Consider the following 144,179-nt stretch of genomic DNA (forward strand, 5'->3'; position numbering starts at 1 on the left):
GGGTTGGTTCAAATGGTTCAAATGTCTCTGAGCCCTATGGGACTTAACTGCTGAGGTCATCAGTCCCCTAGAATTTAGAACTACTTAAACCTAACTAACCTAAGTACATCAAACACAAGTCACTCAGGCCGGCTGTGAACGTGGGATGACAATCTCTGCAAAAGGGATCCACATCAGAAATTACACAAGAACACAGGTTTTGCGAGGGCAACAGACAGGAGTGTGGTTTCAGTATCGATTAGCTAATGTTTCCACACTCATAAACTGCCGCACAGACCGTCCAAGTGTGTTCGAAGAACAGACTTCTGTTAGCCTCCCCAGAGCAATACGGGGTAGTTGGCTGTCTGCTGTGCGTCGGACCGCAGTCAGCAATGCATTGCTACCAGGACTCTACATAGTCAAATTCACCGCATTTGGGACTTCTGTCTTCCCATCACTTTCGGCCGTTCACTGTGTCTTCTCCTGATGAACATGTATAGACATCACCCCATAACAGTATCTTTGCTTCGCTCAGTGTAAAGCCAAAGACTCCTGGACGATAAGTAATGAAACTGCAGACCGCAGACGGAGCGCAGATCCAGCCGCGAGCGCCCGCCATTAATTTCGAACAGAACGGAACGTCAGCGGGGCGCTACCGTGACGGATTTCGCCTCATTACTTGCCGGCGAGCGGCAGCCCCAATCAGTTAGCCGTGGCGGAGATATGACGCCTTGCCGACGCCTGCGAGCAAATTGCTCATTAGCGGAGCTAGCCGGCCGGCGAGCTCGTTACGCCATTCACGGCCAGCCGGCCCTGGCTTGCCTTGTCACCGCTCTGGTGCAGAACAGTGTCAGCTTGCAGATCGACGATTGCGAAGTTAGTTATTCGCAAGAAAGAATTTGCAGTTCTTAATGAGCAGCTCATCTAAAGGAGAGAAAGAGTGAGAGAGCTTTGTTCATATTACTTGTGCCACTAAGATGGGGAAACCTGAAACGATAATTGGCACCTCGTGAAATATGTGAAAATCTTGACAGTAGCTAGCAAACAATGACGTCATATGAACGCGTAGTGTGTGTTCTTCCGAACATGTCCAAAAGGCAGATATCATGCATTAATATAACTGATTCGCCTCGATGGACAATGAATCCACAACCATCAGTGCGGATACACAATGTTTTTCGACCTCCAGTGGGAATCTAGAAGTAGCGAGCACGGAGAACAAGGTTGGGGGGGGGGGGGGGGGAGGGCTGCGGATTGATGGCGGTAGGTGGGAGTATGGGTCCGACGGCGAGTGTGCCGACACAGTCTGCGCATTTCCGGTAAACACCTTGTTCGGATGACGCAGTGCTTAACAAAACTGCCTAGTAAGTAGAAGGTCCCGGGTTCCAATCTCGGTCTGGCACACATTTTCACTCGTCGCGGCCGATTCCGCATCAAGTCCTAATGCTGCTCGCTGCAGTCATGGACTATGCGGCTGGTCCCGGCGAAGGTTCGAGTCCTCTCTTGGGCATGGGTGTGTGTGTTTATCCTTAGGGCAATTTAGGTTAAGTAGTGTGTAAGCTTAGGGACTGATGACCTTAGCAGTTAAGTCCCATAAGATTTCACACACATCTGAACATCCAAATGCTGCTGATATCATCACTTGCTCCCCTTTCCTTTCCTTTCTCCCCCTCCACCTTCAGTTACATAACATGCATTACAGCTGTGGATTCGTCCGACAGAACCGACACCAGACATTTTTTTAATAGCTTGAACAGTCCACGGGTATACTGCCGGTTCATAGTGTCCAACGGGCACAATATTTCGGCTATCAGACTTGTCACCATCGTCAGGTGCGCTGACGAACTGAACAGAACGCACCTGACGATGGTGACATGTCTGATAGCCGAAAAATTGTGCCCGTTGGACACTATGAACCGGCAGTATATCCGTGGACTGTTCAAGCAACAAATACGCCGGGAGAAACTGAAGAACCACATTTATATAATCGATTCGCCTCGATGGGCAATGAATCCACAATTTTCAGTGCGGATGCATAATATCATTCGACATCCAGCGGTAATCTATAACTAGCGAGCACGGAGAACATGGGCGGGAACTGCGCATTGGTGCCGCTAGGTGTGGGTCAGCCAGTGAGTATGCCGAGATGGTCTGTGCATTTGCGATTAACACTGTGTCCGGATGACGCAGTGGTTAACGCATGTCCCTAGTAAGCAGGTATCCAGAGTTCGAATCCTAGTTTGGCACACATTTTCACTCTTCGGCGCCGCTTCCGGATAAAGTCCCAATGAAACTGATACCGTCAGTCATACAATGTAGGCTTTCACGGCTGGTGTTGTGTTCAGTTAAAACTTCCGGGCTCAGAGGCCGTGGTCGATGTATAAAATTTCTGCCTGACGTTTCGTCTCCATCTGCGGGAGACATCTTCTGAGGTCGTCCGGCTACTGAAGATGTCTCCCGCAGAAGGAGACGAAACGTCAGGCAGAAATTTTATACATCGACCACGGCCTCTGAGCCCGGAGGTTTTACCTGATACCATCAGTTCCTTCGTTTTCCTTTCTGAGCGCTCCATCCTCAATTTACGTAAACAATGACGTGTTACGACATTTGCCGACATACGTTTTGACAGAGAAGAGTCATTTAAATAGAATGCCCATAGTGCACAATAGCTGCAAGCCACAAATTGCTTTTTGTTTAGTTTACTGACAAGGGAACCTCCCAATCGCACCCTCCTCAGATTTAGTTATAAGTTGGCACAGTGGATAGGCCTTGAAAATCTGAAAACAGATCAATTGAGAAAACAGGAAGAAGTTGTGTGGAACTGTGAAAAAATAAGCAAAATATACAAACTGAGTAGTTTATGGGAAGATAGGCAACATCATGGACACTGCGACCGTAGGAGCGCCGTGGTCTCGCGGTAACGTAAGCAGCTGCGGAACGAAAGGTCCTTGGTTTCAAATCGTCCATCGAGTGAAAAGTTTGATTTTTTATTTTCAGTTTATGTGACAAACTTTTATGTTTTCATCACTTTTTTGGGAGTGATTATCACATCCACAAGAAAACCTAAATCGGGCAAAGTAGAAGAATCTTTTTACCCATTCGCCAAGGTGGGTCGACAACATATTCCTGTCATGTGACGCACATGCCGTCACCAGTGTCGTATAGAATATATCGGATGTGTTTTCCTGTGGAGGAATCGGTTGACCTATGACCGTGCGATCAAATGTTTTCGGTTCCCATTGGAGAGGCACGTGCTTTCGTCTACTAATCGCACGGTTTTGTGATGCGGTCGCAAAACACAGACACTAAACTTATTATAGTGAACAGAGACGTCAATGAACTAACGGACAGATAATAACTATGCAAAAGTAAAGGAAGTAAAATTTTCACTCGGGGGATGACTAGAACCAAGGCTGTCTCGTTCAGCAGCCGCTCACGCTACCACGGGACCACAGCGCTCCTGAGCTCATATCGACCATGATGTTGCTTATTTGGCACTTGGACTACTCAGTTTGTATATTTTGCTTATTTTTTCACAGTTCCACACAACTTCTTCCTGTTTTCTCTATTGATCTGTGTTCAGTTTATCAAGGCCTATCCACTGTGCCAACTTATAACTAAATCTGAGGGGGGTGCGATGGGGAGATTCCCTTGTGAGAAAGCCTTTTATGCTTTTATCAACTGGGGGCGGGCATTACCTTGCTGAAGTTTAAGAACAGAATGGCTTACCATAAAGGGCAACAAAGCGAGGCGTAGAATATTGTCGACTTACCGCTGTGCTGTAACGATGCTGCGGATGACAACGAAACTGGTCTTGCTAGGAAAAAAAGTGGAAGCTCAGGCCGTTACTCCTGCCTCTCAGGCATATGGTGGGCAATAGGTTGGTCCAGACACGTGTTCATTGGTCATCGGGGCTCAGTTCGAAGCGGGACTCATCACTGACGACAGTTCTACTCCAGTCAAAGAGATATAGGCAGACTCCTTTGGCAGTTGTGGGGTACCAACCTGACTGTAGCCTGCTGCACGCCCCGGCAGCCAGGAATGATGGTCTGAGGTGGCATTTCTTTTCATGGCAGGACCCATTTGGTTTGCATCTTCGGCAGATTTCAGCAAGGAAACGACTACACGCAAACGGCCAGAGTTTCTACAGCCGGTCTTCGTGCTTTCCAAACCCTGTCTTGGCCAGCAAGGTAATCGGGACTGTCCCAGTAGAGGGTGTTTAGAGCATTGTGGGCAGAGCCATCTGACCGTCTTCGTGTTTTGACAATCTAACGCGTCTACCCGACAGGTGTAAGGACAGTGTCCCTCAAAATGACATCCAGCAACTCCCTCAGTCACTGCCAAACCGAATAACATCTTCCAAGGGAGTAAGAGGTCGACCAGCGCGTTATTGACCTACTCAATTTTTGAAGTTCTTTCTTTTGAATATATCACCGATTTTTTTTCTAAAATTGTAATCTTTAGCTGGTGTGTACATGCGTATAGCATCTAGTGACTACCGTCCCATTCGGATAGTTGATTCGTGGCGCGTCGGTCTTTTTTGACTTCGAGTGGATTTAAATAACTTAGTGGTTCCTGTGAAATCAGATTTAGCACTTACAGGGTGTTTCAAAAATGTCCGGTATATTTGAAACGGCAATAAAAACTAAACGAGCAGCGATAGAAATACACCGTTTGTTGCAATATGCTTGGGACAACAGTACATTTTCAGGCAGACAAACTTTCGAAGTTACAGTAGTTACTATTCTCAACAACAGATGGCGCTGCGATCTGGGAAACTCTATAGTACGATATTTTCCACATATCCACCATGCGTAGCAATAATATGGCGTAGTCTCTGAATGAAATTACCCGAAACCTTTGACAACGTGCCTGGCGGAATGGCTTCACATGCAGATGAGATGTACTGCTTCAGCTGTTCAATTGTTTCTGGATTCTGGCGATACACCTGGTCTTTCAGGTGTCCCCACAGAAAGAAGTCACAGGGGTTCATGTCTGGCGAATAGGGAGGCCAATACACGCCGCCTCCTGTATGTTTCGGATAGCCCAAAGCAATCACACGATCATCGAAATATTCATTCAGGAAATTAAAGACGTCGGCCGTGCGATGTGGCCGGGCACCATCTTGCATAAACCACGAGGTGTTCGTAGTGTCATCTAAGGCAGTTTGTACCGCCACAAATTCACGAAGAATGTCCAGATAGCGTGATGCAGTAATCGTTTCGGATCTGAAAAATGGGCCAATGATTCCTTTGGAAGAAATGGCGGCCGAGACCAGTACTTTTTGAGGATGGAGGGACGATGGGACTTCAACATGGGGCTTTTCGGTTCCCCATATGCGCCAGTTCTGTTTATTGACGAGCCGTCCAGGTAAAAATAAGCTTCGTCAGTAAACCAAATGCTGCCCACATGCATATCGCCGTCATCAATCCTGTGCACTATATCGTTAGCGAATGTCTCTCGTGCAGCAATGGTAGCGGCGCTGAGGGGTTGCCGCGTTTGAATTTTGTATGGATAGAGGTGTAAACTCTGGCGCATGAGACGATACGTGGACGTTGGCGTCATTTGGACCGCAGCTGCAACACGGCGAACGGAAACCCGAGGCCGCTGTTGGATCACCTGCTGCACTAGCTGCGCGTTGCCCTCTGTGGTTGCCGTACGCGGTCGCCCTACCTTTCCAGCACGTTCATTCGTCACGTTCCCAGTCCGTTGAAATTTTTCAAACAGATCCTTTATTGTATCGCTTTTCGGTCCTTTGGTTACATTAAACTTCCGGTGAAAACTTCGTCTTGTTGCAACAACACTGTGTTCTAGGCGGTGGAATTCCAACACCAGAAAAATCCTCTGTTTTAAGGAATAAACCATGTTGTCTACAGCACACTTGCACGTTGTGAACAGCACACGCTTACAGCAGAAAGACGACGTACAGAATGGCGCACCAACAGACTGCGTTGTCTTCTATATCTTTCACATCACTTGCAGCGCCATCTGTTGTTGAAAATCGTAACTACTGTAATTTCGAAAGTTTGTCCGCCTGAAAATGTACTGTTGTCCCAAGCATATTGCAACAAACGGTGTATTTCTATCGCTGCTCGTTTAGTTTTTATTGCCGTTTCAAATATACCGGTCATTTTTGAAACACCCTGTATGAGGTATTGTAATGGTTTTCGAAAATGCTTAAGAGCTAGAAATTGAACTAAACTTATTCACTTAGTGAAGTGCACATATGAGAGCTCAGTTCATTAAACAATTTAAATGTAAAATTTTGTACATGGCTGCACGTTCAGAGACCGTGAATAGTTACAATTGAAAGAAAACAGCCCTCGGCCACTATTTTTAGCCAATTAACCAGGTTTCAACACTGCTAGGAGTGTCTTCCTCAGAATTTAAATCAAAGAATGGTCTGTAACATGGTCACAGAATTATGAGTAAAAACGTATGATACAGAGTATAAGTACGGTATCATAGTGAAAGACTGGCAGTACTTACATGTCATTTATAAAACAACAAATATGCTAAAAAGGCATTAGTCACAAAGATATTGAAGATAAAGAAAACTGTGATGGCGAGCCACTAAGGGCTATTCGTAACTTGCGTGGTGCAGCTTGCAAAACGGACTGAGGTGCCCGCGTTAACAAATGCGGCCAGGTGAACGCGGCACTGCAACGAGCGCGCCATCTAGTAGCCGTAGATACAATTACGCTAATTCACGTTGAAATATAGGCAGAAATGATTATAAATAAACAGTATTTGTTACGTAATGGAAAGCAATGTTTGTTTGATAGTAGCATACAACTTAACATTTTCTCTACATCAAAGCTTATAACAGTAAGATAGAGTAGCATGGAAAGCTGCATCAAGCCAGTCACCGGACTGAAAACCACACCAACAACAAACAGAACACCGTTTTAAAGGACATGGTTCTTATATAGGAAAACAGCGATCTGTAATTATTATAAATAAACTGGAAGCAGTCTTGATCACATAACTTTTTTAATGTGGTGACCGGTTTCGATCTTTTTACGCCACCAGCCACAAGCAAGAGGGTTGCGATGCGCCATCACCTCCGGCAGACATTCATGGTCTGAAGATTGAGGCGTAGCGCCGTATACCGATCCTGCCTTGGAGGCGGTTAAGTGGGAGATGTGTCAGAGCTGGATAGTGACAGATGGTGACGCGAGACTGGACGCTCTCGTAGTTTATGTATCAGCCGGCAGAAGACACATTTGGATTGGGGACTGTGGTTTAGTTTCGATTGTGCCCACTAGAGTGCACTAAAGTAATAGAATGTTTTTCATAAACTGTTCTAGTATTTTCATAAAGTGCTATTATGTCTTTTTGTGTATGTAAAATGTGTTTTAGCAGTATGAATGATGCGTGAGTGTGGTTAAAGATTAATATGAAGATAATTGCTTATTTAGTTATGTAGTGGGATTTAGTGTGGGAACATTTCGAAGAAGTATGGATGTGGACAAAGGGGATTTTTGTAGAATAGATCTATAAAGTAAGTTTATGGTAAAGGGAAAGGTAATTCAGGTATAAATAATAATAGTAAATAACTTCAGCATATTAGATAATTACGTCGGTAAAAAGTGCAGTCGCTAGGTTTACTATTTGGCGATTGGTTATTGATGAAAAGCGCGGACTGACGCGGGAGAGTGTTGCTTTTCTATTGGCTGTTGAGTAAACTGACCAATGGTAAAGCAATATTCTTCGCGCGCCTTTCTCTGCTGGTAGAGAAGACTAAGAGTATTCTAGAGAGGAGTCAGATCCTAGCCATGAAACAGTTCGGACGTGTGTAGTAGCAGTTCCGATGGAAATTATAAGTTGTAGCCACCTAGTAGCCGTAGATAAATTAGGCTACTTCACATTGAAATATAAACAGAAATGATTATAAATAAACAGTATTTGGTACATAATGGAAAGCAATGTTTGTTTGCCTAATTGTATCTAGGGCTACTAGGTGGCGCGCTCGTTGCAGTGCCATGTCCCCGAACAATATACCTAGGCCTTGCTGAATCCATGCCACACAGTCATTGCCCTGTTTCGTTTCAAAGTGGCCTGAAAGTTGGCCATAATGTATTGGCACATCAGTGCATGATGCTCGCTAGATATCATCTTCAAAGCTAAGTAGTCCGCAGCTCGTGGTCTCGCGGTAGCGTTCTTGCTTCCCGAGCACGGGGTCCCGAGTTCGATTCCCGGCGGGGTCAGGGATTTTCTCTGCCTCGTGATGACTGAGTGTTGTGTGATGTCCTTAGGTTAGTTAGGTTTAAGTAGTTCTAAGTTCTAGGGGACTGACGACCATAGCTGTTAAGTCCCATAGTGCTCAGAGCCATTTCAAAGCTAAGCTTTCCTGCACAACAACACTTGCATACAGATACCCCACATTTACCGAAAGTCGTCCTTATGTCACAAGTAGAAAAAAATACTCGGTTTCATAATATTCCTCGAGTGACTGGTTTCTAAATCTTCAAGGAAGGTTTCGTATAGAAAACTGTAGTAGTGAAGTAAATTTGTAAAAACGCGTCAAGGTAACAAGGGAGGTCAAATCAGAAAGCGAAAACATAAATACACTCTAAGAAAGAAATAAAAGCTACTTACCACAAAGGAGTAGGACGGATATCAGAAACTGAATGATTAACTCAAGAGAAAAACGTTCACAAACTGAGAATGTCTATAACGCGTTGGTCCACCTCTGCCCTTATGCTCGGTTATTCGTCTTGCCATTGGTTGGCAGACTTGCTGGATATTCACTTGAGGGACATCGTGCCTCATTCTGTCCAACTGGCTCGTTAGCTCTTCAAAATCCCGACCTGGTTGGAGGGCGCTGCCCATAATTCTCCAAACGTTATGAATTGAGGCGAGATCCAGCGATCTTACTGTCTAACATAGAGTTTGGCAACCACGAAGGCAAGCTGAAGAAACTGTCGCTATGTTCTGATGGGCAGTATCCTGCTGTAATGTAAGCCCAGGATGGCTTGCCATGAAGGGCAACAAAACGGGGCTTGCAATGTCGTCGATCTATTGCTGTACTGTAAGGGTGCCGCGGATGACAACCAAAGGCGTCCTGCTCAGAACTAAAGTGGCATCCCAGACCACCACTCCTGGTTGTCGAGACGTGTGGCTGGTGACAGACAGGTTGGTAACTCAACACTGTGTGGGGCGTCTTCAGACGCGCCTTCGCTGGTCATAGAGGTTCAGTTCAAAGCGGCACTCATATCTGAAGACAGTTCTATTCAGGCAGAATATACCACACAGCAGTCCAAACGAGCTTGTTGGTGTAAAGAGGTCAACAGAATTCGTCACAACAGGTGCCGTGAGCTGCGTCCCGTTTCTCTGAGGTCCTTGTGGTCACCGAAGCACCAGTTGCATGACGGATTGATGATAACGATGAATCCGGGGCTCTGAGTGTCTCTCCGACGATATTTTGGTTATCGCGTCTCTCCAGCTCGAACGCTTCCATCCTGACGCCATGTACAGCCACGGTTCACTCACTCCTGCTAACATCGTGAGATTTTGGCATCCCTCTTATTCAAATGTCGAGAGATTCGCCGATTACTTCCCCCACTTACTTAGAGACCCACTACATATCGTCTGTCAAATGTTGACAACCGCGTGTATTGTCACGTACCTGTCTGCGATGCATAGTTACTGCTGTCTGAGTACACGGAATGAAATTCCCAAAGACTTTATGTCGTGGTGTCGACAGGTCCCCTGTTTACTGTCCTTGCCAGCTGAGCGGTGAATGTGCGCTGGAATCTCACACATTCATCCACCGCCCGACGAAGTTAACACTTTAGCATTTCCGTCGATACCTTTGTCAGTTTGTGACTAATCTGCATAACTCCTTCGTCGTACGCTCTTTCATTTATTTATTTTTGTGTTAGAATATTCACTCAGCTTGAAGCGATTGATAATTTTTTCCTTGAAGTTTTAGTATAAATATCGTTCAGCATCGTTGGTTTAGTTCCATTACTGGGTAGAGTCTAGCTTTACTTACAGTATCTGTTATGATTTATCAATTGTTAACGAGGCAACTAAATGTGTTCTTTATAATGTAGAGCATTGTACAGAAAAGTAAATCTTAAGAGAATCCGGAAAAAATTGAACGACATACAGCATCTTCTTTTCTCACTTGTTGCGGGAACGAGTGACATTTCCCTTATTTTCACCGATGCGAGGCTTTCAGACGGGTTTTTCAGTAATTAAAAAGGTACGTGTGGTACGGAGAGCTTATTACTCGACAGACTGGTCAAAGAGAGAGGCTGTTTATACATCTCTGAACACATTGGGATGGCAGAGCTGTATTTAACTCGCGTGACAGTGACACTGGACTGTGAGTAGGACATTTAGTCGATGCACTTTTGTCAGTGAGAGCTTTTTTGCTACCGTCGACTGCTTTGACTGAATACATCAGGCAGTCAAAAAGTATAAATGCATGAGGCCACTCTGACAAATACAAGGTAGTGGATACTGTGCTAACAGCTGAAACTACACTCGTTTCCTGAACCGAAATCGTTAAGGCACGCCTATACGATGACGCTCGAGTTTGAAGTTCATACAGAGTACGCGAAGGAACTTGCCCCCCTGCTTGCAGCGGTGTAGCGTAGGTCTCTAGAAGAGCGTAGCGTTCCAAAGGATTGGAAAAGGGCATAGGTCATCCCCGTTTTCAAGATGGGACGTCGAACAGATGTGCAGAACTGACGACGTATGTCTCCAACGTCGATCAGTTGTAGAATTTTGGAGCACGTATTATCTTCGAGTATAATGACTTTTCTGCAGACTAGAAATCTACTCTGTAGGAATCGGCATGGGTTTCGAAAAAGACGATCGTGTGAAACCCAGCTCGCGCTATTCGTCGACGAGACTCAGAGAGTCATAGACACGGGTTCCCAAGTAGATGCCGTGTTTCTCGACTTCCGCGTGACGTTCTATACAGTTCCCCACAGTCGTTTAATGAACAAAGTAAGATCATACGGACTATCAGAACAATTGTGTGATTGAATTGAAGAGTTCCTCGATAACAGAACTCTGCATGTCATACTCAATGGAGAGAAGTCTTCCGAAGCAAGAGTGATTTCAGGTGTGCCGCAGGGGAGTGTTGTGGGACCGTTGCTATTCACGATATACATAAATTACCTTGTGGATAACATCGGAAGTTCACTTAGCCTTCTAGAGGATGATGCTGTAGTATATCGAGAGGTTGTAACAATGGAAAATTTTACTGAAATGCAGGAGGATCTGCAACGAATTGACGCATGGTGCGGGGAATGGCAATTGAATCTCAATGCAGACAAGTGTAATGTGTTGCGAATACACAGAAAGAAAGATACTTTATCATTTAGCTACAATATAGCAGGTCAGCAACTGGAAGCAGTTAATTCAATTAATTATCTGGGAGTAGGCATTAGGAGTGATTTAAAATGGAATGATCATATAAAGTTGATCATCGGCAAAGCGGATGCCAGACTGAGATTCATTGGAAAAATCCTAAGGAAATGCAATCCGAAAATAAAGGAAGTAGGTTACAGTACGCTTGTTCGCCCACTGCTTGAATACTGCTCAACAGTGTGGGATCCGTACCAGATAGGATTGATAGAAGAGATAGAGAAGATCCAACGGAGAGCAGCGCGCTTCGTTACAGGATCATTTAGTAATCGCGAAAGCATTACGGAGATGATAGATAAACTCCAGTGGAAGACTCTGCAGGAGAGACGCTCAGTAGCTCGGTACGGGCTTTTCTTAAAGTTTAGAGAACATACCTTCACCGAAGAGTCAAGCAGTATATTGCTTCCTCCTACGTATATCTCGCGAAGAGACCATGAGGATAAAATCAGAGAGATTAGAGCCCACACAGAGGCATACCGACAATTCTTCTTTCCACGAACAATACGAGACTGGAATAGAAGGGAGAACCGATAGAGGTACTCAAGATACCCTCCGTCACACACCGTCAGGTGGCTTGCGGAGTATGGCTGTAGATGTAGATGTAGATGAAGTAGCCGGTTCGAATTCGAACTGTGAGAACTTTGTCATTCACATTTTGTGAGCAACGCGAGTCGTCCTTAGTTCTCATCAGATTCGGACCGAGCGAGGTGGCGCAGTGGTTAGCACACTGGACTCGCGTTCGGGAGGACGACGGTTCAATCCCGTCTCCGGCCATCCTGATTTAGGTTTTCCGTGATTTCCCTAAATCGCTTCAGGCAAATGCCGGGATGGTTCCTTTGAAAAGGGCACGGCCGACTTCCTTCCCCATCCTTCCCTCATCCGAGCCTGCGCTCCGTCTCTAATGACCTCGTTGTCGACGGGACGTTAAACACTAATCTCCTCCTCCTCCTCCTCATCAGATTCGACAGCAAGTAAATGCCGACAACAAGACTTCAGATACACTGTCTGTTAAGTATGATCTTGGTAGGGTTATTAAATAGAAAAATTTATTTGAGAACAAACTAAGACATATTCATACATCATACATGAACAAAATAATGTAATTACAATTAATAACACGTCCAGCGTCGATGATGACTTGCCATATCTGAGACATGCCTGAAACCAAGTTTTCACGTATTCGCTTGGAAGATATCTTGAATTGCGTCAAATTTGCGTTGACAACTGTTTAAAATTGATTTCTTTCCTTGCAACTTTTTCTTGAAGTAGTGCCGTACATTGTCAGTAGGATTATTGTCTGGTGATTGTGAGGATCAATCCAGCACCTGCGTACCTTTCTCCTTTTTCCAGTCACTGCAATGCATGCTGCGGTGCCTCGGGGTCGTTGTTCTCCTTCAGTATCCAATCTTCATTTTTGTCAATGAACCAATAGTTGGCAGTCGGCATCAAACATGTTTGATATATTTTTTATTTCTTCCGTGCATTTAAATTATCGGTAGACATGTGCAAATCTCAGTCAAGAATTCAAAGCAAACTAATGCTTTATGTACATTGCATGAAGGACGGTAGTTCCCTGTTGTGCGCTGTGAAAGAACTGAGGTGATATGTTTTACCTTTTGTGTATAATGCCGAACACGCTCTTACTTAACTGACTGCACATGCCGACGTCGCAGGCAGAAAATGAAAAGATGCAGAAAGTATATGAGGATACTTGACGGGTAATTAAGTATTTATATGTAGATAAACTCTAATTGTCAGGGTGGATTGGATTGTGATTGTAGGGGAATGAATGGAAGAGAGGAATGCAGTACAGTGTAGGCTTGATAATAGAAATGAGCAAGAGGAAAGACTAATTGATTTATGATATAAATTTCAGCTATTAATAACTAATATTCTGTTCAAGAATCACAAGAGGAATAGGTTTACTTGATAGAGGATGGGAGATACAGGAAGATTTCAGTTAGACTATATCATGGTCAGGCAGAATAAGACAATGGATTGTAAGTTGTACCCAGGGACAGATTTAGACTCAGAACACAATTTAGTAATGATGAAGAGTAGCATTAAGTTAAACAGGCAAGTCAGGAAGAATCAACGAGCAAAGAAGTGGAATACGAAAATACTAAGGAATGAAGAGATACGCTGGAAGTTCTCTGAGGCTGTAGAAACTGTGGTAATGAAGGAGGGTAGCTGCGAAGAAACCACTGGTGACAGTAGTAATAGTTTAGTTTCTTGACGAAAGAACGAAGCTCAAAAATGATGAGGGGAATTCAGAAATATTAGTCACTTAGGAATGAAATAAACAGCAAGCGCAGGGAATCTAAGGTAAAATGGTTACATGGAAATTGTGAAGAAATCGAAAAAGAAATGGTTGCACATACAAAAGTCGAAATAACATTCTGTGAAATTAAAATCAAGGGCTGTAACATGAACAGTGCAATGGGAATAAAGAAGAAAGAGCGAATTTGGGGGAAAAAGTACACTGAAGGCCTCAGTGAGTGGGAGGTTTTGTGTGATGACGCGATAAAAGAAGAGAGAGAAGTCGAAAGGAAAGGAGTTGAGGATCCAGTATTAGAATTAGAATTTCGAGGAGCTTTGGAAGATTTCATATCAAATAAGGCAGAAAGAACAGATAACATTCCATCGGAGTTCCTAAGACCCTTGGGGAATGTGTCAACAAAAATGCTATAAACGTTGGTGTGTAGAACGAATGAGATTGGCGATATACCATCAGATTTCGGAAAATCCTCATTCACACATTTCCAAAGACTGCAAGTACCGACAAGAGCGAAAGTTATCGCAGAATCAGCTTAGCGGCCCATGCATCCAAATTACTTGCAAGAATAATATACAGAAGTGTAAGAAAGAAAATTATGGATGTGTTAGGTGACGTTTAGTTTGGCTTTAGACAAAGTACAGGCACCAGAGAGGTAGTGCTGTTCTTGCGGTTGATAACGAAAGCAAAACTGAAGGAAATCAAGACACGTTCATAGAATTTGTCGACAATGTAAAATGGTGCAAGGTATTCGAAATTCTGAGAAAAATGGGGGTAAGCGATAGGGAAAGACGAGTGTTACACAGTATGTACAAGAATGAAATGAATAGCAGGTGCAGGGAAGCTGAGGCGCAGTGGCTACACGGAAAATGTGAAGAAACATAAACAGAAATAGTATTGCTGGTGTGTGGGTCCTAACGCTATAGAAGTGACTGCAATTGCCAGTTCCATAGAAAGTGGCTGCAGCTTAGATGTAATCATATGTGATCATATAATGTAGTGACATGATTTCATCCACTGCATAAAATGTGGTCCCATGTATGGATAAGTAATTCGAATTATGAACCATGTTTAATGTGATACATCATGCAATGTTTATCCTCATATAAATGAAGTAAAAGGCTATGTGAAAGGATATTACTATGTCTTGTAGTTCTTTTACAAATTATGTACTGATGTGGCAATGGATTCATTTGAATACATTTTTGATGGTGACGTATTCACAAAGCATTATTGTCTGTGACTATTTTTCGTGTTGTGACAATACAACATGCCTGATGGGCTTTGTGGTTCTATCAACTTGTCCAGTTACTTTAGTACTTCATCTGTCAAGCAGACAGCTAATGATGTAAAGTGTATGAAAATAGGAAACTACTTTGGTGCGTAGCTCTTAGGTCCCGAATTATGTCATGCTTAATTTTGCGGAACGATTATTGAACCAACATCAGGCTGTATGAATTAACCGAATGAACAGTCATGTCTTGTAGTACTATTTCGTGCACTTCCAAACTGAATTATTTGATTTTAATAGTATTTACAAGTGCTGTCAATAGCGAAATTTGTCAAGTAAAATTCAAGAGAAACAAAATGCATTTGAGTGGAACGGAAATGAGGAGCTGCAATGCTTACCCAGTTAGTGTGAGATCCATTTGAAAGCAATGCAGTAGCAATGCTTCACTATAAATGCCGATACAGCAGAATTTGTTATCAGATCCAAAAGGTGATTTAGGTAAAACGCACATACACCAATCATTACTCAATTAGGACCAAAAAGCAGTCAATGTATGTGCTTCTCAACTCCATCAGAAAGTAAGTCTCAGTGGTTCAACCGTTTCTTAGGCAGAGACGTCACTGAGAGTTTGAACATTAGCATAGAGTCTGCCGCTTGACAGAATGTTTGTGTAATTATTCTGCTAAATATTTATTGCGTTTATTGCTCCTCTAGGGTTCATGCGTATGCTGACTGGTCTGCTTTCCCGGGTGGGTGGCCGAGCGGTTCTAGGCGCTACAGTCAGGAACCGCGCGACCGCTACGGTCGCAGGTTCGAATCCTGCCTCGGGCACGGATGTGTGTGATGTCCTTAGGTTAGTTAGGTTTAAGTAGTCCTACGTTCTAGGGGACTGATGACCTCAGTAGTTAAGTCCTATAGTGGTCAGAGCCATTTTGACTGGTCTGGAATGCATACAGCAGACATTCTAAAACAGGTCTTCCCAACCTTTTCAGCAGGTAGACCCCTTCTTCAGTCGAAAATCCGTGGCGGACCCCTAGTCAGTCAAAAGCATAATAACTTTAACTATCAGAACGAAACCCATGTGAACTGAAAGCTTCTTAATGCAAGTGCCATGTTTTGGCCTGTTTTTGCCACTCGATAACTAACCAAGAAAGAGGCTTTTAATGAATTTTCATTAATTGTTTTTGCATGAGTCTTCATGCAATGCTGAGAGCTGAGAAGTAGCTAGTCCAGCACTCTTCGTTTAAAAAAAATCTATGTCTTTAGCCTGGAAATCCAGGTGAGTATCTTCAAAATGCCGGCGCAATTTAACTGGAACCATTGAACTGTTCGGAAGGACTCGCACACTGACCTTTACCCTCCTTTGATTCCATAAAGCCCATTTATAAATAGCTTTCGTTGTACTTACGCTTCTTGGTTATTCCACTTCCACAGGATATTGCAACCAATGGAGTGCTTGCAGCGTTTTCACACAATAAATCCGGCTGTGGAGCTTCTTGTGATTGTTCTTCCTTTGGTCGTCCTTCCTCCTTATTTATTTCAACTGGGAACTTCCCTTGTGGTAAAGGCCATGGATAAACTGCACCCTTCTTCAATGATCCTGACTTCAGCCACCGATCCATGTTAGAAGTAACAAACTGGTCAAATATCGACTTATGAAATAGGTAGTGCACTGACAATGCATGTTTGACATTTAATGATGCCTGGGGCCGCATACGTGTCAGCGTGCACTGCGATTGGTCTGCTACGGTCGCAAGTTCGAATCCTGCCTCGGGCATGGATGTGTGTGATGCCCTTAGGTTAGTTAGGTTTAAGTAGTTCTAAGTTCTAGGGGACTGATGACCTAAGATGTTAAGTCCCATAGTGCTCAGAGCCATTTGAACCATTTTTTGCGATTGGTCGAGAAAACTCGCTCCGCGCATCTAGCGCCGTGAGCCGGCGCACAAACGACCCCCGTACTGTTGTGAAACAATCAGAGAAGCCGCATTCTCCGGCACTAAACTGTGTATGCAGTCTCACTTAGGAACCACAAAGGCTGCTTGGAAATACGACCTGAAATAAAAGTACACGTTTTTCACACGAAAAAAAAAAAATTGTGATGAATTTGATTTTCACATTTTTATTCAATAATTTTACTCATTATTTTACACGAATTGGTGAAAGGTGGCCGCGGACCCTGTAGAAAGAGCAGACAGATCCGTAAGAGGTCCGCGGACCACACGTTGGGAAGCCCTGTTCTAAAACGTTTAAACTGTCTTAGAGAGTCGTCAGTATACAATACAATGTATCACCTGTAGCTGTTATGTAAGTGGTTGAGTATCTTTCGTTTTCATTGTGCCTTTAATTTCGTGTGATGCTGTACATTATTCCCTAAGAAATTAAATGAGATGAACGTAGAATCGTAGATGTATTATTTTACGGAGATGTAGGTTACATTATTGCGTAGAGAGAATGGTAACATAGCGGCGTTCAGAAACCCGTTGTGTCAGAGCGGGAGTAGATGTTTCTGTGGTGGAGTAATTAAAACGTCCTTTCAGACGTGGAAGGGGCACAGTGGAAGCTGATGACGTCTACGCCAGAGGTGCTACGCTATTTCTGTGCCGGCTGTCGCGCCACCGCATTCAGTGACGACACGTGTGTGAGGCTGAACAAGGCCCTCTTCGCCTCTCAGCTCCCACGTTGCATGCGTCGCTGGCGCCGAACAAGCAAGGGCGAGAGCCTCTATAGGCCATTGTGTCGTCCCTAGCGTATCTTAAAAATACGCGCTTCCTAGCGACGTCGGAATAATGTGAATGCAGTGGAGAAACTTACTGTCATGCTGAGAAATGTGCGTAAATCGTAAATACGACATCCTGAATGTGTATTTCAACTGAGGTTTCAAAGTTATGTTTGTTTTCTAAAACAAATGGCGCCGGCACGTTTTCATCGGCTTCGAATACATTACGGAGGTGAATCATGAAGAAGTTCCAGACTTAACCAAAAGGAAAGTAATTCAGATTATTACTTCGAACGAACTGGTTGCAATTAAAGTTTTGGTCGTTACTTTATTGAGAAAGTTTTAAGCTATTATTAAGAAAGTTTAATTAATATCTCAAGATAATGGTGTTTGTTTATAGTGACTGGAGTAATGCCAGTTACATCATCGCTACCAGGTCCACACGGTGGCCGCAAATCTATTTATAACAGGTTAAATCTCAGCGTAAAACCACACGATACATTTAGTTCTGCCTTACGCAGACCGGTACACCGTTATAGTCTTTCCAGTACAATAAGCAGTGTAACTTCATATAAATAGTTTTTCTGAGTTATTTTAATAGTATGCAACGTTTACTGAGAAGTGTTCTCATTAATATTCCTGATGTCATCATATATTTCAAAGAATCGACAGAAACGGATGGACGAGGTCTGGTGAAACAGTTGGATCTTGCCTTATCGACGGAACTGGCTGCAAATGACTCGCTTTTCTGCGCCCAAAGACAAATCTCTACTTTCATCAACTCATCCATCAATTCACTCTTTGCAGAAATAATCTGGGCACTCTCCTGGAGTGATTCTGCATAACAAAGGCAAACCTAAGTCAAGAAAGATGCCCTATGATGTTTGCGCCTCCACACCTACATTATTGCACTATGACACAACTATCAATAATATTAAACAGACTAGAATTGCTGTGCTATCAGTAGGATAGGTATGCGAAAGTGTACTCCGAATCAATCTAATTAACGGGGGTAGGACGTCAAACGGGCGGCCTTGGAGGAGAAGAGACACCACAGGACATTTTGATTTCCACTGTCTATAGTTTTACAAATATATTCATAAAACTTTGTCAAAGTGATCATGAAGGATTCAGGATTCACACTAATAGCAGTGGAAGATCGAAAACATTAACAAAATAAATCTTTTTACGTGCGAAATTTCATAATTTTTTCACTTACTATTGGCTGCATTTGTTACCATAGGTACACTTTTCTTCTTAAGTACGAGAGATTCTTCGATGAATTTTGCACAGCATACAAACCCTACTTACAGGTAGATGAAACTCTAGAATTTATTAAATTTATGAAAAAATGGAGCTGCTACATTTTAAACTTCATGTTTAGAAAAAACTCAAATTTTATAGATCATTATCTCCATTTTTACCACAGTTTTTAATAGATTTGGAAAGTTCTAGAGTTTCATACACCTCCAAGTATAGTTTGTATGCTATGCAAAATTCATCGAGGAATGTCTCTTACTTCTGAAGAAAAGTGTACCTATAGCAACAAATGCAGCCAACAGTAGGTGAAAAAACGAAGAAATTTAGCATGTGAAAAAAAATTATTTTGTTACGTTTTTTAACTTCCACTGCTGTGAGTGTGAATCCTTAATTCTTCCTGGTCATGCCGACAAAGTTTTATGAATTTATTTGTAAAAGGATAGACAGTGAAAATTAAAGTGTGCTGTGGTGCCTCTCCTACTCCAAGTCGGTCCGTTTGACGTCCTGCCCCCCTTAAGGTGCCACACCCCACGCTGAAAATATCTTACAAAAGAGTGTCCATTATCTCCTACATTTTTAATAACCATGCTGTATCAACATCTACGTCTACATTACGGTATATGGCGGAGGCATCACGTTCCCCTTTCCCTGTTCCCATTGCGAATGGTTCGAAGGAAGAACGATTGCTGGCAAGCCTCTGTGTCGACTCGAATGGCTCTTAATTTTGCCATCGCGACCTTCTCGCGATATATACGTAGGAGGAAGTAATATATTGGTTGACTCGTTTAGGAACTACGCTCTCGTAACCTTAACAGTAAACAAACTGTTAAGCAGAATGCTTCCCTCGCAGTGTCTGCTACTCGAAATAGCTGACCATATCCGTGAAAATTTAGCACTTAATAAATTAACCTGTAACTCAACGTTCTGCTTTTCTTTTTAACTCTATTTCCTGTATCAATCCTTTCCGGTATGAATCCTAAACTGACGAATGTTATTCAAGTAATGGTCGAACTAAGCGTTTTTCAGGTACATTCTCTGCGGATGAACCACACTTGCAGGGGATTCTTACAAAGAATCTCTTTCTGACATGTACCTTATCAGCCATTACTTTTATATTGTCATTACATATTAAATCGATTCGTACACAGACTCCTAGATACACTCCTGGAAATGGAAAAAAGAACACATTGACACTGGTGTGTCAGACCCACCATACTTGCTCCGGACACTGCGAGAGGGCTGTACAAGCAATGATCACACGCACGGCACAGCGGACACACCAGGAACCGCGGTGTTGGCCGTCGAATGGCGCTAGCTGCGCAGCATTTGTGCACCGCCGCCGTCAGTGTCAGCCAGTTTGCCGTGGCATACGGAGCTCCATCGCAGTCTTTAACACTGGTAGCATGCCGCGACAGCGTGGACGTGAACCGTATGTGCAGTTGACGGACTTTGAGCGAGGGCGTATAGTGGGCATGCGGGAGGCCGGGTGGACGTACCGCCGAATTGCTCAACACGTGGGGCGTGAGGTCTCCACAGTACATCGATGTTGTCGCCAGTGGTCGGCGGAAGGTGCACGTGCCCGTCGACCTGGGACCGGACCGCAGCGACGCACGGATGCACGCCAAGACCGTAGGATCCTACGCAGTGCCGTAGGGGACCGCACCGCCACTTCCCAGCAAATTAGGGACACTGTTGCTCCTGGGGTATCGGCGCGGACCATTCGCAACCGTCTCCATGAAGCTGTGCTACGGTCCCGCACACCGTTAGGCCGTCTTCCGCTCACGCCCCAACATCGTGCAGCCCGCCTCCAGTGGTGTCGCGACAGGCGTGAATGGAGGGACGAATGGAGACGTGACGTCTTCAGCGATGAGAGTCGCTTCTGCCTTGGTGCCAATGATGGTCGTATGCGTGTTTGGCGCCGTGCAGGTGAGCGCCACAATCAGGACTGCATACTACCGAGGCACACAGGGCCAACACCCGGCATCATGGTGTGGGGAGCGATCTCCTACACTGGCCGTACACCACTGGTGATCGTCGAGGGGACACTGAATAGTGCACGGTACATCCAAACCGTCATCGAACCCATCGTTCTACCATTCCTAGACCGGCAAGGGAACTTGCTGTTCCAACAGGACAATGCACGTCCGCATGTATCCCGTGCCACCCAACGTGCTCTAGAAGGTGTAAGTCAACTACCCTGGCCAGCAAGATCTCCGGATCTGTCCCCCATTGAGCATGTTTGGGACTGGATGAAGCGTCGTCTCACGCGGTCTGCACGTCCAGCACGAACGCTGGTCCAACTGAGGCGCCAGGTGGAAATGGCATGGCAAGCCGTTCCACAGGATTACATCCAGCATCTCTACGATCGTCTCCATGGGAGTATAGCAGCCTGCATTGCCGCGAAAGGTGGATATACACTGTACTAGTGCCGACATTGTGCATGCTCTGTTGCCTGTGTCTATGTGCCTGTGGTTCTGTCAGTGTGATCATGTGATGTATCTGACCCCAGGAATGTGTCAATAAAGTTTCCCCTTCCTGGGACAATGAATTCACGGTGTTCTTATTTCAATTTCCAGGAGTGTATTTTGTGGATGTGACTGCTTCCTGTGACTATTTTGTAGTTGTGTAATCATGCAATAGTGGGTTTTCTGTCAATTTGTGCGCAGTATATTACATCTGTCTATGTTAAGAGTTAATTAAAAGTACTTGGTATGAAGTACCGACCTTCTGCAGATCTCCCCGCATCTTTCTAAAGTTTTTTGCGTGGTATCAGAGGGTAAATAACTGGAGCCCGACCAGAAGAAACGGAATGGCCAGCCATTTGGCTGCTTTAAGGTAGGTAGTGGATCCGGAGAGATCGACTAACGTGCTCCCTCTGGTTTCCTACAGTGCTGACGCAGGAGGCGATGAGGAAAATTGTAAGGCGGTCATTTGAGGAATGACAGCGGATGGAGACTGACACCGTAAGTTCCGACATTAGTTGTTTTCTAGAGATGCAGATTCCATGAATATTATATACATCCACGAATTCTTATTTACAAAGTTGTTTATCTGAGAATATTATCACTCTTGCAACCGCAAAATCAATATTTTCAGGTATACACTATGTGAGCAAAAGTATCCGGACTCCCCCAGTAACATACGTGTTTCATATTCGATGCATGGTCCTACCGCCTACTGGCAGGTACTCCATATCATCGACCTCAGTGGTCATCAGCCATTGCGAGAGAGCAGAATGGCGCGCTCCGCGGAGCTCACGGACTTCCAACGTGGTCAGGTGATTGGGTGTCACTTGTCTAATATGTCTGTAAGCGAGATTTCCACACTCCTAAAGATCCCTACGTCCACTGTTTCCCATGTGATAGTGAAGTGGAGACGTACAGTACAAAAGCGTACAGGCCGACCTCGTCTGTTGACTGACAAGAGACCGCCGACAGTTGAAGTGGGTCGTAATGTGTAATAGCCGTCTAGACATCTATCCAGACGTCCGCCCCCATAGCTGAGTGGTCAGCGTGGCGAATTGCCGTCCTACGGGCCCGAGTTCGATTGCCGGCTGGGTCAGTGATTTTCTCCGCTCAGGGACTGGGTGTTGTGTTGTCCTCATCATCATTTCATCCCCATCCAGCGCGCAGGTCGCCCAGTGTGGCGTCGAATGTAATAAGACCTGCAACCCAGCGGCCGGACCTGCCCCGCAAGGGGCCTTCCGGCCAATGACGCCAAATGCTCATTTCGTTTCCATCTATCCAGACCATCACACAGAAACTTCAAACTGCGCCAGGATCCACTGCAAGTACTATGATAGATAGGCGGGAGGTGGGAAAACTTGGATTTCACGGTCGAGAGGCTGGTCATAAGCCACACATCACTCCGTAAATGCGAAACGACGCCTCGCTTGGTGTAAGGAGCGTAGTGCCAAAAGACACCTCGCTTGGTGTAAAGAGCGTAAACAATGGACGACTGAACAGTGGTAAAACGTTGTGTGGAGTGACGAATCACGGTACACAATGTGGCGATTCGATGGCATGGAGTGGGTATGGCTAATGCCCAGTGAACGTCATTTGCCAGAGTGTGTAGTGCCAACAATAAATTCGGAGGCGGTGGTGTTACGGTATGGTCGTGTTTTTCATTTTTGTTGTTTTGAGTGGCACTATCATAGCACAGGCCTACATTGATGTTTTAAGCACCTTCTTGCTTCCCACTGTTGAAGAGCAATACAGGGATGGCGACTGCATCTTTCAACACGATCGAGCACCTGTTCATACTGCACGGCCTATGGCGGAGTGGTTACACGACAATAACTTCCTTGTAATCGATTGGTCTGCACAGAGTCCTGACCTGAATCCTATAGGACACCTTTGGGATGTTTTGGAACGCCGACTTGGTGGTAGACCTCACCGATCGACATCGATACCTCTCCTCAGTGCAGCACTCTGTGAAGGCTGCCATTGCCCAAAAAACATTCCAGCACCTGACTGAACGTATGCCTGCGTGAGTGGAAGCTGTTCTCAAGGCAAAGAGTGCTCCAACACCATACTGAATTGCTGCATTACTGATGGAGGGCGCCATGAACTTTTAAGTCACTATCAGCCTGGTGTCCGGATAGTTTTGATCACATAGTGTATCAAAAGGGATATTATGTGGCAGCATTTCTGAAGAACCGGAAGACCACTAAATAGCTCGTGTTGACCCCCCTGTGCCACAGGTGCAGGAACAACTGAAGTGCATAAGGATTCGCAGCGCTGCCACAAAGATTACTGTAATGCTGAGGGGCAAAAAATTATAGCCTTGAGCAGGGGCAAATGATTAAGATCTGTACTGATATTCATAAATTCCGACTACAATTGCAATGGACTTACAGTGTCCCTATACAACACAGGTGTACTTCTCCCATGGTCGGCTTGGCGTTCTTTCATCAGGATGACACTGTTTATAATTTTAGTAATTCGTCTCTTCTGTTTAGTTCTTCTTTGCAGGCTTCGTCTCTCAACCATCCCCACAGACCAGAATGTACAGGAGTAAGGCCCGAGGTGACAAACAAACTGACGTTCCATCTTCCAGAGAATGTTACATTTACATGATGTGTTACCTGACTACTGTAATGTGGAGAGACCCAGTCATGCTGGAAGAAAATACCCATCCTTGTAGCTAGTGGGACCTCTTCCCATACAGATAACGAGATTTTGTGAGAAGCAATAAGACAACACGTGCAGTCAACTAATTGTCTATCATACCACACCACACGTTTGTAGAGACGTCGGAGGTGGGGAGGTGAAATTTACGAAAATCGTCAATGAATTTGATCATTTGCTTCGCTGAACACCTTCTGTAATTATCTACTCGTGTTACATTCCAACACATGTACATCTACAACCAATAAAAATTTGACACATGATTTATGAAATGTTTTATTCGAATTAGTCTGTATTAGTTCCTCATAAAATATCTACGAGTCCTTCTGAAACGCGAAGAAGAGTGCTATATTTCTGGAAGAAATACGTGTTAAAATTTACTAAGAGTTAAGTTTCTCAAGTGTTCTTGTGGAGGACTGAGTAAGAACAACCTGCATTTTATGTCCAACATTAATATGCTTTTATGTAGTAGGATATACGTCATTAACTGTGTATGTCCCTTCTGAGGACCTGTATGAATTATAATTGAATCGAAGTTGTGTAGATCAGGAACATATATTTAGTTAATTTAATTTGCCGTGAACATAAAATGTTAGTGTCGCCGTGTTGTTAATCTGTAAATGACATTCAGGTATACTATGAAATTTAGTAATGGAGCCTTTTTTTGGTATTTTAGTAACTTACGAAGAATGTAATGAGCAGCAAACTCCATCTAGAAATACCATTCTGGTAGAAAATATAAAAAACGGAAAAGAACGGGTGCATACATCTCGTTTGGTAATACGGCTGCAATATTACACTCGTCCCTGTTTTACAAGGGCACAGTGACTATTCATAAGAACGTAAGTTGTGGCATGCTTTCCGGCGTTCAGGTGATTTGTGTAGAAAGACGGAGTCACCAATCCAGCTGTATACCTGAAAGCACATCAGTAATCAGTTATACCTAGAAAACCTGAGAGATTAGGTAATGCAAATAATTAATCAATCTATTTAGAATATCAGAAACTGTCTAAAGTGAAACAGCTGCCTAAGCCTATATGTAGGACTCCAAAAAAAAATGATGCTCCTCTGATACCACGGATGGTAGCTGTCTGTAATTCATCCAGTCGCTGTCTTGTTAGAGCAACTACACTACTGGCCATTGAAATTGCTACACCAAATGAAATGCAGATGATAAACGGGTATTCATTGGACATATATATTATACTAGAACTGGCATATGATTACATTTTCACGCAATTTTGGTGCATAGATTCTGAGAAATCAGTACCCAGAACAACCGCCTCTGGTCGTAATAACGGCCTTGATACGCCTCGGCATTGAGTCAAACGGAACTTGGATGGCGTGTACAGGCACAGCTGCCCATTCAGCTTCAACAGGATACCACAGTTCATCAAGAGTAGTGACAAGCGTATTGTGACGAGCCAGTTGCTCGGCCACCATTGATCAGACGTTTTCAGTTGGTGAGAGATCTGGAGAACGTTCTGACCAGGGCAGCAGTCGAACATTTTCTTTATCCAGAAATGCCCGTACAGGACTTGCAACATGCAGTCTTGCATTATCCTGCTGAAATGTAGGGTTTCGCAGTGATCGAATGAAGGGTAGAGCCACGGGTCGTAACACATCTGAAATGTCCACTGTTCAAAGTGCCGTCAGCGCGAACAAGAGGTGACCGAGACGTGTAACCAATGGCACACAGGACCATCACGCCGGGCGATACGTCAGTATGGTGATGACGAATACACGCTTCCAATCTGCGTTCACCACGATGTCGTCAAACACGGATGCGACCATCATGATGCTGTAAACAGAAGCTGAATTCATCCGAAATAATGATGTTTTGCCATTCGTGCACCCAGGTTCGTCATTGAGTACACCATCGCAGGCGCTCCTGTCTGTGATGCAGCGTCAAGGGTAACCGCAGCCACGGTCTCCGAGACGATAGTCCATGCTGCTGCAAACGTCGTCGAACTGTTCGTGCAGATGGTTGTTGTTTTGCAAACGTCCCCATCTGTTGACTGAGGAATCGAGACATGGCTTCACGATCCGTTACAGCCATGCGGATAAGATTCCTGTCTTCTCGACTGCTAGTGATAAGAGGCCGTTGGGATCCACCACGGCGTTCCGTATTACCCCTCCTGAACCCACCGATTCCATATTCTGCTAGCAGTCATTGGATCTCGACCAACGTGAGCAGCAATGTCGCGATACGATAAACCGCAATCGCGATAGGCTACAATCGGACCTTTGTCAAAGTCTGAAACGTGATAGTACGCATTTCTCCTCCTCCACGAGACAACAACGTTTCACCAGGCAACGCCGGTCAACGGCTGTTTGTGTATGAGAATTTGGTTGGAAACTTTCCTCATGGCAGCACGTTGTAGGTGTCGCCAGCGGCGCCAACCTTGTGTGAATGCTCTGAAAATCTAATCATTTGTATAGCACAGCATCTTCTTCCTGTCGGTTAAAGTTCGCGTCTGTATCACGTCATCTTCGTGGTGTAGCAATTTTAATGGCCAGTAGTGTAAGAGGCGAAAGCTCTGCCTGTGAAAAACTCTTCCGCGACTAACACTGGCTACTTGCTAAAAGCGGTCTGAAGTTCACGAAGTGTGTGAGCTAAGTAAAGAGTTTGAGTTTTTATCAACAAAAATTTTAATTTTTTTTAGACACCAATATTTTCCTCTTCAAAGCAGTTCCCTTAGGCAGCTATACACGGGCGAGGTCGCTGTACCCACTCTTTACACCAGCGCTGAAAGGCTTCAGCTTGTAGGGCCTTTAACATGTTAGTCGCATTCTTTGAATATTCTACAGCGTCCCAAAGTGACGTCCTTTCCAGACATTTTTCAATTTCGCGCCAAGGAAAAGTACCAAGGACCCAGATCAGGAGAACATGGGAACTGTGGAACAACAGAAACGCCTTTCGATCTAAAAAATTCCGTGACGGAAGTGGTCGTGTGACATGAGGCTTTGTCATGATTCGGCATCCTCTTAACTGCAATACCCCCAACTTACTCAGTTCACCATTTCCCTGAGCCTTACAAGGTCATGTTTGTAGAACACTTGGTTGAGAGTTTGTCCGGGAGGAACAAATTTTGCTCCATACCCAAACTGTCAAAAAAGTAATTCGGCATTGTTTTGATTTTTGATTTGTTCATTCGAGTTTTTCGGTCGTGGAGATGTCTCAGTGTGCCGCTCATCACATTGGCGCTTGGTCTCAGGATCGTACTCAGAAATCCAGGATTCATCACTCGTGATGACAAGACCGAAGCATTCGTGGTCACTGCCTATCCTTTCAAGATCAACGCACACGTTTCTTCGATTGTCCTTGTACTCAGTTATTACGTTTCTCGGTACCATTTGGGCACAAACCTTTCCCATGCGCAAAACCTCGTTCAGACTTCTCTATACCGTGACAGTGTTCACGTTTAACAGGTCACGCATCATCCTTGCTATTAACTGCTGGTCTCATCTGACAAGTGCACACACATGTTTCACGTCTTCGTCGGTGTTTGAAGTTGAAGGTCTCCCTGGGAGAGAGTCAAAAATGATTTGAGCCAGTGAAAAACTTGTGCTCTTCATCAGGAACGTTCCCTGTAGGCCTGTTTCCACTTTTCAAAGTTCACACCTGCGGCTTCCCAGCTTTTAACACTAAATGAGATGACATAACGTTGTTCTAAATTCCGCTATTCCATTTTCGTAACATACAACAAATACACAACAGCATTGATGGCGCCCTCAAAACTCACGTGATGGCTGTACGGAGCTTAAACTGGGACTGAGCATTTTGAAGGAATGAACACACTGGTGAATACATTTTGAACAACACAGCGTTGCCAGATCGCTCGCAGTATTGTCAGTCGCTTTATTTTTCTCACACGCCACGTGTGTGAAGTTCGCACGATTTAGTCACTGTTTGACAAGTTCGCCGCATTTTCCGTCTTCTGTCAAAATGGTTCAAGTGGTTCTAAGCACTATGGGACTTAACATCTGAGGTCATATGTCCTATAGACTTAGAACTGCTTAAACCTAACAACTCGACCCGCCGGGTTGGCCGTGCGGTCTAACGCCCGGCTTTCGGGGCGGGAAGGAGCGCCTGGTCGCCGGCACGCATCAGCCCGGCTGACTTGTGTCGAGGTCTGGTGAGCCGGCCAGTCTGTGGATGGTTTTTAGGCGGTTTTCCATCTGTCATGGCGAATGCGGGCTGGTTCGCCTTATTCCGCCTCAGCTACACTATGTTGTTGATTGCTGTGCAGACAAGTTATCGACGTACGCGTACACCACCATTACTCTACCACGCAAACATAGGGGTTACGATCGTCTGGTGTGAGACGTTCCCTGGGGAGACCACCGGGGGCCGAACCGCACAATAACCCTGAGTTCGGTGTGGGGCGGCGGAGAGGTGAAGTGGACTGCGGTAGCCATCGTGGGGTTGTGGACCACTGCGGCTGCGGTGGGGACGGAGCCTCTCCATCGTTCAACATACAATACAATACAATAAACCTAACTACCCTAAGAACATCACACACATCCATGCCCGAGGCAGGATTCGAACCTGCGACCGTAGCATATGTTTTATATCTGCAGATGGCACTGAAATTCCGTCAGAGACAGAAAAGGTAGTAGAAGATCAGTTGAATGCATTGGATAGTCTCCTGAAACGAACATGAATATCAGCAAAACGAAAGCAAGGGTAATGAAACTTTTTCGAATTAAATCAGGTGATAGAATTATATCGGCAATTCAGGTACTAAAAGTATTCGATTGTTTTGATTTTTGAACAGCACAATAATTGACGATGACTGAAGTAGGGAGGATATAATATGAACACTTGCAATATCAAGAATAGCGTTTCTAAAAGAGAATCCTGTTAACACTGAATATAAATTTAAGTATCAGGAAGCCTTTTACGAGTGTATTTGTAGAGAGGGTAGCTTCGTACAGAAGTGAATATTTAACGATAAGCAGTTAAAACAGTAACAGCATAGAAGCTTTTGAAATGTAGTGCTACATTAAAAGTCTGGTGCTGTCAATCGTTACGAACCACTGACTTCTTGCTTGGTTCACTCCCTTCGTACCACTGCAACCACTAATTGGATAATTATACTAAGGAGACACGTCCATCCGATAGTGCTAACAATCTAAGAAGGGTTTTTAAGATTGGGTTTTCTTTTTTTTAGCTGCATTCTCATCGTTGGCTGCTTACGTAGAGTTCTTGCGTTATGTGAGCAGTGGGAGAGTGGCAGGTGCAGAGACAGATATAGGGAGCCGAATCCTTAGTGTAGTAAGGCCGTGACGCGCAAGGCAGGCTGCCTGCTGCAGCTACTAAAAAAATGACGTGCATTGTAGCCTGCGTACTGACTCCTAAACCGATTATGGAATTCTGGTGGGCGTTCAGAGACATCCTAAGTGTTTTATGATTAACTCTGAGTTTTCCTTTAGTATATGGAATAGTTTCTCGATCCAACATCCGTCGGTGCAATGACATAGAGCTTTCACAATCAAAAATTTTGGAAGAGACACTGAGTTCGACTATAAAAAAGACTTCGTATGATTGCAGCACACTTGCAACTTGTGCATCGCCTTTTGTATACCAAACGCATTTATTGCAGCAATATCTTATCCACGATTTAGAAACAAGCATGTAGTTCACCTCTAATGCTGTCCATGACCAAGGGAGGCTCACAACAATGTTCAGACATATAATAGCCAAAGAAATGTCAAAGACATCGGCTCACGAGTTTCGAATGGCATTGTGATATAAAAATAAAATTTTATTACGAATGTGATTTGAGACGTGAAGTTAGGTTGGAATCTCTAAGAATTATTTCCCAAAAGCTGCAGTACAATTGATGATTTCACAATTGTTGCTGAAGAAGATTATGAGTGGAAAGTGATAAATGGAAGCCATGATTAAAAACGAATTAAGGAGTGCATCACATGTGTAGAATGAAATTACATTCATGCATGGTAATAACATCACACACTAAATAGCAATATTCATTCTACGTAACACGTTACATTGCGTCTATATACACAAAATCATTACAAACCTAGACAAACATCGTTAACAGAGAAATGAGCAAAAATAAAGAAAAAAATATGTACGGACTCCATTAACGTTTTATAGAAGTCTAAACCATCAGTAGTAGCAAAGTTACAAGGGAATAACGTAAGCCGCACGGGGTAGCCGAGCGGTCTCAGGCGCTTGTCACGCTCCGCGTGTGTTGTCCTTAGCGTAAGTATGTTTCAATTAGATTAAGTAGTGCGTCGGCTTAGGGACCGATGACCTCAACAGTTTGGTCCCATAAGAGCTTACGACAAATTTACAATTTTTCCCAATAACGTAAGCCAAATAAGGCCGTTACAGTATGAGATTTGAATAGAAAGCTGTAAATTTCTACGAACTGTCATCCAAGAGATGTAGTCAAGAAGCTGTAATTATTTCCCTGGAAAAAAGTTAAGCACGGATCTGATCCACACATTATTTCAACGACGAATGACTTAGCGGAGAATTTGGTTGTAGAAATCTACATTTGGCTATTTATGAAATACAAAATTGTTAAGGCTTTCGTGGCCACTTGTTGACAAACTGCCTATTGGCTTCTGTCTCGCGTTCTTCGGCCGACGTTCATCAAATGATTTTTCTGACGTTTCGCCAGCACGAGTGGCTGGCATTGTCAAAGCTTCACCCTCCATTGCCGGTGGTGAACTGGAGCCGAGCTCGCGGCCGCAGACGAATGCTGGACATTTGCCACGCCGGACATTTGCCACGCCGGACATTTGCCACACATGCCCCTTCGCCAGGTAGCTTGAGTAGCGATCCCTCAGGTAAGGGACGCCCATCTCCCCGCACTACCTCTGTCCGCTTTGAAACCGCCGTCTCCACATCTTACTCGGTACAACCAGTACGTAAGGGACCTTCTTCTTCGACACCTAGCCAAATAAAGAGATTCTTTTCCGAAATCGAAATATTTATAACTTTTGGGAAACGAAAGCCATACCGACGATTATGTCAGTATGTAATTAGTTCTGCCAAGTATAAATATAGATTCCTCTGTCTGTATGGTAGCTTCCTTTCACGCTTACTGATTGCGATAGAAACAGTCCATCTGCATGGGAGCAACAAGAAAGGAACGACGAAACGAGAATGCAAATGTACGCTAATCATTTCTTTTTTATCACTGCATTTGTGCCTACTTCAATTACTACAACTGCATACCCAAAAGACAATAGGGATAGAATAAATGGGTTTGTGAATGTTTGATAAGAAGAACGACATACTCCATATTAATTTACTCTCTAAAAACATTAGTTAATAAAGTGTAGCAGGACAATGTTCAAAACATAACTGAAAACACGTTCACTAAATAGGGATAAGAACATCTATGATTGACATGTCATCTAAAGTCGACTTACTTTTAAAATGTTAGAAATAAGAAAATGAAGTCATACCGAATGCTACGCTTGTAACGTACGTTGTTGGTCTACATTGTTTAGCTCTGGATTTACAGGGTAACAGAGAAAGCATCTTAGGTTCTGGAGGGAAAAACCGTAATTGTAATTATCTGCACTACAACAGAAACAAGAAGGACAACTTAAGGAAAAATAATGTAAGCTCACAATCGACTTTGAAGCAGATAGTTCCTGTGACTTAGTATGAGCAGAGGTTATATTGGACAACCGGAATAAATTAATAACTGGCTCCTTTTACCGACCCCCTCTCTCAGATTAAACAGTTGCTGAACAGTTCAAAGAAAAGAAAACCTGAGTATCATCACAAATAAGTACCCTACTCATATACTTATAGGTGGCAGTTACTTCAATCTACGTTCCGCATGTTGTCAAAAATACATTTTAATACCCTACTGTAAATACAGGGCTATTACAAATGATTGAAGCGATTTCATAAATTCACTGTAGCTCCATTCATTGACATATGGTCACGACACACTACAGATACGTAGAAAAACTCATAAAGTTTTGTTCGGCTGAAGCCGCACTTCAGGTTTCTGCAGTGAGACAAAATGGCGACAGGAGCCGAGAAAGCGTATGTCGTGCTTGAAATGCACTCACATCAGTCAGTCATAACAGTGCAACGACACTTCAGGACGAAGTTCAACAAAGATCCACCAGCTGCTAACTCCATTCGGCGATGGTATGCGCAGTTTAAGGCTTCTGGATGCCTCTGTAAGGGGAAATCAACGGGTCGGCCTGCAGTGAGCGAAGAAACGGTTGAACGCGTGCGGGCAAGTTTCACGCGTAGCCCGCGGAAGTCGACGAATAAAGCAAGCAGGGGGCTAAACGTACCACAGCCGACGGTTTGGAAAATCTTACGGAAAAGGCTAAAGCAGAAGCCTTACCGTTTACAATTGCTACAAGCCCTGACACCCGATGACAAAGTCAAACGCTTTGAATTTTCGGTGCGGTTGCAACAGCTCGTGGAAGAGGATGCGTTCAGTGCGAAACTTGTTTTCAGTGATGAAGCAACATTTTTTCTTAATGGTGAAGGGAACAGACACAATATGCGAATCTGGGCGGTAGAGAATCCTCACGCATTCGTGCAGCAAATTCACAATTCACCAAAAGTTAACGTGTTCTGTGCAATCTCACGGTTTAAAGTTTACGGCCCCTTTTTCTTCTGCGAAAAAAACGTTACAGGACACGTGTATCTGGACATGCTGGAAAATTGGCTCATGCCACAACTGGAGACCGACAGCGCCGACTTCATCTTTCAACAGGATGATGCTCCACCCCACTTCCATCATGATGTTCGGCATTTCTTAAACAGGAGATTGGAAAACCGATGGATCGGGCGTGGTGGAGATCATGATCAGCAATTCATGTCATGGCCTCCACGCTCTCCCGACTTAAGCCCATGCGATTTCTTTCTCTGGGGTTATGTGAAAGATTCAGTGTTTAAACCTCCTCTACCAAGAAGCGTGCCAGAACTGCGAGCTCGCATCAACGATGCTTTCGAACTCATTGATGGGGACATGCTGCGCCGAATTTGGGAGGAACTTGATTATCGGCTTGATGTCTGCCGAATCACTAAAGGGGCACATATCGAACATTTGTGAATGCCTAAAAAAACTTTTTGAGTTTCTGTATGTGTGTGCAAAGCATTGTGAAAATATCTCAAATAATAAAGTTATTGTAGAGCTGTGAAATCGCTTCAATCATTTGTAATAACTCTGTATAAAACAACTTCCATAATTGTTCTAAATGCTTTTTTAAAAATTATTTTTAACTATTAGTTGACCAGGCCATTCAAATTGTAAATGGTTACGAAAACACACTTGACCTCTTAGCCACAAATAATCCTGAGCATCACGACGGATACAGGTATTAGTGAACACGCAGTCGTAGAGAGGCTCACTTTCGTAACAAAGAAATTCACCAAAACTAAACGCGAAATATATCTATTTATAAAAGCAGCTAAAAATTCGGGTGACGTCTTTCTAAGAGATAGTCTCCAATCCTTCCAAACTATGTAAATGAAGACCATATGTGGCTTAAGTTCAAAGAAATAGCATCAACAGCACTCGAGATATTCATACCAAATAAATTAATAAGAGACGGAACTGATCCCCCATGGTACACAAAACACGACAGAAAGCTGTTGCAGGAGCACCGCAAAAGGCACGTGTGATTTACGCAAATGCAAAATTTCCAAGATTGGTGAAGTTTCACTGAGGCTCGAAATTTGGTGCGGATTTCAATGCGAGATGCATTTAATAGTTTCCACGACGTAACCCGCTCTAGAAATGTGGCGGAAAATCCAAAGAGATACTGGTCCCACGTTAAGTAAACCAGCGGAAAGGCTCAGTAAGTACCTTAACTGCGCGGTAGCGACGGTAATGTCACTGATGACAGTGCCACTAAAGTGGATTTAGTAAATGCATTTTCCGAAATTCTTCCACCAAAGAAGACGAAGTAAATATTCCAGAATTCGAAATGAGAACAACTGCAAACACAATTTAGAAGTAGATATTCCTGGTGTTGCAAAGCAACTGAAATTACACTGCCAGTGAGAGAGCAAATGATCAAATATCTTTTCAAAAAGAAAAGTAGGTCTAATACATTTGTTTTTGATGTTCTTTTAATTAATTTTCGGTAGTAAGCTCCTTGCTTTTACTGACCTGTTTAAAGATAATAAACAATTTAGTAAGAAATTTTAATTTTTAAAGGACTATATCTAAATGTACTTAAGTAGTTTTACATCTACTATAAATGTTTGCAGCTAAACTTAAATAAAAAATATTTTAGGTGCCAAAATTGTCAACCTTATCATCAGATCAGTTTTGGGATGTCAATTTTAGGTGCAATTCAGAGGCTCAGTTCCCATTTTCTTTTACGAAAGCGTATACTATCAGTTTAACAAACCACGATATTTTAGGTGATAGTTGCGATTCTGAAGCTTCAGAAAATTATTTTAGAACTCACAGTTATTTAATAGTATGGCCATAATATTGGAAGGTAGAAAAAAAGTTATCTTAACGTGACAACAATAGAGATACTTTTGTGAGGCTTGAAACACTTTTTAATTTTTACATTAAAGGCTGATTCGCATCCCACTTTGCACAGGCCTTGGACCGTGAAAATGATAAATGACCATCTACCATTCTGGCGTGTGTAAAATCAGCCTAAACACGCTGAACTAATGTACACTCTATTTACAATTACAACTTAATACTAGCTCCGATAATGCTGCTTCAATGTTTTAATAATGTTATCTCAGTAACCTGCGAGGACTCAGTGGTCTTCATAGTTTTTAATACATTATTTTTAACGTATTTTAGTCCAGTTTCTGAATATGGTCAATGGCTTTCAAGCAAGGCCTAATGTTGCCAGTCTCTTCATAATTCTTTATGATTCTCCCTATCCTGTCGTCCAGCTTCAAGTCCTTCTTCTTCCTCTTCTTACCTTCAAGATTCATTTCCAATTTCATGTACATGCAGTTTGTGAGCTTTGCTTCCTTTTTCAAGCACTCCACCATATAGTTGATTTTAGGGTGAGGGTTTCCAATAATACTATTTATTTTGTTGTGCGACCCTTCAACAGCATTCGTCGTTCCATGACTTTTTCCTTAACAGTACCACATTTCAATTTTGATATCCTCATTCTCTAGCCAGTTATCCACAAAGTAGTCAAAAAATTGAGAGAACCTTCCGTTATCAGGAGCTTCTGCATGAATCTCAATCCATTCATTGCTTACGTCCTCCGGTTTTACAACTGCCAGCGCTGCACACATGCTGACGTGAAGTCTTAAATCTTCGTTCTAGCGGCACTCCTCAGTTAGACCGAGAACTCGAATTCTTTTCCATAAACTCTTCTTCATATGGAAATAGAATCCATTTATTTCAGTTGTGGGAAAAGCTTGACGAATGGCCGATATCGCAGCTGCCTCAAAGTCCACCTTTACTTGTTTAGAACACCACTCAGAGACTACCTGTTTTATCAGACGATCATATGTGTCTTTCCTCTTATTAGGAAGCAGTGTTTCTTTAATCGGGCCTCCTACGTCTACGTGTATGGTGTAGATCTGTGCAACCCCTCTCTTAAATGTTCCATCCATAAAAAAATAGGAACATGTTTTTAAACATTCTTTTCCTTTGCTTCCACCAAAAATCATTATTCTCACCTCTAATCTATCGTCTTCCAGAAGAAAACTACTGCCATCTCCCATTTTTAATAGATCTTCATGAAGATCAACTTCATAAGAGTTCTTAGGCTCTTGTTGGTTCCCCACTCTTGACTCCATCGACGACGCATAGATTCTGAATTAGGCATCACTGTAACAAAGTCATAAACTTTATTATGTAGATTTCCCATTTCATCCGCGTATATCTCCGATAACTGTGTAGTTTCTTCTCGAGACCTTCTCTTCGCCCTTTCCACTTGCTTTCTCACTTTCAGAGTCGCGTCGTCAGGTGGTCCACAGATATGTTCTAATACGCTCAAGACTTCTCCGTTCCTCGTAAGCAGCTTTCCCTTGCAATGATCCGCTTTTCGGCGTAAGCACATCCTTGTAACAACACCTTCCTTAGATTCCCTCTGTTTAAGATACGCGTAATCTTTCTAACGAGCAGGAGGCCTGCCCTTGTTCGTTGTAATAACTTCCATACTGATGGTCACGTTAGGAACTTCAAAAACAAACTGGGGTGGCGGGTGTGGAGGAAGAGGAGGGGGGAGGGGGAGGGGAGAGACAAGGGACCCAACCCTTCGGTGCAGGTAAAACTGTGGCAAATGTCCGGCGTGGCAACTGTCCGGACACCGCCGCAGACTATATGTACCTGGCGCGCCAACGTCCGAGGGCTTCTCCACGGTCATTTCCGGTGCGGTTCTCCTCTTGCTACCTGCGACGGTCGTTCGCTGCAGTTCGGGAAGACAGGATCCGTTTACCTTAAGGCTTTCCTCTTTCTTGTTGAAACTGTTAGCGTGTTTTTGTATTTCTACAGCTTCTCTGAACAGGCGCGTGTGATAGTGCTTCTCTACAGCCAGAACTTCCGTGTCGGCGAATTTTATTACGTGGTCGGTCTCATTCATTGCGTGCTCAGCCACGGCTGATTTCTCCACCTGCCCCAACCTACAATGTCGCTTATGCTCTTTGATCCTGGTGTTAATTGATCGTCCAGTCATTCCAACATAAACCTTTCCGCATATGCGTGTTATACGGTATATTCCTGACATTGCAAGTGGGTCTCTTTTCGCCGATCTAAGACGCTCTTTGATCTCCCATGTCGGTTTGAAAATCGTCTTTACGCCATGTTTGCGCAATATACGCCCGTTTATGTCCGTCACTCTGGGAATGTACGGCAGAAAGGCCGTACCAGACATTTCTCTTTCTGGTTCCTTACATCGCCGAGTGTTTGGCTCTGTTACACTTCTAATATAATTTGTGGGGTACCCATTGCTCCTCAGAACAGTTCCAGGTGTTGCATTTCTCGTTTGAGGTGTTGCGGCTCACATATTCGTCCTGCTCTCGTTACGAGCGTACTAATCATGCCTCTTTTCTGGCTCGGGTGGTGGTTTGACAGTTTGTGCAGGTATCGGTCCATGTGTGTCGGTTTTCGATACACGCTGTGTCCCAGGTTTTCGCCGTCCTTTGTGACCAGCACATCTAGAAATGGCAGTTTCCTGTCCTTTTCTACTTCCACGGTAAATGTTATGTTGGCACGTAGGCTATTCAAGTGTCTTAGGAAGTCACCGAGCTGTTCCTCATCATAGCTCCACAACACGAAAGTATCATCGAGGTACCTGTACCACACCTTAGGTTTGCAAGTCGGCAGGTTCAGTGCCTGTGCTTCGAATTGTTCCATGAAGAAGTTGGCCACCACTGGACTGAGAGGACTACTCATGGCGACGCCTTCCAGCTGTTCGTAGAAATCGCCATTCCACGTGAAATAGCTCGTGGTGAGACATGCATGGAAGAGCTTTTTGTTGTCTTGCGGGAAAATGGAACCGATGTGCTCCAGAGAGTCACTGAGTGGCACTTCCGTAAACAACGAAACAACATCAAAGCTGACTAGGATGACGTTTGGTGCGAGTTTCAGTTTCTCCAGCTTCTCAATGAAATGTCCTGAGTCCTTTACGTATGTGTCGGTCTTCCCCACGTGTGGTTGGAGGAGAGAGGCCAAATGTTTTGCCAGTTTATACGTCGGTGAGCCAGGAGCGCTAACTATCGGTCTCAGTGGAACGTTGTTCTTATGGATCTTGGATAACCCATACAGCCGAGGTGGTAGGTCTTCCGTGTTGCCCGGGTTTCTCTGTATGTCCGCCGCCCGATGGTACCCAGCTTGTAACAACAACGCTGTAATATTGTACATATAATTTTTTTTTCTTCTGATTTCCGATAAATTAGTGTACAAAGGCCTCAAGCAATGTGAGTGGGAGGATTTTAAGAAGGAGTATGAGGCAAGGAGGTTAATTAGCGAAAAAGGAGATAGTAGGGACGTCGATAAGGTGACGTGGCCCGAATTTAAGAGGGGAGAATAAATAGCACCGCGCAAAGTACGCTTGATACCGATAGGACGATGGTTAAAGATGGGAAGGAATTGGAGGATGAAATCCTAAGCATTGATGAGGAAGTAACTTCGGATCGCTAACAGTACAAGCTGTAACCGAAAGGCACCGTGGGGAAGGGGCAGGTAATTACCTAAAAGTAATTGAAGTCCATGAGGATTACACTAAATATGAAGTAACAGTGAATGTGAGTAAAGCTGATAATGAGGCCGTTTTGCCAAAAGAGGATATTGAGTTAAAATCAAAATCTGACGAAGATGCAGAGGAAGAACTTAGTGCCTGTCTCAGAAAAGCTTTTATGTTAGAACCTGAAAGCGATCCCAAATGGTCGGATTCGGACGATAGTTCAGATGACGAATATTTCGGTACTAGTGAAAATAATGGGAATACAGCTAATTGCGATATTGTACCTACTGATAACCAAGTTTCAAAACAAAACCCAGATGTTGAGACTGAACACAGAAAGAAAGAGCCACCTTATGACTCAATGTTTATTTTGCAAAGAGTTCAAGTAAGTAAAGACATTGAACTCCAGAAACCTAGAAAGCCACCAGATATAAATGGTTCACAGGTCACGAACGTATCTTGGGACGATGTCACAGTCGACCAAGGTGCGTTGTGGATAAAACAGGAAGGGGCATGATTTAGAGCCTGGGGTAGATTTGTATCGGATTTTGAGAATGTCATGAACACCTTACATCATGAATCTACTGGGTTCCCTCCGGAAGAAATTTTGTTAGGCAGCAGAAGTAAAAGTGGAGTTTCCACCTTGTACATGCTTGGGGTTGAGTCAAAAGAAAGAATTAGTCAGGAAAAGGGCAAAGCAAAACGCTGAATCTAGATCTAAAAGACATGATAAAAATCTGAAAGTTTCAAAATTTAAAATTCGAGATAATGTTCTTTTAAAAACCCACGAAAAATCTAGTGAACTGAACCATGAAATTTCCAAATTTTTATATATATATATATATATATATATATATATATATATATATATATACATAATGGACAGTATATAATACAGAACATTCCACACGATAATGCTTACTACCTGATCTACCCAAAATCCAAAAGACCTTTAGGTGTAAGAAATGTTGTGGACCTGAAACTGTATGTTCCTAGGAGTGAGTGACCTAAGTACACTCAGAGAGCAATTTGCAGTAAATGTGCTGTATCCTATGCTGAAACTATTTTATTCAAAATGTAACAAATCTTTGTAGACATATGTATACCAATATCAGTGTGCTAATGTACTTATGTGAGTTTCAGATTACCAAATGTACTATAAATGTAAAGAGGTATGAAGAAAAGGGCTGGAAAAAAGGATAAATGCTATAAGCCAGATAAAAGATGGGACTGTCAAAAAACAAAGTGGGCAGTATATGAATCATAATATAAAGGACTGCCAAACACCAATGAGGGCAGATAAATAGTCAAAGGAGAATTGTAAGCGTGGTGCAGGAGATGTGATAAAATGAGGCGAAATGGACTGCCGAAATCTGAATAATAGGCAGCAAAAATATGTAGTAATTTTTCTGAATATTATTGTATGTTTTTTTAGTAAGTAAGGAAATGGACTGCCATTCAATGCAAGCAGCAACAAATTGTCTTATAGTGTATATAGGTATTTGTATTTGCTTTTGTAGTTAAGTGTTTGTGTTCCAAAATTTGATTTTTTCAGAAATTTAATAATAATGAGTAATTTGCTATTTAAATCATGTTCTGATAGAAGGTTGGACTGTGCCAAAGGCACTTGAGCAAATGATAGGTAAATGGTCTTGATATGTTAAAAAGTATAGATCTATATAATGAGAGTGACAGGAAGTTTGTGGTATAAACTTTTGTGATGGGACATTCACACAAAGGTTCAGAACCACTGTATAAATATAAAATTTAGTGTTCCCATCAAATTTGCACTTGGTGAAATTTACTGGAAACAGGGGCATGTGTAACAACAACAACGCTGTAATATTGTACATATAATATTTTTTTTCTTCTGATTTCCGATAAATTAGTGTAATCGATGTTCTGATTTCTTTTCCTTTTGGTTTTATGTCATTGTGTTAAGAAAACTGTAAACAAATTTCTATGTGAATATTAATGTTTATGTCATATGTCAAACAATATTGTAACAGAATTGAAATGTAAGAAACGTTAAATCTATTGTAACATGTTTAAGATTGTAACTGTGCGTCTGGTCCACACGTAGGCAATGTGTTAGGATACGTAGAATGCAAGACCTCGGGTGAATACCTTGTCTGTAAGGGAGCGGTGAAAGGTGGATGGCAGGCGAGCGCGGGAAAATGCTCACGGGCGCTGCACGGCATAACGGGCTCAGCGGTAGTAGTCGGAATTGGGCATTGGTCTGAGCAACACGTTCTGGATCGAGGAGGCTCTCCTGGAAGACGTGGTTTCATTGAGCCTCGGATATGCCGTTCCAACGCCCATACAGCATGGCAAAATTCCATAGGCACTAAATGGAAAAGTATTGCGACGCTATGAAGAAGTAAAGTGCCGATACATCAAGAGCCATTGCTGTGATTGTATGTGTGCTCTGTGCCTCGTCATCTCACCGCCCACCAACCGCCACATCGATACAAACAGGTTGAAACTTTTAGTACTGTATTCGTGTGGACCCGTGTTACTTTTGTTCCATACTGTTCAATAACAACTTAAATTTTACCAGACCTGTCCTATCATTTAATTATCCTCACAACTAACCTAGGCAGGGTCCTTTGCAAATGTTGTGCAATCCGAGTGTCCCGAAATGAAGAATTAAAGTTTATGTTAATAATAATTACCTGCAGACCTAGCTATGTTAGAATGCTGTTTAAAGAACTTTGTTGTTAATGAACAACAAATGTCTGACAAAGTTGGAAGATAATTCTGAAATTGATTTAGTAATGAAGTTTAATTATTTCGAGACAGATATAATGGTATTTAAATGAGCAGGAAATAAGACAAAAAGAGTAGTAAATCATATATTGGAAATCTTGAGGGCATAATGATTTCAGTAATTAATTGTTTTAATACAGTGATCATAACAGTTTCAGGGTCCCCCTCCCTTTTTTTTATTCATTTGAATTCTGAAGTGTTCTAAACTGATTTGACCAGCAAAGTCAATGCCAAAATAGAAACCAAAACTTATTAGTGTTTTACCTTTATCAAAATTGACATTGTGTGTGTGTTTCGAAAGTGCTATTTCTAGGGTAACCTATGCCCGATTTTAATTAGATCAATAGACAGTACGAAGTTTTGTAGTAAACATTATAGTGTAAGTTAAGTATTTATGGATTATCCATATTAGTACAGAAAGTGAAATTATCAGTTCAGTAGATTTTCTGGCTCTAAAATTTTCCATATTATGCAGTGTTATTACGTGTTGTTTTGCATGCACGTACATCAACTTGTACGGGGAAGAAACTCAGTTAATGCCTAATTAGGCTGGCGACCGTATAATTAACAAATTGGTAGCATCTGCTGTGTTGCTTTTTGTCCGTCCTAACGTGTAGTTGCACTTCGGACTTGCTTGACGTATCATTGTTATTACTGAGTGGGTGTAAGTCTGATTTGCCTCCATTTAGGTACACGCGGTCAATATCTAAACGAAAATCCTTTCCCATAAGGTGAAGCCCGTCAACTTACCATAGCACAGGCTTTAATGAGTATCGTGTGCCAACAAGCGCACAGCGTTACAAGCTTTGCACCGTTTTAGTCGGGAGTCAATACACGTTTCCACTGATTGCTAGACTCCTGTGCCTCGTTGTCATAGCGACATTCCTACTGTTAGCCCTGGTGATCAGGCTTTCAAAGAGGTCATTTAGATTTGCCTGACACTAGCACTGCGGAATGTGCGAAACATTTTTTTTTTCAGCGCCATCAACAGAGCTCCAAAGTGAGCAGTGCTCATGTAATAGAGTGGCCAGTTTCTTGTGCTGTAAGCTTATTTTGTACAGAGTACGCGATACCTTCGCGCCTGCTTCACTGTAAGCAAAGCTCCAGGGCTATTCCACTTGTAATCTATTTAACCTGCAGTGTATCAAACTAGAAGCAATCTGCCGCTCTCTTTACAGGACAAATTCCTCTTCGTTCTCCTCTGGCGGTGCGCAGTGCCACAGCGAGCCAAGGCAACTGGAAAGCCACCACCAGGCTCCTGTAATTAGTGCGATTTGCGTGGCTGCGTCGCGGCGGAGCGCCGCCTGTTAATTCGGGCAGGCCTGGCGGCTGCTCGCGGAGGGTACTTTGTTGCGGCGCCGGGGGATCGCCAGAGCTCGTGGAAGCTATTAAAACTTGCAGCCATTTGTATTCGCGGCACAGCCAGCGTCGCGACGCCGCCGCCACCGCCTCCCCCCCCCCCCCCCCCCCCTAGCACCGGCACTTTTCGGCGCAGTTTAATTTGCTCGCACGATGGAGGGCTCTCTCAGCGATATCGGTTTCGGCACATGCTGAAGCCGAAGCACGTCTGCCCGTCCCGACGCTGCGCGCTCCTGCTACAGTCTCCGAGCAGGGCCTCACGAATTACGCTTTGTCGGTGCTCCTCCTACCCGTGTTAGAGCAGTTTCTGCGCAGGAGTATTAAACTATAGTAATTTCATTTCACGGAAGCTGTAATTCTCATTAGTGTTTCACCATCTTTCGTTTCCTTTTCCACTTGACGGTATATGGACGGAACCTTTCCCAGTGATAAGTTCTACACTCAGTTACCCTAGTGTGATGTGCGTGCTGTAAGACCTTCGGTACACACACCATCAGATTATTTGACTTGTCGTTCTAACGAAGTAGGCGAGTGTCAGCAATATGTCTCGTGTTTATCTTCTGCCGTTAGGTCAGACGATAGAAATGCCACTTGCACGCTTAGAGTAGCAGATTGACGGTGACCAGCTTTAAACAGAACTTGATTAATTTCCCACACATTTATTAAAATAATAACAAGTGTAAAAATTACTTAACTTGGATCTGGATGCTATTTACAATTGACAATCTGAAGTTACTTTGGTATTGGCACGTTAATCTTATTCTCACATATATCTCTGATACTTGACAAAAGTGTCTATACATTTATCTTCATGGCTATGAACAGGAATAACGTAATCTGATTGGGTGCAGACTGAATCTTGACTATAGACTGGTACAGACTAATGCAGACTGGTACAGACTGGTGCAGACAAATGCAGACTGACTAATCGGAGGTCTGTACACACATTATAATACCTCGCGCGTTCATGTATCACTGTGCGATTGTGATCTGTGAGGAGAAAAGGTTCTACCTTAGCAGCAATCTCATTGGCTGCGTTACATATTAATACGCGGATCGGCGGAAGCAGAATTTGGTCCGTCTCTATGGCAACGCCATCTCGTAGTGCGGAGACGGACGAGCGCTGCGTCTGCGCTGTTGTGCTTAGCAGGGCGCGCTCTAGTGGGAAAGTTGTGTACGCGCTGACTATGCGGAACTATGTACACAACACCTAGCATTCAACGCACTGCTGAAGACATTCACGGCGCCCTTCTAAACGTTAATGCGCTTGGTGTTGTTTGGGACCCAGTAACCGTTAAACTTTAAACCGTGAGTGTATTAAATGTGTTTTGCTTTTTATTTCCATTAAACTTCTTCATTTGTAGTACACTCCTGAATATCGGTTATTTGGGGTCAATATACTGAATTCTAGGATCGCCTAGGTGTGTATTAGTGACCGCCTCCACTACATTCATGGTCCAGCACTCTCATAGGAGTTAGTATGGGTTCGCGCAATTAAACAGGCCTGTTAATAAAAGTTGTTTTATTTTAGTTACGTGCAATGGATAAGTAGGACGAAAAATATTTACATCACGCCAGGCATTTGAGGGAAGGGAAGGCTAACGTACAGACGGCAAGCCTTTCGTCAGTATTCTAAACTGCTTCTTAATCATCTACTGTCTCTCTTGATTACAGGAATCTGTTAGGCGCTGTACATGTGAATACTTCTAGGAATCTTATAGAATGAATCAAGGACTGACGAGGTGCAATTTAGGAACATCTTTAAGTAGTGTACGTTTGATAAATAAAAATATTAATTTATTAATTCAGTAATGTCAAATCATCTCTCTATGCATTATCATTATACTTTCACGGGGTTCAAGGGAGTCATCATTCAATAAACATCTGCACCCTACAATTAAACTTTTCGTAAATGATTGCGTAATGTAAACATTGGAAAAAAAAACTGACAAAAGCAAGGACAACGCTTAGGCTATCATAGCCCGGCTTTTGGAAATAAGTAGCTGTATTAGCAAAAAAGGAGGAAGCACACAATTTACTTGCTTATATCCATATGCAGAAAACCAAGATCATTTACCTTGCAGTCTGTTCTTGATTCATTTACCCGAGAGCAGTCGATACTCTTCGTGACGTACTTTTGGCCTAAGGAGATTTTTCTGTAGTCATCACCGAAATGGGAATAAAAATGTTTAAAACAACAACGGAAAGAAGTTTCTCATGTGAGTTTTGATAAATATAATTCGCCTGATAAAATTATTGTATGCACAGATCCGAAATGGCGGAACTCAGAACACGTCGTTGGTGGCGTGTGAAAAAAAAGATACTAGAAAAACAGCTAACACACTTTTAGGTAGTCAGTAAATCCAGTACATTGTGATCTGAACTTTGATCAGTCCAGTTGGGTTCCTATAGTATAATGGTGGTCATGCCATGGGCTGAAGCCAAATTTGCTATCTCTTTTAGAATAATAAGAAGTGGAGAACTAGTAGAAATTTCTATAACATATAGGTATTCATTTGACTCTACACACTACAATCTTCTGTTCCAAGAACACAAATAAGCTCCAGTAATTAATTTATGAAAATGTGGCTAAGTGGAAGTGTCAAGACATATCCCAGTGAACACAAAGATAAACCTGTAAAGATAACCCAGAGTTAACAAACATATGTAAAATGAAAATGAAAATGAGGTCGCTAAATGTCTACGTCAACACTACGACCGAAAGAAATCAACCATTCTCTTAAACTAAGTTAAATAACATTAGTACCTTTGTCCATCTACAAGTGGATTTATAATACTAGCTACCAGAACTGACAGTCCCATCGTCAGTGACAGAGCGCTGGAAGATGCCCTCCTTGACGCCATTCACAAGTGGAAGTTATATCTAGTCCAGGGGCGGAAAACTAACCACCTTCCTGAGCTCAACTAACTTGACTCTAGTCGTCTTCGGACAGATAGTCTCTGTGGATTGCATGTTTTCCTCATGCCAAGTTAGGTTAAGTATACCAAATCTCGTCTCTGCCAACTGTGGTATTACTGGAGGCATTTTCCAAATACTGTCATATGCACCTTCAGTTACACACACACATGTACAGGGAAAAAAGAAATATAGAAGGCTGTGCACAGGTAAATAAACAAAACGAACGCTACCCATTTCCACAGCCTATGTCTTATTGTCGATGAGTGAAACGTCAACACTGCTCGCATGTTAAGACGTCAGTCGATCTTAACAATCATGAAATCTATTCAACTGTCCCATTTCAGCCTAACAACCCTGCTATTTTTTACGAAATCCCCGCATCAGTAGATAAATTTTGCTTTGTTTAGAAGAACATTCACTTTTATCGGGGACTGTTAGTTTTGTTGTAGCCTATACAGCTTATTTCGAATTATCTTCCAAAATACGAGGGTTGGCCAGAAAGTAAGTTCCGATCGGTCGCGAAATGGACACCACAGTGAAGACCCGATATAGCTTTCCACAGATGTGTTGGGTAATGTCTCTAGTATGACCTTCGATCGCATCAAGACGCTCCTTTCAGTTGTGAGAGCACTGTGAGCGAGTAAAGGTGCCCAGAACACCGATGTCTCCTGCCAAGTAGGAGGGCCCGCTGAGCGCCTTAAAGAATGCAGCCCACCTAACACAACTGCCACGCACTTCCTTCTTCATGCCAATTATCAGACACACTCTGCAGGGGCAGTGAAGACGCTCCTGCAGCCTTTTCGATGGGATGTGTTCGATCACCCACAACACAGCTCTAATAGGCTTGTCCTGAGTATCATCTCTGTTCACATGAAAATCTGTATACGGAGACAACACTTGGGCGCAGGCTACGCGCTATAGACCAGCGTAGAGAAGTATCAGAAAGCACAGGCCGCTGCCTTCTATGACGATGGTGTTGGAAATTAGGTACAACGCTCCGACAAATGTCTAAGTCGGAGTGGTGACTATGTAGAGACGTATCTGGAAAGTGTAGCTAACTCTTTCAAATAAAATGTTTCCGATTTTCACTGTGGTTTTCCATTTAGCGATCGATCGGAACTTACTTTCTGGAAAACCCTCGTATATAGCAATGTAGGCCTACTCTTCTTCTTTACCCCGGGATGGAAGTTGTGTATCCCAGCCCTCTAACCCCAATTTAGTCCATGCCAAAATGTATGAATGTTCTGTAAATGTTTACGAATTGTGTAACTGTGGCGGGACTTGGGTACCAGCTTGGTACTATCTAGTCGTCTATAGAAAACCAATTAAAAATCACATCCAAGATGGCCGACATATCGACCCTCGTCGTTAATCTGTCGAGTGAATTTGATCCGGGTCTAACACACTGTGTTCGCGAAATACACTGCCGATTCTGTCCGTTGCTCTGGGAATATATTGCTGGATGGCCGTACCAGACATTTCTTTTTCCGAGGTGTCACTACGCCGAGTCTTTGAGTCTGTTACCTATCTTACATAACTGGTGGAGTACTCATCGCTCTCCAGTCTGCCATCCAGCTACTGCATGTCGCATCTGAGGTGCTGCGGCTCACATATTCGTCTTGCTCGCGTTGCGAGCGTATTAATCTTGCCTCTATTGGTCCGTGTGTGTCGGATTCGATACACGCTATGTCCCAGGTTTTCACCATCGCTTGTGACTGACACAGAAGAAGTAGCTATTTGTCCTTTACTACTTAGATGGTAAATTTTATGTTCACATCGAGGATCTTCAAATGTCTTAAGAAGTTACCGAGCTATTCCTCACTATGGCTCCACACAACCAAGGTATTATCGACGTATCTGCACCACACCTTAGGTTTACAAGGTGCCACGTCCAGTCCCTCTGCAAAGAGGTGGCAAAGAGGATGTGTTACGGAGAGACGCAAACTTTGCTGTGGTTGAAACTACTATTTTTTCCACCTACTTGATATAGCACTTTTAAGGTCTACTGAATTAAACGGGAAAGAAAATAAATTTATGTAACGGATTGACTGAAACAAGCGAGCAATTGATAGGACACATTCTGCTGCAGCAAGAAATCGTCAGTTTGGTATTAATGGGAAGTGTGGTGGGCGAGAGCTACAGTGAGAGTACATACACTGAAGCTCTAAAGTAAGTAGTGTAGGCATGCGTATTCAGTTACAGAGATATGTAAACAGGCAGAATACGGCGCTGCGGTTGGCTAAAAGTGTCTGGCGCAGTTGTTAGATCGGTTACTGCTGTGAAAATGGTAGGTTATCAAGATTTAAGTGGGTTCAAAGGTGGTATTACAGTCGGCGCACAAACGATGGGACCCAGCATCTCAGCATCTCCAAGGTAACGGTGAAGTGGGGATTCTCCCGTACGACCATTTCACGAGAGCACCGAGAATAGCAGGCATCCGCTAAAACCTCAAATCTCCGATATGGCTGCTTTGGGAAAAAGATCCTGCAAGAACATGACCAACGACGACTGAAGTGAATCGTTCAATGTGACTCTTGGGCTCTTCAGTGTACAATGAGGAGATTCAATCAAGTGTCAGCTTGTGAACCTTACAACCAAATGTCATCGATATGGGCTTTCGTAGCCAAGGGCCCACCCGTATACCCATGATGACTGCACGACACAAATCTTTACGCCTCACCTGGCCCCTTCAACACCAACATTGGACTGATGATGAATGGAAACATGTTGCCTGGTCGGACGAGTCTGGTTTCAAATTGTATCGAGTGGATAGACGTGCATGGGTATGAAGACAAGGTCATGAATCCTTGGAAAATGTTCAAATGTGTGTGAATTTCTAAGGGACCAAACTGCTGAGGTCATCGGTTCCTAGACTTAAACACTACTTAAACTAACTTATGCTAAGACCAACACACACACACCGATGCCCAAGGGAGGACTTGAACCTCCGGCGGGAGGTGACGCGCTATTCGTGACATGTTGCCTAAGACCGCGCGGCCACTCTGCGTGGCGAACCCTTGGCCCATGCATGGGACAGGGGACCATTGAAGCTGGGGGAGGCTCTGTAAATGGTGTGGGGCGTGTGCAGTTGGAGTGAAATGGGACCCCTTATACGTCTCGAAACGACTCTGACAAGTGACACATAAGCGCCCAGACTGATCACCTGCATCGATTCACGTCCAATGTATATTCCGATGGACTTGGCCAATTCCATCAGAACAATGCGACACCCCACATATCCAGAATTGCTACAGAGTGGTTCTGGGAACCCTCTCCTGAGCTTAAACACTTCTGCTGGTCACCAAGCTCCACAAACATGAACATTATTGAGACTATCTGGGGTGGCTTGCAACATGCTGTTCCAGGGAGATCTCCATCCCCTCGTACTCTTACAGATTTATGGACACAACTGCAGGATTCATGCTGTCGATTCCCTCCATCACTACTTCAGACATTAGTGGAGTCCATGCCACGTCGTGTTGTGGCACTTCTGCGTGCTCACGGGGGCTCTACGCGATATTAGGCAGGTGTACCAGTTTTTTACGCTCTTCAATGTACAATAGGGAGATTCAAATAGATGTAGATTGGAATAGTTGTGCAGAAGCGAAGAGGCTTGCAAAGAATAATCTGTCATGGAGAGCTACAGCAAACCAGACTTCGTAATGAATAGCATAACAAACACTAAGGACAGAGGCCAATAGGAAGACAACAAAAATAGAAGGCAGAGCACAAAATGTGGTAGCTAGTAGAAGGAAATCCCGCATCACCACTTACTTCTTTCGGGAATGCGTTTTTAATTTGTATTTAATGTCACTCTTCCATTTCTACCGATCAGCCCCTGGTACCAGTACCACTATGGCCAGTCTCTCCGGAAAACATAATGTTGCACATTCGAAAATCTATTACTCCTACCTACTTTCCCGTTTTCCTAATCTCTTAAGGCATAAATTGTTATTCATAGGATTTTCATTTGCTGATTATTTTTAAGTTCCCAAGTATATGAAACTTTAATTTCGTTAAAACTTTGTTAATTTAATAAGAAAACATATAAGCTTGTATTGTGTAAATGTACAGTTTAATAATTTGAAACGACAAGCTGTCTTAGTCACCAGGCGGCTGGCCATTTGTACATTGGCAGCTAATAAAACAAAATAAAATAACAGAGTCAGTAAGATGAAGAGTAAGATTGTGTATCTTCTTAGCAGGTCGTAAGGCTATCCACTGATATCGCCATAGTTTCCAAGTTTCGGAACTTACTATGTCTTTTATGTTCAGCACAACAGCCGGAAACGATGTGGATTATATGCCCATCCAATTTTCAGAACATGAACGTAATAAACAAGTACTCTGAAACCAAGGCAGTCTCACACTGGAATCAACATCGGACGGGCCACTGGTGCTGCAATGTTGCTGTGGAGTGCTAGATATCCTATATCCTAACAGTTGGAATCTTTTATTGTTTACATAAATCATAGGTCTGTGGGCATCTAAAATGACGATATGTCATAGATGGCTCTGAGCACTATACGACTTAACAGCTGAGGTCATCAGTCGCCTAGAAATTAGAACTAATTAAACCTAACTAACCTAAGAACATCACACACATCCATGCCCGAGGCAGGATTCGAACCTGCGACCGTAGCGGTCACGCGGTTCCAGACTGAAGCGCCTAGAACTGCACGGCCACTCCGGCCGGCTACGATATGTCGTAATGAAAGTCTGCCCATTGCAGATAAATTTATTAAAATCGAGATCCTTAAGACATAAGCCACCAGAAAAGTCTCGAACTATTAGACGTTGTTATTCCACATGCACAATTTACTTAGTATTTCGGTGCAATAAAGGTCAGACGCGTTAGAAATAGTCAATGGAGAGAGACAGAGAATTGTTACTATATGCATAAAAACGGCAGATACCATTCTATTTCAACCAGAACAGGGTACGAGCATATCAGGCGCCTGAAAGTGTGTATAAAAGTGCTAACAGTTGCATGTCTTAATCGTCGATATCGTAATAATCGTGTCTTGAATACCTCAAAGCGCGAACGGTACGTGATGGTGAGGTTACGAAAATGAGCACATTCGAATTTGTAGTAAAAGGATTCACTTAAGGACACTGAGATCTCATGAGAGGGTAAGACAATGACGATTGAGGGGTGAGAAATGCGCCGCGCTAGATGTTTGCTACATGACGTCACTCTTGGATGCAACGCATTTTGATCCGGTAAGACTCTTTCTCATGTCGTTCGAACGTGGCTCGGTCGTCTCTTAATTTGGTTCACTTATTGCTTCTTCTAAGAGTTGGACACGAGTCGAACAGGAGCATTAAGACCCAGCACAACGGAGGGTTCACGACGTGCAAGGAACGCTGTTTTCCATTGTCAACATGATCAGAGGTAACATAAGAGGCACCATAATACATTTTTCCCGCAGAAGTCAATGAACTAAGACGGACAGTAACTTTTTCTTGTAAGTCAGCCCGTTCAGTGCTGTATCAAATGGCAATATAGTCGTCAACTATATCACTCTACGAAAAATTATCAAGAAAGCCATTTCGTACAGATACGCAATGGTAAAATTCACTACATTGATTCAAATAATCTATAATAAAGGGTGGTGCCTATTTGTCTGAAATTCGAAACCTGTGTACTAAATTACCTAATGCGAACACTAATAAATTCACAGATTAATATTAAACAGTTACCTGGTAATTCCTTAATAAAAATATTAAATACTGCGGAATGTTCCAGTATATCTGTACATTACAATATAGTGTCTCAAACCATCTTATGTATCCAGTCTTTGGACATATCATAAATCGTAGCCTCATATCTGAGACGTAGAAACGTTACTCTATGATATAAGAATCGTATCACTGCCTGTTGATTGCTATGAGTATTTTACATTTATGAAGCATAAGATATGTCCATTAAGCGTTATGTTCATCAAGCGAACTATCCATCTGAACAGACAATAACATGTTAATCACTAAAAAACTACACTCTCACAGAGAAACATTACTGAACAAGTTCGGTGGGAGTGGGCGAGCGTACAGAGTTCTGTTCTACAATTCCCGATATTTGTTCGTCCTCATTGTGAGGTACAATGCAAGAGAAAAAGCAATACTAAAAGAGGTGGGTGGTGGCTGCTGTATGAAATGCACTTTTTCCGCGGCTGAATCAACTCTGCAAATTTTAACGGCTTAACGCCAGAAGTCCGAAACTTGCTGAAAACTGCACTTACTGCCAGTTCCTGAATTACGAAAGTAACAGAAGTTCTGTTATATTTTCTCGGCAGCTCCCCGAATCAGTGTTAAAGACTGATGTTGAAGTTTAGTTACAAAATTTCAAGGAAAGGGTACACTATTTTCTGAAACAGCTTAAGTAGCCGAAACTTCTTTTCACAGAAATGAAAGTACCAAAGAAGAATCTATAGTTCCAAGGGCTTTTATTTTCAAGATGTTTGTACTCGTAAACTAATGATAACGCTTACGGTTGGTCAAAACGCACTTCAGTAAGTATTCATTTTTTGCTGCTGCATTTTTGTTCTGTATGAGTACATGACTTTGTTCGATTTTCTTTTCCGTGGTCGAATGTAAACATCTGTTTGCACTGTTCTCAATTTACCAACAAAAGTGTCAGTATTGTGGTTATAAGAGTGAAACAAAGAACTGAACTGCGAATTTTCGTGGACGACTGGGCGTCGACGGAAATACACTGTTATTTCTTTAAAAATTTTGAACATTCTTGCTCGAAAATTTGTCATTTTATCTTTTATTTTGAACAATACTGTTAATAAATTCAGATACCCACTCCTACAAACCTAATTGGAATAATTCATTCTGATGGTTACGTCACTTCTATGTCTGCTTCACCAAAACTTAACCATTCCCACCAAACCTTTGAATGTCAGTTTCTCCATTTCCCCTTCTGAATTCGTCTAAAATCCCCCCACTACGATCCTGTATGAGCTTATTAATTCCGTCCTGACTCCTCTCGCACACCAAACACCTTCCCATTTCCTGCACTTCCCGCGAAATGGACACCAGCTACCCTATCATTTCATCTTTGATTATGAATCCCCATGCTTTTCCGCGGTTATACTAACAAACCCCCTTAGCCGCACACGTAGGTACACTCCACGTCCTAGTCCAACCAAACTTCATCTAGTTTTCCCCACATGTACATGAAATGTGCAAACAGGTCTATCCACTTCTCCATTTGTGTAGTTGTGAGAGAATACTTCTCCTCCTCTTTATGTCAGGGTTCCCCTGATATCCTCCCTCCCCCCTCACCGCTTTTAGTCCTCTTTTCCGAATGTTTATTTGCGGTTCTGCTCTCTGACTCTTCCCGCTCATATCCCTCCAAAACACTCTGCTCCCAACAACCGTTCTGACATGCCGTGCCCTCACTAAAGTGAAGTGCTTCCCGTTTACTGTATTTGAAAAAAGATAACGTTGTTGTTGTCGTAGTTTTCAGTCGGAAGACTGGTTTTATGTAGCTTTCCATGCTGGCCTATCCTGTGCAAGCCTCTTCATCTCGGCATAACTATCGCAAGATAAAGCCAATTCAAGTTGTTTACTGTATTGCAGCATTGACTTCTCTCTGCAATTTTGACCACACTCACATTCTCCCATAGTCAAAATGACAATTCCCTGATGCCTCAGGTTATTTCATATATACCGATCCCTTCCTTCATAGTAGATTTGCAATGAATTTCTTTTTTCCCCAATTCATTTTGTTACTTCCTCATTTCTTATTCGTTCTACCTATCTAATCTTTAGGATATTTGTGTAGCACAATGTTTCTAAAGTTTTTGTTTGCCTGAACTGATTGCTGGCCATGTTCCACTTTCCTGCAAAGCTAAGCTCCGGATAAACACCTTCCGAAGAGACATCCTCATACCTCAATTTATACTAGATATTAACAAAAACTCATTTTGCGAAATACTTTCCTGATATTGCTACAGTTCATTTTATATCATCTCTACGTCTCCTATCATCAGTTATTTTGATGCCCAAAGGGAAAACTCATATGCTGCCTGCTTTTAGTGTCTTATTTGTTAATGTACTTCCCTCAGAATCACTTTATTAAATTCGACTGCATTCCATTACGCATGTTGTACTTTTGTTGATATTCATTTGCATAAAATGTTCTTCCAAGTCCGTTGCTGTTTCCATCAGTATTGGCATGTTGTTTACAAAGCTCGAACTTTAATTCCCTTTCCAAATTTCGCAGTTTTCTGCATGCACAGACTAAATAATATCTTCGATAGGCTACCAGTCTATCTCACTTTCTTATCAACTACTACTTCCGTTTCATGTCTTTCAAATCTTATAACTGCAGTCCGGTTTATGTACAGGTTGTAAATAAATTCTCTGTCCCTGTTTTGGAAATTTGTGGTAAGTTCCTACGGGACCAAACTGCTGAGGTCATCGACCCCTAGGCTTACACTCTACTTAACCTAACTTACGCTAAGGACAACATAGAAACACATGACCGAGGGTGAACTCGAACCTCCGACAAGTGGGGGGAGGGAGAGCCGCGCGTGCCGTGGCAAGGCGCCCAAGACCACGCGGTTACCCTGCGCGGCTTTCTTTCCTTGTATTTTATCCCTGATTCCTTGAAAATTTCGAGCAGACTAGTCCAGTAAAATTCTCAAAATATGTCTCTAAATGTATAAAATATAAGCTTTATCTTCCTTCGACCTATCTTCTAGGCTAAGTCGTTGTTCCAGAATAGCGTCACGTGTTCCTAACTTTCTCTGGAACCCAAACTCATGTTCTTCCAAAGTCGGCTTAAGCTAGGTTTTCGATTCTTCTTTAGATAATATCTGTCATTATTTTGCAATCATGACTGATTAAACTATTCCACAGTATTCATTATTCATGCCTTTCACCACTTCCCTTCTTCGTAATTTGAATCATTATAGTTTTCCTGTAGTCCGAGGTTATTTCGCCTGTATCACATGCGTTGCATATTAACTGGAATATTTTTTTCATGGCTGGTTCATTCAAGGGTCTTAGTGATTCTGATGAAATGTCATCTTTTCCAAGGGTGTTATTTCCACGTAGGTCTGTCAGGTTCTTGTCGCACTATCATACGTCTCATCTCACCTTTACCAACTTCCCCACCTCTTTCTATAGCATTGTCGTCCACTTTCTTTCCTATATATTCGTTCCGCCTTTCAACCGCTCCTGAGCGCAGGTTTTCCATCAGAGCTCTTATTATTCACACAAATGGTGCACATTTCTCCAGATGTCTCTGTAATTTTCCTATAGGCGGCATCATCTTTCATCTGGTTACGCATGCTTCTACTGATTTGCATTTGTCTTCTAGCCAGTCCTGCTTTGCCATTTTTCACCTTTTGTCAATCTCATGTTTTAGAAGTCTGTTTTCCAATCCGCCTGCTTCATTTGCTTCATTTTTCATTATCTCTTTTCGTCATTTAATTTCAGTATCTCCTGTGTTATATCGAAATTTCTGGTAGGTCCTTTGCATTTACCGCAGTGCTCTGCTATCTTCCCTATTTCATCTGTTAAAGCGACCCATTCATTCCTATGTTTCCGTTTAATGTGGCTTACATCTCCCTCTGACACTTTCAACGAGATCTGGTTGCTACAATTTATCCCTGTCTGATCTCCATAATTTCCTACATTATGTCAGTTTCTCCAGTCCCACGTCTGTTCCTATACCAAGGCCTGATTTAATATTTTGAAATCATGTCCATATTTCATATGATATATTTTAATTTCCTTAGAAATTATGTTTCTATATTTTAATAATGCTCTCAGCTGAAGATCACTAAAGTATAGCTGTTACCTAGGAAACGAAATAACAATAATCGTTATGAGCTGTGACATCCCATACATGTATTTTTCATCATTACTGACTTTTCTACAGGAGCGGGTACAGAGAGTAAAAGGCATATTGCTATACAGAAAACTAGGTCTACTTTGGATCTTCGGGTCGATTCCACAATGACGAGGATTGTAGGCGATGACATCTCGGTCGGCGAAAGATTCCAGTCCAGGAAGTGAGGCGTTCTCACAGCGGACAACAGCAAGTGTAAACCACCCACTGCCAGCCGCTCCAGTTGCAACATCAAGTGAGAAATTAATTCGACAACCACGAAAGAATATAGGCCCATTGAGAATAACAGATTGAGAAGTGCCATTTGTTCCAAGTTTATTTTCCAAACTGATTATATGTTTGTAGACTGGCATTCGATGGCGGCGATGACGATACACACGTCGACGAGGCATAGTGCTTGAATGTTGTTGCAGATAGAGCTCACACCAGAATGATTCCGCTGGCGTGCACTGCCCGCTTATATAGAGAACGGTGACCTTGGTTACGCAACACACTGAAGACGGACTTTGCGCGCACCAGAGAGGAAGAGTAATCCCGTACGCGTGCTGTATTCTTACTGGCAGCACGCGTTCACGCGCGCTGGTGCGCCAGCCCAGCGCCGAGCCAGACGGGTTGCATAACCGGCAGGCTAGGCGCCCAGCGGGCAGTGCGGCACTACGCTTTGTAAATTTTTTTTAAATTGTTGCACTAGTCTCGCTCTTGAGGGAAGTGACGAGGGACCCTGTTCTGGGCCTCTACTGTGGACCGCTTCGCCGCTAATTCTGAGTAGGCGTCGGAGGTGGCTGCCTGACTGATTCCCCTGTGCGACGGCGACCGTCCCCTGAGAGCCGGTGTGTCGGCCGGCGTGTTAATTGGCTGCGAGCACGTGGCCCGCCTCGAGCGGCGCGCTGGCTACTGCGTCTGCAGGGGCACCAGCCAGCAGTCACGTCGAAGAACTCGTCTCATCTTAGGGCGTACAGACTCCACGTTGAAACGCCTTATGAAAAGTTGTGATGACTCTCATCATAAACGATTTCTTACTTCCTTCCATTATAGACAAAAATTGTAATAATCATAATATTATCTCTCTCTCTCTCTCTCTCTCTCTGTCTCTCTCTCTCTCTCTCTGTCTCTCCTAGCTTGGGTGGACTTAACAACGGCCTAATATCTTTGACGTGAAGAAGTGATATTTCGTCTCCAGAGTGGGACATAGCTGGCAGGTCATTCTGCTCTTCTTCCTTCCATTGTCAACATCACCTTTTCAACATCGTCCAGCATGCCCAGTCGCTGGCTTCGCTGTGTTGGCAAGTTTTATCAAGCAATTACGTAATTTTATTTCTGTTATGAATGGGTTTGTCAAATCCCAAAATTAATTCGTTTAAACTTCATTCAGCTGATTCAGTCACACAACCAAGCATTCATGATGACTATCAGGCCCGTTGGTAAGAGAGAAGGAGAAGAAATTTACATTATCGTGTTCTAGGCATAAGGTTTTTCCTGCTCATGTCCCTCAGTAGTGTGTCTATGGGGATTCCAGCTCAGTTTGCACTTAAATGACCTTAAAAAGTGCAATTGGTAGCATGTGTTATCCACATGCACATAGAGGGACAATGACCTTAAATGTATCATTTCAAAAACATGGCAGTGGCAAAGAATTAAAGAATGCAAGAATGTCGTAAATTCAAAAAAATTCAAAAAAGTAATTTCAAAATAATTAAAAATATCCATAGTGGTTAAACCTGTCCAGTTGTCTTTTGTAACGCCTTCCACAACCACCACAACCACTGTTCTCCAGCGAAATCTATGTTTTCTTCTTTAAAAAAGTCCATTTCATTCATCATAAACTACAAAGAAAGCAACTCTGTCATTTCTGATTTAAATAATTATAATAATGTAACAATTAAGTGATTGTAATTATACACATTTTAAATAACTCAAAGCTAATATTTTAGTGGGCATTAAAGTGAAATGACAATGTAAGCCCACCATGCTCAAAAGTATTTATACCAACAATTACATAAACTGCAGTTTATTACATACGCTGAGAAACTATGTCAGCGTATAAAACAAAATATTTTGTTTTAAAACTGACACAATTTTAATATTTGAATATACTGTAATGTAGGATTTGTTCGTTCACTGTCTCTTTAGGTATTTCAACAGGCCTGTGTTTTGTATCGGTACAGTCGCAAAATGTCATATATCTTTGTACAGTGCTGTTTGCAGAGCTATGAACTCTCGCTGAAGTTGTGTGGACTGTCTGTTCAGCATTAAGTTATCTGACAATGGCCTAAGAAGCCGAAAGCCGGTTCATAACGAACTAATAAAAATTATTTTCGAACATTAATACGTTGTATTCAAGTTATTAATATTCCTATGTTCCACCAAGAACCGACGCAATATTCCATAAATAATAATGATAGTAAGTTAAAAAAGGAAATAACCATAACAGATATAACAACAATTACAGTAATCTTAGTACCTCTGAAATAACGTCAAGTATAACTAGAACAGGAGTAATCATGGCAGATGAGATATGTTTGAAACGAGAGAGATAGTAATTGTAGAGGATAAACGGTCATACATTTTCAGATACAGGGTCTGTAGATAGCAAAGAAGAAAGTAATGATTAACGATGATAGAGCCACAATTAAATTAGAGGGAAGGAAATATGTCTTGATCCACCGCGCAGCATTACATATCATCAGAAACTCTAAAGGTGAGATCCAATGCTACCTGTAACTTACTGCAGCCAGGCTACGCAGCTGATAGTAGTTGCTCTTAATGAGTACTTATAAAAATTAACAAATTATATTTCTTTCGACAAGGTACGTTTCTCGGGACACTTTAATTTAGCTCAGGCGCTTACTTCAATTTAGGATATTTCTGCTGGTCGTATTTCTCGGGCGATCTCTGGAGAGTCAAACCGTTCCCTCCAGGACACCTGCTACCCCAGCGACTGGTGTATTAATGAACTCTCGCCCCTCTTCACCGAGTGCTTTAGGAAAAATTTAATTTTCATAAAACTTCCAGGGAGAAATCCATCGCTTTCCCGGGCAAACTACATCTAACATATCGACACCTTCTTGATAACACTGTTTACAGCATCTTATTAGCATTAGGATTTAAAGTATCTCATAAAGCACTCTACAGAGCCCTACTGTGGTTCACGCATTCAGTGCTGACCCGCCGTTTATACAGCCGCAATGTCAGCATAACATTTGTGGGATTTAATTTTGAAAAAACTCAAACTTCTTTCAGCTTATCGTACACTTCTACATCTGCGAAGCAGGGACGCAAATAATCTAAATACATTGACGGAAAAAAATTTCTGTTCTCAGGTACCAGGTATTGACCCATATTCGGGAGGACGACGGTTCAATCCCGTCTCCAGCCATCCTTATTTAGGTTTTCTGTGATTTCCCTAAATCGTTTCAGGCAAATGCCGGGATGGTTCCTTAAAAGGGCACGGCCGATTTCCTTCCACATCCTTCCCTAACCCGAGCTTGTGCTCCGTCTCTAATGACCTCGTTGTCGACGGGACGTTGAAAAAAAAAACACTAACCTAACCTAACCCTATTGACCCATGCTAAAACATCTACACTCATGCTCATAAATTGAGGATAATTTCAGAATGTGGTGCCACAGAACGTGGCACTACACAAAACTGGCGCTAATAACATAGGCACATAGGGAACACACACGACACAGATCTGTAAGTCCACGGTATTAGTGATAAGTTTAGAAAACCGTCCCGAAACACATGTGCTACAAAACGCCACTGTTTCCTGCGCATGTACCCCGACATCAATATGGGATATGTTCACCATGCACATGTACACAGACCGCACAACGGGTTGGCATACTCTGGATCAGGTGATCGAACAGCTGCTGGCATATAGCCTCCCATTCTTGCACCAGTGCCTGTCGGAGCTCCTGAAGTGTCGCCTGGGTTTGACGACGTGCAACGATACGTCGACCGAGAGCATCGCAGACGTGCTCGATGGGGTTTAGGTCAGGAGAACAGGCAGGCCACTCCATTCGCCTGATATCTTCTGTTTCAACGTACTCCTCCTCGATGGCAGCTCGGTGGGGCCGTGCGTTATCATCCATCAGGAGGAAGGTGGGACCCACTGCGCCCCTGAAAAGGCGGACATACTGGGGCAGTTCCTCTGTCAAAGACATGCACGGGTGTACGTGCACCAATTATAATCCCACCCTACACCATCAAACCATCTCCATACAGGTCCCTTTCAAGGACGTTAGGGGATTGGTATCTGGTTCCTGGTTCACGCCAGATGAAAACCCGTCGAGAATCACTGTTCAGACTACACCTGGACTCGTCTGTGAACATAACCTGGGACCACTGTCCAACGTCCATGTACTGTGTTCTTGACACCAAGCTTTACGGGCTCTTATATGACCAGCGGTCAGCGGAATACACCTTACAGGTCTCCGGACGAGTAAACCATGTCTGTTCAGTCGTCTGTAGACTGTGTGTCTGGAGACAACTGTTCCAGTGGCTGCAGTAAGGTCCTGAGCAAGGCTACCTGCAGTACTCCGTGGCCGTCTGCGGGCACTGATGGTGAGATATCGGTCTCCTTGTGGTGTTTTACACTGTGGACGTCCCGAACTGTAGCGCCCGGACACGATTCCTGCCTGCTGGAAACGTTGCCACAATCTTGAGATCACACTTTGTGACACACGGAGGGCCCGTGGTACGACCTGCTGTGTTTGACCAGCCACCAGTCGTCCTCGTATTCTACCCCTATAATGTCATGAATATGTGTTCTTTGAGCCATTTTCAACCCACAATCACCATTAACACGTCTGAAAACTTCTGCACACTTAATCGCTGCACCGTACTCTGACACGCACCAATACACTTCTGCGTATGTGGACTGCTGCCAGCGCTAATTTATGAGCATAAGTGTGTTTTAGCACGTGGTGTATCCTTTACAGGCGGCAATGGAGGCGCTGGCTCTAACGTCTACTAGATCGCACAATGGCGAATAATGTCCTGGGATACGTTATGCCACGCCTGTTCTACCGGTTCACGTAGATCTGTAAGAGTTGGCTGACGAGACGCACGATTCGGGTCTAGTTTAGCAGGGGATACAACCCATCGGCTTTGACCAATGACGTCATAATTGGCCAGAGAGCATGTATTACAAAAATTTAAGAGCTGAGAAGAATATTCAGAAACAAAGGAATGCGAAAGTAAAAAACTGTACTTCACACATATATAAGGGCCAGTGGTATTTACACGTTAACGATATCGCGTGTTTGTATCTTAGTATTTCTCCGTAAAATACAATGGAAAGAAATGAATGAAATATATTACTAGCAAAGAATAAATCACGTTACATGTATGTCAGTTGTATCTCGAAGCTCTTTCGAAATGTATTGCTTAAGTGCAGTACGGGATACAAGTTTAGCGTACGCCGATGTCTTAGTTTTAACTAGCATTGCTGTCCTGTTGTTCACTTGAAATATGTATCGCCTGCTTCACTAAACCGTAAATGAAACACCCGATACAAATTAAAAGCTCATTCGAAGTGTGTTGCTTAAGTACAGTACGGAATACGAGTTTGTCGTAAGTCGATTTCTTCGTTTTCACTAGCATTACTGTCCTGTTCTTCACTTGAACGATGTAACCTCCGCTTCAGTAAACCCTAAATGGAACACGGGATACAAATTGTAGATGTGTTTTCTATTTCGTTTCCGCTATTACTAACAGTCTTTTCTTACGTACATATCAGTACTACTGATGACAGAAGGACCTAAGTATGTGATATATGTATACTAGACTTCCGTTGACCTCTATATATGTACACTGGTAACAAAACGGTGGAAACAGACGTACGTTACATTTGCAACCTGTACCTCAATTGAACTACACGGAGACAAGAAGACGACACATGTACAATTTGTATCCCGTATGTCACTACGGGGTACAGTTTTTTTGTTGCCTTGGACCCTAATAGTATCCCATTCGTTAGATGAGCTATATAGCTGTAGGCAACATTTGTATCTTGCCCTCGAATTGACGTATATAGTGTCAGTGTGAAGGCGAAGTGAAGGACGGGATATAAATTGTAGTTGTGTCGGGGGTTTCGCAAGTACACATTCGAAAATGTCGTACTGATACTAGTGCTGGGAAACGAAAGAAGATCGACAACTGAAAAATTTCTGTTACGTACTTCACAACACGAAAATACACATATTGGTGGAATAAAACAGTGAAGTATTTGAAAATAGTGAAATACAGTGAAAGAAGCAAATGGAAAAGTGAACTTACCACACGGAAATATCGTGGAATAACCGAAGCTCGCCTAGACAGACAGTAACGAAAATTACGTACCTACAAACAGACAAATCCATTCCTATAATGAAAATAACACACTAAAAATAGTTCTACAATAACAAACTAATACTCCAAATTACCTCTATATTATTACGAATAATTATTTTAATGTACAATGATAGCGCTTATCCGGAACACAGAACTGTTTTATTATCTCTGCCTCGAAGTGAAGACATTACTATCTATGACTAATGTATGACGTCATTGGTCAAAGCCGACTGGTTGTATCCCCTGCTTCACTAGACCGCACGATTCACTTCTCCTCCCACATGTCCAATACGTACTCGTTTGGAAACAAGCTCAAAGATCGTGCTGTCCAGGGAAGTTGCTGCACGTCTTTCAAATCACGTGGAGTTTCATAGGCAGTGTGTGGACCAGCTTTATACTATTGGAGCAACACATCACCTTCCTGCTGCATGAATGCCAAAAGAATGGCTCTAATAACGTTCTGGACGTGCCGAGCGCTGGTTAGCATCCCCTCTAGAAACACAGAAGGTGAACGATAGTTGTAGCTAGAATGAGACTTTCACTCTGCAGCGGAGTGTACGCTGATGTGAAACTTCCTGGCAGATTAGAACTGTGATCCGGACCGAGACTCGAACTCGGGACCATTGCCTTTCGCGGGCAAGTGCTCTACCAACTGAGCTACCCAAGCACTACTCACGATCCGTCCTCACAGCTTTTAATTCCACCATACCTCGTCTCCTACCTTACAAACTTCACAGAAGCTCTTCTGCGAACCTTGCAGAACTAGCACTCATGGAAGAAAGGATATTGCGGAGACATGGCTTAGCCACAGATGGAGGATGTTTCCAGAATGAGATTTTCACTCTGCAGTGGAGTGTATGCTGATATGAAACTTTCTGGCAGATTAAAACTGTGTGCCGGATCGATCGATGGTTGAACTCGGGACCTTTGCCTTTCGCGGACAAGTGCTCTACCATCTGAGCTACCCAAGCACGACTCACGCCCCGTCCTCACAGCTTTACATCCGCCGGTACCTCGTCTCCTACCTTCCAAACTTCACAGAAGCTCTTCTGCGAACCTTGCAGAACTAGCACTCCTGGAAGAAAGGATATTGCGGAGACATGTCTTAGCCACAGCCTTGGGGATGTTTCCAGAATGAGTTTTCACTATGCAGCGGAGTGTGCGCCGATATGAAACTTCCTGGCAGATTAAAACTGTGTGCCGTACCGAGACTCGAACTCGGGACCGAGTTCGAGTCTCGGTCCGGCACACACACCACACCATAAGGCCTGTGGTGGGGCCAGCGTGTCTTGGTCGAATCCACTCTACGAGGCAGGACAGCACTCAAATGGTTCAAATGGCTGTGAGCACTATGCGACTTAACTTCTGAGGTCATCAGTTGCCTAGAACTTAGAACTAAATAAACCTAACTAACCTAAGCACATCACACACATCCATGCCCGAGGCAGGATTCGAACTTGCGACCGTAGTGGTCGCTCGGTTCCAGACTGTAGCGCCTAGAACCGCACGGCCACTCCGGCCTGCTACAGCACTCAGCAAGTGTAGATCATACACGCACAATACCATCACTTGCGTGCAGGCAGAAACTGCTTTTATCGTTTGAGACAACGACGTGCCACTCCATCTGCCAACTGATCCTCTGATGGCACCATGCGTGTCGTTTTCGTCGATGTTGTGCAGTGAGTGAAGACGGGCTAGACCTATGCGTGCCCTAGTCTGACTGCTAATAACGCGTTTGCAACAGTTCGTGCTGACACATCTGGGCTCACAACCCCTCTTACCTGTGCTGTGGTAGCTGTACAATCTCCCACTACTGCCTTTACAATACGACGATACAGGTTGTCGTCTGTGCTTTGCGGACGCCCAGAACCTCGTCTACGTGTGTGAGAATGTTCATGGGACTACTGATACCAGTATAGTTGCACGGCTGAAGTGATGTTGATGAGCTCCCATACTCCGAGAAGCCTAGGGGACGATGCGTGAGACCCGCACCGGCGACTAGGCAAGGCCCTATCGGAGATTGTTTGCCATTGCCTTCCGATCGTAATGGGGATGAGGTAATTTCCAAGAATGATTGCCTACTAAGTCGCGTGGCCTAAACGATACATATCGATCGTGCGATCGTAAATCGATCATCCGACTCCGGTGGCGGGTGTTGTGAGTATGTTTACAGTGGTCACTGCAGCAACGACAAAAGAAGAGCGTTACAAAAATACTTGTAATTGCAAAGGGGACGACTTACCTTGCTCGTCGTCGGTGTTTTCGTCATGCGAAAGTCCATTACGGTGGTCTGGATGGATAATTTGGAAGAGTCGATCCATGTATTCTTCCTGATACCCCGCTGACATTTGTACCCACGGGCGTATTACAACGATGGGACTTCATTTTCGTTTAAAAAATTTTTTTTGTCAATGTCTTCTCTTATTGGGAATGGGTTATGTCAGCTAGATGCCGCGCGGGATTAACCGAGCGGTCTTGGGCGCTGCAGTCATGGACTGTGCGGCTGGTCCCGGCGGAGGTTCGAGTCCTCCCTCGGGCATGGGTGTGTGTGTTTGACTTTAGGATAATTTAGGTTAAGTAGTATGTAAGGTTAGGGGCTGATGACCTTAGCAATTAAGTCCCATAAGATTTCACACACATTTGAACTTCTTTTTTTCCTGCTAGTTATGTCAATTATAGGTGGCATTTTCGGTACTGTGCGAATTCCCCGAAAGGTTTTTCCTACCACTCGGAAGACCAGAGTTTGACCCTTTCTAAATTCGTTCCGTTGGTTGTAGGAAGCACGAGTGGCGTCTCTATGACATCGTAATCTGCATGCTTTACACATTTGCACTAGACTGATACTTCTGGTAGTGAGAATTTATTATTAGGCACAGATTGCGCTCTGCTAGCTACACCACTACCCTATCTGTTGGCGGACGACGTACAAATCATCTACTATTCCCCATGTTGCATACATCATCATCGGGTCATAATGGACGTCGTCTTTCCCAGCGTACTAATTCTTTTTTCGCCAGCGTATGTCACCTATTCACATGTAAATACGGAAGATGTCACACGTAATGTGAGAAGTGATGGAATTCAGTTGCCAACAACGATCATTTTACTATAGTATTTCACTGGGCACGATGTTTGAGAGATATTTTACAGATTATTAGCGTAATGATGGAAAATGGAAATGAGCGTTTGGCGTCATTGGCCGGGAGGCCCCTTACGGGGCAGGTCCGGCTCCATTGGTGCAGGTCTTATTACATTCGACGTTTAAGTATTTCTAAGTTCTAGGGGACTGATGACCACAGCAGTTAAGTCCCATAGTGCTCAGAGCCATTTTGAACTAGGTTTGTCTCTTGCCATCATGTGCACTGTTGTTGCCACACTGGCCTACGTTCCACATTCTCAGGTTTTTCCAAGATTTACAGCTTCTTTACTAGAAAATAGAATAAGCCTTAGAAACAGAAACGGAGAGAGAAGATAAAAGTTTCACATTCAACACCGGCACTCTGCGGACGTCAAAGCACAAATCTACTAGTGTATAGCACTGGAGAAGTCAACTTGCATGTCAATTATAGATCTCGTCTGCGCTCGCCTACGATTTGCACAGTCGCCTCCTACTTACACTTCCCATACTTTCCAAACAAACGCTCGCGTTATTCCCGACGTGTTCTACGCAGGGAGGGGAAAAGGAGAACGGACACAATACCAGGATTAACGGAAACGAAGACCCACTGAGAAGTTGCAAAACACACGCTGCTACTTTCTTGTGTTGTGACCTCCATAGCACCTTTACCAGTCCCACTTCTGAGACCAAAATGTAAATGTCTGGAGGTGCACTGGCCATAATGGAGAGATGGCAGAGCCGTTCTTGCTGTGGTCAGGATGGCGGTAGCTCTTCCACGTGGGCATTATGGGTTCCAAGGGTAGGTAAGTGTTAAAGGAGTCCGTTGAGTAGAAGATGGCTGCAGGAAGAAAGGCGAGGGGGAGGGGGGGATGCAAATGAACGCACTATCACTCCAGCTCGTCCTTATTTGACGGCGCGGCTCGTAGGCGATCCACGAGCGTGGTTACATATCGATCTCGTGGACCACGGTGGCTAGAAGCGGTGCCAGAGGAAAGGGGTAGCTTCTTTTACAGTATGTCAAGGTCTTACACTGTGGGAATACCTCGGTAGTGTTGCTTCAGATCCTCCAGTCTAATGCCTAATGTTGTTCTTATGATACTGGCTGGACGTCTGCGTCCCGCCCAGCTGAAGTAGTGAGTGTCAGGCACTGGAAGGAGCCCTGACTGCATGACCCTCGCCCAGTCTGGAGACGCCCTGCAGCGTTTATGGTCAAGCGGTGGAATCCAACACACAGCGGACGTTCATATGAAACCTAGTGGTGGGCGGACGGCCAGATATTATACAAGAGAAAGTAGGTACTGTTATGGTTGAGGTGCTGCTGGCACGGCGTAATTGCTGAGCTTGCATGGTTCGAATTTCGGCATCGCTGCATCGCTGCATCATGTACAAATGTTATTGCAGACGCAGTCGATAGAAGGTCTCTGACATCTGGCAGCGCTGTTGTCAGCTTTCAGCGGCGACACAGTAACGGCTACAGGCGGGAACAATATTCATCTATAGCGCAGCGATAACATTGAGGTCTTGTCATAGAGACGTATATAGTCACATTTTGTGGAGAGTTGACGCAGACTGGCAGAACAGAACTACCAAGCCCAGTGCAACTGTCAGGGACCTTCAAAATGGTTCAGATGGCTCTGAGCACTATGGGACTTAACTGCTGTGATCATCAGTCCCCTAGAACTTAGAACTACGCAAACGTAACTAACCTAAGGACATCACACACATCCATGCCCGAGGCACGATTCGAACCTGCGACCGCAGCGGTCACGCAGTTCCAGACTGTAGGGCCCAGAACCGCACGGCCACTCCGGCCGACAGGGACCTTGCTATTGTCGACTCTCTTCTGTAGCGATTTGTGGTAGTCATATAAGAACGACAGTTGCTGAGAACTGTCGTCCAGCCATGAGCAACGAAAACAACAGCTGGATTTGGAGGTAAGCTAACTGGGATTTTTACTGGGTCTCTGAAATAGGTGTTGTACAGGGTTAGGTTGTGAGATGACTCCCAACAATACTTTATTAGTACAATCGCAAAAACCTATCAGTTGGCACGGTTATGACTGATTTTAGGGAGATACGTCTTTGCTCGGTTTATTGTATCCCTTCTGAGAGATTCGATACTGACAGGCCGTTCAATGGCAACAGACAACGGTGTTATCCCTGTCAGTGGCGTCATTCATATGTGGTGTGGAGGTCGAGGGGCCAGCACGATAGTTTGTCGCTTGTTCGCAGTTTGTCAGTCCTTCTCTGACTCAAGTAACTCCTCAAAAGGCGTCATGAGAAATGAAGAGTGGGATACAACCTGTCGGCTTTGACCAATTACGTCGTAGTTTCCTCATAGATATTAACGACTTTATTTTCGAGTCATAGATAAGGAAGCGGTTATCTTTCGTGGCGAGGTGTCATCACTGTAGATTGACAAAAATGAATGAGTTTTTGAAAGAAAGCGCTAGACATTGTGTACGATTTTTGTCACTTGTGTTAATTTAAATCATTCGTTCGTTCCAATTCATTCGATACTTATTTTCATTATTAGTGAGTGTGAGATATTTTGGAAGAATTGCTGTTCTTTCTGGACAATTTTTACTTTTTGATTCTCATTTCAGGTTTATCTGTCCTAACTGCAGTATGGGATACAAATTTTATACTTGTCTTTTCTTTCGCCTTCGCTTTCACTTGTATTACTACGATATTTTTCAGTCGATAGTAGTACTATCGAAGGCGAAAAGACCGACGTACGAAAAATTTTTATCCCGTATTTCAGTTGCCCTATATAGGTCAACTGAAGAATAGGGTACTAGTGCTGGCAAACACAAGAAAATCGACATACGTAACATTGGCGTCCTGCACCTGAGATGAATTACGGAGGTAATAGTAATATCCTCTTCTCAGTTGGCCTATATACTTCAACTGAAGAATAGGATACAAATTTATGGTATGTTTCTTTTTTCTACTACACTAGCACGAATATCCTGTTTTCCGTTGACTTATCTAGCTCACCTGAAGAATAGGATACTACCTTCGTAGTTCAATGGAGGTACAGGATGCTAATGTTACGTATGTTTGTTTCTTCTTCTTAAGGTGATCTGCATAGGTCAACTGAAGTACGGGATACAAATTTTACCATATGCCGAGTTATTCGCCTTCGCTAACACTGGTAGCCTATGTAGGTAAACTGAAGTATGGGATGAAAATTTTACTGTTATCGGTTTTATCGTCGTTGCTAGTAGTACCAGGATACTTTTCAGTCGATGCGATTTCTATGGAAGACGAAAGAAATTTATATCCCATGCTTCAGTTGACCTATATAAGTCAAATGAAGTGTGGGATACAAGTTTTACGTATTTCGGATTTTCGCCTTCACTAATACTGTTACATCTGCAGAATAGGATACTAGTACTAGTGGGGGCTATAGAGCAACAACTGTAAAATTTGTATCCCGTACTTAAGTTGACTTACATAAGTCAACTGAAGAACAGGGTATTAATGATAGCAAAGGCGAAAAAGTCGACGTACGTTAAATTAATATCCAGTACTGCAGTTAACCTATACAGATCAATTGAAGTTCCAGATACAGTTCATATCTGTCAACTGAGGTAGTCCGTGCTAACGTTACTTCTGCCTCTTTTTTTTTCTTTCTTTTTTGCACTAATTCCTCATTCTCCAGTTGCGCTATTTACGCCCACTGAGCAATAGGGTACTAGGACTCAAAGAAGCTGTATATGTAGCATTACGTTCGAGATTTGGATGTATGTGGTATACGTCTACCATCTATTTTCTCTGTACTGCATTCCCTTGTTGCTCTAAATTCGTCTTTGCTGTTAAATCTGTGCAATAAATCATCTCTGGGAACTTCTGACGTCATTGGCCAAAGCCAACGGGTTGTATCCCATTCTTCAGTAATCCTGATTTTAGGTAATTACGTCTTTGCTCGATTTATTACGTCATGCCTGTGAGATCCGGCACTGACAGGCCATTGAGTGACAATCGTCAACAGTGTTACCCTCCGTCAGTGGTATGTGGTGTGGAGATTGAGGGGCCAGAGCAATATTCTGCCGCTCGTTCGCAGTTTCTCAGTCCACCTCTAACAGAAGTAACTCCTCAACAGGCATAATGAAGCTGATTTCACTCCATTACAATCCTCACACCAAGTTAAAAACCCTGGTAGCACCGGTAATTGAACTTTGATCGACTGTACGCCACACGATAACATCAGTTACGGAACCGAATAGTGGCCGAGCGGTTCTAGGCGCTATAGTCTGGAGCCTAGCGACCGCTACGGTCGCAGGTTCGAATCCTGCCTCGGGCATGGATGTATGTGATGTCCTTAGGTTAGTTAGGTTTAAGTAGTTCTAAGTTCTAGGGGACTGATGACCTCATCAGTTAAGTCCCATGGTGCTCAGAGCCATTTGAACCATTTTTTGAACGGAACCGAATATTGCATATACTAGTTAATACGTTCTTGGACTGATCCCAGGATTGCCAGTTAACGCTCGTCCCTCCACTTCTTATTCCCATACATTTATTACTGCTGTCATTACCACGTGTCACTCCCCCTCGTCTCCGACAGTCTGAGTCAGTGTGGTACATTCACTCCCACTTTCTGTCTACCAAGTACTACTAGTAAATTGTGATGTGAATCAACTCATGAACCAAGACATATAAAATAATAGTATATTCATGTTGTGGTCTAGCAGAGCACCTCCAAGATATGAAACTTTGCTCTCTATACTAGTCTAAGACGCAATAAAATTAATCTTATTTCAACACGAATAAAAGCTTGTAGGAAACCTACGAATAACAACGATATTCAGACCTCGCGTCAGAATTCGAAACATTACCTGGCGTTTTCTTCGTGTCAGATCTACGACTTACTACAGTAGAATTGAAGTCTTAAAGGTCACAGAGGTAGACCTTCCAATAATGTATTTCAACTCTGAGGAAAAATCTTTTACTCTCTCCAGGCCGTACATCGGCCTCGAACACTCTGGCCATTGCGAGTCGCACTCACCCGAAAAGTGTCGATATAAACCAGTGCTTAACGGCACCAGCTCCAAAAAGTCACCCCAGATTCCAAAAGAATTTACGGTTGGCTCTGGAAGGGAACAAATAAACGTTAAATTTTATGTGCGCCATTCATCAGCGCCGTGCGGCTGGCGAAACTCGTTCTGGCTATCGGTACGCGACGGGACGCGGCGCGCTCGCTGGGGCAGGGTGGGATTGGATGGGCTGAGTTGGGATGGGAGCCGCACAAACGGCTCGGCCGCGTCCGCCGCTGCACGGAAACACAAACAGTGCGCGGCCATTAGCAGTGGCCGGTGGCCGGCACGCTGTGCTGCGCGGGTCGTCGCCGCTGCCCCTTTGTGGCGCCGCAGTAAGCCCTGATTTACTCCCTTTGTGCCGCCAGCCGTGACATTAATCAGAGCTCTCAAACAATCCAGTTATTTTTAGAAAAGTCCTACCGTCGAAGCGTTCTTCCTTCACTCCTTTATAGTGATCAGAAGTATCAGTGCTGTATTTGACGTATGACAGCCTCAGAAGGAGGCAACTAAGAGAAGCGAGTTCAAAGATATTCGCAACGACTAAATGTATCGTGATGTGGTTTTCTCATTGTTATGGCAGACAATGTGGCAAATCTTCTGACGTATTCTAGTAATTTTCACAGTTTATAATTGCAGATATATAATGCTGTATATTCTTTTTTCCATTTTTGTAACGGAACTATATACACTACTCGCCATTAAAATTGCTACATCAAGAACAAATGCAGATGATAAACGGCTATTCATTGGGCAAATATATTATGCGAGAACTGACATGTGATTACATTTTCACTCAATTTGGTTGCATAGATCCTGAGAAATCAGTACCCAGTACAACCACCTCAGGCCGTAATAACGGCCTTGATACGCCTGGGCATTGAGTCAAACACAGCTTGGATGGCGTGTACAGGTACAGCTGCCCATGCAGCTTCAACACGATACCGCAGTTCATCAAGAGTAGTGACTGGCGTATTGTGACGAGCCAGTTGCTCGGCCACCATTGACCAGACGTTTTCAGTTGGTGAGAGATCTGGAGAATGTGCTGGCCAGGGCAACAGTCGAACATTTTCTGTATCCAGAACGGCTGGTACAGGACCTGCAACATGCGGTCGTGCATTATCCTGCCGAAATGTAGGGTTTCGCAGGGATCGAATGAAGGGTAGAGCTACGGTTCGTAACACATCTGAAATGTAACGTCCACTGTTCAAAGTGCCGTCAATGCGAACAAGAGGTGATCGAGACGTGTAACCAATGGCACCCCATACCATCACGCCGGGTGATACGCCAATATGGCGATGACCAACACGCGCTTCCAATGTGAGTTCACCGCGATGCCACCAAACATGGATGCGACCATCATGACGCTGTAAACAGAACCTGGATTCATCCGAAAAAATGACGTTTAGCCATTGGTGCACCCAGGTTCGTCGTTGAGTACACCATCGCAGGCGCTCCTGTCTGTGATGCAGCGTCAAGAGTAAACGCGGCCATGGTCTCCAAGCTGATAGTCCATGCTGCTGCAAACGTCGTCGAACTGTTCGTGCAAACATCCCCATCTGTTGACTCAGTGATCGAGACGTGGCTGCACGATCCGTTACAGCCATGCGGATAAGATTCCTGTCATCTCGACTGCTAGTGATGCGAGGCCGTTGGGATCCAGCACGGCGTTGCGTGTTACCCTCCTGAACCCACCGATTCTATATTCTGCTAACAGTCATTGGATCTCGACCAACTCGAGTAGCAATGTCGCGATACGATAAACCGCATTAGCGATAGGCTGCAATCCGACCTTTATCAAAGTCGGAAACGTGATGGTACGCATTACTCCTCCTTACACGATGCATCACAACAACGTTTCACCAGACAACGCTGGTCAACTGCTGTTTGTGTATGAGAAATCGGTTGGAAACTTTCCTCATTCAGCAATTTGTAGGTGTCGCCACCGGCGCCAACCTTGTGTGAATGCTCTGAAAAGCTAATCATTTGCATATCACAGCATCTTCTTTCTGTCGGTTAAATTTCGCGTCTGTAGCACGTCATCTTCGTGGTGTAGTAATTTTAATGGCCAGTAGTGTATAATGCTGTATATTCTTTTTTCCATTTTTGTAAGGAAACTACATACTTTATTTAAATACATTTGAAATAGCCGTCGAACGTAAGTTTAAAAGTAATAAAAATATATGATACATAATCAAATTGCAACAAGACGCAGCAGGTTAGCCGAGAGCGCTAATACGCTACTTCCTGGACTCGCGTAAGCGCACCGGCCCGGATCGAATCGGCTTTGTGGATTAATGACGAAGGCTGCTGTGCCGGCCAGTCTGGATGTGGGCTGGGTGAATACCGGGCTGATGCCCACGTCCCGCCTCAGTTACAAGACTCTGAACATGTTCGCACTATTCCATGGATTACACTAGATGCAGGCAGCTGGGGTACACCCATTCCGTCCTCGGGGGTGCGGGGTGGCGGCAGGATTGGCATCTGGCCAATCCTAGCATTAGCCTTGCCAAATCCGATTGTAACACTGCCGAACCTGTGAAAAACTGCGGGGTAAAGGCGTAAGTGAAAGAAGGAGAAGAAGAATAAGATCAAACTGCAACAAGATAGCAACTCCGCCATCACTTTTCCATCGGATAAAGTGCGCTTACGTTGTTGGCAGCTCTTTCTGTCCATGCCTATCCATTGGCAATACGTTTCCGTCAATACGTTTCCGGCAATAGATTTCCCCTGAGGCTTCCTGGTTACTGCTTTTTAATTGTTGCTCCAGTAGATATCTTTTTAAGTTCAGTAAGTTTCTTATTGCCAACCGCTTCTATGATTTTATCTCGACATAGTGCCGTTTTCTTGTCCCAGAAGGACCTGCTTCTTCCCCTTCGACATTTTCATTAATCTCCTCCATGTTTTCTATGGTTGTGCAATAATGTATTGGCAGATCTCGGAAATAGACCATCGTTCTCCATCAAAAGGAATGGATGTAGTTTCCCCCTATACTATTATTACCGCCTCAGTTTTCTCAAAATGTAACTTTCCTTTGTATATCTGCAAGAAATCGACACCTACCAGCACTTCAACACTAAGACCTTCAATAATCAGAAAGTTTTGTTAAATCTGAACCCATTCAATAGTGTCTGGTATCATTAATTCCTGTTTTTCTACCTTTTTACTTCTACCAGTAGCCTCAATTATGTTCAGCCCACTTACTGGCATAATAACTATTTGCTTACTTTCAGGTAGAGCGTTTACAAATTCCTCTGACACCGCACACACCTCTGAACCACTGACTATTTAAAACCGAAATCTTTCATTGAAAACTGACACCTCTATTATGGGTTGTCTAGGATCTATTTTCATGCACTTAGTAGATTCAGACTCATCTAGTAAATCCAGCACCACTTCTCTTCTGTCAAATCCTACCCCGCCTATAGAAATTAAATGTGCCTTTACTAGATCCTCTTTCACCTTATTTTTACTACTGACAGCTTTAACTACCCTGTCTGCTATTGATAAATCAAAATATTTTTCTTGCTTCTCACCCTCTTTAATAACCTCTATTTCTGCCAACCTCTCCAAGGTGTTCTCAGAATTTTCAAAATCATTTACTCCTTCCTCTTCTTTTGACCCCTCTTCCTCACTCTCTGAAATTACTTTATTCAGCCTATTCACAACCTCCTCTGCTCTACTATATTCTTCCTTGGGTACTTCCACAACTGTTTTCCCGATAATACTGTTACTTCCACCGTCTCTGGTAGGCCTCTCATCTGTTTTGCAGTGCTGATTCACCACCACCTCCTGATCTGAGTCTTCACCTTCTATGTATACCTCTTTAACATGATTCCTGTAATCTTTATTGGTATTTCCCCTTTCACAAAATGCTACATAATTTCCTGAATAGCCAAATTGTTTTGCAGTGTCACTCTCCTCTGCCCTTCTGATTTCTATAACAATATTCCGATGACGTTCCGTAGGTACCGTTCTTACAAATGGTGTCCCTAGTGGGTTTAATTTGTACTGCTTCAGTCTGCAAACGCTAGAGTTATTACAGACTGCTATTGGTTTCTCTCCTGCATGACGTCATTGCCTCTGACATTCTGGCCACCGAGCAGTCTGCGTCTATCCGTTACGTCATGTGACTGCATCTGTCGGAAGTCGAAGTACTGATTGCAGTCATCTGTTCACAACATCTTCCTCGACCTCTGCCACTATAACATTATACCTTTGTATCCCTCGGCTCTGTTTTCATTTGATCTAACAGAAGGCCTATATTATCTTCTGTTATCTTCCTCCCCTTTTAAAATGTTTTCTGCTCTCTCAAGATAATGAAAGAACCTATCCCTATCATCCGAAGGAGTAGATATGATCTTGTTCCTCCAATGCAATGGCAACTTGTTTTCAATTCCCATAATAATTTGTTCTCTTTCAACCTTGGCATTTAAATATGACAAAGTAGTTACCCATTTCTGTACAAATATTTTAATGCCGCCACTCTTGGGATCATACTTTCCTCCTGACCAAAACTTACTTAAAACCTCCATTTGTTTCCGTTTTCCCCAGTACTCTTCAAAAAAGGCCTGTTCAAAATCCACCAATCCATCATATTTATCTGAGGCGAAATTTGCACATATTCTTGCCTCCCCCATAAGATTTGAAGCAATGAACCCAATTTTTTGTTTGTCATTCCATGTTTTAGGCAAAACACCTTCAAACACACACCAAAATTCCCTAGCGTGAATATTCTTACTTGGATCAAAGCGTAAAACTTGTCTGAGGGTAACATATGCAATTTCAGATGATTCTATTACACCACTGGAAACAATACAACCACTACTGTTGTTAACATTTTGTCTTACTTTGGTTAGTGTATCCTCATACTCACACAAACAGGGAGCGAAAGGCTATTTACAATTTGTACAGAAACCAGATGGCAGTTATAATAGTCGAGGGGCATGAAAGGGAAGCAGTGGTTGGGAAAGGAGTGAGACAGGGTTGTAGCCTGTCCCCGATGTTATTCAATCTGTATATTGAGCAAGCAGTAAAGGAAACAAAAGAAAAATTCGGAGTAGGTATTGAAATTCATGGAGAAGAAATAAAAACTTTGAGGTTCGCCGATGACATTGTAATTCTGTCAGAGACAGCAAAGGACTTGGAAGAGCAGTTGAATGGAATGGACAGTGTCTTGAAAGGAGGATATAAGATGAACATCAACAAAAGCAAAACAAGGATAATGGAATGTAGTCTAATTAAATCGGGTGATGCTGAGGGAATTAGATTAGGAAATGAGACACTTAAAGTAGTAAAGGAGGTTTGCCATTTAGGGAGTAAAATAACTGATGATGGTCGAAGTAGAGAGGATATAAAATGTAGACTGGCAATGGCAAGGAAATCGTTTCTGAAGAAGAGAAATTTGTTAACATCGAGTATAGATTTAAGTGTCAGGAAGTCGTTTCTGAAAATATTTGTATGGAGTGTAGCCATGTATGGAAGTGAAACGTGGACGATAAATAGTTTGGACAAGAAGAGAATAGAAGCTTTCGAAATGTGGTGCTACAGAAGAATGCTGAAGATAAGGTGGGTAGATCACGTAACTAATGAGGAGGTATTGAATAGGATTGGGGAGAAGAGAAGTGTGTGGCACAACTTGACTAGAAGAAGGGATCGGTTGGTAGGACATGTTTTGAGGCATCAAGGGATCACAAATTTAGCATTGGAGGGCAGCGTGGATGGTAAAAATCGTAGAGGGAGACCAAGAGATGAATACACTAAGCAGATTCAGAAGGATGTAGGTTGCAGTAGGTACTGGGAGATGAAGAAGCTTGCGCAGGACAGAGTAGCATGGAGAGCTGCATCAAACCAGTCTCAGGACTGAAGACCACAACAACAACAATGCTCACACAATTGTTCAATCACACTGGTACTGAATTTCTGGATGTTAGTTTCATTGTTACTAATTTTACTAGCAACTTGCATACCAAACTTCGCACACACATCTTTTCCTTCTTGAACCGCACTTTCTAAGACAATATGACTATCCTCACAGCATTTTTCTACATTTTGCATCTGCTCCTGAACTTAATATATTTCTGAATGTAATTGTTGCTTTAACTGCTTGTTGTTCTCAGCAACTTGCTCAATCTGTGAGGTTAGTTCACTTTCGCTGTTACGATAGCAGTATTACATTCGAATTTTACCTGATTAACTTCTCTTTTAATGTTATTACTGAAGAAAGTCAGCTCATTTTTCCATAATCTCTCAAATTCGAAATTTTATCTTCCATTTTGGATTTCATTTCAACTGACAAATTATTAAATCCCCGATCAACTTCAGAATTCAATTAATTTATTTCAGAACTTAATGAGGTTTTAATTTCACTCCTCACTTCTTTCATTTCTAACCCCATTTTACTCATATTAGTATTGATCTGACCCATATGTTTTAAATTATTTGCTTGCATTTCCGAAAAATTGTCCTTTGGTTCACAAGCAGCTGACACTGGTTTCTGTTTCGTTTCTTTTACAGGTACAGGTATAAATTTAGCATCAGCTTCCACTGTGCTCAGTTCGTTTTCCATTCCATAATTAGAAGATACTGATTCAGGTAAACCACTATCATTAGCTTGCGATATATCAAAACTGAAATTACCTATCATGCAATCATCTTCATAATCTACGTTTCCCAAATCTACCTTCAGTTTCTCATTTGCTATCGTCTGATTATTTTCAGCCATTTTGCAAAGTTTCTTGGCCCACACACAAAACTCTAAGTAGAGCACTACTTAGCTTTTCCTTGGTGTTTTTGACACGACGAGAGACAACAGCGGGTCAGTACATCAGACCCTGCTTCCACCGATCCAGTTTTGTGGGACAGCGCCCCACACACGGCTGCCGACTGCTCCATCTGCCTGGCTGCTACTGTAGAAACGATGTCTCTACAAGTTCAGCAGTCGCTGACGTCGCTTGAGACTTCGTCCCACTTGCTGCCGTTTCCCGACGACAGTTTATTTAACTCTCACCTATTGCCCTACTATATTTCCTTTACACACGCATGCGAATACTTCATGAGTTCACTTGACACTGCTGCTTTTGTAAAGGTCCTACACGTCTGAACTTTACTATTGTTCTTCCCGGTCGACGCAGCAATTGCGGTGTCAGGATGTCAGTAACAGAAATGGAGTTCGGCAAGGCGGTTTATAGAAGTTGTTGTTTGGTCGTTCGTCGTACTGTTCGCTGCAAATGTTCCACCTACCTCAGTACGGCGGCAGATCACCAGCCCATTTCTCTGCATACGTATTGAAACGTCCCCTTTGAACAATTTATACAAGACTGTGCTTAAACTGACATACAATATTTTGTTAGCGCAACGCAATCTGACTTTCAATAATCCCTACAAAAGAATGGGCCCTGACTAACAGTAAACTATACCTTTCACAAATCACTTACCTCACAAAAATCTTCGCTACTCAAGTTACTGCAATACAGCGAGCGCCACTACTGCCAGCTAAATAAAAGATTCAAACTACTGAAGGCACTAACTACTGATAGGGATAGTTAGCAAATGAAAGATATTAATAGAGAACAAACAATGTATTTACCTTGATAGTCATAATATTAGCAGTTCATGACAAATTACAAAACTCCGCCATCTCTCTCCCCACATCCACCACTGCTGGCCGCTCACCTCCAACTGCGCAACGCTACACGCTGTTCACATCCAACTGCCGCTGCCAAACACTACAATGGCAGACAACAATGCAAAGCAGCCACAGACTGCACACAGCACAACCAGTGATTTTCATACATAGGTGGCGTTACCAATAAAAAAAGCTAAACAGCCTACTTACAGTATGTACTGCACTGATGAGGTAAAAGCATTGTTGAAGAAAACACCGTCAATACTTACGTTGCAACGTCCACGTAAATTCTGGTAGCAAGCTATCCTGTAAGTTCTTATAATACTTTCAGGCGGAAAGTGGTTGCTTCGTTCTCTCAAAATTCTGGCCTTTATTCCATTTCAGTTCAAAATGAATACCTGCCATTAGCCCACATGTAATTAGCGAAAAACATCACTGTCCTAAGCTCACAGGTCATGCAACCCAGTACAAACGCAAGGCAGCCAGAAATGTACTTAGGTCCAACCCGAAGAATTACGCAATTTCATAGTCAATACTCCGCTATTATAACTCAGTTTCACATTCAGTCATTTTCAATTTATATTAAAGAAATTGCTCACCAAATATTCCATATACGGATATGAAACATGCCGTGTGGAATTTTACAAAGTCCGAAAGTTCACACGCGTTTATTGTCCCAACAAAACAATTCTAGAACTTCCAAACTTCACAAAACTGTCCGCAAATGAAACTGCTTCTATGGCAACACAATCTGGACGCAAAATACCAACAACATCTTCATTTTAAACAATATGAAAACTGAAACGTTCAACATGAACAGCACGACCATTAGCTGACTAGCAGTTCCCATGCTCCTCCTTCCACAGCCTGTAACTACGTGACAGTGTGCGGGAACTGCTAAACTCTTACTGGTTGATCAAAATGACCAGCCAAGCAGAACAATCGTTTGAGACAATTCTCGCGCCAAAACAGTCCTACGCCAATCACCATTCCCAGTTCCGTTCATGTCATTTCAACATACAAATATTAATATAATGTTTAACAAAACCAAACGAAAGGAAAATTAATAAGGCAATTTAATTAGAAGACTATTACTCAGCAAACACCTTTTCTGGCTGCCTTCTTACAAAAACAAGTATTCTTAGACAGTCGTCATCAGCAACGAGGGGAAAACACAACTTTCCACAACTCAGTTACTTAACGTGGTTCAATATACAATATTGAATTTATACGTATGTCCCACTTACACACTCTCACTCATTCTCATTCATTCCACAACAACAAAACAAATAGATGTTGATTAAATAATAACCTTTTGTGGATTTTACGTTACGAAAATAAAAAGTAGTTAATGTTTTTAATATGAAACTCCAAATAAATTGATCTGACATTTTTTGAACTTCAGTAATGATTTCAAATGATACTGTATGACAAATTGTTATTATTCCTAACTGAGGTTTATAGTCTAAGTGTCGATTTGGGGTGTTTTAGGTAATTTTCTCTAACTCCGAAACTATGACAGATGGAAGGCTGTAATTCTTATACCATATTCACTTGAGTAACAAAAGGCAGTATATCGACTTTAAACAATATCAAATACTATTTAACATGGTTTATTTAGATTCTTAAGGGTCTGAATATTCAGTCACTCGAAGTGACACAGATATTGCTTCCCAAGGCTAGCATAGCGACAGGTGCGAATGAGTCATTGCTAAGACTCAACTGGCTGTCTACTTTACAGCCAACGGCTCCTGTGCTATGGGCTGGTCTGCAAAGTAGCTTACTGCAATAAAGTTATCGCCTATGGACTCGTGGCATCACGAAGTACTTGTTTAAGAGGTTTGCAACACTACATGAACTTACCAAAGGCTCGTTTATTTTTAGAGCTGTCTGTTCCTCTTCCTTTTTGGTCCCACCTGTTTTGTCTTCACTATATCCCATACAATTTTTATTTTGTTGGCTGATGTAATTATCTTTTCTTTATAATAAAGCTGCTTCGATTTCCAGATTACTTCGTTCAATATTTTGCAGTATTTTTGTAGCGCATTACAATTCTAACACCAGAGCTGTTCCTAGATACGGTCTCCTTTTAGTCCCATATGGTATCTTTATTCCTTGCGTAATCCACATATTATTTTTTGGCGTCTGTGTGATTTTAGTTCCCCTTAGTGGAAAACAATTTTCAAAAGTGGAGGTGACCTTATTAATGAGTACTTTGAATTTTTCATTTGAGTCAGAAGTATTGTAAACATACATCCATCCATGTTTTGGGGCAATTTCCTGAATTTCTCTAATTTTGGCTTATTTATTGTCTTCCCATACTCAGATTTAATAGATTTTTTGTCTTGACAAGTTTCAAAATTCAGCACAAGATGCTGCATCTCATGATCAGATAGCCCATTTACTATTGGTTTTGTGATAGGAATTTTTCTTCCTAGATCTTTCTACAAAGATTATCAATAGCAGTCTCAGAGCATTTACATATCCTAGTTGCAAAATTCACAGTAGCAACTAAATTGTATGATAGTGTTACTGACTGCCATAATTATTCACTGGCAGAGCTTTACAATAAATCCACACTCAAATCACCAGTAACCACTATTTCCTTGTTTTTTACCATGAGGTGGGACAAAAGAGATCCGCAGCTTTTTTATGAAGGTGTTAAAATTTCCTGAACGTGATCTATATATACCTGCTGTTGTAAAGGACTTACGAAATGCTATTTCTTTTGCATAAGCTACTATGTGCTGCTCTGAGCAAAATTTATTAATATCAGTAGTGTTGAAATCAAAACAGTCTCTGACAAATGTTGCAACTCCTCCTTTCTTCGTATTTTCTTTACAGAAGTAAGAAGCTAACTTGAATCCTTTAACATTTAACATATCTATAGCAGTGGTCACATAATGTTCAGAGAGGGTGATTATACCAAGTTATTTGCTCATCACTAAACCTTCAACACAAATAAGCAAGTCATTGAGCTTACACCTTAGTCCTCGAATATTCAATATTCTGATGCAACAAGGATAAGTTAATTAATGCACTGGATCAGTTACAACGGGATGAATCTAGTTTTCCTGTCAATTTTTGAGTATATCTAGTTTCAGTCAGAGGCTGTCTGCATGAATTGTGCACATTAAAATTTGTTTTCTGGCTTCCCGTTTTATCAGTTTGAATGTAATTTTCACCCTGTCTCCGAACATCTTTCGTTTCTGCCCTCTCTACCACAAAAACAGCTGATCTGTCACTTGTAAGCATTGGTACATTACCACTTGTGACAGTGCCCCCCCTTAAGTTATTTCTATTAGCCCAGACAGTTTTCCCTTCCCTTCCCTGTTGAGGTGAAAGCCATATCTAGTATAATCTCACTTGCTGATAGAGTCAACAGGAACCACATTGATATGAGACTCCATACCTGATCCAAGCAGCTGTTCCACCTCTAAATTAACTCTACTAAAAGAAGAGTTTAAATAAGGCGTATCATGGCTCCTCAGCACAAACACAAGCCCAACAACAGTATGTCTTGTTGCTGAAGCTATCTTTACGAGGTGGATCTCAATTGAATAATTAGAGTTTCCATGTATGCTGTTGCCTGCTCCACCCACTATTACCACGGAGTCTTCCTTTGTGAAGTCTTTGCAAAGTAAACCTACGTTCTCTATCACCTGGCCCAGACTTGCACTAGGTTTAAAAAAACTCGTGACCTGGTAATCTGACCATAGTTCATCCTGCAACAGTTGGCCAACACCTCTATCATGTGAACTACCTAACAATAAAACTTTCTTCTTCTTCACGACTTTTTCTAACTAAGAAGTCAGTTTTCAAACAGATTTTGAAAGTTTGTTGTGTCCTGTCTCCTAAGAAGTCAGTTTTCAAACATTTTTTGAAAGTTTGTTGTGTCCTGTCTACTCCTACAACTCATCAGTTTCCACCTGTGACAACAGATCAAATCTGTTTTCCACATTTACAACCACTCTGTCTGAGAACGTCCTATTCCTATTTCTTCTACAACCTGTTGTCTCTTTCCACCTCTCTTTTTCCTTCATCCCCCTTAACCTTTCCAGATCTTGTTTCGCTTTATCTAGTTACGCCTGAAGAGCAGAAATCTTCTCCTCCTGTTCCACTATCTTCTTGTCGCTACAGAAAATCCTACACAACCACTGAACCTTGTTTATTTCCACAATTCCGACGCCGCTATAGTCACCCATATGACAGGAACTGCAATAACCCTCACGCCTCACCGCGGACCTAACAATCATTACGGCAAGTCATACACTTCTCACACACGGTAAACAAATTTTAACATTCAGTTAATATATTTAATTTCTTAGAAAGTGTTGGCCGAAAGTTCTCGAGAAACAAAAAAGATTTATCCTGTATTGTTTAATCGACGAAATAAAAAGTAAACAAAGAATTGGGCCTACGCTATATAAACTTTTCACTTATTTCGGAACTTTCCACTTTGGTTACTTACTAGAGAATCAAATGGATAACGTATAAGAATACACTAAACAACACAAACTCCACTTTCTTGAAATAATCACGTTACTTACAGTATACCACAACGTAAACAAATCCTAGTCCAAAATTCGCGTCTTTTAAATGTTTTCTTGTTCCAGAAAATACGCAAGAAATGTGAGACATTCAACTGATAGCTTACAATAGGTCCTAATTTACTCCTTTGTGCTGTAATATTGCCTTAATTAATTGTTATTACTCAATTTATCTCTTATCTTTACGAGAGTTGTGAATGTGTAGCTTTCTCTTGCCTAACATAGACGTTACCGAATGTTTGAGACGCAAGCACTCTTAAAATAATTAGGGTTACAATAACGCATTCAATAAAACACTGAGAATGACCGTAAGAGACTATAAAGAAAGAATACGGTAAGCAAGAATGTCCATGCCAGGAGGGAACAAATGCCGCATTAACGATTGGTCGTTATGTACGTTAACATTCACGAAAGCCAACTAATTGTAGCCCTGTGGAAAAAAAAATTGCCCATAACGTGGCTTTTATTTCCACTGATAACACTAGTAACGGGAATGATTAACACATTTTAGTACACCCATCAAAAAAGGTTTTGTATCACCTCGGTTCCAGAACCGGTATAGAAAATTGGAATAGAGGTGAACATAAACATCATTTCCGCCCTTTTTATTACTAATGAAAACCATACGTTGCATGTTGTACCACCATACAGCGAGACATCCAGAGGTGGTGGTCCTGATTGCGGTACACACCGGTACCTCCAATACCCAGTAGCACGTCCTCTTCCATTGATGCATGCCTGTATTCGTCGTGGCATACTATCCGCAAGTCAGATCGTCCCACTTCTCAACGGCGATTCGGCGCAGATCCCTCAGAGTGGTTGGTGGGTAACGTCGTTCATAAACAGCTGTTTTCAATGTATCCTAGGCATGTTCGATAGGCTTCATGTCTGGAGAACACGCTGGCCACTCTAGTCGAGCGATGTCGTTATCTTGAAGGAAGTCATTCATAAGATGTACACGATGGGGGCGCCAATTGTCGTCCATGAAGCCGAATGCCTCGCCAATATGCTGCCGCTATTGTTGCACTGTCGGTCGGAGGATGGCATTCACGTATCGTACAGCCGTTATGGCGCCTTCCGTGACCACCAGCGGCGTACTTTGACCCCACATAATGCCACCCCAAAACAACAGGGAACCTCCACCTTGCTGCCCTCGCTGGACAGTGTGTCTAAGGCGTTCAGCCTGACCGGGTTGGCTCCAAACACGTCTCCGACGATTGCTTGAAGGCATATGCGGCACTCATCGGTGAAGAGAACGTGGTGCCAATCCTGAGCGGCCCATTCGGCATGTTGTTGGGCCCATGTGCTGCATGGTGTCGTGGTTGCAAAAATGGTCCTCGCCATGGACGTCGGGAGTGAAGCTGCACATCATCAAACTATTGCGCACTGTTTGAGTCGTAACACGATGTCCTGTGGCGGCACGAAAAGCATTATTCAACATGGTGACTTTGCTGTCAGGGTTCCTCCGAGCTATAATCTGTAGGCAGCGGTCATCGTTTGCAGTAGTAGCCCTTGGCCGGCCTGAGCGAGGCATGTCATCGACAGTTCTTGTCTTTCTGTGTCTACTCTTATGAGAGATAAACATCGCTTTGGTTCACTCCGAGACGCCCGTACAGTTCCCTTGTTGAGAGCCCTTCCTAGCACAAAGTAACAATGCGGACGCGATCGAACCACAGAATTGACCGTCTAGGCATGGTTGAACTACAGACAACACGAGCCGTGATTGGCTGTCGGACACCCTTCGTCTACTAGGCACTGCTCATGCATGGTTGTTTAAATCGTTAGGCCGGTTTAGTGACATCCCTGAACACTCAAAGGGACTGTGTCTGTGATACAATATCCACAGTCAACGTCTGTCTTCAAGAGTTCTGGGAACCGGGATGATGCAAAGTTTTTTTTAATGTGAGTATAAATGTACAAGAGTACTGGAGTTTACGTTATCCACAGCTTGCAGCGCAATCCGTTCGGCGTGGGTCCTCTCTTTCTCGAGTTCACGACGAAAGAGCGGGCTCACACGAAGAGTTACAGCTGCGTTTCTGCGCAACCGGAAGTTTTCGTGAAATTCTCTGACCAACTTAGCAGAGACGCACGAGTTCCTTGTGGCCACAGAGTTTCCTGCTTCAGGATTATCGATACCGAGATGATGTATTTGCTTCAGCAGGTATTTCATCTTCTGAAGGCTGACGCGTTCCTAGCTACGTGACGAGAATTGGTATCATGAATATTTGTTTCCATATGCACAAGCGACATGGTCAACTTCCAATCTCCCTTTCCGACGAAAAGACACTTATTTGCGGCTGTAATATCTTTTCAGTATCTGAAAAATCTCTACACATCATGTGTCGAAATCCTACCAGAAAGCGCTTTTCGCGTCCTTGACAAATAGTCCAATTAACCCCTTAACACCGTCTGTCGCGAATTCGCATAATACCAAAACGATGCTAATAAATGTAGTATTAGCTGTTTCTGAGCGCCAGTGACGATAGATGCAGGTTCATTACTATGGTAACAACGCCTATGGCATGGGCTACATTTTACTGCGTATTTCGTGGACTTCTAGAGCGACTTGCTCTTGACATCTTTGTTTAAGACACACAAACGAGAAGTTATCATCATTTTTTGGAGAGTGACAGCTAGGCGCACGGGTAATTTCATTTTTTTAAGGTAAATCCCATTCATCTGTAAGTACTTTAATTATAAACACGACCGGTTTCGGAACATTTCAACTGCGTCATCATGAGCAATCTATAAAAAGTAATAAAGAAAAACTCCTATAAGGCAAGGAAAAGTAATTAAAATGAAATGGTACATTGGATGAACATATTTACAAAATTAAGTCACGTTCCGTTAAAAAAAGAGAATGGGATGACCCAATGGTCACAGTCTGCAATTTTTGGCTATGTAGCGCACGCTATTATAAAATAGCGTAAAACCTTGTAGGACGGTCCAGTGATACACTCCTGTGACACCTAGAAAGGACAAAAGCAAAAATAAAATCTTCCTACTAACGAAGTATGTGGTATGTAAAATATACTAAATTCAATACGTTTAAAAGTTGCCTGTCCACCTGCACCTTTTCTTTTCGCCTACAATAATTTTGCTTTTCTTATATTGCTATGTTTTCTGGTTTAATACTATGGTCGAGCAAACACTTTGCCTGCAATGAAGCACTTAGTATCTCTGGAGGCTCTTTCGAACCAACAGCCAGTGAGAAACATCCTCTGGTGTGGAACTACGAGGAACCAATGTCGAATGAATTTTCGCCGTATGTTCCCGGTTTTCTATATGGGATAAAGTCTGTTTATTCCGCTTCTTTTTTGGCTGATGTCGATGAGAGCTTGTTGAGAAGTTTCTACACTGACGAAGATTATGGGTTTCTCTGTCCACTTACATACCCTGTTGTCTAATAGGCGAAGAATAGGCTGTTTTAGAAACGAGCTCTAAATATTTGCATAGTTATTTTGCTGTTACTCCGAGTACAGCACTTGATTTGGTGAAACTAAGGTTCTCAGGTTGCTCACTTTTCGTTGAATAAAAGATAATTATACTATCAAGTAATATCTTAACCATCCCTCGTGTGGTGGCCACAAACTTAGGATCGTCTCCCGCGTTGTTAAAGAATTATAGTCTTACTGGAAGTCATGTTTTTTACGACAGCTAAAGTCGACACATCTGCCTGTGACGTAGTAACTAACACCGTAATACACCACACATCCACCACAGTCTTTGTATTTTAGTATATAGAAGGGCTTGATTTGCAAGCTGGCATTTTAAACCATGGAAGGAGCACAGCTTTTGTAGCCAGAACGTTATCCAAACTGACGAATTCCATATCAGAGAACATTTGCTGCTGTGGATTGTCATCTCCGTAAACGGGGCATACTAGAGGGGGATTTCATGATCGAGGCCGACAACAGAGTGTGCGCATTCCAGGTTTTGAGGAACGGGTACTATAATGTTCGACAACAGTACCTCAGATAGTTTATGCTCCATCGTTCATGCTCTAAATGCTAGTTCTAGCATTGTTTGGAGAACTGTGCAAGCAGATCATCACCATAGGTTGTGCAAGGTGCAGGACCTTCTACCCACTGATTTTCCAATTTGGAACGACTTCACTGTGTAGTTTCTGCAGCAAAGAATGCTGCCTCCCAACTTCGCAAATAATGCCCTGTTGCCTTACGAATCGATTTTCACCCACAAATGAATATTCAGCAGTTGCAACTCCCATGTACGGTCTCGTGAAAATCCACGAGGTACGGTTGTCCACCACTTTCAGGAACAATTTCAGTTAATGTTTGGGGCGGAACGACGCTAAACCAAGCAGTGAGGCCTTACAATCTTCCACATCGTCTAACTAGTCGTGTTTACCGCGTATTTCTCGAACACATTCCTCTTGGTCTTCTCAAACATGTGACGATCCAAGGCAGAAGACGAATGTTTTTCCGGCACAATGGGACACCTTCCCATTCAACAAATCGAGTGAGAAGGTTCTTGGACAGACAATACTCTGGACTCTGCATTCGACGTAATGGACGTGTTTTCTTTCCTGCAAGGTCACCAGATCTCACACCACTTTTTGTCTTTTTAGCCACATGAAGGTTCTTGTGTATCAAACTCCTGCAAACACTGTGGAGGAACTCGTAGCTCGAATTGCTGTTGCTACAGGAGACGTCAGAGATCAAGCCTATGAAACATTATCCAGTATGCACCGTTCCAGCTTGAGCTATGCCGTCAAGTTAATGGCCCACACTTCGAGTATGTGCTGCAGTAATCACAATATAAGTAATGTTTCCTCCTGGCAGGGTGAATGCGTTTTGGCCTTGTGTACCGCACTATCTGTGAGTCACAGATGCCATGTTCGTGTACTTAAAATGATTGCCTATACCCAGTCTATCATTCCACAAAAATTCCGTACTTATTTCTGAAACACTCGGTATAAACATATAACTAAAAGATGGGACCGAGACAGATAATGCCTAGAAACTTCTGTTCTTAATATGATGATATCGTGACCTTAACACAAACGTAGAATTGATAGATAATGCGACAGTTTAACGATGTCGACGGTCTTCTATAGGACGTAAAAGACCCATTTTTATTCGACATGGTGTGCTTTTGGTATATCATTTGTGTCTGTGTCTGTGTCGTTGAGACACCAATTATAATTCTTTTTCTAACTTTTTTGTAGATACGTTTAGAAAAAAGGTGTTGTACAGATGAAATAATCGAAATTTGTGCCATAAGCTATAGGAATTTCTTGTATGTGCTACATGTAGGAGATTCTGCCACCCTCCGCTTACTCTTACTTCCCTAATGACCACCTTCAGTCCAGTCAGCATTCACTGTCGTTCGTCGGAAGACAAGTGCATCATATTATCTTTGTGGATGATGTTGTAATGAAGTTCCAATAAGTGTTTCTCAGCCCTAATACCGCAGTGACGTATTAACGACTTTGCAGTGCCTACAAATGATACGAAACTTGAAGCAGTTTTCACTCGATATTGAATGATGTGTCTTCTCCACTTTTTCTTCTTTGGACAAGTGCGAGGATGCCATAGTATTTCATATGGAGAACATGAATCTATTACGAGGAGACCAGACTAGGCGACTGGTTTACTGCAGCGATGCCCGGCTGCAGGCTTCGCTTTCTCTTCCTTCTCACCCCTCATCCCCTCTCGAAGCACTACGCAGGAGTGCGCCAGGAGCGCTTGCGCTCGCAGAGCACTGTCTGACCGGACCTGGTTCAAATGGCTCTGGGCACTATGGGATTTAACATCTGAGGTCATCAGTCCCCTAGAACTTAGAACGACTTAAACCTAACTAACCTAAGGACATCACACATGTCCATGCCCTCGGCAAGTTTCGAACCTGCGACCGGACCTGGTCTACATCAGCACTCCACAACACTCTTCATGATGTGTGGCTGTCTTTCGCCAAAAATGTTTGTACTGGTGAGACAGGCAATGATACTGCGTAATATTTAGAGATATGTCGTTGGAAAGAGAAGAGTGACTGAATGGGTTGGAGAGTGAAAGAAACGTTGGTCTCCATGGACTGCCAGCATGTAAACATTATGAGCGAAATGTATGCATACGAAACCTATACTGAATGTGACTCTGATAGTAATTTGAAGAAGCACATACCAAAAAATACTATTACTTGGAAGCATTCTTCTACATATTGCTGTTAAAAATGAAATGAGCAAACGGGCAAATAAATTACAAAATGAAGTGGTAGGAGGAAAAGAATTTCTCACTAAAAGCAGATGAACAAGTTACTTAAAAGTAGCTTAAGTAATGTACTGTCTATCGATTTGGAAGGGCTTTGAAAACTCTGTCAATAACGATCTGAATATGGTACACAGATTCTTGAGGATGAAGATCGTAGCAAATGTACTGAGGTGAAGAGATGGTTACCAGACAGAATATATGACGTCCGATGACTAAGATGTTTCTCTCCATTCTGGAAAAAAGAGGAGTTTTGAACTGTTACAAGCAAGTACAGGGTGTTTCAAAAATGACCGGTATATTTGAAACGGCAATAAAAACTAAACGAGCAGCGATAGAAATACATCGTTTGTTGCAATATGCTTGGGACAACAGTACATTTTCACGCGGACAAACATTCGAAATTACAGTAGTTACAATTTTCAACAACAGATGGCGCTGCAAGTGATGTGACAGATATAGAAGACAACGCAGTCTGTGGGTGCGCCATTCTGTACGTCGTCTTTCTGCTGTAAGCGTGTGCTGTTCACAACGTGCAAGTGTGCTGTAGACAACATGGTTTATTCCTTAGAACAGAGGATTTTTCTGGTGTTGGAATTCCACCGCCTAGAACACAGTGTTGTTGCAACAAGACGAAGTTTTCAATGGAGGTTTAATGTAACCAAAGGACCGAAAAGCGATACAATAAAGGATCTGTTTGAATAATTTCAACGGACTGGGAACGTGACGGATGAACGTGCTGGAAAGGTAGGGCGACCGCGTATGCCAACCACAGAGGGCAACGCGCAGCTAGTGCAGTAGGTGATCCAACAGCGGCCTCGGGTTTCCGTTCGCCGTGTTGCAGCTGCGGTCCAAATGACGCCAACGTCCACGTATCGTCTCATGCGCCAGAGTTTACACCTCTATCCATACAAAATTCAAACGCGGCAACCCCTCAGCGCCGCTACCATTGCTGCACGAGAGACATTCGCTAACGATATAGTGCACAGGATTGATGACGGCGATATGCATGTGGGCAGCATTTGGTTTACTGACGAAGCTTATTTTTACCTGGACGGCTTCGCCAATAAACAGAACTGGCGCGTATGGGGAACCGAAAAGTCCCATGTTGCAGTCCCATCATCCCTGCATCCTCAAAAAGTACTGGTCTGGGCCGCCATTTCTTCCAAAGGAATCATTGGCCCATTTTTCAGATCCGAAACGATTACGGCATCACGCTATCCGGGCAGTCTTCGTGAATTTATGGCGGTACAAACTGCCTTAGACGACACTGCGAACACCTCGTGGTTTATGCAAGATGGTGCCCGGCCACATCGCACGGCCGACGTCTTTAATTTCCTGAATGAATATTTCGATGATCGTGTGATTGCTTTGGGCTATCCGAAACATACAGGAGGCGGCGTGGATTGGCCTCCCTATTCGTCAGACATGAACCCCTGTGACTTCTTTCTGTGGGGACACTTGAAAGACCAGGTGTACCGCCAGAATCCAGAAACAATTGAACAGCTGAAGCAGTACATCTCATCTGCATGTGAAGCCATTCCGCCAGACGGGTTGTCAAAGGTTTCGGGTAATTTCATTCAGAGACTACGCCATATTATTGCTACACATGGTGGATATGTGGAAAATATCGTACTATAGAGTTTCCCAGACCGCAGCGCCATCTGTTGCTGAAAATTGTAACTACTGTAGTTTCGAAAGTTTGTCTGCCTGAAAATGTACTGTTGTCCCAAGCATATTGCAACAAACGACGTACTTCTATCGCTGCTCGTTTAGTTTTTATTGCCGTTTCAAATATACCGGTCATTTTTGAAACAACCTGTATGTGGTATATTCGTGAAGGTTACACCTGTTTCTTAAAAACTTTATTATGGCTTTAAGCTACTGTTACCATGACTACACTGCTCACCCAATATCACAGACATTACCACCTCACATCCCACACGTGGAATATGTGGAGAAGGCAATAATTTCACACTGACTTCAAAATCATTTCAAAAAGTTACTCTGCCATGCCCCATTTTGAAAGTAGAGTAGAGGAAAACGTACAATGCTAGGAGTGAACCGGTAAGTGAATGTATGACGTAAAAACTCCCTTCCTGATTACAAATTCTATCACAATTTAGGCTACGTGAATCGTGGCATTATCCTTATGATGTTTCCACTCAACAAGCTCCGTCTACATCTGGAATACGATCCTTCATTAATTGTTACAGAACCTGTATGTGGTAAGCGGCAATGACTGTTTTGCCTCTTGGATGTGCCATGCGTTTGTAATTAACGAAATTGGTCACCATGGCTATAATTTTGAATTTCTGTACGTACGCTATTTCTTGGGGTGGTTCGCTATGCTACATCCGCTCTGTGCTTCTCCGTTTCGTTTCTGGGTCATAGTAATACAAGGTGTGTGAGATTAGCAACGGTGCTGATTTTCTATTTTTTAAACAATACAATCAGTTCCCTTCGACAGATATACACTGACGGAGTCGCTCTTCCCAGTCTTGGTAGCAACGCTGGAACGTTTCAACTGGTTGGACCTTTAACAAGTGGGTCATAATCTTTCGAATTTTCTGCAATGCCAAAAAATGGCGTTCTCTTCAAAACATTTTTCAACTCAGGGAAAAGAAGAAGTCACAAGAAGCCAGGTAAGGGGAAACGGAGACGATGAAGTGGCCGTGTGCAATTATCCTTCTACTCAGTCGCAGGGTTTTTCCGACACCAACCTACCGTATCTGCAAAAATTCCATAAAAATTTGATTTATAGTGAAAGCGTTTAAGTTCAACAGGTCACCCACCATCCTTTGTGTTAAACGTTGGTCTGATCCCACAAGAGTCCGCAGACACTCGACGGTTTCGCCGGTTCCTGAAGCTGAATGTCTCCGTGAGAGAGGTTCATCTTCAAATTCCTCTCGGCCTTCCAAAAATAATTTGTCAGAGTTAAAAAGTTGAGCTCTTCAGAAGGAATGTTCGCCATAGGCTTCTTTCGACTTTTAAAAGCTCACGCTTGTGGATTCCCCAGGCTTAAAACCAAAATTTATGGCGCAACGTTGCTCTAAATTCCACTGTTCCGTTTTCGTAACACACAACAAAAACTAAACTTCACTGACGGCACTCTCAGAAGTCATGTGACGGCTGTACTGAGCTGATATTCGAACTGAGCATCTGAAAGGAATGAACACACCGGTCTACACCAGTAGAACAACACAGCATTGCTCACAGTGTTGTCTGTTTTATTAGTTTTCTGCCGAACCTCGTATAGTCACGTTTTGCCTGCAGTGACGATTTGTAGACGCCCTGCATCACCCACGTTTACAACACAATGATCCCAACAGCGACACACATCAGTGCGATTCTTCATGTTATCCAGAGTTTTCACACTGTAGACGGGAGAGAAAGTTGATTTAAAAAAATAAATACACATTCATTTGATGTCTTGAGAGTGCGTCCTAGAAGCCTGATAGTGATAGTGAGACGTGCATCACAGTGTACTATGTTGGTTCCAATATTAACTGTTGTTTCCGTGGAGGTCATAACATGTGTAATTTCTCCTTGCAGTCTGCAAGTTTTCCAGCCAACTTAAAATGATATGTACCAACTAAAATAAGCAAGAAGGGGCACAGCAGGCTCACCAAAGGCTGACTTCAGTTCGTCATACGTTACAGTAGCATTTTTCTGCAGGCGGACACAAAATTTTATTCTGTTATGTTGTCAGCAAAACTCAGAGATCTTGAATTTTATTTATTTATTTTTTATTTATTGTTACCTACTTGTGACAGGTGGGTCGACTGTTTGCAGAAATTTGTTCTTCTTAGCCAAATATTCGAATAGGCTGGGAGTGGGGCGATGATTCCCATGAGGTAACAGTTGGGATGAGTTGACTAGTTCCTCAAATTACCTGACTTTTCTTACGTTTTCTATCCTGAACTCGTGAAAGCATGGAGAACTGATGTAAAACTTCGTCCTTTTCAGCCGAAGATGTCAGAATGGTGAGACTGGGGCAAAGGGAGTCCCAGTTGGGATTTATTTTCCTTTATTGAGTTTCGATTCCCCTCAGGCTGGCAGCAGGTTAGTACGCCGCTCTTCAACCTACAGAATTTGTTTTAAAATGATGAAGATAATAAATAATAAAAGCAGGCGATAAAACCGGTTACTTATCTGGTAAAATGGCGGAAAATCGTGGAACTTGAAACATAAAACAAAGGGTTGATGATGCTAATAAAATACATATGAAGCAGACTGGTAAAATAATAGACAGACAATAAAAAAAACACGGCGACAGTCTGGTTTCTGTTCGCAAGAGATGTAAAATTCACACCCGGTGACAACGTGGTTTCTGTTCGCAACACTTTGGAAAGACGAACAACACTGAACATTCACTTGAACACTGCACTAAAAAATTGGCACAAATATGAAGTACCACAGGCGAGTGCAGACGGGGGGCCCTGGACAGATGAGGGGAAAGGAAAAGGGGGGGGGGAAGGAGAGGACGAAGTGGGGGGAGGGGTCAAGGAGCCGTTGGAGGATGGGGATCCACAAGAGGGGGTAGACGTGACAGGGAGTGGGGAAAGGCAGGGGCGGGGTATATAAAAGGACTCAGTGAGGGGGGGGGGAGTGGGGAGGCAGATAGAGTTAGGTGGGGAGAAAACAGGATGGAAGGGGGAGAAGAAGTAGGCCATGGAAAGAACTGAGGAAAGGAGGGGGAGTGAGGATCAGAGTTAATAGGAGGGATAAATGGAGGGAGAGATGGCATCATCCGGGAGGGGGAGTTGATGGAAGCCACCTTGGGAAAGGAGACAAAGGGTGTAGAGATCAAGGGTAGGGGGGACATAACAATAAAGGCATGGCAGAGGATCAAGATTGGAGAGGAGAGGAGCAACCAGAGGGTGAGGTGGATCAAGTTGGCGGGATGTGTAGAGTATGTGGATATGTTCGAGGAATAGAAGCAGATGGGGAAAAGGAATGAGGTCACAGAGGATCCGCGTGGGGGACCGGAGGCGTAGACGGAAGGCGAGGCAGAGTGCATGGCACTCGAGGATCTGGAGGGACTTACAGAATTTGGGGGGGGGGGGGGAGGGGCGGATGCCAACAGTTGGGAATGTCTTGAGGTGATTTTAGTTCCCTCACTGGGTTGAAGACCAAGGGAAACCTCCCAAATACCTTTGTCGGGCTGATGGACTAGGACTATTTTAAGTTGTATCTGGGGCTATGTTGTCCTTTGTACCAGCCAAAAACTAAATTTTTTTTGTATGCTATTTACAGGCGTCGAAAATACGGCATTCCAACTGGGAGAGTGGAAAGAACAACACCGTGAGTATTCGAACAGTCTAGGAGGTAGTTGTGTCAGACAGCTATAGACAACACCCTAAGTAAATGCATACGTTTCAAAAAGGGTCGTCGAGCAGATGCGCAGAACTATAGACCTATATCTTTGACGTCGATCTATTGTAGAATTTTAGAAAATGTTTTTTGCTCGCGTAAACCCAGAATCTACTCTGTAGGAATCAACATGGATTCCGGAAACAGCGATCGTGTGAGACGCTACTCGCTTTATTTGTTCATGTGACCCAGAAAATATTAGATACAGGCTTCCAGGCAGATGCTATTTTCCTTGACTTCCGGAAGGTGTTCGATACAGTTCCGCACTGTCGCCTGATAAACAAAGTAAGAGCCTACGGAATTTCAGACCAGCTGTGTGCCTGGATTGAAGAGTTTTTAGCAAACAGAACACAGCATGTTGTTCTCAATGGTGAGACGTCTACAGACGTTAAAGTAACCTCTGGTGTGCCACAGGGGAGTGTTATGGGACCATTGCTTTTCACAATATATATAAATGACCTAGTAGATAGTGTCGGAAGTTCCATGCGGCTTTTCGCAGATGATGCTGTAGTATACAGAGACGTTGCAGCATTAGAAAATTGTAGCGAAATGCAGGAAGATCTGCAGCGGATAGGCACTTGGTGTAGGGAGTGGCAACTAACCCTTAACACAGACAAGTGTAATGTATTGCGAATACGTAGAAAGAAGGATCCTTTATTGTATGATTATATGATAGCGGAACAAACACTGGTAGCAGTTACTTGTGTAAAATATCTGGGAGTATGCGTGCGGAAAGATTTGAAGTGGAATGATCATACAAAATTAATTGTTGGTAAGGCGGGTACCAGGTGGAGATTCATTGGGAGAGTCCTTAGAAAATGTAGTCCATCAACAAATGGGGTGGCTTACAAAACACTCGTTCGACCTATCCTTGAGTACTGCTCATCAGTGTGGGATCGGTACCAGATCGGATTGACGGAGGAGGTAGAGAAGATCCAAAGAAGAGCGGCGCGTTTCGTCACAGGGTTATTTGGTAAGCATGATAGCGTTACGGAGATGTTTAGCAAACTCAAGTGGCTGACTCTGCAAGAGAGGCCCTCTGCATCGTGGTGTAGCTTGCTGTCCAGGTTTCGAGAGGGTGCGTTTCTGGATGAGGTATCGAATATATTGCTTCCCCCTTCTTATACCTCCCGACTAGATCACGAATGTAAAATTAGAGAGATTGGAGCGCGCACGGAGATTTTTCGGCAGTCGTTCTTCCCGCGAACCTTACGCGAGTGGAACAGGAAAGGAAGGTAATGACAGTGGCACGTTAAGTGCCCTCCGCCACACACCGTTAGGTGGCTTGCGGAGTATAAATGTAGATGTAGATGTAGAGATCACGAATGTAAAATTAGAGAGATTCGAGCGCGCACGGAGGCTTTCGGGCAGTCGTCGTTTACTAATATCTTACTTGATTTTGTATTAGTTACAAGTTTTTCTAATGCTGCACAAAAAAAAGATATAAAATGGAACCAAACAAATAGAGCCCGCCTCCACGTGGTGGGACACGGGCAACGGTGTGAGTGGGGACGGGAGCCGGTGTGGTGTTACTTTCAGTCGCTCCGGACGCCGGACCCAGTCACAGCGGCTAAGTGGCTACATTCGACCCACCATAAGAAATTAGACGGTGGGTCGGGTCATTATATATAAGCAGTTAGTGAAAAAAAAAGAAAAAAAAGTCGTTCTTCCCGCGAACCATATGCGAGTGGAACAGGAAAGTGAGGTAATGACAGTGGCACGTAAAGTGCCCTCCGCCACGCACCGTTAGGTGGCTTGCGGAGTATAAATGTAGATGTAGATGTAGAATATGTGCCTGTGTCTACTGAACATCCCTCGTGTATGTGGATTTCCTCAGTTATTTTTGTATTTGAACGGTTGTTTTATTCACAAAATTCCGTTAGCACCTGACAGCGGAAATGTTTCGCCGGAATCAGAGTGGGAGTGAATGCACGCCCGTCAGCGCGCGTCGTGTCACCGTTGTGGCGGGTGACGCTGGCGCCGGGGCGTGAGGCGTGCACGTGACGCCGTGTCATCCGCAGGCCTGCGTCCGCTGACAGCCGGTGCACCCAGCGCTGGCCCGACCCACGCCGCGCGACGTCATGTTAAATTCATGCCGCCTGCCAGCCTCGCGAGTCGGCGGACATCGCCATTACCGGCTGAGTCACGACCAATCAGCGCGTTCACACGTGACGTCCGCCTCCGGGAGTCGCCAGAGAGCTGCCTGCGTGCGAAGGCGGCGCCTCGCCGCCGACCTTTCGCCGGGTCCATCACGCACCGGGCCGTGACAGCGACACGGTTTCGCTGTTTACCGGTTTAATCACGGCAGGCAGCGCGCGGCTAAGGAATTACCTCCATTATCCCAGGTACATCTGTTCGGCTTAACACATGTAGCGTCAGCGCTGAAACACAATGTGGGAGGAGAAGCTGTCGATTCCAACGGAAATTCTTAAGGGGCGTAGGACGCCAAACGGGCCGACGTGGAGCAGGAGAGGCACCACAGGTCATTTTAACTTCTACTGTCTACACTTTTACAAATAAATTCATAAAACTTTGTGAGCATAACCAGGAAGAACTGAGGACTCAGACTCATAGCAGTGGAAGTTCAAAAACGTAGCAAAATACTTTTTTTTTTTTACATGTGTAATTTCATCATTTTTTCACTTACTACTGGCTGCATTTGTATCTGTAGGTACACTTTTTATCCTAAGTAAGAGAGATTCTTCGACGAATTTTGCACAGCATAGAAGCAGTACTTACAGGTGTATGAAACTCTAGAATTTTCAAATGGTTCAAATGGCTCTGAGCACTATGGGACTTAACTACTGTGGTCATCAGTCCCCTAAAACTTAGAACTACTTAAACCTAACTAACCTAAGGACATCACGCACATCCATGCCCGAGGCAGGATTCGAACCTGCGACCGTAGCAGTCGCGCGGTTCCGGACTGCGCGCCTAGAACCGCTAGACCACCGCGGCCGGCAGAATTTTCAAAATCTATTAAAAACTGTGGTAAAAATTGAGATAATTAACTATAAAATTTGAGTTTTTCTAAACATGAAGTTTAAAATGTAACAGTTCATTCATTTTTTCATAAATTAAACAAACTCTAGAGTTTCATACACATGTAACTATAGTTTGTATGCTGTGCAAAATTAATCGAAGAATCTCTCTTACTTAGGAAGAAAAGTTTACCTATAGCAACAAATGCACCCAGTAGTAAGTGAAAAAATGATGAAATTTCACATGTCAATTTTTTTATTTTGTTACGTTTTTTAGCTTCCACTGCTATGAATATGAATCCTGAATCCTTCCTGATCATGCTTTCAAAGTTCTATGAACTTATTTGTAAAAGCATAGACAGTGGAAATTAAAATTTTCTGTGGTGGCTCTCCTGCTCCATTAGACACTGGACTCGCATTCGGGAGGACGACGGTTCAATCCCGCGTCCGGCCATCCTGATTTAGGTTTTGCGTGATTTCCCTAAATCACTCCAGGCAAATGCCGCGATGGTTCCTCTGAAAGGGCACGGCCGACTTCCTTCCCCATCCTTCCCTAATCCGATGAGACCGATGACCACGCTGTCTGGTCTCCTTCCCCAAAACAACCGACCAACCAACCAACTCCTGCTCCAAATCGGCCCGTTTGACTTCCAGTCCTTCATGAGAAAACTAGTAGACTTCATCTATAAATTTTGATAGTAATTTGCTTAATACTAAGACAGTGCCCTCTCACTGGCACACTTTTCTTTCTGTAACTTCTGTAATACCAGCGCCTAAAATTTTGTAGCAGGCTTCCAAATGTTCGTTGCTCAGGTTTTCCGTTGCTTTTTTTTCACTCATCTAACTAAATTTTAAAATTTAATGAATACACTGTTACCCGTTGTCGACGTTGTAACGGTTTTCTGACTTCGCTCTCTGTGGTAATGAAGGCGTCGAGTTGTCTCATTTACAACAAGGCACACTGCACTGAAACTTTAATACGCTCTTCGTAGGTGAAACTAGAGATGATGCTATTCGGTAACCGAGCCATTCGTCGTAATTTTACTATCAAATCCAATATCAGGTAGTGGCTCGGTGCCTGGTAGTTACCGGATTTAAATTAAATTATGAAATTAATAAAAAAATTGGTTAACTTGTGAGATATCATAAACATAAATGAAACAAAAACCAACAGAAAAATCCTCCTACAGAGCAGAAAAGACTGTTTAATAAAAGACTGCTTATTTAAAGATTGCGACTGAACAGTGAGGTATTACTGTCTCTTATTGCTGCTGTCTCATTCCTTCTCTGTCACTGTTCCTGTCTCTCTCTGTCGCTATCTATGTCTTTCTCGTTGTCATTGTCATAGACTCTCTCATCATCAGTGGCCTCTCACCCACTTCCTCTTTCTCCTTCCTCTCCAACTGGCACTGCCCCCTTCACTCTTTTCATAGCACTGTTCTGTCACTTCGTTGTTTCTGTACCACAGCCACTGTCTACTATTTCTATTATTTTGTACTTTTCTGTCTCTTTCCCACTACCACTTTCTCCTTCTCTCCCAGCGTAAAAAGGCAGTTGGTACCCCACATTTCAGTCAGTCTTTTATAAACAAGAGCGTATTCGCCTTTTTTGTGGTCTGGTAGGAGCATTTTTCCACTGGTTCCCTTCTCTTCCTGCAAAAGTAGGCCATATTACTCGTATGAAAAGGACTTTATGGGTTAGTAAAATATTCGTATTTTACTTGTGTGAAATTGGAATAACACAGAAATATGTAATTTTACATCTCAGAACAAGAATTTGGCATGTGGTTCAGTACTAGAACTACGATAATAACAGAGGGACTTCATAGGTGCGTCACTTTATGAGCTACGTTTTCGCCTCGCACCGGATTTTACGAAAGTATATTATGTGAACAAGTAGAGTAACTTCGAGCCTCTGTAGCTCAGAAGTGGGTAGAGGTATAATCTGAGTTGGTGTTCTTGGAAATAAATCATAAAAATTAGAACCATTTGCCTTGAACAGCCTTCCCGGAATCCTCGGCTTGGTTTTGATACCAAAAATCCAAGTTTTTGGGCTGTTTCTCGATAACAGATAAAAATTTTTGAAAACGGAGAGGTGGCACTTCTAGATAAATGCCTAGAGAATATATCGCTAGAATTTGTTGCTATTATTTAATATTTAGACTGCGCCCCAAACTTTGTTTTATGTGCGTATTGTACTTGTACAAGTGGGTAACTTTGAACCTCTATATCTCGGAAACATATAAATATACCAAGCAGCCTCCCAAGGTAGTTAGAGATCAGGATCTTAGGTATATATCGTAAAAAATTGTGTCATTTGCTTTGCGTAGCCGTCGTAGTATCCGCGGCTCGGGTTTGGTAACCTAAAACCACATTTTTCTGGTTTTCTCAGGAACCACCAGTGAACTAAATGTTGATCGCCCATGGACTAAATGGCGCCTCCATAAGCCCCTTAAGGCACACTGTAGACCACATGCAATGGAAAAGAAATCAACCGATTTGTGCCATTTGCATAAGCTGGAAGAAGCGTATAAAATTCAGACGCTGTACTGTAGGATAGTTACAATAAGACTATCCTTTTGTTGCATATACAACTTGTCCCTATTCAAGGGCTATCCAGAACATTTGACCCTACTTTTCTGTCACGGAAAATCCCGTTTCCACGGGCAGGATTTTGGAATACATCCAGTGGACAATGTTGTCGCATGTGTACCGAAATCTTCAAGTCACTCCGTATTTTTCATTTTAACAACAGTACCAATTAGTACTTGTATTTAAGTAGAGGAAGGTTATGTCAAGTAACCACCAATATAAGGAAATAAGCATTTTCGCTTGTCTTCGCAAACACAGAAATTATTTCACCGCATACACTGCTACAAGGCTCTGAGAGATATATTCCGGAAAATTTTATGAGTTTCGAGTACTCTGTGTTTTCAACTTTAACAGTTCCCAAATAGTCTGCCTTGAATCAACGACGTGATGTTGCTTGAATGTTGGACCCAGAAAGGTTCGCTTAGACCTACACGTCACGACATGCTCCGTCGCAACGATTTGCTGAATATCCGCGCACCGGATGTCCGGCTGCCTGACTTATATGATGGCTTGACATGGCGTATCCGTTTTGCAGACGAACAGCTATCCGTTTAATCTCTAGCTGTGGCAGAAAAGATAGAAGTGAATGCGACATATAGATAAATTCAAAGAATTTAAGAACAATATGACGGTTTGGCTAGAACACCCATTAGTATGTTAATCTAATCCTGAAGTTCATCGTAAAGATAGGCAATCCTGCTGAGTGGCCAGACGAAATACATGTACGAATTCTGTTAACGGCAGTGAAAAACTGTTGCAGAAAACTGTTTATTGTAAGGGGTCGCGCAATAACCAGAGGTGCTGGATAAGTTAAAAGTACTTGGCACCCATATGTGTGAGAAACGGCAGCAGGACGATAATAACGGCCACCAAAAATCATCGGGACGCCAGTGCTGCTGAGCTAGAATTAAACATAAAATAATTTATTTATGTACGTCAATTCGTTGCATTGTATTGTTGAAGGACTGGCGTAGATCATTCATTTCGAATTTAGGTTTGAACTGATACATGATTTTTAATTCCTAAATACCACAAAAAATAGATAGGGGATTAAGAGCCGCATTATACAGTTTGTTCTTCTTCGAGGTTCGAAGTGATCATGAAGTCTGAACTGTGACTTTAATTTACTGGTTATAATATTGTCTGAAATAGATAACTCTGCTTAAAATTAGTCACGAACAATGTAAAACGTTTAACAATTGGAATTAATGATTGTTCTTAGAGAACAGAGACTCTTACATTACGCTCACAGGGATGAACATTAAATTTACGCAGTCATACGAAAAATATTATTGTGCGTCCACTACGATTTTATTTTATGTCTGTACTGCTGGTGATAGTACGTGGGCTGAACTTAATATTTCTATGATCGGGATGGTGCGAATTTAGACAAACAGTATGACTCTATTCAGTATTCACTTCGTACTAGTTTTAAGAGGAAACGTCTTTGAAACCATGACACATAAAAAGTGTGTTTCTTACAAAACTGAAACGTAATTAACGTTCTTGAAAACGGTAGAGTCAACTTTTGTAATAATCCGAATGCTTGTAAAATAATCCAGCACCAGTAAATAATTTTGAAAACTGTGTACTTTTGTTAGAGCAGAAATCAGGTGTCCATGTGTAATAAAGCAGAATTTTGAGAGACCAGCTGTAGACAGTGTGCTGTCGAAATATTTTCAGCATATCCAATTACGTTATCCAAACCTTCGTTATTATTCTAATTATTTATTTTACTTATCGCAGTTTTGTGTTTCAAACTGTTATTATAAGTTTTCATTCACGTTTTTATTTTTAATTTTTTTTTTCAGTTTTATGTTTCACGTACGTGTATTTGGTTAATTGAAAATAATGAGTAGCTCATTATTATGGTAGAAACTCGTTACAATAATTTGAATCTATAAAGAAATGCTTAAAACGTTACGTTTCCTTTACACCATGTCCATAAAATGAAATTTTTTCACGTAACACACACGACGGACAACAGAATGTAACATAAAATTCAGAAGTATTCTCAAATTGTGGCGGGTGATCCTCTAAATACCTCGATAACACATTGGAAAACTTTAGTGAAGAGAACTATTTATGTACTAGTGCCTGCAGCTTTATTATATTGTTTCTCTAGTGGAGAATGACAATATAATCATTCAGCAGAACTAGATCTGAAAATAATCTCACAAAATTTTTTCACAATCGAAAGCCGTGTATGTCCCTCGGTTACATCTACGCTGTCGAGCAATTTGGGATCACAAGATGAACGAGTTTCTCATCCTCAGGTACGACATTTAAAATGCTTTTTATGCATTGACCGCTGCCTTTTTCATAGTTGTAAAAGAGACTAATAGAGAGTTTCTTTTTAAGGCCCCAAATGTTTTTGTGCAGGCACTGAAATCTGGTAAACTGACATCTGACAAGATCAAAAAATATGTTAAAGAAAAAAATAAAATTATCGTATGGCACTGTTGGCCGGGAGGCACCATGCCGGGAATCGAACCTATTTTTTGTGACCATATATATTTATTTAAATATATTAACAACGATACATTTTTAAGAAAAACTTTTCATTTTATTAACCTATTATATTCCTAGAGCTGGTTAACATTACTGTCGTTTTTATGGTATTTCGTTTGTATACTATTTTCTTTTTCGTTTTTCTCTTATTGTTGTTCCTTGAACACTTTTACATGGCGATTTGTCTTCTTATTTTGGGTAAAACATTGGAGGACAGGCATAATGATTTTATGTAGCATCGACACATTGATTTTGGGTTGAAATTTGTGTACGTCATGCACTTGTGATGCCACAGGCACATTGTGCATTCTAGTTTGATCTCTTCCTCTAGTTTGCACTGTTAGGTGGGACAGTATGAGGGAAAACATCAGCATGATAGATGGAGCAGAAGTGGAAGAAAACTTTTTTGCATATACTACAGATTATACATAAAATTGAAGAAGAAATAAAAATTATGTCATATTATATGAGAGAAGCAGAGAGGAGGTGTGAGTAAACAATATAAATTTTATAGGGCACATAGTAAAGGTAATCATTCAAAAAAAATAATAAGTGTTTGGCACTTTTCACTGAGTAATGCTTGTATCCTAGACAACATAGTACAAATAATGAAAGAATAAAACACTGTTAGTACCACCGGGCATACTTTTGACACTGATTTGGCTGCGAGCATGACAGAGGTTTGATGAGAAGCACTTTGTATCACTGATTTCACTAAGAAGAAACACTTTAGAATACTATACTTCACTAGGGAAGAGAAAACACTTTATCTTTTCTGTTACACTTATTCACTATCCCTGCACACGTTATTCTTGTGGTGAGTGTGGTGAGGTGGCTGGTGGCGGTGCTGAGGGTCACAGGCTGGGGAGGTCTCTGGCGATCGCTGTCTCCAGTGGAATCTGCAGGAAGTTCCTAAAGTTCTCGGGGTAGCGCCTGTGCTGCTGGGCCATCTTCTTCCCCTCCCAGAGGTCCGTCAGAAAGGCCAGCTGGTCGGTCTGCCTCCTCGCTACGACGGCATGTGCCGTCATGGCGAGGATCCAGAGAGTCGCCAGTCGCTTGGGTCGTGGAAATGGGTTGCAGTCTGGGGCAATGGTTGCTTCCACTGCGATGCTTCCCGGCGCCGTTCTGTTGATGTGGGCCACCATCTGCTGGCACGCTTCCTAGATGTTGATGGCATTCCTCCAGGTGAATCGGTGCTCGAGGGTGTCGGTCATGGCACATACGTCGCACTTGTCTCTTGCGGCTAGTTTTATCTCCGCCAGTCTTTGGTTGGTTGGTACCGTTCTGTTAACGATTTTGTACCATGTCTCCTTCGTATGTTTTCCGAGACGTTTCCCCATATTTGTTTCCAATTGTATGGCGGGAGTTGGTGTTCAATTTTTCTTTTTGTCGGCTTCCCCGTGAGGGCCCAGTATATTCTTTTGGCAGCTCCTTGGCTGAGGTTCCCCGGGCCCCCTGCGTGGTAGTTAACAATGCTGGAGGAAAATCTGTATTACTGTTACAGATTCTTGGGGCCATCAGTATGGAAGAACAGTTTTGAGCATTGTAACTGAGGACAAGGAACTTCTTCAAGTGGTGATACCAAAAGGCTCGATGGGACAGATACATACGTTGGCGATATATTGCACTCGTTATTGGAAGAAATTTGTGAGAAGATTTTCCGATCTAGATACGCCGATTGATTACAATCTAAATCTCCACTTGAAATACAATATAATCTACCTGCAGTCAGTATTACGCAATCACTCTCTTCACCAAGGTTTTCCAAGGTACCTGATACGAAATCAAGATATTTAGAGGATCATCAGCCACAATTGGAGCATGCTGTTGAATTTCATTTTGTATTGTGTGCTGTCCGTCGTGTGTATTCTGTGAAGAAATTTCTTTCGTTCTATGTACATGGTGGAAAAAAGATTATCTTGTCAACATTGCTATACGGATTATCACTATCGTAATGACTTTGATCTTAAAAATGAGTTACTCGTTATTTTCGGTTAACAAAATACACATGTGAATGAAAAGCCTAGAATAACATTTTACAACATAAAACACGAATAAATAATTAGGATAATTATAACGGTTTAGATTATTTAATTGGTTATTCTGAAAATATTTCGACAGCACACTGTGTACAGCTTATTTTCCGAAAATGGTGCTTCAGAATCCTGTTTCATCACACATGAATGTATGTTGCGTGAAAGTTTCATTTATGTTGTAACAAAATATCACGTTTTTCATAAATAATTACTGGTGCTGGATAAATTTGCACACTTTACAAAAGTTGATTATACCATTTTCAAGAACGTTAATGAAATTTCAACTTTTATAAGAAACCCACTTTGTATGGATCATTGTTTCAAAGATGTTCCCTCTTAATCTACTGTGCGAAAATACCCTTCGGATTTTGTTCTGCTCTTTAAAAGTGAAACTGGGTAGAAATGAAAAAATACGTATTGTATCATTTTGTTCTCTCTATAAGATTTGTCAAGTTACACTAACGTCATTTACTTCCACTTCGGAATGTTACGTTTTAAGTAGCGCATTAAAACAATAATTATGCCTTACTAAGAAGACGAAACCGGCAATGGCGACACTGATGAGACTTAGTCCTGCAATGAGTGATAAATAGCATTCTTTTGCTACATAGTATGCCTAGTCTCCGTAACATCAAATCACTTATGTCTCTTAACAAAGTTCAGAAATTATTCCTTACAGCTAAAAGCTAGACTCAACAAAAACTGCCGTTGGCCACATGAACAACTACAGACGGCGAAAAGTCATGCATCAAGAAGCAGAAAGATTAAAAAACTGACATCAGTAATTAGAGCCGCGTAATTATCAAAATGCTATTTTTCACAATGGCACATCAAACTGGAACACCGCTTCACGCAAATTTTCATGTTCGACGAACACCCTGGCACCGTATGGCACCTAGACTTGTCGGTTTAATCACCCGATCTGTATCCCATAGAAAATGTCGAGAATTTTTAGAAACAATGGTTGAAGTTTAACAATTAACATGCCCGCCATTTAGTAGCTCTGTTGGATCTAATCATCACTGAATTGCTTCAGCTGGGTACGGCATACATGCAGAAACTAGTAACCTCTCTTTCTCGCCGAACTGAAGCTGTTATCAAGTCTAGAAGCGGTGTTACACGATATTAACCTGTGCTTTCGTCCGGTGATGATTAATTTTTTGTCCAGCGAGCATTCCCAATTATTCAGGTGGGCGCAAATTTTTACCAACGAAACAGAATCTCGTGAATAAGTATACTGGAGACCGAGTTATTTGCCAGGAGGTTTCATATTTCAGTTATACTGATGATTTCATCCAAGATGGGTATGAGGTCGTAGTTGTAAAACTCAGTATTAAAGTGTAGGCCAACCACTTCTCATTGCGCAGAAGCACTAAAATTGACGTATTTCGAAGGAACAGGTGTTGATTATCGGCATTGTTCTACAAGAATCGTACGAAAGCGCTTAACAAGAAAATTTGAGAAGAAATCTATTTTTTTTATTTTAATACCCGTATTTTTCTTTTTAGTGCTTTTAGAAAATTTTTGCAGAATAATTCTGAAGATGAAGTATCGCTCCCCAAATGGTTCAAATGGTTCTGAGCACTATCGGATTTCACATCTGAGGTCATCAGCCCCTAGAACTTAGAACTACTTAAACCTAACTAACCTAAGGACATCACACATATCTCTGCCCGAGGCAGGATTTGAACCGGCGACCGTAGCGGTCTCGCGGTTCCCGGCTGAAGCGCCTAGAACCGCTCGGCAACTGCGGCCGGCTATCGCTCCTCCGGCACTCGTCAACTTTATTGATTCTGTATCACGAAAGATGGTTGAACATACATTTTAACGGCGATTGTACTGTTATGTTTTATTCAAATTAAGTCCGTAAAATCGAACAACGTTTAAGAGAGGAATGTTTAGCACCAAGTTTTATACACGCCAACGGCATTGATCCTGTATATGGAACAGCGGCTACAAGGATACCGCACCTACTCTATCATTACCGGTATCGCCTAAATTTATGGTATAAGTAGCGTTTGTCCCGGAGTGAAAGCGACAGACCTAGGAGCTCCGTATGGCCAATGGTTTCGAAAAAACAGCATTGTTGACACAGATCGTGCGAGACTTGAGCCATTTATGTTAACGTATGTGCAAGGCAGCGGTTGATGTAGCAGGAAGAGTTCGAAACGGTAATCCGAAGGTCATAGGGATGAGCTCCAGAGCGAAATCTTTTTTCGTTTTAAATTTTTACATTATTTGAACGCTGCAGATAGACCGACATAATGCTCAATATATTCAGTTTATTAATAATTTCATAAAAAATATGAAAAGGAAGCCAAAGAAAAACTTGGAACTGCAATTAAAATTCCAAGGAACTATTGTACTTGCAGTTCCACTAGGACTCCTCAAGTAACTTTCCAAGAAAGGATTGAAATTAAACCGTACAAGATTTCGTATTCAGTCAGTTTCATTTTGATCTTCGAGCAGCTATCGGCAGTTTCACCCGAACAATAGATTTCCGGCGTCGATAAAATCGATCCATCGTGAAATGTGATCCCTAGAAGACCGCTTAAAATGACATTTCATTGTATGCACATCAGCATATTGGCGAAATTATGCTTTACACGTGGTGTGCTGCCAAAATGAGCGTTTTCAGAGAATATTTATTAATGTAAAACATGTTTTTTTTTATACAGACTTGAAAACAACCATGTACTTGGAGAGGCGCTGCTTTTGTAACGTATGCAAGATGCCGAGACGATGTATATCAACCAATGACACATAAATCATCAGCCTTACTTATACATCTGTACTTTATGCATATTTCTTTGTACGACTTTTTCATAATACCATAGGTCTTTTCACGAACACGTGGGAGTGAATTTTTTTCGATGTTTCATTTGCAACACAGTTAATATTTGTTTTGTTTTCCTTTCTAATAGAAAACTGCCTAAGTGAACACCCACTTAATGCTGGGTTTGCCAGCTAGTATACCACAATCAGTGATGACGAGTAGGCGAGGTATATTTGTCAGTAGAATAAGCGATGGAACGGTACCTGAATGTTGCATTCACTTAAAATGACTCATGATGACCACACTGAAATTAATTAAGGACTTTCCCACGAGAAATGAGGGCCCAATCATTTCACCTTCCAGGCAAGAAACTTCAAAGCAGAAATTTATTTGCATACTACACAATGTCACGCACAAAATATTTGACGTAATTTTGTCTTCAGATGAGATTTTCACTCTGCAGCCGAGTGTGCGCTGATATGAAACGTCCTGGAAGATTAAAACTGTGTGCCTGACCGAGACTCGAACTCGGGACCTTTGCCTTTCACGTGCAAGTGGTGTACCAACTGAGCTACCCAAGCACGACTCACGTCCCGTCCTCACTGCATTACTTCTCCCAGTATCTCGTCTCCTACCTTCCAAACTTTACAGAAGCTCTCCTGCGAACCTTGCAGAACTAGCACTCCTGAAGGAAAGGATATTGCAGATACATGGCTTAGCCACAGCCTGGGGAATGTTTCCAGAATGAGTTTGTCTTCATTTGAGAAATAATACATCAATCATTTGGGTGTTCGTTATTCCATGAACATGCTATATGTTTTATTTATGAGCTCTATGGCACTATGTGTTACAAATTATAGAGGTTTACTAAAAAAATCAGCAAATTATTTTCAGCTGTTTCAAGGTGTTCTGCTAAAAGGAATCACTCGTAATTGTGGGGAGTTCCTGTACACTGCTGCCTGGTGCTGATTGTAAAACGCTGAGTGCTAGTCAGACATTAATAGTTAGAGGAAGCCTCCTTTGGAGTTAAAGACAATTTGCCTGATAAATTAGTTACAATATCCTCAGAGAATGTACGACGTCACAGATCAGAGACAGAGAAGGTGAAACGTCCCCTTACAAAAATTTATACATGACTGTGCTTAAACTGGTACACAATATTTTTAGCGCAACGCAATCTGACTTTCAAAAATCCCTACAAGAGAATGGCCCTTACTAACATTAACCTGTACCTATCACAAATCACTTACCTCACAAAAATCTTGGTTACTCGAACTACTGCAATACAGCGAGCGCCACTACTGCCAGCTAAATAAAAGATTCAAACTACGGAAGGCACTAACTACTGATAGGCATAGTTAGCAAATGAAAGATTTTAATAGAGAACAAACACTGTATTTATCTTAATAGCCATAATATATATAGCAGTTCATGACAAATTACAAAAATCCGCCATCTCTCTCCCCACATCCACCACTTCTGGCGGCTCACCTCCAACTGCGCAATGCTACGCGCTCTTCACATCCAGCTGCCGCTGCCCAACACTACAATGGCAGACAACAATGCAAACTAGCCACAGACTGCACGCAGCACAGCCAGTGATTTTCATACAGAGAGCGCTATGTGGCGGCGGCGTTACCAATATAAGAACCTAAACAGCCTACTTACAAAGGTTAACATGATTTTAGTAAACCGTAGGAGCATCCGAGAAAATGTTCCAGGATAAGTGTCGCATGGTGAAGATTATAATGCACGTCACCAATGGTAGCGGCGTCTTTATTGCAGTAAGGAATGCGGCAAAATCTAGAGGGATATATACGGTTTCCGATTGTGAATTAATCTGGGTGATGTTAAGTATCAAAGATCTGTCAAAAGGTGTACCCGGATGCTTTTATGGACTGCCTGGGTCAGGATCTCTAGTGATAGAGCACTTCAGTTAGAACTTATATACTACAATTAATAATTCTCCTGATCGTGCCGTTGTAACAGTGAATGACTTCAACTTGCCAGATATAGATTGGGGAGTGCCATGCTATCAAAACTGGTGCCAGAGACGGGGATTCGTGTGACATGATGTCTCGTCCGAAAATTACGGTAAGCAGATAGTTAGAGAACCAACTTGTGAGGGTAACGTCTTAGACCTCCTGGCAACAAACAGACCTGAAGTTAACGAGCAGTTAACGTAGAGGAAAGTGGCAGTGATCATTAAGCTAGGACAACGGGTCTTACAAAGAATATTATGAAAGGTAGGAAGATGTTTTTCCTTATAAAGAGTGGCAGGATACAAGCTTCAGAGTATCTGAGCAGTCTGCGTCAAATATTTGCCGATGTGGACGAAGATGTGCACAACAAATGGATAAAATACAAAGGCATCGTGTAATATGCCCTACACATGTATGTTCCGCGTAAGGTCTCAAGCGATGGGTAACACCCACCATGGTTTAATAACCATGCTAGGAAACTTATGTAAACAAAGAGATTTTCACATTAGCTTCATCAGAAGTGAAAACCTAGATGAGGAACAAAAGCTGAACGAAGTTAAAATCAGCATAAGGAGAGCATGACGGAAGCGTTGAATGACTTCGTACATGAAACTTTGTCAATCGATCTGAATGAAGGCACCAAGAGGCTTTGTCGTAGTAAAATCAGTTGTTGTTGTTGTTGTGGTCTCCAGTCCTGAGACTGGTTTGAAGCAGCTCTCCGTGCTACCCTATCCTGTACAAGCTTCTTCATCTCCCAGTACTTACTGCAACCCACATCCTTCTGAATCTGCTTAGTGTATTCATCTCTTGATCTCCCTCTACGATTTTTACCCTCCACGCTGCCCTCCAATGTTAAATTTGTGATTCCTTGATGCCTCAGAACATGTCCTACTAACCCGTCCCTTCTTTTTGTTAAGTTGTGCCACATACTCCTCCCCAATCCTGTTCAATACTTCATCATTAGTTACGTGATCTACCCATCTAATCTTCAGCATTCTTCTGTAGCAACAGTTTTCGAAAGCTTCTGTTCTCTTCTTGTCCAAACTATTTATCGTCCACGTTTCACTTCCATACATGGCTACACTCCATACAAATACTTTCAGAAACGACTTCCTGACACTTAAATCTATACTCGATATTAACAAATTTCTCTTCGTCAGAAACGCTTTCCTTGCCATTGCCAGTCTACATTTTATATCCTCTCTACTTCGACCATCATCAGTTATTTTGCTCCCCAAATAGCAAAACTCCTTTACTACTTTAAGTGTCTCATTTCCTAATCTAATTCCCTCAGCATCACCCGACTTAATTCGACTACATTCCATTATCCTCGTTTTGCTTTTGTTGATGTTCATCTTATATCCTCCTTTCAAGACACTGTCAATTCCGTTCAACTGCTCTTCCAAGTCCTTTGCTGTCTCTGATAGAATTACAATGTCTTCGGCGAACCTCAAAGTTTTTATTTCTTCTCCATGGATTTTAATACCTACTCCGAATTTTTCTTTTGTTTCCTTTACTGCTTGCTCAATATACAGATTGAATAACATCTGTGAGAGGCTACAACCCTGTCTCACTCCCTACCCAACCACTGCTTCCCTTTCGTGCCCCTCGACTCTTACAACTGCCATCTGGTTTCTGTACCAATTGTAAATAGCCTTTCGCTCCCTGTATTTTACCCCTGCCACCTTTAGAATTTGAAAGAGAGTATTCCAGTCAACATTGTCAAAAGCTTTCTCTAAGTCTACAAATGCTAGAAACGTAGGTTTGCCTTTCCTTAATCTTTCTTCTAAGATAAGTCGTAAGGTCATTATTGCCTCACGTGTACCAATATTTCTACGGAATCCAACTGGAAGGAAGCGCAGGTCATTCCCGTTTTTACGAAGAGCCGTAGGAGAGACGCACATAATAACAAATCAGTAAGAAGGTCAAAATCATCTATTCATTCACTCGGTGACCATACCGGCACCGAAATGGAAGATAACAGAGAGAAGGCCGAAATCCTGAATTCAGTCTTCCGAAATTGTTTCAAGACGGAATATCGTAACAAGGTCCAGCCTTTCAGTCGGTGTACGAGCATCGAAATGGCAGATACTGAGATAACCGATAACGGAACGGAAAAATAGCAACATTCGCTTAGTAGCGGAAGGGCGCCAGGACCAGATGAGATAAAATAAGATTCAACAAAGATTATGCGAAAAATCTGGCACCCCTTCTAGCAGTAATTTCTCGTAGGTCGCTTGAGCAAAGAGAGGTACCTACCAACTGGAAGGAAGCGCAGGTCATTCCCGTTTTTACGAAGAGCCGTAGGAGAGACGCACATAATAACAGACCTATATCGTTGATGTCAGTCTGTTGTAGAATTACGGAACATGTTTAACGCTCAAGAATTATGACGTTTTTGGAGAATGAACATCTCGTCTATAAACAACAATAGGGATTCTGCAAACAGAGATCCTGCGAAATTCAGCTCGCTCTGTTGCTCCGTGCTTGATGCCATGTTTCTTGACTTCATGAAGGCATTTGTCACCGTCCCGTACTGTCGTGTAGTGAAAAAAAAACGAGCTTATCAAGTATCGGAGCAGAATTGCGACTGGATTGAGGACTTCCTTGTAGATAGAACTCAACGCGTCGCTCTTAACGGAACAAAGTCAACTGAGGTAATTTCCGGAGTACCCCAAAGACGTTTACTAGGACAGTTACTGTTTACAGTTTACAAACATGATCTAATACGAAGCGTCGGGTGCTCTTTAAGGGCCTTGGTGGCCGTGCGGTTCTAGGCGCTCCAGTCCGGAGCCGCGCTGCTGCTACGATCGCAGGTTCTAATCCTGCCTCGGGCATGGATGTGTGTGATGTCCTTAGGTTAGTTAGGTTTAAGTAGTTCTAAGTTCTAGGGTGACTGATGACCACAGCAGTTGAGTCCCATAGTGCTCAGAGCCAGCCAGCTCTTTAAGGCTGTTCGCAGATGTTGCTGTTGTCTATAGAAAACGAGCAACACCAGCAAATAGCAACGATTTGCAGAATGACCTCCAGAGGCTTTGCCAGTTGACGTTGAACGTAAATATATGTAACATATTGCGTGTACATAAGAAAAGAAATCCACTACCGCACAGTTACACTGTTGATCAAAAACTGATGCAAGCAGTATCTATCGTAAAATATCTAGGAGTAACTACGGAGTGACCTCAAGTGGAATGACCATTTTAATACATTTTACTCCTCAAAATAAGAAATGAATGTTTTTCAAGCTGGTAATATTAAACTCTTTGTTATTTAACTAGTGTGTGTAGTGTCTCTGTTTCTATGTCTGTGAAGGGAACTATCTCGATCGGCGTCGACTACGCCCACAGCATACGTAATTTCGTAAACGTACACAAGTCACTCTCGTGGTGTAGAAGCAGGTTCCAACTCCAACGGTTGCCTGTAAAATGACAAACTGCCTATTGGCTTCTGTCTCAGGTTCATCGGCCGACGTTCATCTAATGATTTTACTGACCTTTCGTCAGCACGAGTGGCTGGCAATGTCAAAGCTTCACCCTCCATTGCCTGTGATGAACTGGAGCCGAGCTCGCCGCCGCAGACTATATGTACCTGGCGCGCCAACGTGCGAGGGCTTCTCCGCCGTCATTTCCGGTGCGGTTCTCCTCTTGCTACCTGCGACGGTCGTTCGCTGCAGTACAGGAAGCAAGAATCTGTTTACCTTAAGGCTTTCCTCTTTCTTGTTGAAACTGTTCGCGTGTTTTTGTATTTCTACATCTTCTCTGCGATAGTGCTTCTGCCGGCCGGGGTTGCAGAGCGGTTCTAGGCGCTTAAGTCTGGAACCGCGCGACCGCTACGGTCGCAGGTTCGAATCCTGCCTCGGGCATGGATGTGTGTGATGTCCTTAGGCTAGTTGGGTTTAAGTAGTTCTAAGTTCTAGGGGACTGATGACCTCAGAAGTCCCATAGTGCTCAGAGACATTTGAACCATTTGATAATGCTTCTCTACAGCCACAACTTCCGTGTCTGGCTGTAGAGAAGCACTATCACACGCGCTTGTTCAGAGAAGTTATTGAAATTGAATAAAATTTCCAGGAAGAGTCGGACAGCATATTAGTTCGCCCCAAATACGTCTCGCGTAATGACCATGAGGAGATAATTCGAGAAATTAGTGACAATACAGAGAGTTTCCAACAATCATTCTTCCCTCGCATTATATGCGAGTGGAACAAGGTTGGAAGGCACAGTGGTACAAAAAGTACCCTGCGCCACACACCATTAGCTGGATTGCGAACTATGACGTAGCTGTAGATGTAGGTGTACGACGATCAAGTTGTAAGTAGGCTGTTTATGTTTTCTTATTGGCAACGTTACGTAGCGCTCTGTATGAAAATCACTGGCTGTGCTGTGTGCGGTCTGTGGCTAGTTTGCATTGTTGTCTGCCATTGTAGTGTTGGGCAGCTGGATGTTAACAGCGCGTAGCGTTGCGCAGTTGGAGGTGAGCCGCCAGCAGTGGTGGATGTGGGGAGAGAAATGGCGGAGTTTTGAAATTTCTAATACTGGATGTCATGAACTGCTATATATATTATGACTATTAAGGTAAATACATTGTTTGTTCTCTATCAAAATCTTTCATTTGCTAACTATGCCTATCAGAAGTTAGTGCCTTCTGTAGTTTGAATCTTTTATATAGCTGACAGTAGTGGCGCTCGCTGTATTGCAGTAGTTCGAGTAACGAAGATTTTTGTGAGGTAAGTGATTTGTGAAAGGTATAGGTTAATGTTAGTCAGGGCCATTCTTTTGTAGGGATTATTGAAAGTCAGATTGCGTTGCGCTAAAAAATATTGTGTGTCAGTAATTTTTCAAAGGGGACGTTTCATATGTCGACCCTTAGCCGAGGATACCTCACTGGAATCTTCTGTTTTTTTCTTGTAGTTTGTGTAATTAGTGTAGCTTTAGTTTATTGCTAGCGCGTAATTGTAGAGAGAATCTCCTTTGTAGTTGCAGTCTTTCATTGTTGTACAGTAAAACAGTTGTGGCATGCATGTAAATGTGCACCAAGTATTTCGCAGCTGCGCTTGCAATTAACGAGATATCATTTTCAGTGCTATGTTAATGTGTTTCCTTATTGTGCTCTTCAAATTGTACTTTTCTGTGTTGTCGTGTGAAATATTGTGACAATAATAGCGCGTGAAAAACCTAATACTAGGCTCCAAAGTAAACTGAGAAATGACAGTGAAGACGAAAGCAGTGTGTTAGAGCCACAGTGTAATGAATTAATTAATGTTCAAAGTAGTAATTTGGTAATTGTGCATAGGGAAATGGAGCGGGCGGCAAACAATGGTGTAGACAGTGAAACAATTAGTGAACAGGGAAGCATTATCGATCGATCGGTCGACAACAGCCCGCCTCAGGAATCGGGAATAACAGGACACAATTTTGCAACTACTACAGATTCAGGTTTTGGGTCCTCACCGTTTTCTCAGATAAGTCAAGACACATTTTCTGCTTGTCAAAATGTGAATGTTGCCGGTGCAACTTCACTGCCGAAAAGCACTGAGGAACATGTTTCAGACACCAGTGCATTGTTATTACAGTTAATGCAACAAATGGGACAAAGGCTACAAAAGTTAGACACAATAGAACAAAATCTTCAAAAGTTAGACACAATGGAACAAAATCTTCAAAAGTTAGACACCACACTTGCTAGGTGGTAGCTTTTAAATCGGCCACGGTCCGTTAGTATACGACGGACCCGCGTGTTGCCACTGTCAGTAATTGCAGACCGAGCGCCGCCACACGGCAGGTCTAGAGAGACTTACTAGCACTCGCCCCAGTTGTACAGCCGACGTTGCTAGCCATGGTTCACTGAGAATTACGCTCTCATTTGTCGAGACGATAGTTAGCATGGCCTTCAGCTAAGTCAATTGCTACGACCTAGCAAGGCGCCATTTATCCTTACCTATGTATCGAATGACGCATATACTGTATCAACAAGACCAATGTTCACCAATTGTGGATTAAAGTTAAGTATTCCAGAAGCTACGTACTTTTCTTTATAGCATTCATTACGTATCCTGTTTCAGACCTCACGCCAGCCTGCGTGAATTTAAGCGCGTGCCTTTTGGTTACCCGTCACTGTGGACTGGCTGTCTTGTCAGTCCACAACATTTTTGGCGACGAGTAAAATCAGGGTCTTGTTCTTTATACTTGCTTAGTTTACTTGTGTCATGGCTTCGCCACAATCTCCAGATGTACTGTCTGAATTTTATCGCTTACAGAATCAGCAGACGCAGGCCTTGTTGGATGCCCTTGGACAGCTCGTCCAGGGTCAACGTGCAATGCAAAACGATGCGGCGGCCGCCGCTCCACCGCTACCGCAGCCACAACACTCAGTTGCACCACCTTTTAGGCCGTTTGATGCGGCAATGGAAACCTGGACGGAGTGGTCACGCCAATTTGGATTTCATCTCGCCGCCTACAGAATTCAAGGTAACGAGCGGCAGCCTCATTTATTGTCGTGTGTAGGGATGCAAACGTACCGTGTGATAGTGAAATTATTTCCCCGACGCGACGTAGGAACTCTGTCCTACGAAGAAATTTTGTCTGCTTTAGATGCCTATTTCAAGGAATCAGTTAATGTAGTTGCAAAACGGTATACGTTCTTTCGTACAAAACGTACGGCCGGTCAGACTAATCGGGAGTGGGTTGCAACTTTGCAAGGCCTTTCAAGGGATTGTGCTTTCGAGTGTGAATGTGGACTCCCTTATTCAGATACAATGGTATATGATGCAATTGCACAGAACGTTTCTGATGTTCGTATACGGGAGCAAGTTTTGAAACTAGTCAATCCCTCCCTTCAACAAGTGATGGACATATTGGATAGGCAAGACACACTTGACTTTGCTCAGGAATCATTTGCAACTTCACCAGCTGTGTGTCACATTAACCGGCCCGCCGGGCGAGCTGCACGGAACGGTAAACAGCCCTCGCGCACGTCCGCGCACCCACGTGTCCCGCATAAGCAAGCAAATGCAGTGAAATCATGCCCGCGGTGTGCTACTAGACATTCGCGTGAGAATTTCCCGTCACGTCAAGCTATTTGCTTTTTCTGTAATAGAAAAGGACATGTTCAGAGTGTTTGTCAGGGAAAGCTCAGATCGGACACTCATAACGATTCCAGGCCCTTTGCTTCGCGCCGGAATCGAACCAAGAATGTTCAGGCTCGTGACCTTCGCCCATGGAAATTCATGTCGTTAATTCCACTCCGCCCAGTACCACTCTCTCTAAAAGTGACTGTGTTCGTCCCACAAAAAGTGTGTGTCGACGTCGCGGGAAATCACGTCAAGTCGCGAGTGATTCTGTACCAGTGTCTGTTCAAATTGCACAACACAGTCGCTCTTGTCGTCAGCAGGACAATAATCTTTTTGTCGACTTGGACATTAATGGCAACGTGATCCCATTCCAGCTCGATACTGGAGCTGCAGTTTCATTGCTCAATAAAGACACGTACAAACAACTGGGCACATGCCCGTTGCGTGCCGCAAATGTTACGCTAACTACGTATTCAGGTCACAAGATCCCTATGTTAGGACAGTGCAGCCTTCTTGCAACATACAAGGGATAAACAAAACTTGTGTCATTTTACGTATTTCGTTCTTCTGCTGCAGTGAACTTGTTTGGTTTCGATTTATTTCAGTTGTTTAACTTGTCTATTGTAAATCAGATCCTATCAGTGAACCAGACTGTGCCTTCAGACAGTGTTTCTCGTCTATGTGACGAATTTGCAGACATTTTTGCACTGGGCCTTGGTTGCGCTAAGAACTATAAAGCACATTTGGAACTGAAAGTAAACGTGCAACTGAAATTTTTCAGAGCGCGCAATGTTCCCCATGCATTGCGTGATGAGGTCGCAAGAACATTACACGATTTAGAATTACAAGGTGTAATTGAACGTGTGCAGGCTTCTCTCTGGTCCTCACCCTTAGTAATTTTGCCAAAACCTTCCGGAAAGTTGAGACTTTGTGTGGACTTCAAAGCAACAGTGAATCCACAACAAGTGATTGCCACTTTTCCTTTACCCCACCCGGAAGATCTTTTTGACAAACTGTGCCCAGGTACATATTTTTCTAAGTTGGACCTAGCAGATGCGTACTTGCAAATACCGGTGGACGACGAATCCCAGCGCGTATTGGTGGTTAACACGCATCTTGGTTTGTATCGCTTCAAAAGACTGCCATTCGGGTGTGCATCCGCCCCTGCATTGTTCCAGCAATATTTACAAACTGTTTGTGCGTCGGTCCCTACTGCAGCAAACTATCTGGACGATATTGTGATCTCCGGAAAGACAGCAGAAGAACATTTAGCCAACCTCCGAACATTATTTCAGGTCTTGCGACAAAATGGTTTTCGCTTGCGGAAGGACAAATGTGTGTTTTTTGCTCGTGACTTACCATATTTGGGACATGTAATCAATGCCCAAGGCAGACATCCGAGTCCACAGCACCTTCGTGCCATACAGGACTTGCCTTCGCCGCAGAATTTGAAGCAGCTGCAGAGTGTGCTGGGTAAAATAAATTACTATCATCGCTTTCTGCGCAATGCCTCTTCCATTTCAGCTCCGCATCATCGCTTACGCCGTAAAGGTGTTCCGTTCGTCTGGACGACGGAATGCGGACGCGCCTTTCGCCAGTTGAAACCGGCGTTGCTTTCTCATACTTGCCTTACGCCATTCGATCCCCAGAAACCCTTTTTGTTGATGGTAGATGCATCGGATTTCGGGATCGGTGCTGTGCTTGCGCACAAGGATGGTTCGCTTGATCGCCCTATTGCCTTTGCGTCCAAATTGCTCTCGTCTGCGCAAAGAAATTATTCACAGATCGAGAAAGAAGCTTTGGCTCTCGTCTTTGGTGTTACAAAGTTTTGCGATTTCTTGTATGGTCATCACTTTACCATCTTCACAGACCACAAACCTTTGACATCGCTTTTTCATCCGAACAAGCCTGTACCTCCACGTACAGCGCAGAAATTCATTCGCTGGTCTATTTTCCTCTCGCAGTACCGCTACGATATCTTGTGTCGGTCCACTGCTAAGCACGGAAACGCCGATGCGTTGTCCCGTTTGCCTGTTGCTGAGGATAGAGGATTCGATTCTTCCGAACTTGTTTGCATGTTCATTGATTCGGAAACCGATGACGTGGTCGACTCGTTTCCGATCGATTTTCGTCGTGTAGCTACAGCCACAGCTGCTTACCCTGTCCTTGCTACCGTTTTGCGTTTTGTTGCTACGCAATGGCCGTTGTCGAAGTCATGGATCGAGGATCCGTTGGTTCGCAGATTTTTTGCTCACAAGGAGAGACTTTTTGTTCGACGTGGTGTTTTGTTGTTGCGTTCTGATAATGATCAGTCCAGGGTCGTGGTCCCACGTTCGTTACAGTCCTCTGTCTTAAAGCTGCTCCACCATGGACATTGGGGTATAGTGCGAACGGAACAGCTTGCTCGTCAGCATTGTACTTGGTTCGGAATCGATGCTGCGATTACGAATATGTGCTCTTCTTGCATGGCCTGTGCCGAACAACAATCCGCGCCACAGCGGAAATTCTTTGCATGGCCGAAAGCCACTTCCCCTTGGCAACGCTTACACATCGATTTTGCTGGTCCATTCTGGAGTGCTCGATGGTTGGTTGTTGTCGATTCATTCAGTAATTTTCCTTTTGTTGTCCGGATGTCTTCCATGACGTCCTCTGCCACCATCCACGCGTTCTCTGCTATCTTTTGTATAGAAGGTCTTCCACAGACTATAGTTTCCGACAATAGCCCACAATTCATGTCCGCAGAATTTCAGTCATTCTGCAAGGCCAATGGTATTCAACGTCTGACATCCGCGCCGTTTTCGCCTCAGTGAAACGGTTCCGCTGAACGATTGGTCCGGACTTTCAAGTCCCAGATGTTGAAGTTAAAGAGTCGCATTCTCGGGAGGACGCGTTGTTGCTCTTTTTGTCTTCGTATCGCTCTCAGCCCCGAGATGGTTGCTCGCCGGCTGAGTTGTTGCACGGTCGTCCTCATCGACCGTTGATGTCTTTGCTGCATCCGCCGCATCAGGTTCCTGTGCAGCGGCAGCCACCTGCTTTTGCTCCAGGCGACGTTGTATACTATCGCAACTATCGAGGTTCACGGCGTTGGCTCGCAGGGCTCATTCTTCGCTGCCTCGGCCGCGCGATGTATTTGGTTTTGGGGGCCTCTGGTGAGGTGCGTCGGCATCTCAATCAGCTGCGCCTCTGTCGTCGCACGGGTTCTGCCGCTCCCCGTCTGCTTTCAGCGACGGTGCCGTCCGGTCAGCGCCCTGGGGACCCATCTACTGGCTCGCCTCATCCCCAGGTGTTACCGACGCTGCCTTCCATTTTGCCCCATGGCGACGCGCCGCCGCCCCCGCCTGTTCTCCCGCCGGTGACGCCCGCAGTGGACGCTTCGCTGCAGCCGCCAAGCGCCTCCCTGGGTCACGCGCCGCCGATCGCTTCCCGTGCCCAGCTGTTCTCTGACATGGAACTCTTGCCCGCTCCGGACCACATGTCGTCTACGCCCGTCGGGTACCCCGACGCGATGGAGGTCGACCCTTCGGCACCTCCTGTCTCTCTACGGGCTCATACACCGCATGTTGACATGCATCCTGGACTAGGTTTTCAGGCGTTTCCTAGCTCCCTTCGGACCGAATGGCCGGGTGCGGGTGGCACAGCCTCGCCTGTTGTTAGGCTCCCCACCTCGTCGCATACGTCAACATGGGGTCCTCCCCACGGCGGGCTAAGCCTTATCACACAAGCGTCCGCCGATTTGCGGGGGAGGAATGTGGTGTCACCGCCAGACACCACACTTGCTAGGTGGTAGCTTTTAAATCGGCCGCGGTCCGTTAGTATACGACGGACCCACGTGTTGCCACTGTCAGTAATTGCAGACCGAGCGCCGCCACACGGCAGGTCTAGAGAGACTTACTAGCACTCGCCCCAGTTGTACAGCCGACGTTGCTAGCCATGGTTCACTGAGAATTACGCTCTCATTTGTCGAGACGATAGTTAGCATAGCCTTCAGCTAAGTCAATTGCTACGACCTAGCAAGGCGCCATTTATCCTTACCTATGTATCGAATGACGCATATACTGTATCAACAAGACCAATGTTCACCAATTGTGGATTAAAGTTAAGTATTCCAGAAGCTACGTACTTTTCTTTATAGCATTCATTACGTATCCTGTTTCAGACCTCACGCCAGCCTGCGTGAGTTTAAGCGCATGCCTTTCGGTTACCCGTCACTGTGGACTGGCTGTCTCTACGTACTTTTCTTTATAGCATTCATTACGTATCCTGTTTCAGACCTCACGCCAGCCTGCGTGAGTTTAAGCGCATGCCTTTCGGTTACCCGTCACTGTGGACTGGCTGTCTTGTCGTCCACAACACCACACTTGAACAAACACATGAAGATTTAACTACTGAGTTACATAAAATCGAATCGAAATGTCAAAAAGTCTGTAATGACGTAAAAACACAAATTTGTGATCATTTCCAACCTATTTTTTCGCGTCATGAAAATGCATTACAGAATCACGAAGCAGCCATAAAGGAACTGCAAACTGTAGTTCATAAAAGTCACGACACCTTGCAAGCTAAAATTGACTCAGTTGCATCTACCGATTCAGTTAGGCAACTTGCAAAAACTCAGGAAAACTTAAATTACACAGTAGATACTCTGAAAATTGGTTCAGAAAGACACATCGAGGAAATTAGTTCATTATCAGAGAAAGTAGTTGAACTTTCGGATCAGCTACATAATTTATCTACGGAGGTAGATGATAATCTGAATGACACAAGACCGGTAGTCTTTAATGACACAGATGAGTGCGAACAAATTAGGAAATTCAAACAAAATCAGAATCAAATTAATACGCAACACCAAAGAGAAATCCGGAAAGTGCAAGATCAGTTGACACAGGTAATACAGGAATTACATATTGTAGAGGACACTCGCACTCCAATAGGGGAAGAGGGACATAGAAATACGGAACAGCCACAAAATAATAACTCAAGGCACTTCGGAAATTATGAAAGAAATTGGCCAGGTACACCGAATTTTGAGATGGAACCGCCGAAACGACGTAACAATGACCGACATGCGACTCGCCGACATGATGATTTTGACTATAAGCTGTTCATTACTACACGTAAATTCCAAACATTTAAGAATTCTGGCAACGACATTCATCCACAAGCATGGCTCCATCAATTCTCTCATTGTTTTCCTCCCAACTGGTCATTAGAGCACAGATTAGAATTTATGTGTGGCTATTTAGAGAATAAACCAGCTGTAAGAATGCGATCGGTCATTCACGACTGACACAGTGACGGGGAATTTTATCATGCCTTCCTCTCAGCATACTGGGCTCAAGCTACACAAGACCGAGTAAAACATAGCATCATAATGATGAAACATTTCGAACAATCTGAATTTTCCAGCCTTGTGAAATATTTTGAAGACATGTTGCACAAGAATCAGTACCTGTCAAACCCATACAGCCCCTCAGAACTCATCCGCACTTGCTTAATCAAATTGCCTGAACATTTACGACATATTATTTTGGCAGGACGTTGCAAAGACGACATTGAAGCTTTTCAGGGACTCTTACAAGATTTAGAAATTGACACTGACAATCGCGGAACTCGAAAACAGGAACACAACAATTACAGGTCACATCCGTCGCAATTCCGCGATGAAAGAAATAATAACTGGACATGACAAGGCTATTCTCACAACACAAATCGTGACCAAAACAGACACCACCCATATGACAACCGTTGGCAGAGTAGTAATAATTACAGGGAAAGATCACCTCTCCGCAGTAGTGAATATAACAGATAGAATCATAGAAAGAGACAATATGGCAACCAGAACTATTATTATCACGGGAGACAGAATAACTTCAGACGCAACGGTCCACCGTGCTGTGATAATTCAGGGAGAAATTCTCCACCACTTAACCGACAATAAAGAAACTACAGGAACTACCGACATGACGACAGACGATATAATCGTAACGAAAGACTTGAATTGCATCAGAACTGGCGAGATTCAAACAGGGCAGGGCTCTCTCGACAAGGTGAATTTGTAGAAGTTAGGCCTCCTAATCCCAATAACGACGCACGCCAACAAAGAGATAGCAGACAATGACCCGCACCGCAGGCAGCCACGTGCGCCAGCTGGGCTTGAGAAAAGTAACACAGAAGGCAACCTCGAGGAAAATTTCAGTATTCTTTACATTCAGAAAGTCGCCTTTGGAAACTTCATCTCCACATCTTTAAAGGACATTACTCACGAACAAGATAAAGATCCAATTTGGAATGACATCAAAAGCAAATGGCATGAAAAGACACACAGATTCGGCATTATTATCTGGTTAGAAACAACATACTGTTCAAACGCTGCACTGTTGATGACAAGCTATGGGTACTTTGCATTCCTGACGATTTTGTTAATAATCTCATTTGGTTCATTCATTTCAACTATGCACATTTTGGCCCACGAAAATGTTATCATATTCTTCGGACGACTTGTTATTTTAACAGTATGGAAAAGAGAATTCGAAGAGTCTTGTCTGTTTGTGAACTTTGTCAAAAACCGAAACCATCTACTATCTCACATCATGCTCTGTTGTTTCCTATCATTCCTTCTAAATTAAAAGAATTTGCCGGTGTTGATCTCTTGGGACCCCTTGTCAGAACATCGAATGGATTTTCGTACGTTCTAGTCGCTGTTGAACTTACTTCAAAATTTGTTTCTTTCACTCCATTACGTAAAGCCACTGGACGGTCTGTATCCAATGCCTTTGTTAAAAATTTCTTACGTGAAGTTGGCCACGTTGCTAAAGTCATTTCAGATATCAGACCGCAATTCAGATCTGCTGTTTGGTCACGCATGCTTCGGAACCATAAAATCAAACCTGTTTTTATTTCATTGTACTCACCACATTGTAACCCATCTGAACGGATTATGAAAGAAATCAATAAGCTTTGCAGACTTTATTGTCACAGAAAGCATCAGCATTGGGACAGATATTTACACTTATTTCAAAATGTGCGAATGAAATGCCTCATGACTCCACTGCTTTACCACCTACTCTTGTACTGAAGAATGAAGAACCACCGAACAGAATCAGAGAGCTTCTACCTTTCCCGAATACACGTAAACTTCGACACAAAGACAAAATTGATTTGGCTATTAAAAATATAAAATCTGCAGCAGACAAAAGGAGAAAACTATACAGTGAAGCAAATGCAAAGAAATTAGATATTGGTCAGAAAGTTCTCATTAAAGCTCATTCATTGTCACATAAGAAGAAACACTTGAGTCACAAGTTCCTTCTAGTTTACAATGTACCTTACAGAATCCAACGTATACCACATGATAATTGCGTTGAAGTTGAAACTCTGCGTACTAGGAAGAGTAAAGGTTTACACCACATTTCACATGTAAAACCGTTTATTGAAAGATAATCTGCTTTTTAACTTTGTCTTTGCCATAAAACGTTTCACTTCACATTTCTAGTATGCTTTGTCAGACTTAAGAAACTGTTACCATGCAACAATGTTTGAAGTTCAATATCCAGTCAAGAACCTGGGCAACTTATTTAGACAGTAATTACGAATGCATTGTTATAGTGAACAGACAACACAGTGTTGTACATTCTTGCAACAAGTTGCACAATTACATAACGACTATCAGGCTTACATACTTAGAACTGGTACTGCTAATGAGATTTTAATGCAACATTTTGGTTTACTTGAAAAGACATTCTTTATTTGAAGTACTTTCTGTGGGATTAAAGATGACTTAGCATTTGGTTTCTTTGACAGCTACACAATTATATCACGACACTACTAACGTGTGACACAATTTACATTGTTGCTTTTGTGCTGTATCTGCTTTATATCTGCACAGTTGTTCTGAATTCTTCTGGAAAGTAAAACATGTTTTAGTAGTAACTTTCGTGGTATAACTACAATAAGACAGCCTTTTTCGTATCACAACAATACGTTACATTATAGTACTTTCTTGATCATGGTAAGGTGCGTAATAACTACGATATCTATACGCAAAGCATTTCACTTTCGTTTATGATGAGGTAAGTACATTGACTTCAGCAGAACTTTCCTTACAGAGGACGATAACTACGACACTTCCACAGAATTATCTTACAGCAAGACGCACATTCAGCGCTACAGGACACGCATTTGAGTGATTAACTTTGTACTCAAACCATTTATTTTTCAAGATTTTTGAATTACAATTGAAGTTTTCCGTGATACATTTCATTCCATTTCTGTAATCTGTAACACCTGAGGGTATAATTACATTAATCCTCAGGGGGGTACACGCTTACTTTGTGTACCATGTGTTTGGCAAGCACAAGGAGCCCTAGCTAATATGGTATTTGCTTATACAACTTTACACATCGGTACCATATTTCTCTAACACACAAATTACACAGCTATCTGATCATTTAACTGAGAGATAAACATGTTTACGCAATTACACAGTTGGGTAACTTCCCATTTATGAAATTGTATTTTATATGTACTTTGTGAACTCTTCATATTTTTTCAGAATCATTGTGATACTATGAGAGCTTTGGATGATGTATTTGGTATGGGATCATGATTTTTAAAGCACGTTTGAGGTAGATGACACTATTGAAATGAGCAGAGAATTTTTTTAGGTTTTGAAATTATTACAGAAAGCTACGACGTTTTTGAGATTTGACTGAGGTTTTATGATGTTATTATTATGACGACGATGTGATTTATGTTGTTGAGGTATATTTATTATCAATGAGATGATGTTATATGAGGAATCTGATTATGCTATGTATTTATTATGATGAAATATTGAAGACGTGTTGATGAATATGTATATGTGTAATAAGATAAGGAATAATGAGTAGTGGTTAGTGACTCTGACTTGTGAAAAAGGATGTTGGAAACCAAGAATCGTACTTTAAGAGTTATGAAATGTGTAAATGCGTGAATGTATCACAATGCAGGCGAAAATTTTTGGGACACTGTTATATTTGTAGTATTTTGTTTCTCCAGATTTGGAACGCAAATATTTCGACTTGTGAAATCTTATTTCTATCAAACTGTCACTGTAGTGGAAACTGATGTCGTAAATATTTTGGTAAGGGAGGTAGGTCACTGTAAGCACCCAGCCGCACTACAGTTGCCTGGAAAAAAAGCCATTAGTGTGTGCCTTTCAGAGGAACAGGTGGAGAAAAAAGGAGGCCATTAACCTCGCTGTTGATATTCCTTTGTAGAAAGCACCGCAAATACGACACGCTCATAACTTGGAAACATTCTTACATCTGCACACCTGATTAGGACAAGTGTCTATCTACGAGAATTGAGAAAATTTCTACTAACTTATGAAATGCCTCATGACTACTGAATGATTATTTTATGCATTATTTTGTACATAGTTGCTTATTTCATTTGATATCTGGTTTCCAGTTGTCATGCAGCATTGGTTTCATAAAATAAAATTAAATGCATTTGCTAATGTGAACACTTTCTGTCAACAGATCTATTAAATAATTACTTTATGATCCACATTCTTCGAAAAAGGAGCTATTGGAATGGAAAGAACAATAAGAAGGGACTAATAACAGTAACTGCATATATAATTTTCTTTTCAAGTACTTGGTAATTTTTTGTAGAATTAGTTTTTGTGGTGCACCACTTTAATTACATAGACATTAAGATGTGAAAATACATTTCCCTTATCTGCATTGTTGTCTTTACTGTAATATTTTTTCTGCTTGAGCTATGTCATGTTTAGGTATAAGTTATTGCATTTGCTGCTACTGTTTGCCAGGCACAGTCCTACTGAATTTTACATTGTATTAAGCTAATTTTACTACTGATTTATTTTTCTTGTTTGCTGCACATTGCCGTATATTAGTTGTAATATTGCATTTGCTGCTGCTTGCTTTGACAATTTCCACTTTTTTTTCATTGTTGTTTGTGTTAATTGTTTTGTGCTGCTGCATTGCCTCGTCCCTTAGTTTAGCATCTGAGCTCAGTAGATTTAAGTTAGCTTAAGAGGGGGTAGACTATATAAGAAACTAACTATGAAGAATAGGGAAAGAATGCATTGAGAAGTTATATGAAACAGATTTGGCAAAAATGAGTATTGTACACTGAGAAATAATTATTTTGAAAGATATATGAATAGAATACAGAAAGCAGGCTTAGATAGGACTTTTAGGAATAATGACGAACGAAGGGAGATCTCCATGCAAAATACTGCAGTAAAATAAACCCTGTCCTTTTCTTTTGTGTCATCACTCTATGTGTTTGTGTGTTTGTGTACTCTTGTATATTTCTGTTTTTCCTGTCTTTATGTGTTTAGCTGATGTTGTTATGTTGTAGAATTTTTCTAATACTATGTTATTTACTTTGTAAAGATGTTTAAAAATTATTTGTTCTGTTTTGTTTTAATGCTCATGTGTGAAGTTGATGTTTCGAAAGTTATTCTGATCTTTTATGTATGTATTTCTGTCATAATTCTTGTAACACTGGTGTACATGTTTATTTCTATTCTTTTGTAAAGCCTGCATTACCACAAATGTTATCTGTATTGTTATGTTCTTTAATGATGTATACTGTACCTTTGTTATTGTATTCTTATGTTATAAAATTGTAATTGGCACCAGTTCATCAAATTAAGTAACTTGTAAGTTCCATTTCACTGCACACGTTTCTGTTGGTCATAGTATATGGACAATATGTGAGAAGTAGGGACTGATAGTGTTTGCATGTGTGTTAATAATTCAGCAAGGGACGGGTTAACAACATTGCTGGTTCTAAGGACAATTAGATAAAAAAAAATTTGTGAGTGCACAAGTGGTGGTTTATGGACTTGCTATATTCTCCGCAAGACTCTTAGATGGTGATTGTGCACCTGTACAGTCACAACAGATGGGTGCTGGCCATCTCTACAAGGACTACTGTGGGTCTGCATCTTTGATGACCCACCAATACCATTATTTCTACAAGGACTACAGTGGGTCTACACCTTTGCTGACTCACCAGTACCATTATTTCTACTAGGACTACAGTGGGTCTGCACCTCTGGTGGCCCATCAATACCGTAGTCTCTACCAGGACTACAGTGGGTCTGCTCTGTGATGACCTACCTTCCAATATTCTTCAAAATGTCGAATAACTCTGCTGTGGGTTTGCTCTGTTGTGGCCCATTACCTGTCAGCATGTCAATAGTCAGCACTGTCTTTGCGTTGGAAGGACAACACTACTTCCTCAAGACTGCATGGAAATCCACTACTTCCGTGTGCATTGTCTTTTACTGCTCAGACTTTGAGAAAAGAAACGGCAGTTTTACTGTGATGAATGATCAGTACTGTCTTTAAGGACAGTGAGAAAATTTTAGCTTTTGACCAACATTGTATCAATAAGTGTGTGCATTTGATATCTTTGTTATTGTAATTCTGAAAAATTTTATCAAATCATTATTGACCACTGCCCAAAACAATTTGTAAAATTTTTTGTGGGGAGCATGGGGGCTATGTAAGTAGGCTGTTTATGTTTTCTTATTGGCAACGTTACGTAGCGCTCTGTATGAAAATCACTGGCTGTGCTGTGTGCGGTCTGTGGCTAGTTTGCATTGTTGTCTGCCATTGTAGTGTTGGGCAGCTGGATGTTAACAGCGCATAGCGTTGCGCAGTTGGACGTGAGCCGCCAGCAGTGGTGGATGTGGGGAGAGAAATGGCGGAGTTTTGAAATTTGTAATACTGGATGTCATGAACTGCTATATATATTATGACTATTAAGGTAAATACATTGTTTGTTCTCTATCAAAATCTTTCATTTGCTAACTATGCCTATCAGTAGTTAGTGCCTTCCGTAGTTTGAATCTTTTATTTAGCTGGCAGTAGTGGCGCTCGCTGTATTGCAGTAGTTCGAGTAACGAAGATTTTTGTGAGGTAAGTGATTTGTGAAAGGTATAGGTTAATGTTAGTCAGGGCCATTCTTTTGTAGGGATTATTGGAAGTCAGATAGCGTTGCGCTAAAAAATATTGTGTGTCAGTAATTTTTCAAAGGGGACGTTTCAAAGTCGACTGGTTTACGTACAGCAAAAGTGTGTCCAGCAGGACTAGGGTAAAGAGATATACAGGGTGACACACCAGACACGAGTAGCATAACATCTCTGATACGGAAGGTGTTACCGAAGTGCCTCTACAAAATGGTCTTTCATTGGGAGAAATTTGTTAAATATGTAGACATGAAGAATAAAGACGTGGAACATAACTAACGTTTGCTCTATTTAAAAAGCCTTGAGTGTTTTCAAATAAACAATTCGGAGGCATTAATTTTCATGATCCCTTCGCAGAAGAGCGCTCATGGTTTAGTGCCTCAGTGTAGGGAGTGCGGAGCGTAACTTTTTAGTAGCTGAAAGACAGTTGCAAGTTGAGGGTCACATACGCACCAGTGGCTATATTCATGACATTTATTGAAATACGATTCCGGTATTAAGTCCAATGAGTTTTAATGGATTTTTTGCTTTCCGTCCTGTCATTTATTTACTTTCAGGAAATCGTGTACATTTGTTCTATTTATGTAACTGGTACCGATGGATGCAAGTACCTACTTTTGCAACGAAGAGCCATAAACAGTTAATGTCGCTGTATTTTAGTTCAATGCTCGATATCAGAGTCATGCATCAGGTGATATTGTAAGCATGCTCATCAAGCAGATCCGTCACTGGTGATTTACATTAAATTAGTCTTATTCTTCGGTTTCACAACGAGTAAGGTTGTTAAGTGAGTATTTCCTGTGCGAAGGGCCGATATGTGTGAGAGGTTATCAAAACACTGTCGTTGTAAAGCCACTCTGGTCCCTTGTCTACAACATCTCGCTGCTTTATACCGACATCGGCACTCCGCTACGTTGCACGTACGGTGCAGCAACGCACTCAAACGGAATCTCTTTGGTCGCCATTTACATGATGAGTTGTGGAAACTTTACAATAAACAGAAAGAAGTATTGCGCGAGGAATGCCTAAACTTGTGATTTATGCTGTTCCAAGACACTGTAGAACACTGGAAACGAATAGCACCTTGGCTCATTTAGAGAGGTATTGCAAATCTATTTAATCCTCCTTTGAGCAAAAGTTTAAGATAATAGGTGCTATTGGCGAAAGAATATCTCAAGTATCTTGGAAAAACCACAGGATTGATACAGTAAAATGAAGAATACGTTGTTTTAAGCATATTTCTACAATGTGCGTCTTCATATTTTCGCGGCGTAAATACTGATCTATAAAATTTCGAGCGTGCAGGCGCGTAAATTTGACTTCTTCTTCTGATATTTCGGCTGAATACCGTCCAGCCGTCTTCAGAGTGATCACATTTCTACAAATTCAAAAGACCACAGCAAACTCATTTATGATAGCCAAATGTGACGAGCAATATTCTGGATTTGAGTGAAGCAGTCTTTGATGCAACTTTTCTTCCCCTGCAGAAGATACTTCTTTATCAGAACGTGCCACTGTGCGTCCTCAATTTGTACACTAGAGGTTTCCGTTGAAAACTTTCTCAGCATCTTAATCTGCAGTTCTTCGTATGCTGCCAATACGTGTGCCAACACTCACACTGACAATTTTCAAAGCACGTTCATTTTATGCACTTTAGAAAGTCATCTGAGAGAAATAATAATATGCTCGCATATTTCATGAAGGACGAATGTGCCCTTCAAACCGAAAATCGAAAGCCTCTGCAGAGAAATTTCTAATAGGGGCAATGACCGTAGGAGCACTTCTTCGGAGATACTCTACACTTTCTGGCTTTAAGACTAATGAAGCGTTGTAAATTTGAACCTGTGTCCCGAAGGAAGGAGACAGAATAATGAAGTTCCTGCGTTCTGAATTCTTAAGATTAATTCAAAGTGTCTGCAAACTGCTGGCGCCTTTCTGCCCCTCCCCTGCAGCACGTCGGGACATTCGGCGATGGCGCGACATGAATATTCAAGAAGTGACAAAGGCTTCCATTATTGCTTTTTATAACTGAAATCCACAACTTGCAGCCATTTTAAAATGCATGTCATACAGCTTAAAAGCGACACCATTTAAAGTCGCTAAGCAACGTGAAATATTTCTTACGGAATACACACAGGTATAACAATTTCATTCACTGTTACACGAACATGAAATGTTTTAACAGTGTTCCAAAGAACTTACATGTACGTTACGTCAGAGGGTAAACAACATTTTCAGCTGTACGCCTGTTAAATACCAATACAAACCCAGCACGCCATCAATATTACTCTTCGACAGAATAATACAGGAACACGTACACAACACAGGTTTACATATCTTTGATCTGGACAGTTTAATTTTGTGGTGTCACCGCCAGACACCACACTTGCTAGGTGGTAGCTTAAATCGGCCGCGGTCCATTTAGTACATGTCGGACCCGCGTGTCGCCACTGTGATCGCAGACCGAGCGCCACCACAAGGCAGATCTCGAGATACGGACTAGCACTCGCCCCAGTTGTACGGACGACATTGCTAGCGACTATACGGACGAAGCCTTTGCTCTCATTTGCCGAGAGAGAGTTAGAATAGCCTTCAGCTAAGTCCATGGCTACGACCCAGCAAGGCGCCATTAGCTCTACATAGCAATGGATAATTATCGTCTAAAGCATGTCTCAACAAGAAGAACGATGTATACAACAAGGATAGATTAAAGTATTCGAGGAGCTGCATACTTTTCTTATTAGTATTCACTACTTATCCTGTTCCAGAATTCACGCCCATCTGCGTTAGATAGCGTGCATTTCGGCCTCCTCTATCTACAAGGTGTTGGCACATTCGCCAACACATCAAATTTCACCTAAAAAAGACATGGTTTCCAACTCTTCTGATTGTAAATCAAGATTTTTCGGAATGTTTATTTTCATTATAAATCTAATGCAATGAACAGAGGCCTGAAAGCCAACAGAGATGCTCTTCCAAATATTTACATTTCGGCTGCGCATGAATTCCACTATAATCTTGCAAGATGTCTATGAAGATAATAACTGTTCTCGTAAGCACAGATACCATTGATGACCGTGCAGCTTCTCTAGAATAAATGATAATTAGTTGAAACACTCAGCTGCCGACAGGTGTTGTTGATATACCTCGATGGGGACAGCTGTAAATGTGTGCCTTGACCGGGACTCGAACCCGGGATCTCCTGCTTACATGGCAGACGCTCTATCCATCTTCTTTTTTTTTTATTGAACAAACTAAAAGTACATATACATTCACTATGCAAGAGTTCTTCAAGGTACCATTTAAACATATACAAATGACTGTTAGTTAAACAAAAAAAACATTAAAAAAACATTAAATACAAGAAAATATAACATATTCTGTCTTCTTCCTTTTTTTAATATTTTTTTTCCTGTGGTCGATGCATGAGAACGTGGGTAAGGGTGTTGTGTCATGTGACAGGTAGGCATGGCACACCCCAACTTTTAGGGGGGTCAAGGAAGACGCTGCGGAGATAGTCGGCAAAAGTTTGTCGGTAAGATGGTTTTCGGGTGAGAGTGCTATGCGCGGTCACAACTTTGTACCAGAAGTCAAGGACTGTATGCGGACCACTCTGAAAGAGGTATTCTAATGCCTGTCCTCGAAACCAGATTAGGGTATGGTGCTTAGCAAGAGGGTAGTGAAATATCTGGGGCAACAACAGGAAATCCGGGGTTACCGTCGTTGGCGGGGCACGGAGGTAAAAGCCCACGATTCGTTGGATGAGGAGCCATACGTTTTGTTTCAGGGGGCAAGTAAGGCGGTGCTCGTCGGTGTCTTCGAGCTGACAGTCAGGGCAGAGTGGGGAGGTGGCCAGTCCTATGCGATAAAGACGACTATTAGTCGGGAATTTTCCATAGACTAAAACATACCAGAGTGCAGACGCAGACGATGGTAAAAAGGGTGCATGCACACACCCCCAAACCGTTCGCCAGTTAATGTCAGGATGTTGTAGCACCATGGGGTTGCAAAGGTTGGACAGAATAAACAAACGATAATAATCTCTTGTACGGGGAGGACGGGTGACTGGAAGATCGGCCCGAACGTAGCTGAGTTCTATGAAACAATTGGCAACGTGGTACAATAATGGAGAAATAGGTGCCACATTGATCGGTGGATCAAGAGAAGCTGGTCGGAGGATATCTAAGAGACTGCGTGTTAAGAACGGGACTTGCCCCTGCCAGTGCCGCAACAGGGTGTGGACAAAGAGTGCAGAGGATGGTGCCCGCACGTTGACGAGTCCGAGGCCACCTTTTGCAGGAGGCAGTGTTAGAGTGTTGTAGCGGACTTTGAAAAGTGCCCCTGCTGACACGAAATATCCAAAGGCTGATTGGATGTGGCTGCCAAGGAGTAACGGCATTGGGAGGATCTGGTCGACATGTACCAGTTTAGGGGCGACATACCTCTGAGCCACCGAGGACACAGATGTGAATGCGCACAGGTTGCCGGAACTCCTACAAGAATCGTCACCTTAGTGTGAGCGAGTGATGAGTGGATGGGCAAATATCTATTAGGTACATCACGTATGCAGATAGTGGACAGTTGGGAATGTGGGTCTCACGGGAAGCGTGCAAGGAATAAGTCCCTGCAGTCGCGCTATCCATATGTGTCCTCGGTGGCTCAGATGGATAGAGCGTCGCTCATGTACACAAGAGATCCTCGGTTCGAGTCCCGGTCGGGGTACACATTTTCAGCTCTCCCCATCGAGGTATATCAACAACACGTGTCGGCAGTTGAGGGTCTCAATTAATTATCACTGCAGGATGTAGGAGAGGAAAAAAGTGAGTCTGAAATGAACTGTAAAATTGTCGTGGTGTAAAATAAATTAAAAGACTATTCGCAACGATTAACTAAAGCGGAGAAAAACTTCATTTGACTATTTCTGAAGTCCATAGGAGAACTCTGTAGCGAGGGTCTGTGACTAGTCACAAAAATGTCGTGGGTCGCATGTTATAACCCAGCTGCTGTTTAAAATCTGAATGAAGAGAATCAGCAATGGTGCCCTAAGGCTTGCTGTACAAGGAGTCATCCTCGTTCTGGCAACGGCATTGTCGAAGAGGGTGCGGGAGCAGACAGCGTTTCAACGTAACTTCTCATCGTTTGGGTGTGAAACTGAAACATTTCCTGAAAGACGAAGGAACAACAATGATCGATGGCATAAGGACGTAAAATTCAGTGGAAACCACTGAATCAGACAAACGCAATGTGTCTCCACAAGACACGTTACTTGTATTTCGAAAAGCATATTCATGATTTCTTCTTAGGCAAAAGATGCCAAATTGTTTCCCATTCGATTCTCCGGTAATGGACCACCAAAAGGGAGAAACCATGGAAAAAATATTGAATTACCAAGAGAGAATAATAGTCTGCGAGTCGCAGCGTGGATTCTCAGTAGTTTGTGCACGCTTGGGAAGGTAGGAAATCTGGAAAGAGAAAGTATAGGCTCTATCTAGGTACAGTGTGAATCACTGAAGTGAAATGGAGAGAAGATACGGATTTTTCATCAGATCAGTATGGTGTAATATCAAAAGCAGTTGGAAATTGTATAACAAGAGTAAGTTTCGATATTAATAGAAGGGTAGTGCAGACATTGAGTTACTATGAATAGTTAACAAGTAGTGTGCTCGCTATACTAGTGAGCTACTCTCACGGGTAGATCAGCAAAGGCCCGACCTATGAAAATATACTGTATTATATGAATGTCTGTGTTCCCTTGTAAGAGTGAAAAAGCGATCTGGCCTCAATTACGTATGAGTTAGTCACAGACACAAATACACTTGAATGTTTCCACAAGGTGAGGTTCAACAGCTGTAAAGTATTTTATGAAATGCATTTCAACCATCAGCTGTTTCTTTGCCGCATTAGTCATCTATCTGTTTCCGTTATTGACCATCATCCATAATATATTGCACAGCAGATAAGTTAAAAGCAGCCCATATTAATTTCAAGCTAAATTATATCGAAATTATCCAGTGAAATTATACAAACAGCTGTCATAATTTATGTTAGAACACAGACAGTTAAATGTCATGTCGTGAGATATTACTGTCAGTATTCTAAGAAATTATGTCATCTGTTTGTGCAGTTTCACTAGATAATTTCGATACTGTTCAGCTTCAAGGCAAAATGGGATGCTATTATGTGATCTACTAACTAATTTAATCAAACGGTATGATATTTAACAACCGACACGTGCCGTACATTAGCACAATTACAGTAATATATACACTCCTGGAAATTGAAATAAGAACACCGTGAATTCATTGTCCCAGGAAGGGGAAACTTTATTGACACATTCCTGGGGTCAGATGCATCACATGATCACACTGACAGAACCTCAGGCACATAGACACAGGCAACAGAGCATGCACAATGTCGGCACTAGTACAGTGTATATCCACCTTTCGCAGCAATGCAGGCAGCTATTCTCTCATGGAGACGATCGTAGAGATGCTGGATGTAGTCCTGTGGAACGGCTTGCCATGCCATTTCCACCTGGCGCCTCAGTTGGACCAGCGTTCGTGCTGGACGTGCAGACCGCGTGAGACGACGCTTCATCCAGTCCCAAACATGCTCAATGGGGGACAGATCCGGAGATCTTGCTGGCCAGGGTAGTTGACTTACACCTTCTAGAGCATGTTGGGTGGCACGGGATACATGCGGACGTGCATTGTCCTGTTGGAACAGCAAGTTCCCTTGCCGGTCTAGGAATGGTAGAACGATGGGTTCGATGACAGTTTGGATGTACCGTGCACTATTCAGTGTCCCCTCGACGATCACCAGTGGTGTACGGCCAGTGTAGGAGATCGCTCCCCACACCATGATGCCGGGTGTTGGCCCTGTGTGCCTCGGTCGTATGCAGTCCTGATTGTGGCGCTCACCTGCACGGCGCCAAACACGCATACGACCATCATTGGCACCAAGGCAGAAGCGACTCTCATCGCTGAAGACGACACGTCTCCATTCGTCCCTCCGTTCACGCCTGTCGCGACACCACTGGAGGCGGGCTGCACGATGTTGGGGCGTGAGCGGAAGACGGCCTAACGGTGTGCGGGACCGTAGCCCAGCTTCATGGAGACGGTTGTGAATGGTCCTCGCCGATACCCCAGGAGCAACAGTGTCCCTAATTTGCTGGGAAGTGGCGGTGCGGTCCCCTACGGCACTGCGTAGGATCCTACGGTCTTGGCGTGCATCCGTGCGTCGCTGCGGTCCGGTCCCAGGTCGACGGGCACGTGCACCTTCCGCCGACCACTGGCGACAACATCGATGTACTGTGGAGACCTCACGCCCCACGTGTTGAGCAATTCGGCGGTACGTCCACCCGGCCTCCCGCATGCCCACTATACGCCCTCGCTCAAAGTCCGTCAACTGCACATACGGTTCACGTCCACGCTGTCGCGGCATGCTACCAGTGTTAAAGACTGCGATGGAGCTCCGTATGCCACGGCAAACTGGCTGACACTGACGGCGGCGGTGCACAAATGCTGCGCAGCTAGCGCCATTCGACGGCCAACACCGCGGTTGCTGGTGTGTCCGCTGTGCCGTGCGTGTGATCATTGCTTCTACAGCCCTCTCGCAGTGTCCGGAGCAAGTATGGTGGGTCTGACACACCGGTGTCAATGTGTTCTTTTTTCCATTTCCAGGAGTGTATATCGTGAGCGCTTCACACTCACTGACACGTTATAATTTTCAAGTGATCAAATGAATAGGTCTTCCTTAAAAGGGCGTAAGTCAAGGAAACCAACTAGTGGTAAATTAAAAGAAACTGTTTTAGGAGAAAAATATCAGCAAATAAGAACGTCTACTGATACGAGCTGATGGTACAGATGTTCCTTGATTGGTGTATACATTTATTGTTACATGTATACAAATACGTACGATATTACGAACATTTAGAGTATGAAAACACCTCCCCTTTTAAAAAGCAATTTGTGTCATAGGAAGACGACAGAACAAAATGTTGATATTTGGCCACGTTAGTGAATCAAATGTTACAAAAGCGACTCTGAGCCACAGAAATTGAAAACACTTTTAAAACTGCAAAAGAAACATGTAGAAATTTTGGAAAACTTACATAAAATTCAAATCTTTTCACTTGTGATGAACTTTCGTCAGTCATCATTATGTGCTTTACTACTGTCAGCAGTACAGCTAAAAAGCTCCTCATAGAATTACGTATGCTCACTTTCAATGTGCTGCTGGATCTTTTCTAAGTCTTGAATTATTTGGCACTCGTCCTGCTGTAGAGTGTCTATAAACTCAAGAGCGAGCAGTGCTTTTGGTGGGGGAAGTGGCCTTTCCTGGAAGAACGCTGCGTACGGCCTATGGGGTACCCAAAATCAACTGCCCATTGCCTGTTTGGCGCTGTGGATCGGCGTGCAGTGATATACGTCGTTCCTGTTCTTAGGATCTTAGTTGCTAGTGTCAGTCACTTAACTTTGTATAATCACTGATACACTTTGGCATCCGGAAGTGATGGATAATCGCTCTGAATAGCAAGAAAATGTGCAGAATACGAAGAAGAGGAGGTACTTTCGGAGTAACGAGCGTTTGATCGTCTCTCATGTTATTACAGCGTGATTTAAAGAAGCAACACAAGAGTAACTGTTGGCTAATATTACCAGTCCCAACCAAACGGCTGCAGTTTATGCAAACGTCAGCCTCGCCACAATAGGACGCTTAAGGAAGGAACGTGAAAAAAGCCGCATGGTTTACGGTGATCACGACGATGGAAAACTAATAATTTTGGGAGGAAACCCATCGTTATAGACAGTTTCACAACCGTTCTAAGACATATTGCTTAAAACATGTGCGTAATAGCTATTCTAAACACAGCTGGAATTTACTTCGAAACGTGTACACCGATTCTGGATGTCTAAGTAAAAAGCTTGACATAAGAGGTGCGTTCAGATATTAATTTTCATTTTTTGGTAAGAACTTTATTTGTTAATTTACAGCAATGTTATCCTCTTAAAAATATTCCCCATTACATACTGTACGCTCATGCCAGTGCTTTTTCCAGTTCCCGAAACACTTTGGGAGCTCTTTCCTCGGGATAGTTTGCAGGTCTCTTAACGTGCATTTTTAGTCTCATCCATGATTGTAAAACCACTGGCCTTGAAGACCAGCTTTGAAATATTTATACGAGTTGTATGCCCTTGGTTTGCTCATAACAGACTCACCAAAAGCAATATTTAAAATTTCTAAAAATTCCATACACTATTCCATTCTTATTACAAAATTTATCACAGATTCTCTAATCTATTTCTATACAAAACAAATAATCGTTGATGCCACCAAAATAAATGTAACCTTTCTGGCAGCCGACAACAGAGTAAATACACAACATGCATAACTTTATACACATACTTTTCAGACATGTCTATGAAGAAAGTGACTAAAAAGGTAGTGCAAATCGGACTAATACAACAAAGGAAATTATAAATTTCTGGTTACTTTTTAAACACTCTTCGTGTTGCAAGAACTGTTAAGTTTCAATGCAGACCGCCAAAGAAAAATTCTACCTTTTAGTAGAAACACAAAGTAAGAACAAGCCTTAAATTCTACAGATTGATTGCATTATATGGGGTTCGTTTTACGAATATCAATAGAGAAACATACTTTTACGTGAACAGGCATTCGGTTCTTTGTTTGTAGTAGAATCCTGATTTCCTTTCTGATGTTACTATTATTTACTCTATAATGTTGTGTTTCGGAAGAAGCTATCATCTTTTCTATTCCTTATGGTCTTAACGCATTTGTCTAAAAATAAACGCAGCTGAGACGTATCTGTACGTGGTATCACCACAGATTTAAAGCGCGCGACGCAGCAGGGGCGATACTTCATTGTTAAACAGCCTGTAGATACGCTTGTGACGTAGCTGGGTAGGCAGAGTGGGGACTAGCTCTGTCGCACATCAGTTTACCGACTATAGGGAGCGGGGACTGTGGATGGAGGAGCGTGTTCTCGCTGGTGTGTCATGAAGAAGTTTGACTTACTAACCTGTTGATACACGTCCAACGTTTGAAGAACACAACTCTGGCTCTCGAATATACAAACTGAAAGAAATTACTGATTGCAAATTTATAAATGCCACATCTTCCCTCGTTCCTTGTTTCTACAGAAACTATCTTCTTATAATATTTTAACTACCGGCCTATAAAAACCAGAATGTCAGATGTATCAGCTGCTTTAGCTATAAATTTCCTAGATTTTGTACTCATTTGTACAATGTGTTGTGGTATTTGATGAACAGTTAATAAACTGCCATTCCGTCGACGTTTGTTTGAAATGGACAAGATTTAGTACGTAGGACATCACTTGATCCTTAATTTAGAGTTATGTGTAACCAAATACTATTACTTCATACACCTGAAGATAGGATTTTAAAATCGCGAAAACGGTCGTAGTTTAAATATATATTAGTAGAAATGAAGCAGATCTCTGTAAATTATTATTCTTTGAAATGGTACTAAAGTCTGTATGACACATTAAAAACTGTGTCGTCTCACTGGGTAATGGTGGTGAATAAGTTAGAAAAGTCCAGAATCTGTTAGGGAAGTAGATATCTCGTGAATGTCTGGTTTTTGATCTGTACCGTGCAAATATCACAAAACAGTTAAAGCTCTGAGATATTTTCGAGGACAGACTTTAGGTAATCCGATAAAAAGGAACAGGCTTCATTGGCACGCTTTCCATTGCTTACTTCGTGGTAAACATTCAGAGTGCTTGATCCTCCTTTATGTCCTGAGTGTTCACACTAATGGGACCATTGCTAACTGTTCAATATTAAAAGAGCACAAGTCAGTGACTTACTTACACTCATTTGAAACTAAATATGAATTTAAATTCCATGTTACAAGGCAACAGAAAGTGTTACAGACGCCATTTTAAACATAAATGATAGATCTGCTCTCTTAACATATAAACTTACAACGCGACATAGCCAACGTGGTGACTTACGCCATTAAAAAAGAAAAACTATTCAAACATTAAGTGATCGAAAAAAAGATCATTTGAAAGAAATACAATGTGTGAATACCTAAACACTTATAATATCTTTGACCTACTTTTATATGTAACTTACTGTGGAGGCCACAGCGTCTTAGGCGTCCTTTACCTCTCTACATTTAATGCGTTTCTATGCAGAACCCATCGGATATGTAATGGTCCATTGTACACCAAGAAAAAATTATAGCTAGATGACCTGTATGAGATAGACGGTGAGAAGAGACCAGTAATGTTGATCCCACACATAACTCCATTATATTCACTCGAGAATATTGCAGTTTCTTTCGTTTCTTGGTAGCCTTTTTGAAATTTGAGAGTGCTGAATCAACCACCATAACTGTGTTGGCAGGGATGCTAATTCCTGTTATGTACTGTGTACATAGTTCGGTGTAGTCAGCGCGTACACAACTTTCCCACTGGAGCGCGCCCCGCTAAGCACAACAGTGCAGGCGCAGCGCTCGTCCGTCTCCGCACTACGAAATGGTGCTGCCTTAGAGACGGACCAAATACTGCTTCCGCTGATCCGCATATTAGTACGTAACGCAGCCAGTGAGATTGCTGCTAACGTAGAACCTTTTCTCCTCGCAGATCACACTTGCGTAGTGATACCTGAACACGCGAGGTATGATAATGAGGTATGATACTAATTCCTTCAATTTAACTGGAATCTTAGGAACTTCTGGAGTTCTGGGTGACACAGTAGCGGTTTTTGCTTTCTGAAAAAAGTTTGCGCATCATTCGACATGAAAGACTGTTGTCCCTATATTGCTGGAGCAACACGTGTCTTGGCAATTTATTCAAACATTTTCTAGGACCAAAATGGTCATAGCAAAAGTGGCTACCATTCCGTCTTCAAAAAGCATGTTATGTTCATGAGTTGGTTCCACAGCACAGCATGAATTCGCTTGATCATCAGGATTTCCAATATGAGAATTGTTAAGCCCACTATCATTACCTCTCAGATTAAATTTCTTTTAAGTATGAGAAAGCTATTTATAATTTCACTAATCTCTCATGTACGTAGTTGATTAGTGGTCACTTGCCTTTGCTTGAAATGTTGCAGAAGCTGTCATTCTTTAGAATCAGGAAAAAGGACTAGCTGAATATCATCAGAAATTCTATCACAGCTGGTGAGAAACTGTTCCATTTTTCTAGCAGGTTCCCTTACCCTTTCTGTGGAACCCAGCTCGCGCCATTCGTCCACGAGACTCGGAGGGCCATAAACACGGGTTCCCAGGTAGATTCCGTGTTTCTTGACTTCCGCAAGGCGTTTGATACAGTTCTCCACGGTCGTTTAATGAACAGAGTAAGAGCATATGGACTATCAGACCAATTGTGTGATTGGATTGAAGAGTTCCTAGATAACAGAACGCAGCATGTCATTCTCAATGGAGAAAAGTCATCCGAAGTAACACTGATTTCAGGTGTGCCGCAGGGAAGAGTCGTAGGACCGTTGCTATTCACAATATATATGAATGACCTTGTGGATGACATCGGAAGTTCACTGAGGCTTTTTGCGGATGATGCTGTAGTATATCGAGAGGTTGCAAAAATTGTACTGAAATGCAGGAGGATCTGCAACTAACTGACGCATGGTGTAGGGAATGGCAATTGAATCTCAATGTAGAAAAGTGTAATGTCCTACGAATACACAGAAAGAAAGATCCTCTATCATTTAGCTACAATATAGCAGGTCAGCAACTGGAAGCAGTTAATTCCTTAAATATCTGGGAGTAGGCATTAGGAGTGATTTAAAATGGACTGACCATATAAAATTGATCGTCGGTAAAGCAGATGCCAAACTGAGGTTCATTAGAAGAATCCTAAGGAAATGCAGTCCGAAAACAATGGAAGTAGGTTACAGTACACTTGTTCGCCCACTGCTTGAATGCTGCTCACCGGTGTGGGATCCTTATCAGATAGGGTTGATAGAAGACATAGAGAAGATCCAACGGAGAGCAGCGCGCTTCGTTGCAGGATCATTTAGTAATAGCGAAAGCGTTACGGAGATGATAAACTCCAGTGGAAGAGTCTGAAAGGGAGACATTCAGTAGTTCGGTACGGGCTTTTGTTGAAGTTTAGAGGACATACCTTCACCGAGGAGTCAAGCAGTATATTGCTCCCTCCTACGTATACCTCGCGAAGAGACCATGAGGATAAAATCAGAGAGATCAGAGTCCACACAGGGGCATAACGACAATCTTTCTTTCCACGAACAATACGAGACTGGAATAGAAGGGAGAAACGATAGAGGTACTCAAAGTACCCTCCGTCACACACCGTCAGGTGGCTTGCTGAGTATGGATGTAGATGAAGATGTAGAACTGTATTCATTTGTTCTTTAATTTCCGAATGTAGTTTAAGAGATTCTAATTGAAGCCCCAACGCTTGTATGAGTGTGGCGTCCTGACTTCCTTGTTGCAGCAGCTGCGTGATTTCATCAGTTGGCAATACGCTAGTTGTCCTTATTACTATCTGCCCCGTCCCTTTTCTTTGTGTTTCTTTGATATCAACAAAAGTTTCTTCAATTTTCCTTTCACTGTGAGTTCCTTGTGTTGCGGATCAACCTGCTTCGATCAAAACGTAGGTCAGAGCCGAAGTGAGCTGCAACAGAGCTATCCGCAGACAGGCAAGAGTATTATGAGTTGCAAAGAAAAACACAGCTGACTGGCGTTGCGAAGAAGAGTCAGCTGGGCGCGGTACAGCAACAGCCAAAGCTGCAGTACGCTAGTGGCAGGAGGAAAAGCCTATTTTCACTTGCCGCCACTAAAATACTTAGAGTATGTCCCTTAAGCCCTAAATGAAAATAGTATTCAGCTTTTCGTGTATTAAAATATTCTGATCTCACTGTTACAGCCTACACCACGAGTCTTTGATATCCTGAGTGACATCTTGGGATGCAGTACGAGGTCCGCTCTTCGACCACAGGACAGGGCAACCTGCCCTGCCGCCGTTGGGGCAGAGAGCCGCCTACTTGTTGAACGGATGTCAGGCCTCCCCCTCGTGGTACTGTCAGCTGCGCTGCCGCGCTGTCATCACGGCCGCGGCTGGAGACATCGCTGACAGCATCATTCGACTGCCACCACACTCGGCTCCAGTCTCTGAACTGTCAGCAATGCTGGGTGTTTATTATTTCGCATGTGAGGCAATTGGACGCCTCCACCAAGCTGTTCCTGATGCACTACGGCCGAGGGTCAGAATTAAGAAGTTAATTAAACAAATCTACTGTCGTCCTGACGTCTCATTTCACTCTCCATGGGTGTAAATCCATGGATTAACTAACACCTATTTCGCTTGGTTTCTATTGTCACTATATTTTCGAGGCTGGTCTGTAGTTTATTTATAGTCACCCTCTTCTCGTCTAATCTGCACCAACAGATCAAAAAACTTCAGCGAAAACATATCTTTAAGCTTTTTATCATCATCCCTAATTTCTTGTAAACTGCCTCAAAGTCTGTTGTTACTTTCACCTTGTCGTGTCACCGCCAGACACCACACTTGCTAGGTGGTAGCCTTTAAATCGGCCGCGGTCCGTTAGTATACGTCGGACCCGCGTGTCGCCACTATCAGCGATTGCAGACCGAGCGCCGCCACCCGGCACATCTAGTCTAGAGAGACTCCCTAGCACTGGCCCCAGTTGTACAGCCGACTTTGCTAGCGATGGTTCACTGTCTACATACGCTCTCATTTGCAGAGACGACAGTTTAGCATAGCCTTCAGCTACGTCATTTGCTAAGACTTAGCAAGGCGCCATATTCAGTTACTATTCTGAACAGATAATATTGTGAATCATGTACCGTCAAGAGCGACATTCATCATTAATGGATTAAAGTTAAGTATCAAACTAGCTACGTCCGCTTTCTGAATTTTAATTCCTTGTCTTGTTCCAGACCTCACGTGAGTATAGTCATTCCCTCCTCACGCCAGCCTGCGTGAGCTAAAACGCGTGCATTTCGGCCTCCTCTAGCAACACGGTGTTGGCTCTTCTGCCAACACAACACACATTTTCTTTATTCTCTTCCTATCTTCCCAACGTCGCCTGTAAAAAATGCTAAGGATTCTTGCCCCCACGTTCAATATTACTAGTAAAACAAGGAGAGACTGTGGCATTTACATTCATGATACTGCAATGAAATGAATACCCCTAGCTGCACACAGGCGTTGATATAAGTCAGTGGGGAGGGTTGAAAATGTGTGCTCCGACCGGGACTCGAACCGCGGATCTCCTGCTTACATGGCAGACGCTCTGTGCATCAGAGCCACCAAAGACAATGAGGATAATGCAACTGCAGGGACTTAACTCTGGCACGCCTCCCGTGAGACCCAAATTCCCAACTTATTGTCCCGCACTATATTCACAGTGCTCCTGCCCATTGTACTCATTATTCCCGGATTTTTGCCGATTCCCGTAAGATTTCGGGCCGTCTTGTGCATCCGCACAGAAGAAGATGGTGAAATCGCTGATGAGCTTTGACTATATATATGTGTAGATGGTATCTGTTCTTTCGAACATGTCTTCTTATATACATAGTTAAGGCTCACCGGTCATTTGATCATCTTCTTCTGCGCGGATGCACAAACAGTGCCCTAACTGTTACGGGAATCGGCTAAAAGCCGCGAGTAATGAGTATAATGGGCAGTGGCGCTATGAATATAGCGCGGGACAATAAGTTCGGAATTTGGGTCTCACGGGAGGTGTGCCAGAGATAAGTCCCGGCAGTCGCGCTCTGCTCTGTGTCCTTGGTGGCTCCGATGGATAGAGCGTCTACCATGTAAGCAGGAGATTTCGGGTTCTAGTCCCATTTGGTGTACACATTTTCAACTTTCCCCGATGACTTATATAATCTCCTGTATGCAGCTGGGGGTATTCATTTCATTGTAATTCCATTCTAACTAGCTGCGTGATCACCGATGGTATCTGTTCTTTCGGCCATGTCCGAAAGAACAGATACCATCTTCATATATAATTACATTAATGTTATGTATGGTGCTTGGAAATTCCCGTCACAAAGTTCTATGGCTAGTAGAGGGGAGTGAGTGTACATTATTATAAATAAGAAACCATGTCGGGAAACGTACCATTTCTGTTCTGCGACGGTTTCTAACTAATGTTGACGGGAAATATTGATATCTGAACTTAGGATTTAGTTGTTAATCGCTTCCGGTATCAACCAAGTTTCTGTTCCTAACTCCATCTGGGTATTACAACTTTCAGTACGTGACTGTAATTCTGGGATTTTTCCTTGGATGGTCCGGGAGTTTAGCAATATCATATTGACTTTTCTGTATCCCATCTGAAGGACGAGAATTGTCTAAGAACAATGTGGCTGATGCATCTTCGATTCTGTCAGGTTTAAGTAGTTCTAATTTCTAGGGGACTGATGACCTCAGGTGTTAAGTCCCATAGCGCTCACAGCCACTGGAACATTTCGAGATGCCGGTAGTATAACCTGCGCTGGTATTAGTACTCTTACACACAGTCCTGCATAATGCAGTCGCCCAACAGTTAGTCCAGTTAAAGAAAGAGTTAATTTACCGTTTTTTCATCCGCGAGGCATACGCTGGTACCTTCCTCTATCGATGGCGACGTGGTGCAATGCTTTTGCCGGACGGGCTGCTACGCATCGCTGCCATTAGCAGAGTTAGGCTGCTGGTTGCCAACGGTGCTGTTGACACTCGTCAACCTGCTGCCGTTGCTGCTGTAGAAGGTCGCGCTGGAGCTGCATAAGGTCAGATCATGAATTTCTCCTTGATGGTATGACGGCAGGTCCACAGGAGGGAGCTCCTTAGTGGTTGTTGCCACTGCTGCTAGCTTCCGTCTCTTGTGAAGTGACCGAGCGAGGTGGCGCAGTGGTTAGTGTTGTGACTTGGCAAGA

Source organism: Schistocerca serialis, chromosome 2 (assembly GCF_023864345.2).
Source record: "Schistocerca serialis cubense isolate TAMUIC-IGC-003099 chromosome 2, iqSchSeri2.2, whole genome shotgun sequence".
NCBI classification, from domain to species: domain Eukaryota; kingdom Metazoa; phylum Arthropoda; class Insecta; order Orthoptera; family Acrididae; genus Schistocerca; species Schistocerca serialis.